Consider the following 142,650-nt stretch of genomic DNA (forward strand, 5'->3'; position numbering starts at 1 on the left):
TGTAAGTCAGGGGGTTCACTAACTTGAAAAAAAATTATATATATAAAATATTTCTTTTATTAATTTAATTACCCTTAAAAATATTTTTTCACAACTTGGCTTAAATCTTGCACACCCTAATCATAAATTGTAAAGTGGTGGGCTATGCTAGTAGTGTTGAGCTGCTTCCTGCTGCACTAGACCCACGTTTTCTGGATAAGGGAGTTGGGACCAGTCCAACTGCAACTCTATTTGGTTCGGCTTGTGCGCAAACTATGCCTAGTTTGCCAAAATCGTGCTTGCGGCAGGCAGAGCTGTTTCAGATAAGTTGTGGCAGACATACATAATAACAAAAATATATATATCTGGGTACTTAGCAGGAGCAGGAAATGAACAAATGATCCCCAAACACAATCACAGTAATAGTAATCACTTTTACAAAAAAAAAAAATAACAAAAAGGGAGTAGATAGTAATATGTATGGGTTAATCAGAAGATGAAGAAATCAGTTTAAATCTGGTCCGCAGGAGCAAAACCAGAGAGGAAAAAACTTTCCTTCTCAACGCAATTAATCTCTCAGGAAAGTCCTGCTGTGGAGATTAACTACCTTGAGGGAAACGGACCTAAATGGTTTATGCATAAGGGCTCCTTTTGGTTTTGACAGAGAGCAAGATTTCGTGAGGGAGAGAGAGAATCAATCTACCAGTGCATGCCTACCGTTCTAACTCTCCCTCTATTTTTTTCTTGGTTGTTTTCTTTCTTTCTCTCACACTCGTTTCTTTTCTATTTCCTGGCATCTCTTTTCGAATTCCTATTTCTTAGTTATGGTTCCCGTTGTTGCTCTGTTTTTTGTTCACAGCAAGGTTCTCTTTTTATAGTGCCTGTCGTGACCAGATTTTACTGTTTTAGCCCTTAACCTCCTTTGTCTGGTCTGGGTATACTGGCCAACCACCACTGGTCCATCTGTGTGCCACCCCACATCACTAGACAAAGAAGGGTATTTTTATTTGTTTGTCTGCTGTGGCACCCTTTCCTACTACGATCTGGGTTCTTTCTCTCTCTCTATCCCTCATGGCATGCACCTAGTGGTTCCAGCTCAGCTTGCTTCTTTTGGGTAGTATGTCATCCCAGCAGGACACTTCTCCCAAAAGAGCCTGAGTCGGAACCTCAAAAATAGTTTTTTCCCCTCCCCCCACCACCAAACCATGCCCTCTTACCTCTGACCCATGACCTCACCATGCCCTGTATTGGCTGGGTACAAGCTGGTGGTGCTTGGGCCTTGCATGTGCCTCTCTTCTATGTGTGTCCAAAATCTGCCTACTGGTCGTTCGCCTGCCGTGGTCTGGAGGCTTGCCTGTATAGTCTGTCGTCCGTTCCTTTTGACCTTTTATGTGAGCTGCTTTTCAATTTCCCACTCCCTTGAGGAACTGGGTTTTATTTGATACTGGGCCTTACATTTCTTTCGGCCCATTTCTTGATTACCCTCATTTCCTACCATATTACTCTGTCACTATTGTTGTAATGACTCAATCCTGCTGGACTTCTTTAGGCCAGTCGTTTTACTCTTTCCCCCAGTGCCTTGGTATAACAATTGGTTTTCCTACTTATGGGCTCCTGTGTCCCTTTTGTCTTCCTCTTGGGCATCCTTGGCCCACTTACTTTCTTTGGGCTTCCTTGATCTTTTTACTAACTCCACATTCTCATGAGCTTTTACTAACTTCGCATTCTCATGAGTTTTTACTAATTTCATTGGGTTTCGCTAACCCAATTACCTTATTCTCATCCTTAGGGTTCATGGGCCTGCTATTAACCCCTTACTTTCTTTGTTTACATTACTTTGAGCCTGCGGTAACCCTTTCTCACTTTTCTACATCATATACTGCCTATGGGTATGCTATTTCTCTCTTTCCAGGCTTCTTTAAGCCCACTTGCCTCTTCAAGGCCCATCTGTTTATTTCATAGGCCTGTGATCCATTATTCCTGCCGCTTGGGCCTAGTGGTTTTGCCATCTGTTTGCCAATTCTTTGTTGCCCTTGTCGTTGGGCTTTCTTCTTTCTACTTGGATTCTCAAAAATGACCCTCAACACAAATCAATTTAACACAAAAATCAAACAACATAGATTAGTTCATCCCAAAACTAATTAACAACACAAATCACTCTCCCTTTCTCTCATGAATCTCATCTCATCTCTATTCTCTATCTGACTTTCTATATATCTTTGACTCTAAAAGTAAAATGTGAGTGTTTGTGAGTTCTGAATCTCTCTCTTTATTAAAAATTATATAATATATATGTGTGAGTGTGTGTGTGTGTGTTTGATACTAATTTTGTGCATTATTTTTTTATTTTTTGATATAATGTTAATTGTGTGAAGGTGTACATGTATAGTATAAATATACTATAACTTTATATAATTTAATAACCAAGAAATACAGAGGATTTGTTACATGTGTATATTATTATGATGTTATAATAACTTTTTGTTATAAAACTAGCAATTCAAGAAAAAAAAATAGTAAAGTTAGTGATTGTTAAATGTATTATTTATGTATGGATGGATGAGTGTGGTTATGTGGGTCAATAATTAATATAAGGTCAATAATTTATGAAATAACTAATAAATAATGACAACTACACAAAAATAAAAATGTTATACAAACTTAACAAAATAAAATGGTTACATCTACATTGACAATTGATAATAAACTATCATGTGACGATTTCAAAATATGAAAACTCGTAAAAAGAAATTGTAAAATTTCATGTATGTGTTTTTTTTTCAATAACACGGTATATTCAAGTTATCTTTTTATTGAAATTGTTTAATTTAAGGGGGCGTTTGGTAGAAGAGTTTGAGTAACGTTGTTTAAAATAATATGAAAAATGTGGTTTAAAAAGTGTTGTCAAAAATACGTATTTATAGTATCCATAAAGAGAAAAATGTGTTTCGTAATGTGTTTCAAATAGTATATTTTGGTGTTAGAAATATAAGTCGTGTGTTTGGTATGTGTGTGTGTGTGTGTTTTTTTTTTTTAAAGCTGACAATGGTATTGTTTTAAAAAAAAAAAAAAAAGTTGATGCGTGGGAGAGAAAAGTGAGAGTTTACTGTCAGGTGGGCCTAGAGTGTTTCACTCTCTACGGTAATATGTCAAACACAAACTCAAACAACACTTGAATACTTAAACTCAAACAACACTTGTTCTGAATCACTTACCAAACACATAGTTCAGTATGGGGCCCACCTGTTTGGGTGTTTAAACAACAAACAACGTTGCTAAAGTGTGCATACCAAACAAGGCCTAAGTTTCTTAATGCCCCCCTCAAGAAAATTTCTAGAGCTGCCACTGAGCCCACCTTTTAAAGCAATACATCTTCAAGCCTATCCTTTAGCTCAATCATATCAAGATTAGAATAAGTGATATAATTCTGGAATAAGTGACAGTAGAAATCACATTAAAAAAAAAAGTAATTGTGTAAAGACTAGAGTGAGAAAGTGAGAATGAAAAAAAAAATATATATATATATATATATATGTATATATATATGAGAGAGAGAGAAGAGATAAGATTAGAATTAGATATCTTCTTATTATCTTATTAAATAGGGTTAGGATGAAATTGTAAGTGAAAACATAGGTGGAGGGAGGGGGCCTGGGGGGCCTTGGCCCCCTGAATTTTCCACAAATGCCCCCTCCCCTTTATTTAATGTTAAAATTTTAAAATATTTAATAAATTTTAGGTGATGGCCCCCTTCCATTTTATTAAAAAAAAAAAAAAAAGTATAAATTCTCTTTAATTTATAAATAAGTGACAGTGGAAATCACATTAAAAAAAAAATGTAATTTTGGAAGGACTGGAGTGAGAAAGTGAAAATGAAAGAGAGAGAGAAAGAGAGGGGGGGGGGGGGGGGAAGGAGGAGGAGATAACAATAGAATTAGATATCTTCTATTCTTCTTATTAAATAGGGTGACGAAATTGTAAGTGAAAACTGATTTGATTGATTGTGGTAAATACTAAATAGAGTAATAAGATCGTCAATAAAAACAATACACGTGTAATTAAAAAATGGTCAGGTTGGTTTGTGTACATCTGGTTAGAGAAAATGTCATATCCAAACGAAACCAACCAAACCTATGTTCAATGACAATACAGTTTGACATGCAACATCGAGCAATCACAAAATGAAGATGCTCTTTGGATTGGATTCAATTAAGTCGGATTGGTGAGTAGGATGTAAAATGTAGCGTATTTAATCATTGTAGTATCGACTATCGAGTGAGAGAGAGAGTACACACACAAATCCATACTCCAACAAAATGCAGCATAATTTAATGTGTTCATTCATTTATTTAGCTTGTGTACAATTGATCATGCATCATACACAATCTGCTGGGGATAATTATATTGGCATTAAAATTATTCTTCTTTTGGATATGTAATGAGTTCAATGCCTAAAACGAGGAATACAATACAGCACAACGTAATAGCTTTACCTACTGCCGTACATATACAAACAAGATGAACGTACTCGTGCTAACCGCTTGTCATACATAGCACACAGAAATACTTTACATAATGGCGTACATAAACAAACAATATAGAGATTCTCATGTTACCACGAAAGCACTAGATGAACCTGTGAAATGGCGAACTGATCCGATAAGGCCCTTTGAAGCACCAAAATGTTTTATCCTGTACACACCAGGAGGTGTGGATTCCGGGATTCTCCATTCTATTGTTGCCTGACTTCGACTGCTGAATTTGGATGGTCTTGACCACTTAAAACGCAGGCATAAATCATCATCATCATAAGCAGGAATCCAAATATCCTTTCCTTGGAGGATCTCCACGAGCGCAAACGTAGCTTCAGTCATGAGATCATTTCGGGGACAAGCTGACCAGAAGGTAACTGTCACCAAGTCACCTCTCTTAAAGGTGGAGTTTTGAGGAATGTCAGAGTCACAATCCCCAAAATTTACACCACGAGGTGTCGCATCTATCACAACTGGGGTAAGTAAGCTTATTTGCTTCTCCAAGAGATCTGGGGGTTGTGGCCCTGGTTGAACAGGTTGGTTGCTGTTGATAGCACTTGCAAGTTTCTTGAACTCTTGAATATAGGCACTGAGCGTATGTGGACCATATAATGTGGAGGCTCCCTGAGAAGCAAAATATCAGTAAAAGAGGGGAGAAAAAATAATTATAAGCAACAATAGTTATTTTACAAAAGTAAATGGAAGAGTATGATCACTAATTTGACTGCACTTTATTTATTTTTTTTAGTTGTGTGTGTGCAGCGTGCACAGCTGTGTTTTGACCTAAGGATCTACTTTCTAAACAGAGAGGCTATATGACTTCAAGGCCATCTTATAGGTATGCCAATATAGCAGGCATTTATTCATATCTTTTGTAATCAAATTATACAAAATTTTAAGGTTTACAGCTTTTGGATGCTTTGCTCTAGGCCTGTAGTAGTAAGGAATGGTGTGGGGTTAGGGAAATGACTTGGGTTCAAACCTTACCTTGGGTTCAAACCTTACCGAACAAGGTAATAGATAAATAAACAGCAAGTACTCTAATTATGATTAAGAAGCAACGGAAAAAGTTTTTGACTATGTACAGTAAGCTGTGTTGTATGTAATGTCCCCCAAGTTTCTTTTGCAGCATATAATATTTTCTAAGCTAATGACATCAAATGGTGCCACTTGGTTAAGAGTTCACTTCTAGTGGCATTTCATAGATAATATTACTCCATTTTTTGAACCTATAACTCTACATGCATGTTTGTTCCATGAAACCAAGAACTGACCTCATATCTCTGCACTTCATACTCTTCGAATGTAGTTACATACTGTGAATAGGTATTAGTCAACCCTGCTATAACAACATGAACATTGCTATTAAAGTCTCCAAGACCACTACTTGTGAGCACTGACTTCACAGCATCTCGGAGACGCCTCCCAGCCATTGTTGTGAATTCTGTGAGAACCAAAACAATCAGAAAAATGAGCAGAAAGAACCCACTGAACGATACAAAGAAGAAGAAAAAATTAATTAGGGTCTAGAAACAACTGTAAGAAGTAATTGACAAGAAAGATGTATATGTTCTCCTTTATAATTCTCTTTATGGAAAGTGAAAATGCATAATTTCCAGTTTCTCGTTCTAGACAGACCCAGGAGTTAGTTGAGAAAACGAAACATGAATCGCTTAATACCAAGAGAAGAACACAAGAATATACAAGGCAAGCCACTACCTCCGGGTACACTGAGAATGACTAGCTGTCCTATTCGAAGGACCTGGATTGGAAGTATTGAAGGCTGCAAAAACCAATGACATACAAAATTTTTAGCAAGTACAACAATCAACCTTTATGCTGAGATCAAAGGCCTGAACAGTGGTCTCAAAACCAGTAAATATGAACCACAGAGGTAAGCTTAAAATTTTTTACATCAACAATTATAACTCTTTGACAGGTAGTAAAAATCCTGAAAACAATTTCATAAATCAAATGGCTGCAATCTTCCAATTACATATTGTTTGTGAAAGTTTTCCAGCAAAACTACCACTTTGAAAAATGCATTTAGTAATCCTTGGAGCTATCTATTCACAACATGGATTTCTCTTCAACTATGTGGATGTCTGCAAGCTCAATAGTCTAGCATAGCTCAAAAGGAAATCACAATTTCCCATATCTGAATTTAACTCATATGAATTCCACAAATCAGTCAACACTGTGCACAACCTATTTGAATAAAAGCTAGAAATTGTCAGATATCATTCATTGGAATGTCATTTCCAACACAAATACAGTTGCCTATACCAAGTTTTCATAGTTTGAGTTTGACTTCAGAAAGACGCCCAACACTCAGTCTAGATCCTTCACCTAAAACTTTTTATATCTTATACAAAAGGTTTCTGTACAGAGGAAATATATAAAATTATCACTTCTAGGAATTGTAACAATCACAAACAATACAGAATCTATATTCATAAAATGCATACAGGTACTGCTTGTTAACACCATATTAAAAGAAATAATGTGGCTATATATGAACCTCATGCTGATCAAGATTATTTGGTTTGGGAAACAGAATGATTGGACCTTGTTCAGGCAGTAAATTGTTACAATCTACTCACATAAAAAATATGTTCACTTATAAAAACCATGTGAAAACAAGTGTGCAACTTACAGCCCAATCATATGGTTCCTTCATTTCACCAGTATCAAGCAAGATGGGCTTCGGCTGTTGACAATCAATTTGTTCCTGGTCTGGTGTTTTAAGTAAGTTTCGCACCAACTTCCAGAAAGGATTTCCCTGACATATCATAAGAGTAAACAGTGAAGATGCAAAACATGCAGCCTCTAAATGGTACATGGGCATTTTCACAATGCCCAACCCACAAAGAATTGCAATTACAGATTACCTTGTCATCTCCTTGCGTAAAATCAAAAGCTCCAGGACCATCTGTTGTTCCAGCAGCAAATGCAAATCCCATTGCAGCAGGACATGTTTTTACCACCTCAAACCCTCCTCCCTTTTTAGGAAGTGTCACATTAAGTTGTGAGAAGTCTATGTAAGTGTGGCGATAGTCAACCTTCCCTGTTAACTGTTCAGATGCTTTGTCAAAAAGCTCTACAGCTTTTCTGAATTGCCTCTCTCCAATAATACGTGTACTTTCAAATTCATCAGGGTAGCTGCCATTTTAAATACAGAATGTAATTTATATACACAAGCATAAGATACATATAAGTTAAACCACCAAAAAAACTTCAGCACACAGAGGGATAAGTACCCTGGTCCTCGTCCATAGCATAGCTCATTCTTCCCACCACATGTACTGTGATTGAAGTCACAAGGTAACCCAGTGTCTATGCAGAATGCTCCAAGAACATTTGGGCTAACATCACCACAGTTTGATTGACAAAAGGCAGATACAAATCTAGGCTTGTTATCCTGCCTGGGAGAACCCCTGACACGTCTTGCAACAGTTTGAATGCTGGCCGCAGGCCTACCAGGAGGAGCCTGGAAGGATGCAGCAAGCTCCAGTAACTCATGGTCTGCATCAGGAAAAAGAACGTAAAAGATGAATAAACAAAGTTGATTTTCCTTAATTGCAGCAGTTAAATCCTTCGAAATTTCTATCACATGTGCCGTCTTGAAACAAAATTTGTCTGTAAAGTATCCATATCATACCCAAGTTTGCTTACTTTACCCAAATATTAATATAGAAGGCTGATATAGCTTATTTACTGGCATGTATCACATTTAACCAAGTACAAATATACCTGGTAGGCAGATATCCCTGACTGAATCCACAAACATGAAAAAGTCTAAAATACAATGAGACCCAACTTTTAACATGCAAATGCACCAACAATCAAATAAATAACTAAACAAAAATATGTTCATGACCCTTTTTTTAAATCATGCTTTTAATTTTTAAACCGATCCAACTACTTTTTAATAATATACAACATATTCAGGTAAACTGGTTCATCTGCAACACAGTCTTCACCCCATCAGCACAGTCATCACTCATCATTAGTGATATACAGAACATAGAGAATTGCAAATTTGGTATGTCAGATCAACATGGTACAGATTTGACAATTTGTCCTATGACAGACCCAAGACCTAAACCATTTAAATAATGTAATATCTTTTGGGGCCTGCTTTAGATATTATAAAACTTTATAGCCTAAACCATCTTCAAATAATTGTACTGTAATTAAATGCGAGAGCTAGTAACTTACGGTTATTAGGAAGGTCGGTAATTATGTTTGAGGCTCTTTGTGGAATTCCATCAGCTCCAAATCCTTTAAAATATGAACTTCCAATACCTTTCTGCTCAAACCAGTCCTCCATAAATCTTGCAGCAGTGCCTTTATTATCCCCACTTATCAATGAGTTTGTACGACTCATAGAAGTTCCATGAGTGGCAAACCAATTGAAGCTACCGATTGGACCCCACTTATCACTTACAAACTTCAGAAGTGTCATTTCCTTATCAACGTCATTCTTGTATTTACTGCGCTCTGCTGCTGGATTATTGAGATAAGCACTAGGGCTGCGGCTTACACCAGCATCTAGGAGCTCTCCTGTTGTTAAAAACCAAAACCTATGTCAGAATGTGAATTATATTTGTAAAATGAAAGGTATAGTAACAACTTACCAAAACACCATACAACCAGCGGTGCAACATAGCGCATGGCAGGCTGAAAGCAAGACAATATAATAACGTTCTTTAACTGTAGGATTCCAGGTTCAGAATAGGAGCCTTATTTTTCCCACTGATGTTCTTTTTTAGGTATTTATTTATCCTTTTCTACTTTCCAGTTGACCTATATGTCCAACAAGGTAGCACACCGCTGAATGCATCTATAGAAGAAGAAAACTACCCTTACTTTTTATTAAAGAAACCTTGACACTAGCTTTATATGCACAGAACTGGATCTAGACAGATGAAAATCCATACTTTTGAAAAATAAACACATTAGGTAAATTACCGGGTCCTCCTAACACACGCGGGTAACATCTAAAGCAGGGTAAACTAAGTCATTGGGATCAAATCATACAAAGTTTACAAGAGGTAAAGCAAATAAAAGAAGGGGGTGAATTGAGGTGATAGACCTTTCTTTTTATTGGTTAGTTACACACACCCAATGGCTCTTGAACCAATGATTAGACCCTCCACCTAGCACTTATAAGTGGATGAGGTGACAGTTAAGCTAGAGTTCATTGGCTGAATTGAAGTAATAGCTTGATAGCACAAATAACATTTGACCAAAGTGAACAGCTCACAGTACATACGCGAGAAATCTGCTAAATAGATTCCAACTTTTTTATATTTTCCATAAATATTAAAAGACAAAAGGGGGCAACTGACTAAGTACACAAGTAAGCATACAAAATAGGTGCTCCAAAGACAAAAGAGTAGCATGGGTTCCAGTTCCAAAGGGACATATAGTATTTCTATTTCGATAGTTATATGGGAAGGGGGATTTGAACCCTGGATGTCTTGGAAACAACAATAGGTACCAATCAGTTGAGTTACAGGGCTCTTAGCCAAAGAAGCATGTAGTATTGCAGGTAATAATAATATTAGAAAAGAAGCAAATCAGAGCTCTGTAAAGAATTAAACATCTCAAATAGTCAAATTCTAATTGAGGGATTGATTGTACACCCCCAGTACACTCCCGGTGTTCTTGGGTGTTTTCTTTTTGATCAATAAAATTTCCGTTACTTATCAAAAGAAATGATGTGGTCAGTATATGAGCTTTTCTCTTACCCTTACTAACAAAAACTGATCCTGGCTGGAGATTTTCATGAGCTGCTACAATGCTTTTCTCAATTCCATCAACAAGGACGTCAAATGATTGACGCACAAAACCGAGAGATGTTATGATGTAAGTAACATATTGGAGATAACCCCCAGGCCCTGCATGGGTGTGAATTCCGCTAATAGCTACATTCTTTTCAGTATATAGGTCCCCATACCTGCCAAATAACAAGATTCATTGACTTCAATTAGATGGATAGAGATGCTGTGATATCCAACAAATTCAAATTTTGGAACTTAGTATGATTAATTGAAGTTCAATCATTTCAAGAACACACCAATTACTACCTGTTTAAAAACACATAGCACCATTTGTATTTTGAAAAATATCTCCATATTATACATCATAATACGCGCTGCTCTTACATCATGGGGTGGAATTTGTGGCATGCATTGATCACTAACGAAAGTAATAGCTTGAGACATAGTATACTAAGTACCTTGCCTTTAACCTCTCAATCACTTTTACTGTCACAAGCTGTGAAGCCATGCAAGCATCTAGATTTACAAATACTACCCGATTCCCTTGTGGCTCTGCAACAATAAATGTGCGAGCTCGAAGCCTGAAGTGAACCCCAGATGCGATCTGTTCTGTATTAGCATAGCCCATCATATTAACATCAGCGGCTGGTCCTGTGATGTCATAACTTCCAAGTCCAATCAAATAATTGGAATCTGAGACTACTCCTCTACCATTCTGTAGCAGGAGTACCAAAGCAATCCATAACCAAATAGCTACACATGGCCTCCAAACACTCGAATTAAACACGAACCCCATTGCACTCAACCACGTAGATAAATCAAAACTCAATCGATTCTTCTCATTTTCCTTCATCAAGTACATATACTGTGTCAGACAAGCATAGTGGATAACAGCATATAAGAGCTGAAAATATGAAAAATGAAGCATACAACTTGCAAATGAGTTTTTCCAACAAATGGTCTAACATGTGATCCATAAAATCTCTCTCTCTCAAAAGTTAGGTACACCACACAACAATGCACACTCTATTTCGTTGTTTGATCAACTTCTTAAGCTAAAACCCCTTTTTCACAACACTGCAACCATCTACAATTTATTTGAAGACAACAAAATAAACAATAACATATACCATGTTATAAAATTCAGTTACCACTTGTTAGGGAAACAAATAAATTCAAGTCAAAGAAGCATTCATCCGAGGGTCATTCTACACTTCACACTTTTCTTTTGTATGTACCATCTAGGAAGCACAGATACTCCATATTTGTTCAAGTACCAGTATCAGATACGTAACCTTACTGGATACCTCTACATGAATGTCTCAGCCGTTCCTCTTTTCTTTTTTTCTCAGAAAAGTGCCGATACATCTAGGATACCCTCTTGATACAGCCTGAATACGGTCATAACCCAACCCTCCAATAATGAAAGATTTGTGAGGACTTTTATTTATATTTTTTATATATTGGTTTCAATGTTGAGCGCTTATCTAGCTATCTTTTCTTTTACTTTTTTGGATCTTAGTTTGTATTCTAAACATGGATCCATTTTATTATTCATTATTGCTCTTAAATTTATAAATGCTTAACAATCAATGAAAAATAAATACTTAACAATATATAAAATAAAAAATAAAAATACATATAAAAATTAATTAATATAAGTATCTCCACCATTTCCTAATTTTTCATGAATTGTTGTATTGCAGTGTCTTGGATTGTACCATAGCCATACCCAAAAACGTACCAGTGCTTAGTGTGCCATACTTACTTAGTCTTAACCGTTCAACTATTATTGTAAAATATATATTAAATAAGACAAATATCCTAAGTTAACTATTTAAAATAGGCAGGTCGGTACCCACTTTTGCAGAGTTTGGAAAAAGTGATTGATAGACCGCCTTAGCTAATATTTTTGGAGATATTATTCCCTGACTCGGACTCGCAACCTGTCAGCTTTTACTAGAAAGCACAAGGCCCAAAGTATGGTACATTAACAATAATTTTTTTTTTTTTTTTTAAGTGGGTAACCTATAATTCTTTCTTAATATCCAAATAAAAAGAAAGAAATTAAAGCAATCTTGATCAATTCTAATAGCCAAATATATTTCAGTACAACAAATTATGCACCACTTGAGTAACAGTCTCGCCTTTTTAACAGTCCTGGCTATGACTACTATTTCAGTACGTCTCTACCTAACAAAAAATACTTTAAAAAAATATAGACAAAACCCTAGAAATGAAATAATCTGAATATCAAAACCCACAAATTTTGAGTGGAGAAGAGGTTCCATACCTTAGCACAGTACAGGTTGCGATTCAATGAACGCGATCACGATCGTTTCAAAGCAGTTTTCTGCTGCTACTTAATTTAATCGAGTGTTTGACAGAAATTTATAGAGCAAAGAGAGAAAAAGAGAGAGAGAGAGAGCAAGAGTGTGGGTCTGAGAGAGTACACGCCCCTAAGGTTTGCAGTGGAGTCAAAGTGAAGAATTTTGAAATGGTTTGGTTATGGGGGAAGGTTTCAATTTCAATGCTGGTGACATGGGCTTGAAAGTTGGAATGGTAGCTATAAAGTTATTTTTAACGTTGGTTTTTAAATAAAGGATATATGTCGGTCCCTTGGGTGTATGGATGTTCTGTGCAATCGTTGGTGAATTTATGAGTTTTGTCTTCTCCTTCTTTTTTGCCTTTGGGATTGTCAAGAAAATAGTCTATTAGTATTATTAAAACTAGAAATATGAGTTGTTAAAAAAAAGTTATGTGAACAAAATTATATTTATTAAATGGTATTTTTAATTGTCATATGATGAATTAGGGGAAGATGACTTTAAACTAAACTTATCTTAAATTTAAGACAAAAAACAACATGGGATTTGCTGTGCACACATGCACATTAACTGGAAAGGATCAGGTTCTAGATTTTTTTTTACTCCTTATCTCCTCCCCTTGCTCATCATTACACATTTTTTGCCCTTGTGACATGAAATTAAATGAACCCCAAAATATCATTTATTGGACAAGAGATGAATCAAATCAAAATATCTTTTTTTTTCTTTTAAAAAAGAAAAAACTTTATAAGGTCAGTTATCTTTAAGGGTCATGCTAACAAGTATCTTTAGAGTATTAGTTAACAATTCATCTTAGGAAAGTTTTGACACCATTTTTATGGGAAATTAAAAAAGCTGTTAACATATTCATTACTTTTTTTTTCCCATAAAATCTTTCTTTAAAGGGATAATTAACCAATACTCTAACGGCATTCGTTAGCATTTTCCTATCTTTAAATGGCTAAAACAATCTAATCCTCTCCTCTGTTCATTTCTAATTGCATTGCATGCCTCTTTTGCAAATTGGTGGTAGATATGGATCAATATTAAATGAGTCATGTTAATGAATGTCATTAGAGTAATGATTAATAAATCATAATAGGAAAGTTTTAACATCATTTTCATGGAAAATATAAAAACTGCCAATAATATTTATTATTTTATCATTTTTCTAGTAAAATATTTCTAAAAATAGCAGTTAAACCAGTTTTCTAAATGCATTGGTTAACATTTCCAATGTTAAATCTCTCCCAAATCAAAGTTTGGAGGAAATAAATGCTATAAGTCTATAACAAGTTAGGACTCAAGACAGTTTACTTATCCAATTCATTAGGTTTTGGGGAAAAGAATAAAAACACTAAATTAATGACAAATCATAATTAATCTTAGAAAAATGCTAACGAATATCCTTAATCTTATCATGCACTTGTTTGTTTGTTTTTTTTTTTTTTTTTAATTTAATATTCTGATAAGTCTTAAATAATTCATAACTGTTAATTAAGCTTTGCTTTACTGGGTTCACCATTTGTGAATTATTTTTGCACGTTTCATTTACAAATGACTTATTGAATAATAATTATTAAGAAAAAAAAAAATCTCTGTCGCGTGTGCTATTCTCGAATACGAAGGGTCCGTTTGGATTGAGCTTATTGTTGCTGAAACTGAAAACTGAAAACTGAAAACATTGTAGCAAAATAATTTTTAAATGTGTAAATAGTACCGTGAGACCCATTTTTAATATTTTTTAATGTATGAACAGTGTCAGCACAATGCATGAACAGTGTATTTACTGTTCATAACAGTAAAATTTGTCCCCCCAAGTCAACAATTGCGGGCCAAAAAAAAAAAAAAAAAGAGGAGAAAACGTGAACTCATCAAAACGTGGACGCAAACGCTCACAAAACATTATATAACATAACAAGCAATTACAACATGAATTTCCTATGCCTCTATGTGTAACGCAAATTATTTTCTTTTGCTCCCATTTTTTATGCTTACCCAACAGAATAGCAGAAACGTCTAAACTAAAGAAATGGCAACCCATGCAATTCCAAAAAAATGGATACCCAGCACGAAATATCATCGAAAGTGTAGTGGGGCCTTAACCATTTTGGATTTGAGATCAAATTTGGTTGCATCAAGATCAGTATACGTACCTACTACTACTAGTAATGGCTTATATATCTTGCCCTCCCAGAAAAGCAACCAAGAAAAACATATATACTTACATATATCATGCCCATTTTTTCCATTTACTTGTGACATCACATGATAATAATCAACAAATATAGTATCTTGTATCAAAGCCACTTTCACTTAACGAAGGAATTTGTGTTCTATACGATGACTTTATTAACTTCTTTTCCATTCTAGCGTCGACATGCCGCTACATTTTTAACAAAGCAATTATTCTGTGTGTTTGTCATTTCATAAGAAGCTTCGATGCAATGAAACATGTAACTTTCCGTTCCATTTTCTCTCTCCCAGTCTCTCTTTCTGTGTGTGAGAGGAGATAGGAAGAGTGATAGAAGTACATTGTGCCATAAAAACAGGATTGTTTATATATGCAAGCTACTAGTATCACTTATTGTAGCTGTTTACTTGTTAAGGTGAAGCATAAGTACAGCCCGTGGCTAATTTCTTTGAGTCTTTAAGAACACATTATATAACCTTCAAAGAATCAAAAACAAAGTCTTATCTTAATTCTATAGGTTGCCAACTCATTCAGAAAACACATTGCTCTAGTTTAGTCCATCACCATGTCTGGCCTGTTTCAATGAGGTTTTCGAGCCCGGGGGATCAAGCCTAGTTTGTGTGTGTGTGTGTGAGTGTGAGAGAGAGATTTCATTTCATTCCTTTTAACCCACAAGCCCAAAGTCCACTTCAATAAACCCAAATTAACAAGCTAAAAGCCCATTCAATTTAACCCAAGCCTACACTCGGGCCCAACCCAACCTCCTTTATCCAAATTTACATTAACATCCGTCCAGCCTCCAACAATTGCTTATCTGCCCTACTACTTCAAATAATTATACAAGTACCCCTCCACTTTCTCAAGACTACCAAAATACCCTTAGTCTTTTCCAAATTACCTTTACGTCTACACAACTTTGCCAATTTACCCAAATACCTCTCAACTTCACCAAATCGCCATAATACCCAAATTATCCCAAACATTCAGAAAATTATCAGAATACCCCCCAAGGCCCTAGGACACATCTCAAACCCCTAAAAGTAGCTCCTAGGATTCCAATCAAGAGTGCACAGCTTGAAATTAGTCTTAACTCTTCAAGATTCGAGCAAGTCCAATAATAGACCACTCACTTCAAGCATGGATATTTGTTTCACTCTTATCAAACCATAAGCTTTATACATATGCAAACACCTGGTAGGAACATTGTGTTGTTGAGCAGCTAATCCTATCAATATTTTATTATGCTTATTTAATTTATTATTCAATCAACAATTGTCGTATGAATTATAAAAATTATGGGATAAATAATGTATGGTAATTGTTGTAAAACAAATGTTGTAGGGCACCCAACACATTCCCTATAGATAAATGAACATCCAAATGTATTTCAATTGTCGATAGACATTTCGCTACCTACGTATACTTCAACATTTTCAAGAAAAGTATGTTTTAAAATTACGACATGAAATAAGAAAACATAAAAAGAACAGAAAATATGTGTTACATTTAATTTTTAAACTTTTACTATTAAAAATACGAATTCATTTGCAAATAGCATAATATAATAAACTTTTTGTTATAGTATATTATAATCACATATAAATTAATTTCTTATGATTGTTATTTATTTACGTTAAATATATTTGTGGGGGCCGGTCGGTCACTAAAATTATTAAAGTTAAGTTAATTGGGCCTGTGGCCCATCCGAGGATGCAAACCTGTCCGAGGAGGCCCATATCAGATTGAAGGGGTAACCGAACGAAAGGAAGAGTGAATATTATGAAAGGTGAGTTTAGTATTCGTCCGAGGACAAAATCCTTCTCAGCAATATGAGTCCGAGGACGATCAAAACGCCATCTTGTTATAAACATACTTCGGAGCTACGTCACCACTAAAGGTAGGATAAGGGGCCAAAGGTAAGAGAGAGAAGGCAAACAAATATCTATGGCAACAGCTGCCTCCGCATTAATTGCCTCTCAACCAACTCTCTGGCCGCATTAATGTGGAAGTGATACCTGAACAGTGATGAAGCAGCCTTACAGCTACTAGAAGAAGGTTCCAGAAGGTGTTAGATGGGACAGAAAAAGATCCCCTGAATCCAACCTACATGTATGTGGTGAAGATGGTATGAAGAGGGCGGTATATAACATGAAAGAAAAACATGCAGAAAGGGATCGGAACATAGAGAAAAACACAAAGAACACTCAGGAAAAAAGCTTGCAAATCATAGAACTATATTTGTTTCAAAGGAAAACAGATTGTTATATCGATTCTAATCCATCTATAAACGTGAGGTTGAATCTTTTTACTTTTAAAGAAGTTAATCTAGTTCTTGAACACCCACGCTCTACAAATTTTATTGTTTGGGCCTTTTAACGTACGAACCCAAGACCGGTTTGGGATCGTTACAAATTGAGTCCTTACAATATTCATATTATAATAAATTATTGACAAACAAATATATTAATTAAATAAGTAAAATTCCAACTTGAATTTTAATCTACGAAGGAAGGAATAAATGCTGCTAGACCAAAGGAAAAATTAAAATGGGAACCACCTCTCCAAGGCTAGTTCAAAGCTAATGTTGATGGAGTTATTATCAAAGAGACTAGTAAAGCAAGCATAGGAGTGGTGGTGCGTGACAGTCAAGGATGGGTGTTGGCTATTTTGTCAGTGAATGTGGAGGGTGCGTAAGATGCATAGCCCATTGAGGCATTGGCTATCCAGCGAATTATCAGGTTTGCAATTAAGGTTGTGTTTGGCAGTATGTAAAATATTTTTTGAGTGTAAAATATTTTTAGTTGTTTGTTTGTGTTTTGGAAAATTTGTTGAAAAAGTATTTGCAGTGTTTGGTATTGCATGTAAAAACTTATTTTCAGAAAACCCAACCACCACAGTCACCACTGGCCACTACAAAACCAACCTCCAGCAGCCACCATCAACCACCACATAACCAATTAACTTGAAAAATCATAATCAAAATCAAAACCCATTAATCTCAAAATCAATATCTAAACCCATTTACCAAAACCCACAAGCCACCGCCATTGAAACCCACAAACCACCCAAGCCACCGATCCACCACCACCAATTGGCCACCATCAACACTTAAACTCACCCCCAACCCACCACCATTGAAACCCATGAATCACCCCAACCATCAATCCTCCAAAACCCAAGAACAAATGTTACTTTACAATAATAATAAAAAACCATTTAGGGCAGCGACGACGTGGGTGGGGGATGGGTTGAGGCGATGCGATCATGCTCACCCTCATCTTCATGATCATCGACTTGAGCATGAGACTGAGAGTGAGTAGATGAGCTCAGATTGGAGCTGAACAAAATCGAGGGGAGGAAGAGGGATGGGTCTAGTGAGTGAAAGAGAGAGGACAAAGGTGGAGTAGACGACAAACTGCCTTCACCGGTGAAAGGCAGGCACGACAGTGGGGCTGTGGGTTAAAGACTGGATCTGTGCTTCACCGGTGGTAGCTTTCTTTGCCCTTCGGCTTGGGCTTGGCATGAGTGATGAGAGTGAGTGAGGAGATGAATTTTTAGAGGAGTGGAAATGGTTTGAAGATAATATTATTGTGTAAAATATTTTCCAGGTGTGGGTGGGGTATTTTACGGTCAAACTAATGTATTTTCAGTTTGACTTTAATTTCCTGAGGTGCCAAACACCATCAATGGTGTAAAACATTTTCCAATTTACAATTACACCCGAAACAAACATAGCCTAAGACTAGCTTCAATTGTGTTATAATTGAGAGTAACTCACTTTAGGTGGTTAAAGCTATCCAAGACACTACTGAAACCACTTCTCATATTGGACACATCATAGATGATGTGAAGTTTGTCAATAGTCTTGAGAAGCTATGAATTCCATCACACAAAGAGGGAGGCAAACCAAATTGCTCAAACATTGGCCCGCAATGCTATTCATTTTGATATAGAGATGGTTTGGCTTGAAGAGATTCCTCCTTATGTGTCAGTTGTAATCCAAAATGATATTGTGTAATTGCTAGTTTTCTTTTAATGAAAACTTTTTAATCTGATTCTATTTTTTTTTTTTTAAAGGTAAATAAAGTTGTCTAATTTTTTTTAATCGTGTTTGTTGTGGCTATCCATGATATAACAATTTTGAATTTTTGTCACAACTCTAACCAGATATTAACTTACAAGCATATATTGTATATTAAATATTCAATGGAATACAAGATTTAATTCAAAAGAGGGGAAATCATATACAATATAACTATTAATAGTTAATTATAAGTAAAAGATAAAGAGTAGAGGTACAAGTGTAGAAAGTAGAAACATTGGAAAGTGGGAGGCACAATTGGACCGATATCAATCAATTTCCAATTTCAAGGAATAATAGAGTAGAGTTATATAACTCATGTAGGTTTATTATATGTGACTATTTGGCTTATTATTTGTCGTTTTTCATCCATTAAACCTTATGCAATACTCACTATAAACCAAATGCAAATATTATTTCTCATTTGAAAAAAAGAAAAAGAGAGAGAGTATACATTCGTACAATTGAAAAGGGAATGAGAGATGTCAGTAGTTTTTATTTTTTATAAATTTATGGACATGCATGTACTGTACGCGTAACATACACGATTTTGCTACCTACATAATAAATCTTAATAATATTACTTCTTGCAATAATACACATACACACACACATATATATATATGGTTTAAAATAATGACTCAATCAAATTGAACATCAATAAATCATAAGGTAATAAGATCGATAATAAAATCGAGTGAGTGTCCACTTTGTATAAATTACTTTGACAAGATAAGAATAAGTTAGGATTGTTAGAATTATGAAAAACAATACTATGCATTTTTATTTGATGATAAAATTTTATTTTCACATTTATAACTTTTATAGGTATATTTCATTGTTTAAATGTAGCATGTGATGCCACCTCTGTGGGAAAAATCATGTTAATGGTTAATTAAAGAACCAAAGACAGGGTGTAATGATTTTTCATAAGTTATTAAATTGTTCTAGGCTGTGGATATTAATTGAATATTACCATTGAAGCCTACACTTATTGTGTTGCTATATAATAGGATGATTTACTCCATCATTGAAGTAGTGACTTTAAACAAACAAGTGGATGTAATGTAACAAGTACATACACTGAATTGGATCCGATCAAGGACACCTTATGGAGTGATCATTGTTAATTAAAAGGTTGTTCTATCACAATTTTTCTATTGTCCTCAAACATAAAGGGTTTGTGTTTATTTATTTATTATGCACATAACTTTGACAATGTCAACTGGTGATGCCAATTTTAAAGGCTATATACAGACACGTTGGGTTATGTGTGTAATGAGTAAAATATATAAATGTTCAACAATGAATCCACCAGTCTCTAAAGAAGATAGTATATTCGGTTGATTTTCATATTGAAATTGAACTCAAAACAAAACCGGCCGCTGACATTTTTTCAAAAATGTTTTTCATATATATAATATTGTATATATATATTTAAAGAGTTTTTTAAAGATATTTTGGAGTCCAATAGAAATTATGAAATCAAGAAATTAAGGGTCACATAAGCTAGGGACATGACAGTGATATTTATCCAGTCCTAGTGGGTTGTGGGAATATAGTATGGTGGAAGAACATAGATATAAAATTGTATGAAATGGGACCTCATTTGTAATTCTCTAATTTTCAGGGGTCAATTGCAATGTGTTGATGGATATTATTACAATCTGTAGAAGTTCAGATATTTTGTTGATATGGTTGAGAAAATTAAGAAATAATTTTGAAAGAGTTTCAAGATAAGTCAATACCGTTCAAAAAGTTATTGATAAATCCTACGGCTGAAGATTAGGATCCCTAAGGATCCCACGTCCAATCTCTCTAGGGTTTTAGAAGTCTTAAATAAAATAAGATTTTATAATATCATATTTAGTGGTTGGCCATCAAAACTACTGTGTGATACTGCAGTCTTCTGAAAACTCAATAAAAATAGAGAGAGAGACATGAATACCTTGGGAGGCAACACGCTTGGGTTGCTAAGAGAGGTACGTAATTTTGTTTTATTTAGAATCCATGGTTGTGTGGTACAACGATCTTTAAATGAAAATATAATTTTTGTTTTATATTACTTCCGCAAAAGTTTTCAGTGGTATCAAAGCAAACCACAATTAATCATGGATTCTGAATCGTTATTCATATCAGTATGTGTGCTGAGATTTATTTCCTATATGTCGTGATTGATATATGTGATATGTTAATTGTTTTTTTTTTTTTAATTTATTCGGAGAAGTGGAGAACAATAAAAAATATGTGTCGTGATTGATATATATTGATATGTTGATTGTTTGGTTCCGATTCGTTTTCGTAGTGCTATAATTAATATTCGGAGAAGTCGCATGTCTCTTGCATCTACTCTTGAGTTGTGCGCCGTAGTGCTATTGTTACTTTACAGATTGTCTATTATGGTTTTATATATATGTGATTATTTGTGTAACCCATATTGACATGTTTTAGTGCATTGACTTACCTTTTTTTTTATGTTGAAAAAATCTTGAGTATTGCCGAATTAAGGTATTGAATCTTAATTGGTGGGAGTTGTGTCAGATACATAAAGAATGATATTTAGTGCATTGACTCACTTTACAGTTACAACCCAGTACTGATATATATTAAGTGCTAAATAGGATTATTTTATAGAATAATTCCTATGGCCCTCCATTGTCGGTGAATAAATGTTTTATTAAATTAAAATTTTGTTGAAGCCAAAAGGATAGACTTGATTTTGGTTTAGTAGTTCCTCTTGTTTACTTCTTGGGAAGACAAGTGTGTGTATGACTGGTGGGAGTGTGGCTAAAATAGCAACATAATCATACTAGTACATATATCACACTCAGATAATGGTTTGCACTTATCCAAATAAACATGACCACTAAAATAGTGTAAAACATGTTTGATTTAGAGGCCAAAAGTAAATCAGGAGTCATAGATAAATTAAATAAAATTAGAAACATGAGATGAAATTATGATTAATAGTATCTATTTGCCTTTATATGGTGTGCAAAATATATTTCAAAAGAAATTATTGGAGCATGCAAGGTAAGGATTCCCGATGCCCACTTCAAACTATTTATGAATATGATTGTTATATTCTGTTCTAGGAATCTATGATATTTTGTTCTTGTGGGAGGTACCATTAGTTATTCTAAAACCTGAATATGATGGATATATGTATGTGAAAATATTATTTTATATTATTTTGTAGATTCATTATGACTAATTTTAATCCCTTAGCTAAGATTTTGGATGAAAATCGATTGTCTGGACCAAACTATGTAGATTGGAAAAGGAACCTAATCATTGTTCTCACTGCTGATAAGATAGCTCATGTCCTTAATACTGAGGCACTAGAACTTGCTTTAGTTGATGCCACTGAGGCGCAAAGAGATGCATTTAATAAGTGGCATGAGGCTGATGAAATGGCTAAATGCTATATAATGGCCTCTATGACCAATGTGTTGCAAAAACAATGCCAAGGCCTAATTACAGCACAAGATATGATGCTGCACCTCAAAGAGATGTTTGGAGAACAAAGCAGAAGTGCACGGCAAACTGCTATGAAAAATCTCATGTCCACCAAAATGGTGGAAGGAACTCCAGTTCGGGAACATGTCCTGAAGATGATTTCCTTCATCAATGAACTGGATATGCTTGGTGCATAAATTGATAGTGAGACCCAAGTTGATGCGATCCTAGCATCTTTACCTGATTCTTTTAATCAGTTTATCATGAACTATAACATGAATAAGATGGTAATGACATTGTCAGAGCTGCTCAATATGTTGAAAGCAGCTGAGGATCTCATCAAGAAAGAAAAGCCTACTGTAATGTTGGCTAAAAAATCTAATACTTCTGTTAAGTTGAAGCCTAAGGGTAAGAACTTGAAGAGAAAAGGGTCTCAGTCATTCAATAAGGCTCAATGTGACAAAGTGAATAAGGACACTGAGAAAAAGAAAGCAAAAGGAAATTGTTTCCATTGCGGTAAGCCTGGTCATTGGAAGAGAAACTATCGCCATTATTTGGCTTCTCTGAAGAATGACAAACCTACAGAAGGTATGCCTAATTTGCTCGTTATTGAAACAAATTTAATGGATGGTCCATTTGATTCTTGGTGTGTAGATTCTGGTACAATCTCACACATTTGCAATATGTTGCAGGGGTTCAAGGAGACCTGAAGGCTAAATGAAGGAGAGGTGATCCTAAAGATGGGGACTGGTGCAACTATTGCAGCCACTACCATTGGAACCTTTTATTTAGAATTATCTTCTAGTAGAACTCTTGTCTTAGAAGATTGTTTATATGTGCCAGAAGTGCGAAGAAATTTAGTTTCAATTTCAAAAGTTGGTTGTTCAGGATATTCATTTCTTTTTACTTCTAAACTTGTTGTTAAGTTTAATAATAAATCTGTAACTTCTAGCATTTTACAAGATGGTCTTTATTTTTTGAGTTCTATTGATAATTCTATTAATTGTGTTGAGAATGATATTGCTGCCATTGTGTTATCTCTTAAAAGAAAAAGAGATGTTAATCCTACCTATTTGTGGCACTTAAGGCTTGGTCATATCAATATTGACCGAATCAATAGATTGGTAAGGGATGGGCCATTGAATCTTTTGAAAGTAGAGCCTTATCCAATTTGTGAGCCTTGCTTATAAGGGAAAATGACCAAAAGTCCCTTTACAGGAAAGGGAGCTAGAGCCACTGATGTATTAGGATTAATACACACTGATGTTTGTGATCCTATGAATCACATGGCAAGAGGTGGTTTCTATTACTTTATTACTTTTATTGATGATTACTCTAGGTATGGTTATTTGTACCTAATGAAACATAAATCTGAATCCTTTGAAAAGTTCAAAGAATTTCGTAATGAGGTTGAGAAACAAGCTGGAAAATGCATAAAAGTTCTTCGCTCTGATAGAGGAGAATACCTCTTAGATCAATTTAAGGAATATCTAAAAGAAATGAGATTATTTCTCAATTGACTCCCCCTGCCACACCTCAACATAATGGTACAGCTGAAAGAAGAAATAGAACCTTATTATATATGGTTCGTTCTATGATGAGCATGTCAAAGTTGCCAATTTCATTTTAGGGTTATGCTTTGGAGACTGCTGTTTATTTATTAAGTAGAGTCCCTACCAAATCAGTTCCTAATACCCCATATGAGTTATGGACTGGTAAGAAACCAAGTCTAAATCACTTAAAGATATGGGATTGTCCAGCACATGTTAGAAAGTCCAATATGGATAAACTAGGACTTAGGAGTGATAGATGTTTATTTGTTGGCTATCCCAAGATGTCTACTTGTTTCTATTTTTACAATCCTAGTGAGCAAAAAGTGTTTGTAAGCAGGAATGCTATTTTTCTTGAGGAAGATTATAGTTTAAATGAAAGTAGAGCAAAAATTTCTCTTGATGAACAAACTGATAACCCATTGGCTGAGTTGAATGAGAATAATGAAGAGCAAGTAATAGTGGCTACTGAACCAAGCAAAATACAAGAGACTCGACGTAGTAAAAGGACTATCGGGCCTTCAGTTAGACTCACTTTGTTAAATGAGATTTATCTAATGGAGTCAGAGGAGCATGACAATGATCCTTTTACTTATCAAGAAGCAATGACTAATAAGGACGTTGAGAATTGGAAAAGGGCCATGGAATCAGAGATGGACTAAATGTATACCAACCAAGTCTGGACCTTAGTAAACAAACCATAAGGTATTAAGCCTATTGGTTGTAAATGGGTCTACAAAATGAAGATAGGACCTAATGGTAAGGTGGAGACCTATAAAGCTAGGCTAGTGGCAAAAGTGTATAATCAAAAGGCTGGAATTGATTATGAGGAAATTTTTTCGCCAGTAGCCTTGCTAAAGTCCATAAGGATTCTATTGTCAATTGCTGCACATTATGATTATGAGATATGGCAAATGGATGTTAAAACAGCTTTCTTGAATGGACACATTCAAGAAGAAATTTTTATGGACCAGCCAGTATGTCACGACCCAAATCTGTATTTCAGAGTTTAGAGCATAACCGGCATGTTAATATCAAGTTTATCTCAATATTAACACGAACCAACCTAATCTGAAGGTACATATCAAGAATTGTTTCTTGAATTCCTGCTTATTTTCTTGCATAAAAGCCAATATATAAACAAAAATGATGGCAACCCTGAAATTTCATTTTCTTCGGACTTAAAAAAAATAATCCACCTGTCTGAACTTAAGGTATTCAAGTAAAATTTACGTAGCTAAACGTTTAACAAAACTCTTATTACAAACCTAACCCCAAAGACATACAACTGAGGTTCAAAACAAACTAGAGTACCAAATTACATATGTGCTCAAAGGATCAAGTATATCTTGATTCCTTCTATACAACAAAAGAGCTAACTGTTATACAACAAAACTCTACATTCTAACAAAACGAGAAAACACAGAATCCTTGCCACCTCTCATACTCTCGCTGCTTCCAGGAAGAACCTGTGCACTGAAATATAATAGGGTGAGCTGCGAAGCCCAGTAAGGTTTTAAAACTCCATGGGCCTTTAATAAGAATGCATGTAAAACAAATAGTTTATGGATATGCCAACTTTGATCAAATAGCCTTCATACTATTCATATTGCTCTTAAATAACTTATGAACTTTTCAAATAAAAAATATTTCTTTTTCCTTTCATATAAAAAAATAAAAGGACATGATAAGGAACATACGTATAATTTCGTAACCTTATCTTTAAAACAAAGACTATAAAATGTTTCATCATAAACTTCTTTTCATGAGAGCTTTTAATTTTCATAATGCATTTTAACAAAATCATTCTCTCATGCTCAATAACATAATGTAGCTATTCATAACATATTGGTTAGTCCACCTTTGATAAGTCTGTACAGAGAAGGCCTCATCACATTTGGGTAACCTCGTGTACATGATATTGTCCTCTTTGAGAGGCCTGATGGCACATCTCCTCAAGATTTTATTCCTCCCCGCCGTCCGTACACATTAGGGAGAAGGCCTTATTCAGATTAGAGTTACAGGCAACCCCATTTCCTCTACTTTAAATGGCCTAGAATTACGGGCAACCTCATTTCCTCTACTTTAAATGACTAAACAGATAACATCTTTCCATGGAAAGCCAATAATTAACCCCTATTGGCTGAGTTTAGAACATAACAGTGGAATAACCCGAACGCTATATTTTTCTGATAGCTATACTTTTACATAATTATTTCATAATAGTAACATATCCACTTCATTCTAAAATATTATGTTTGTGACATAGGTACTAGCATTAATATGGAAAATTATTATATACATAAGATTGAACAACTCACGAACATATACTTTACTTAAATTATGCTTATATGTAATATCTCAAATCGACAAGTTTTAATGCATATTAGTTTTCGAAATAAACTTTATACTTATTAAAAGCACATGTCACAAGTCCCTTACCTAAAAACAGAAGGCGCGAGAGATTGTACGCGAGGAGCTCAAGTATCCGTGTTCTCGTTCTCGCCACCTAGACGAAAAGAACCAAAACTTATTATGGACAAACTCTTCCTAATATATAAACTTATACCTAAATCACCACTTAACTCTCAAACTCAAGAAAATCCTAATTCCCATCACATAGAGTTTCCCCAAAACATATAATACAATCATCAAACACATTTTGCAGCCAAACCATAGAAAAACCAATCCATAAAATTTAAATATGCTTCAAACACACCAAAGGATGAGTGTATAAAATTATAGCTCAAAACATACACCCTAACTTGAGAATTAAATCCACAAAGTTAGGTGTAGCATATATTGTTCACTGCTCATTACAGCCACGTATGCTCCATTTGTAAAATACAAACGGGCTGTCTACACACCTCCAATTGTCATGAAATTTTACAGGAGTACTCCCCTGTATGTCTAGTATAAATCATAAAAATTTCGGAGTCAAAGCATTAACCCATGATTTACTAAAAATCACAAAAGACAGTAAACTCAAATCTGTCCTGACAGAATTTCTTGCAACTTTCAAATTAAACCACTAATTTTATGTTCATCCAAATACTGTGAAACCACTTCTATAACAACCATATGTGTCTTGGAATTCAAAAAAAACTATTCCTTGCATCCTAACTCACAAAATACAATTTAATACAGAATTTTCTTGTAGTAAACATCAAATCTGTCACAGAGTCAGCTTCAGTACATATTCTTACAAAATCATCAACAAATAGCAATAGGTCTTAATTTCATTTGGATATTTTTATACCTATAGTATACATATTAGAATACCCTAATAAGCATTCAATAGACCACAATATCATCAATATTTCAAGTAACTAAAACAGAATCACCAATTCAACTTCCAGAAACAGAGTAGAGAACAAAGAGGGAAAATAAACAAACAAATTTTACTATCCAAATACACAAAATCAGATGAGGTTTAACTTACTTACCCACACACTTTGAAGATAAAATCTTAGGGTTAATTGTCTAATTTCTTCTTCAAAGAAACTAGAATTTTTGGTGAGAAAGGGAGGGAGAGATGTTGCCGTGTAAGGAAGGAAGAAGAAAGAAGTACAAAGAAAGGGGAAATAGAGAAAGAAGAAAAGCAGCTGCTGGACTTCAGAAGCAGCCAAGAAAATCAGAAAAGTAAGAAGACTTTTGGGGCTTGGGTACGTGTATGGCTAGGGAGAAACAAATATCACAAACACCTTTTCCAATTTTTCTTGCATTCACACACACACATATAAATATATATATATATATATATATATATTTATATATAAACTTTGCATTCACACTTACTTTTTTTTTTTTCTTTGCATTCACACCTATCTACAAAGAATAAATAACACATTACCCACACACACAAATATATATCCTTAATTTTATAAAGTTATATCCAACACATTAAAATGGCATGCATGTTCTATAATATCACAAAATCAAAGTTTCATGCACTTAAAAGTAATTAAAATAATGACATGCATATAAACTCATAAAATTAATTAGGCAATTAGGTTGGGGTGTTACACAGTAGGTTTCATATCTCATGGTCAAGAATAAAAAATGTGCAAGTTGATGAGATCTATATACGGCCTAAAGCAAGCATCACGCAGTTGGAACATCCGTTTTGATGAGGCAATCAAATCATTTGGTTTCTCACAAAATATGGATGAACCTTGTGTTTACAAAAAGGTTAGTGGGAGCACTATTACATTTTTAGTTCTTTATGTAAATAACATACTACTCATTGGCAATGATGTAGGAGCAATGTCATCTATAAAAGTATGGTTATCAAGTCACTTTGCAATGAAAGATCTTGGTGAAGCGTCCTATATACTCGAAATCAAATTGTTTAGAGACCGAAAGAAAAGGTTATTGGGACTTTCACAAGTCAATTATATTGATAAGATATTGGCTAGGTTTAGCATGCAAGATTCCAAGAAAGGGTTTTCACCTTTTAGACATGGAGTTCATCTCTCTAATCAAATGTGTCCTAAAACACAAGAAGAGAGAGAGAAAATGAGAAATTGTCCTTATGTTCCGGCTGTAGGAAGTCTCATGTACGCAATGCTTTGCACTAGGCCAGACATTTGTTATGCAGTGAGCATTGTGAGTAGATATCAATCCAATCCAGGTTCTGAGCATTGGACAGCAGTGAAACATATCCTCAAATATTTAAATATGACCAAACATTATTTCTTGGTGTTTGATGGTGAGGATTTAACTGTCCAAGGGTATACAGATTCTGATTTTCAATCTGATATTGATGATAGAAAATCAATTTATGGATTTGTGTTCACTCTTGGTAAGGGAGCAATAAGTTGGAGAAGTTGCAAGCAAGATACTACTACAGACTCTACTACAGAAGTAGAGTATATAGCTGCATGTGAAGTTGCAAAGGAAACTGTGTGGATTCGCCAGTTCATTCAAGAACTTGAAGTTATTTCTTCTATTGAGTCACCCATTACTATCTATTATGACAATAGTGGGGCTGTTGCAAATGCAGTAGAACCAAGGGCTCATCAAAGGACAAAATATATTGCACGTAAATATCACTTGATACGTGATATTATACAAAGAGGTGATGTAGCAATAACAAAGATTGCCTCTGCCAATAATGTTGCAGATCCACTCACAAAGGCATTGTCTCAAAAGGTGTTTGAGAAACATTTGGAAGCAATGGATATTAAATACATGTATGATTGGTTTTGAGTGCAAGTGGGAGATTGTTAGAATTATGTGCCCTCAAAAACAATACTATGCATTTTTATTTGATGATAAAATTTTATTTTCACATTTATAATTTTTATAGGTATATTTCATTGTTTAAATGTTGCATGTGATGTCACCTCTGTGGGAAAAATCATGTAAATGGTTAATTAAAGAACCAAAGATAAGGAGTAATGATTTTTCATAAATTATTAAATTGTTCTAGACTGTGGATATTAATTGAATATTACCACTGCAGCCTACACTTGTTGTGCTGCTATATGATAGAATGATTTACTCCATCATTGAAGTAGTGACTTTAAGCAAACAAGTGGGTGTAATGTAACAAGTACATACACTGAATTGGATCCGATCAAGGACACCTTATGGAGTGATCATTGTTAATTAAAAGGTTGTTCTATCACAATTTTTCTATTGTCTTCAAACATGAAGGGTTTGTGTATATTTATTTATTTATTATGCACATAACTTTGACAATGTCAACTGGTGATGCCAATTTTAAAGGCTATATACAAACACGTTGGGTTATGTGTGTAATGAGTAAAATATATAAATGCTCAACAATGAATCCACCAGTCTCTAAAGAAGATAGTATATTCAGTTGATTTTCATATTGAAGTTGGACTTAAAACAAAACCGACCGGTGACATTTTTTCAAAAATGTTTTTCATATATATAATATTGTATATATATATATATATTTAAAGAGTTTTTTAAAGATATTTTGGAGTCCAATAGAAATTATGAAATCAAGAAATTAATGGTCATATAAGCTAGGGACATGACAGTGATATTTATCCAGTCTTAGTTACTTGTGCGAATATAATATGATGGAAGGACATAGATATAAAATTGTATGAAATGGGACCTCATTTGTAATTCTCTAATCTTTAGGGGTCAATTGCAATGTGTTGATGGACATTATTGCAATCTGTAGAAGTTCAGATATTTTCTTCATATGGTTGAGAAAATTAAGAAATAATTTTGAAAGAGTTTCAAGATAAGTCAATAACGTTCAAAAAGTTATTGATAAATCCTACGGCTGAATATTAGGATCCCTAAGGATCCCACATCCAATCTCTCTCTAGGGTTTTAGAAGTCTTAAATAAAATTAGATTTTATAATATCATATTTAGTGGTTGGTCATCAAAACTATTGTGTGATACTGCAGTCTTCTGAAAACTCAAAAGAAATAGAGAGAGAGACGTGAATACCTAGGGAGGCAACACGCTTGGGTTGCTAAGAGAGGTACGCAATTTTATTTTATTTAGAATTCATGGTTGTGTGGTACAACGATCTTTAAATGAAAATAAAATTTTTGTTTTATATTGCTTCCGCAAAAGTTTTCAAGGATTTCAAAATGATATTGTGGGGCCAGAGAATTTATGACCCTGGCCCACTATACATTAGGGCCTAAGGCCCTCGCCGAAGAGAGACGTTGCCGAGGACGTGCAACGAAAGTCCAAATGGCCTAGAAATGTAGCAGAGGACGATCCTGTCCTCGGCATCTCAAAACCTAGAAGGGAAGAACGACATGCCATCGAAGGCAGCCCCCAAAGCGCTCCCAGAAGAAAAGACGAGTACAATAGAACTCGCACGGGGGTACAGTGTGGGAGCGGTTCAAGGAAAAGCTGTCACCCTCGCATTGAATGCGCCAACAAACGTCCTAGCCACATTCATAGGAAAAGACCCCTGAACAGTGTGGCTTCGATTATTGCAACTAACAGAAAGTGGGGGAAGGCGGCTGATGGGACAAGCACTCGAGTAGTTACCTACCTGATCAACAGATGGAAGATCAGGATCAACTGAGAGGGCTATATAATGTAAGAATTCATCCACGGGAGAGAGGGGGGGGGGGGAAACAAGAGCATTATGTATCGTCTCTTGGACCATTGTAACCAAGTGTAAAAGGAATAATAAGAACATTAAGCTCCTCGGACGAGGTCCAATGACCGGAGCCACTCAGGCTGTGCCAGAGAGAAAGTCTTCTTTGACAAGCTCAGCTCACCTCTGTGCAATCATCATGAACACCATGACTAACTACTATCTGATAACCAAGGCCTAGCCTTTTAGCTCACTCTCTACAAATTTTATTGTTTAGGTCTTTAAAGTTCGAACCCAATACTCCAATTTGGGGTCGCTACAAATTGAGTCCTTACAGATATGCATGGACACAAGTGATACTTTAAAAAAAATGTACACAAAGGATAAGAAAGTTGAAATAAATGAACATTATACTCCACACAAAAAAAAAAAAAAAATTCATATACAATATACACATGTATTATTTTTGTATAAAATGACTAACAATATTTTTGTTTGTATATAATATTTACAAACAAAATCCGGTGGAATGACTATGCCTTACTTCGAATGTTGTTCAAAATGTGGTCTATAGAGGATATAAGCAAGATTATGAGAATTGAAGCACTTAGAGTTAAGACGAAGGATCACACTCCACACACACACACACACACACACACACACATATATATATATATATATATATATGTATGTATGTATAATAATAGGTGAAGTTGAGAAAAACTCAAATTAAAATTATAAATTAGAGTTCCAATTTTGCGTCATGTGTCTAAAATTATGTATTTTTTAAAGAGTTTTATTTCTTAATTTAAATCAAATATGGAACTATATCATAAATATTCATCATAATGAGTTATTTAGTACTCTGGGGTTCAGAAATTTATATAAGGTAATAGTGCCATGTGTCATACCCATAGCCGAGGAGGCCATTACAACGCCGAGGAGGCCATTACTACATCGAGGAGTCCATGCACACGGATGGTAAAATTAGAGGGGGGCCATACTGGGGAGGAAGAGCTTCAGAAAAGGGGTTAGCGCTAACGTGATTGGAGGGATGGAAGCTGCCACCACATTTATTACACCTCACCAAACTCCCTGGCCGCATTTATGTGGAGAAGACTCCTAAACAATTCTGTCTTGGTTGCCACAACTCACAGAAGACTGGGGAAGGCGTTTGATAGGACAAGCATTCGAGTAGTGGCCTGCATAATCAACAAATGGAGGGTCAGGATCAGCCAAAAGATAATATATAATGTGAGGGATCCTCTAGGGATGGGGATTAGGAAATTTGTAGAGAAAACACTGTAGCAACAAAAACTGAAATTATATCCAAGTTTAAAATAAATATACTTAGGACCACTCTCCTTGGATTTTGCCGAGAAAGGTTTTCTTTGCACAGAGTTTGTTTTTCTTTACTTTCTTACTATTTTTAATCCACTATGCACGTTGTTCGATCCATTGAAACCTAGTCTTTAAGCCCACTCTCTACAAATTCATTGTGTTGGGCTCTTTGGGCTTGAATCCTTCCACCTTTTGGGCTTAGGATCCAAACCCTGCCCCTACAAGTACATTTCCAAAAAGTCTAGAATAAATGAATCGTAAAAAAAAAAAAAAAAAAAATTCAAAATAATAATAATAATAAAACATGGACAATTTACATTTTATACCTAATCATATCCTTTCAATTTTTTTTAAAGAGTTAACAAAATATAAAAATGACTATCAATAGTATTTAAATTATATATATAAGAATTATATTATGCATTTTATTATATATTTTTAAGTGTATCCATACATATGCATGAGGTTATAAGCTAGTTTAATAGAAAGGTCATGTTCAATATCAAAAGTTACTAGACTTTTAGTTGTCATTTCCTTCACCAAGTCTCTATCACCATCCATACAAGAAAATATATACAAAGTCACTTATGCAAAACCCAATGAATGAATACCACGTGATTCAATTTTATACAAAATTTTCATAAGTTGGCGCACAAATTTCTCACTTGTTATTTGCTAATTAGGTTGTTGTGTGGGTGAATGGCTTGGAAAAACTGTTATAGGAGATACTTTCTCCACTCGTATGGATTTTTTTCACTTAAAATAGCAATAACTCAACCACAAAAATCATACCAATAGTCTAAAACCATTAGATTAATTTCCATTAAATGAAGCACCACCAAAATTCACTCTCCAACAAACGTAATTGATGTGCGTTGAGATTAGAAGGAGGGTTTATATAGTAATGCACATTAATAAATTCTAAAGCATAGTCCATTGCCTTTTGGGCAAAGCAATGTATAAGATAATATTCCCATACCTAGTATGGCATTATGACAACCCACAACTGTTACGAATCTTAATTTGCTGTAATATCTTAGGGGGTATTTGGTACATGCATTTAAAAACTGAAAATTATTATTTGAAAACATGTGTGAAAATACGCGTGGGTGAAAAAGTGTGTGGAAATACGTGTAATGTTGTTTAAAAACTAAAAATTGTTGTTTGAAAAGATGTACCAAACACCCCCTTAATATCCTAATAATTATTGTAGTTTCATCCCTTCAATTAGTAGTTAGTTACCCATGTTGGGATTTTGATAGAATTAGTTAGAACTCTTGGCACACGTGACACATTGACCACATAGATTAATTGGTGAGAGTACGTGCTTAATCACTAAGCCAATAGGGTTGAGCCATGTGTGGCCTATAGGAAGAGAGCTTAAGGGTGTGTTTGGTTGGGGTGAAAACAGGGAGGGGAAAATAGGGTGAAAAATGCTGTTTTCCACTGTTTGGTTGGGGAAGGAAAATAAGAGAGACAGAAAATAGGGGAGAAAGTTTTCTCCCCTGGGCCCACTTTTTTAATCCTCCCAAATCGGGAGGAAAATGTGGAGAGAAAAGTGTTGTGAGAGCACTTTTACATAGATGCCCTCACCTACCCCTCATTCATGACCTGATGACTTTCTCTCCTCATCCTTATCACTTCTGCCTCTTCTCATCCTTACCTCCACAGCACACCAACGTCCAGGTTCTCCACTTTTTTTTTTTTTTTTTCAACGTGACTTGATCAAGTTGATACAAAATCTTTTGCCCAATTAAATTTATATGTACACTATTGTAATTTTTACATTATAATAATAAAAAAAATAATAAAAATTTATATGTATGATGTTGTAAATTTTATATTATTTAATGAGTACAAATAAATATATTTCTTACATATTATGTAACAAGGTTATAATAGTCAATTTATATAAATTACATTTTCCAACCTTTCCTTTTTCTCTCCAACCAAACAAAAGAGTTTTCCACTCCCCTATTTTTCCACCCCTCCAACCAAATACGCAAGAGGGAAAACCAAATATTTTCTATCCTCCCACTTTTCCATCCTCCTACAATTTTTCTTCCTCTCACTTTTCTACTCCTTCAACCAAACGGACCCTAAGTTTTATAAATAAATGGTGCTTGTAGCCATTTGATGTTTCTTGAAGAATAAACTGACTCCTTACTTAGCTCATTTCCTTTTATATCTTAATATTTATCTATAAATGGTGACTATTGACTACCTCAAATTAAGTCTATTCACATACAATTTCCATCCACTTCTATACACTTCCCCAAGCAATTGTGCACAATGTCTCCTCTGTTTCATTTGTAGTATACGTGTAGAATATGTAAGCTCCACTCCTAAACACATAGCAACCACTTTTTTCCCATTTTTTGGAGAAAAATAACAACTTATTGTAGAAAACTAGCATGCCAATTCTTTGAGGCATAGGTGCAAGCACAACATACATGGTAATAGTCAACAACTATCTCTTGTTGCATTTATAAGAAAATCTTGATAAAATATTTTTGTTAAAACAATTTACATTTTGTAGGAAGAATGTCTTGCCACATATTTCACATGAATACATAAACTTGTTTGGCAATCTTCATATTCCAAAATATTTTCCAAAGTTGTCAATTTTCATCCATATTGGACAATCGACCATGAGAATCATCATGAAACTAGGATCATATTATAAAATATACATTATTAAATGAGTATTATCTCGTTTTGGTACTATGCCAAATTAAAATGCCATAATCACAAAATACACAAGGGAACGCCCTTGATAATTACAACCACATGAGGTTTAAAAAAAAAAAAAAAAGCCTAGGTCAATGAGGCCTCCCCCTAAATCCCAATCAATGGTTAAAATTATCATCACTTGACTTACATACTAACATTGTGTTTGAAAGTATCCTACATGAGAAAACAACTTTGTGTGGAGTTGGCATAGGATACCTACTATCATATTAAATACAAATCATTGCATGATTACCCACTCCTCAACCCCAATCTTTTTCATAATAATCAATAGTATTTACATGAATGTCCATGAACTAAAAACATTTAGTAGGTAAATTTATTTAAAAAAAAAAAAAAAACTCCCATTGAAAAATATGGAAAAAGAAAAAGAAAAAGAATCTAAAAATAACGTCCGTAGTTAGTACTCAGTTGTCTTGTAACGCCGTTATCTCACGCTAGCAAGAAATGAATATAAGCACAGTTGTGTGTCTCAACACTTCGTCACAATCTCAACACTTTGTCTCTTGTCTCTGTGTGTTGTGTGTGTCTCTCTCTCAGTTGTGCTTTAAAAACACAACCTCCCAACAATCTCTACGAACCTTAGCAATCTTAGATATCCTATTCATCGGTCATACATCTCTATCACTTACCTATCGTTCTTAATATATAGAAATTAATTCGATCTTTAAAACCCTAAATTTTTCTTTTTCTTTTTCTTTTTCATCTACAGGTATAGCAGGGTTAGGGTTTAAGGTATCGAATCGAATTTTTTCTCCGTTTCAGATTATTTCAGGTATGAAATTTATATATACAGTCTAGCATTGTATCTATTTCTTTATATCGTTTGGTTGCTGAGAAATCAAGGGAAAAGAAAAGAAAAAGATTGAAAGAAAATTTTGGGACTTACAGTTACTGGACCTTTTTGGCAATCAAATAGATGATTAGGGTTTTATCTTCTATGCGTTATCCATGATTTATTTCGGTCGTTTTCGGTTTTTGCTGTCTATTTATTCGCATTGCACAGTTAAAAAAGATGTTTTTGTGATTGGTTTTTGTTGCTCTTTTCTTCAATGTCTGTCTGATAATGTTTTGTGTTGACTTGATACTTGGGCATAAACATTCGATTCCTTTTTTCGGGTGTTTATGAAGTTTTGTGTGATGTTTGTATGTGGAACACACTCTTGGTTTTTAATAACATAAGCATACCGTGGAATACGACATTATGGTTCTGTTTTTATTTAGGATAATCGTTGAATTCTCCGAAAATTGGAATTTGACTCAACAATGATATATTTTGTACTTTAGACTCTTGGAAGTATGTAGCGGGCACTAGTTCATTTCTTTTGTGTAAAACCTGTGTACAGGTGAAAGCTTTGATGCGCTGTGGTAGTTGAAGCTCGGCTTATAGGTCAGCATGGGATTTGATAATGAGTGCATATTGAACATTCAAACTTTAGCTGGAGAATACTTCTGTCCCGTCTGTCGTCTACTTGTTTATCCAAATGAAGCATTACAGTCACAATGCACTCATTTATACTGCAAGCCCTGTTTGACATACGTAGTGGGTACTACTCGGGCTTGCCCCTATGATGGCTACTTGGTGACCGAAGCTGATTCCAAGGTTCTTTCTCACACTATCATGGTCTAATTTATAATCCTATTATATGTCTTTTCTACCTATAGTTTTTTATGATGACTGCTCATTGCAGCCGCTTATTGAATCAAATAAAGTGCTTGCTGAAACCATTGGCAAAATAGCAGTGCATTGTCTCTATCATAGGAGTGGATGCACATGGCAGGGGCCTTTATCTGAATGCACATCTCATTGTACTGGATGTGCATTTGGCAATTCTCCTGTTGTATGCAATAGGTGTGGGATCCAGATTGTGCATCGCCAAGTACAGGAACATGCACAAAATTGTCCTGTGAGTGCCAAAAAATTTTCTTTCATTTCTCTTTTCACAAATGAAAATATGTTCTGCTGCATTGTTTTGGTAGATTGATTCTCATTATTGTTGTCTGATGACAGGGTGTGCAGCCTCAAGCAGAGGGTGCTCAGGACACATCAGCCACTGGCGGAACTGCTACTGCTGATCAGACTCAGACTACCGCTCAGGCAGGAACAACTCCTCAGGCCCAGACATCTCAAACAACAGCAGCCACTATACCTGGACAGGATCCTAATCAGCAAGCAAACCCAAATTCTCAAGCACAAGCTTTAGCTCAGTCTGCTGTGGCAACTTCAGAACAGTGGTATCAGCAACAACAACAGTATCAACAATACTACCAGCAGTATCCTGGATATGATCCTTATCAACAGCAATATCAGCAGTACTACCCTTATCAACAGCCGACAGTTCCACAATACCAGCAACAGCAATTGCAAGCTCCTACATCACATGTTACTGTCCAACATCAACCTCAGGCTTACATGCAACCTCAGCCCCATATCCAGCCTCAACCCCAACTGCAATCTCAGCCTCATGGACAGTCTCAATTACATGTTCAAGCTCCAGCAGTTGCTCAACCTCAGAACCAGGCACAAGTTAACCTGCAACAGCAACCACTAACCGCGGTACAGCCACATTCTCAAATTCAATCGCAGACTCAACCAGCCCCGAGCCACCCACATCCTCAGCCTCAGCCCCATCTGACCCAACCTCATCCACAGCAACATGTCCCGATGCCTCAATATCAGCAGCCTCATCATCAAATGCAACATCCACAGATCCAAATCCAGCAACAGGCCCATCAGCATCCTACCTCTCAAGCTCAACCTCATTCACAAGCTCAGCTACAAGCACCTGTTCATCCCCACCTAAATCCTAATGTGACTCAGATGCAGCTTCCATCAGCCCATGCTGTGACCGGCCATCAATCATATCCTCAGCCTCAGCCTCACCAGCAAGCGCACCCAGTAGTTCCCCAACAACATCCAATGCAAATGCACCCTCAAGGTGGGTTTCAGCCACAGACTCAACATCCTGGTCAAATGCCAAGTCAATATCCTCAACAACATACTACTATGCGTCCAACCCATTCTCATGGTACACTTCCAAACCAGCAACAGGTGGGTTTGTTGCCATCACCAGGTCAAGGCCAAAACATCCCTCTTGCACAACAGCAGCCAGTTCAACAACCTGGACACCCAATACTCCAGCGCCCTGCTATGCAGCAAGTTCAACAACCCATGACACATCAATATGTACAGCAGCAGCAGCAGCAGCCTTTCGTTCTGCAAGGTCCTTTTGTACAGCAGCAGATGCCTACCCAATCTCAGTTACGCCCCCCAGGCCCTCCCCATTCATATCCACAACATACTACTGCCTATCCTCAGGTGCAGCAGAATTTACCATTATCACATGGATCTCAAAATGTTGCTGGAAGGCCTGTGTTGCCAAATCTTGGAGTACAATCACACCCATATCCTCAACATGCTGGTGGTGTTCAGGCTAGGCCAATCCATCCCGGTGCAAGCCAACCAGCAGCAAATCAGACTAATATATTCAGGAACAGCAATCAAGTACAAGTGTCTACTGAACAACAGTCTGGGGTGACTTCAAGACCAACAAGTGTGGGTGATCAAAAAGCTGAATCATCTTCTGAGAATGCTGTTAAAAAGGACTCAAATGATTTGGGTGCTGGTCTTGGTGCTGATGCTGGTGATGGTAAAACTGTGAAATCTGAAACTGAGTCCAAGGATAATGGTGATGCTGAACCTGGATCAAATGCTTTTGAAAATGGAGAACTTGTTATGCGGATGGTGAAGGAAGAGGTTACAGAAAGTACTTCGGAGCATTTAAAGGGTAGTAAATCAGGTGAATTTGTAACTGAGATCAAGAAAGATGTAGAAAATTCTGCTATGGAAGATAGAGAAAGTCAGGATGATCATCTACTGAAAAAACCCCCATTGCAAGAATCTGAACATGTTGAAAAACTCAGTGGGAAGTTGCAGAAGGATGCCAGTGGAATTCAGCAGCCTGATGAAGGCTCACAAACTTTGTCTACAATTTCAGCTCCTGTCTCCCGTAGTCCTGCTCAGAATGTTATCCCAAAAGGATCTGTTGCTCATGGTCCTGGAGTTGATGAATACAGAGGTTTTCCTCCACCTGGTCAGGTGCAACCTGGGGGCTTCATGCAGCCTTCTCACCCAGGTCCAATTGCTGATCAGGGAAGGCATTTTGGGCCTTCTACTCTTCAACAAAGGCCTGGTGCTCCATTATTACAAACAACCCCTCATGCACTTCCACATTACCCACACACAGCAGGGCACCCTCCCACTCAATTTAGGCCTCAGGGACCAGGGTATGCACCTGAGCATTTCCAGCCACCTGTGTTTAAGCAGTCTCAAGGTCTTGAAATTCCTCCTGGTGGCATCTCAGGTCCTGGCTCCGCAGCATCCTTTGGGAGGGGAACAGGTTATCATGGTTTTCCCCATCAAAACTTTGAATCACAATCTGTTGCTCCTCAAGGCCCTCATAGTCAAGGGCATGCACTCCCTACCCATGCTGCAGCTTCCAGAATGTCTCAAGGTGAATCTGTTGGACCACCATTTGGTATACTACCTCCTGGTGCAATTGATTCACATGGTGGAATGGCTAGAGCACCACCCCATGGCCCTGAAGGTTTGATGGGCCAGCAGCGGCCTAGTAATCCGATGGAAACTGAATTGTTTATAAATCATAGACCTGGCTACATGGATGGTAGACGACCTGATCCACATCTTCCCGGGTCTTTGGGACTGGGTCCAGTTGGTCAGCCTTCCGGTGTGATGAGAAATAATGGTCCCCCTGGCCTTGAGTCCTCATTCACACACGGGTTGCGGGATGATAGGTTTAAGCCTTTCCCAGATGAGCGTTCCAATTCTTTTCCGGCAGGCCGACATGTAACTGATAAAGGAGAGTTTGAAGATGATCTCAAGCAATTCCCCAGGCCTTCTCGTTTGGATGCCGAGCCTTTACCAAAGTTTGGGAGTTATTCATCAAGGCCCCATGATATGGGACCCCATGGGCTAAATTATGATACTGGTTTGAAATTGGATCCTGGGGCAGGTGGTGCCCGTTCAAGATTCTTGCCTCCCTTTGATAGAGGAGAGAGACCAGTTGGTTTACCTGATTCCTCTACTATTCATCCAGATTTTCTTGGACCAGTTACTGGTTATGGTCGGCGTCACATGGATGGTCTTGCTCCTAGAAGTCCAGTTAGAGAGTACCCAGGCATCTCCTCACATGGTTTTGGAGGCCTTCCTGGCCAGTTAGGTCCAGATGATTTTGATGGCAGCGAGTCACGTCGATTTGGTGATCCAATTGGCAAGTCCTTCCATGAAAGCAGGTTTCCTATGTTGCCCAGTCATTTGCACAGAGGTGAGTTTGAGGGTCCTGGTAAGTTGCGAATGAGTGAGCATTTAAGGAGTGGTGAATTGATTGGTTTAGATGGCCATTTACGGAGAGGCGAACATATGGGTCCACAGAACATGCCCAGTCATTTGCGGCTGGGAGAGCCAATTGGTTTTGGTGATTATCCTGGTCATCCACGGATGGGAGAACTGGCTGGGCTGGGGAACTTCGAACCATTTGGTGCAGGCAACAGGCCAGGTCATCCACGATTTGGTGAGTCTGGATTTAGGAGCAGTTTTCCTCGTCAGGGATTTCCGAATGATGCTGGAATTGATACAGTTAAGTAAAAGTTTTCTGCAGCCACTGTTCTCACATTTTCTTGAGCCTATTTAGTTGACTATGTAAGGCTTACTCAAGCTTTAAGTTTGTCCTAACATATATGAAGTTTCTCCTGTGATGTGGGTGCATTTTATAGGTTCGTGTACGTAGGTTATTTGTTGAGGAGACTTTCAATTTTTGATGTTTTGTGCCTATTGATATCTTCAGGGAGAAATGGAGTCTTTTGGTAACTTGAGGAAGAGGAAGGCAGCTAGCATGGGATGGTGCCGAATCTGTAAAGTTGATTGTGAAACAGTTGAAGGCTTGGAACTGCACTCACAAACAAGGGAGCACCAGAAGATGGCAATGGATATGGTACGGAGCATCAAGCAAAATGCAAAGAAACAGAAACAGTAAGTCATCCTGGTTATTTTTATAAATGCTTCTGTGCTTAGTTATTTGAAACTTTTATTAATTAAGCTATAAAAGTCTAATTCTCTATCATCTTTTGTTTGTACTTTATTTTTTTAGAACATCTGGTGACAACTCCTCGCTTGAAGATGCAAGCAAGTCAAGGAATACAAGTTTTGAGGGCCGTGGGAATAATCATTAAGTGATTATGGTGTGTAGAAATATGATCAATGCCGACTTTGGGTTCAATTTTCTTTGGTCTTGTTGCATTTAGTGATATAGGCTATTGACCCTTCATGCCTCTTTTCTACTTTTAGGAAGGTTTATGTTAGTTTTGTCATTTCAGGTTGCTTCCCTGTTAATGGAGATGGTTTGGAACTGAAGTGCAGTGGCAGTTAAGTTTGTTGGTTTTTGACTCTGAAATCTTTATTTTAGCTCTAGGATAGTTTTGTTTTGTCAAAACTAGCATTATCTAGTTGCTGTCATTCCATTGTGCATGTGATGTTACCTGTAATGCTTGAGATGGAATTTTTGTTTGTAGCACTTTTTAATGTATTCTTTCAACCCCAATCCTGTACCTGAATTTATCTTGGTGCTTTTACAGGGTTTCATCACTAGAATTAAACTTGTCTGATATGGTTGCTTGGTTTTGCTGGTGATTTGCTTCTGGTGTCAAAACTTTCAGGTTTATAGACTCTTCAACTTCTATCTGAGTGATTAGGACCATCTTCTATTTTGAAGATGGGAATCCATATGTGCAGAACTCTTACTTTTTGAGGAAGATATACATCTTTTGTTGGAATAATTTCCATCATTTTGTTCCTCTTACTGTCTCTTTATGACATTCGGAATAAACACCTTGCTATTATTATGTTGGCTTTCCATCTTTTTCCTTTTGAAATTGTTTAACCATGTAATCTTGTCATTGGCCAACCAACTCTCTTCTTCTCTCACATGTGTTCTGTAGAATACCTTCTAAATCTTCAAATTCTAAGTTTAAGGGTGGAAAGGTGGAATCTCATGAGATTATTTGCTTAGCAAAACTCTCTTGATGCAGTTAGTACTGGAATTATGAATTAGATTGTATTTGTTTTTTATACATTTTAACCATTTGGAAAAAGGGAAGAGAAGAATTATTGAGTGGAGGAAAGAATCCTGAAGTTTGTTACAGACTTTCCCTCCTTTTTCTTTCTTTCAAAATTGTTTGGCAATGATGGCTTTATAGTCATTATCTAATTCTGAGGTTCTTTTTTATCGTTTAAGGGACTTCCAACTATACAACTTACAAGACATGGTTTACCCATTGACATTGTCGGTATCATGATCATAATACTCAAATGCGAATAACTATGCAATTTGTACTACGTTTTAACTTATTATTATTGCTAGATACCATTACTTGATATCTAGCTGTGGCATCTAATTGCTGCCTTGTTCAGCTCCTTTTCTTTTCATTTAAAAGCAGAACCACCTGTATATATATCAAAATTTTATTAAATTTATTTTTGATTCCTAGTAATTCAGTAGCAAGGATTGAACAAATTGCAACACATTATTGAGATTAGTTATCAGCAACACTTTACTAAGATTATGAGTTATGACCTATTATCATAGCATTTTTATTGCGGTGGAAATATGATTTTTGCTAGGAGATGCATGCACTCTCTGAAAATATTTGAACTTAGGGAGCCTAATGATCGTATTCCCTGTCTTGTTACTAGCATTATAACTTAACTGAATCTTATATAATCAGATATGAATGATTGAATGAGATTATAGTCTGGAATATGTAATAATAGAAAATAGAGAAAGACCTAGGGGAAGAAGCAGAAGTGGAGGACAGTTTGGTGATCATACTTATTGCTTGATTATTCTAGGTAGAGCTTCAGTGTGTTTACTTGTTTATGGGGCTAGCAACACATGTGGTGGGTTACTTAGAGAAAATTTTTATGTAATAAACATGGTTTTAGGCAATATATAAAACCATGAAAAAACAGTATTGCTGTTTCTTTTAAGTGGCGGTTGTCTTAATCATTAAGATTACAAGCTATATGAAGGTTTGAACTGCTGGACTTATCTAACAATAAAAGAAAGAAAGATGATAATAATGATAACGGGGTTTGAACTGGCTATGAAATGAAAATTATTCTTCATACAATGGATGTCTTACACATCAAGATTTTAACACCTGAGGCAGTAAATGTCTTTATTTAGGGATTATATTTTTATTTGTCAGTCTATTATAACTTCCAATTTTCTTTAGCTGGTGGCTTGGTGAACAAATCTGATTTAACTTTAGGTCAAGTGAAACAGCGTTCTTCAATAGTTTAGTTTCATTAGTACGATTTTAGTCTCATTGCTAATTATCTTTATTCTTATATGAGACCTAATGCATAATACTATCAGAATTCAGTTAAGCCTTCAAGGTCTATGTTTGAAGTTAATTTTTGTATTTTTGGTGAAATTTCTTTTTTACAATAGATTTTCAATTCGACCTGTCTTTTTACGGCGAAGCAGACGACAAAATGGCTGAAAGTTCAGTGGAAAGGTTTACTCGGTGACCTTATATGGATGTGGTAAGAATGTGTTAGATCTGCAGATTTTTGTTAGTGGCAAATGTTTGCTTCTTAGTATTGATTTTTAATTGGTGACTTCTTGTGGGATTTTCTGTTGCCTTGTTGACACACTGATACTCTTTGTTAAATAGTTCTATATTTCACTTGTTGTGTGATTGAATTTTAACCAGTAGGATACTTGAGAGGAAATATGAAAGCATTCCATGTGGGCATTATATACTCCTTAAGGACAACACATTTATTTTTTAAGCTTCGTACTTTGTTCTTGTGTGATAAATAGGATTTCCCACATCAAGGTTTATTACAGGATTTTGAGGGCTGACTTGTATATTACCCTTGTATGCGAGAATACAACTTTCTTTTGGCTGATGAATTATGATTTAGTTTGAATGCTTTTTGGAACTGAGGGTATGAGGTTAACTTAAGATAATTTTGGACAATTGGTTAAAGTTGAAATACTCAGCATCTTCTGAAATAATTCGTGATAAAAAATTTGATTAGCATATACTTGAAGGCAGGAAGGTTTTTGACTCACCATTTTGTTTTGACCAAGTAGGCTGATTTTTTGTTAGATGAAGTGCTCAATAGGGTGAAAAAAGAAGCAGCAATTTTTTGCTTTATATTTGGATGGAAAACTTACAGTTCTTCATAGAAAAGAAGAAGAGAGAACTTACAGTATTGAGATACACTTGTCCCCTTTTTGTGACTATTTGAACTGCCAATCTGTCAGTCAAAGATGATTTGTTGGTGCAGTGTTAGTGTTTTATGCAATATGTTTGTTTGCAGAAGATTGATTTATAAATAAAAAAAATGTTTGTTCGCAGAAGATTGACTTATAAAAAAAAATGTTGTCTGCAGAAGATTGATTTCTGCTAAATTACAATTAATGTATTCTTGTTAACAGAATTGGATTTTCATTGTAATATATATCTGCGAGGCCACTTTTAGGCCTTTGACATAGCCGTTGAATTTGACCCATTGCTTTCTCTACTTTTAAGGTTGAGATTGATGTCCTACTTGAGGTGGAACCCTTTGTCACTTGTATGTGTATTGATTTATAGGTTCTGTCTACTTGTGAAATAGCTTGTATTTATGAAGTGCCAACCATTTTTTTCATATCACTTCTATCTAGTATGTAGTGCACAGGAAAGAAGTATTGTAATTTTAGATACAATCCTATATAGCAATTAAGTTGTCAGTCAAGAATTAGAATCAAAGATCCAAGATGTAGTAAAACTAAAACTAAAAACCCCAAGGGGTAGCACAATTGGCTGTGAACTAGGTCTCATGAAGCAGACATCACTAGTTTGAATCTCTCTTTCACTCTCCTGTAGAGCTGAAACCAAATTATCATAACAAAATATGTATTAAAATTAAAGAAATAGGATAGGCCTTTTGGGTCAGTGATACTTCTACTCTTGAAGGGGTGGGGGTGTAAGCTTCAAATCATAGCTGCGGACATCACTAGTTCAAAACTCCCCTTCCCCTTTTGGGGCCAAAATTTTCTTATAAAAAACTAAAATCTCACTTATCAAAAAGCCAATGAAGTGGACGCTACTAGTCTGAATCTCCCCTTCCCTCTTCTTTTATGCCAAAACTCATTTATAAAAAATGAAAATCAAAGAAATAGTATAGGCCTTTCATCCTCTACTTCTCTTTTTTGGGTTGGTAACATCAAAAGGCCAATGGCCTCGTACTTATCAAAAAAAAAAAAGGCCAATGGCCTTGTAATCCACTGAATTCTGAAATCCTACTGTTTGGTCCTAACATTAAGAAAAGGGTAGCAAATCATTTTTCTTTAAAAACCAGTAATCAAAGGCGATCCATTTGTAGTCTATTAGAGCAACTGCAATGTAAACTTTTAACAAGCTAAACTGACCTTACATAACATCATCAACTCAAGGAAAACTTGTAAAAGCCATATTATTAATACCTATCCTAGCCATTGTTATCTGGTACTTTAATTAGTTTTTGTTGTAGGTTTCTTTTTTTAACTTTTTCATTTTTTATGTCTTCTTTCTTCGTATATGAGATTTGCTTGTGTTTTGATCTTGATATTTCAAGTCTCCTGCATTGGGTGTTGAAAGCATATTTAGTATGATCATTACCATTCATATTTATCCTCAGATAATTCTGTAGCCGCGTTTGTTCCTCTTCCTTAAGGTTTCCTACTTGTCCTTGATATGCCATGTCAAACCTTAGTCATGTCGAATATCACATTCTGATTATTGTAATTTATATTTGAAAATCCAACTCCATGATCCCTCTTGAAACTTGTTCTCGTTTCGAAAACCATTGGATACATTGATTCGCAATAGTATCACCATCAATTAATTTGTATTGGTTGATTACAATTATGATCCTTTGAGAATTTTCATGCTTCCTAAACTTTTTCGTCATATTTTTTTTATCACATGAAATTTGGGGTTTTATTGAAGTTACGGAGTGGCCTTTTCGAAGTTGGATGCAATTATGGAATTCAAACCCTGCTTGGTCGTGTTTTTACCAGGTTTGTGGTTTTGAAGGCTTTTTTTTTTTGGTAAGAAATTCTGTCTTAAATATTAACTTTTCTGTCTTCTTGCTTTTTTTTTTTTTTCTGCCTTTTAAGATTGCCTGAACATTTTGTGTGATACTGCTAGTTGTATACATACAGGTGGTCTTAGATTTGAAATTGACTAGGAACTAAATACTTCTTTCTTTTGTCTCATATTTATTATTTATGATAACAGAGCACTAATCATGGTTTTTTTTTTTTTTTTTTTTTTTTTTTTATAAAATTTTTATATATTATCAAATAGTATAATTTTCCCTGGCCTCTTCAAAATCAATAGTTAAGGTGTTAATAAACAACAAAAGCTCAACCTATACTTGTCTTGCACAGGTGGCTGTGCACAAATTATTTCTATAAATGTCATGACATTACTAGAAATGTCTAGGGGAGAAGGCCTAGGTTAAGGTATCAATATGAGCTTTAGCACATGCACTATCTACCACATAGATGACATAGTTCTTAGTGACCAGTCACCTGTGGATAGTTATTCTAGATAGAGAATGCCTTGATGGTAAAAACAACATTGTAGAGAACATTGATAGTAGGAACAATTAACTGGATTGGACTGTACTGGCTATCAATTTGTTTGATGGTAGATTTGAAAGGGCTTCATTTAATTGTATTGAATTTGATGTTTTCTCAATATTTTTTGTGTTAAATTATCTTGGTAATTGACTTTTTTGGAATTCAGAGTGCTCAGTTTTTTTTTTTTTTTTTTTTTAATTAAGGTTTTGCTGTTGTTTAGATGTTAGAAATACTTGGTAGTTTTTCTTGCTTGGCCAGAATGTTGTTAATTGATTACCTATTATATTGGATGTTTTGCCTTAATAGCTTAAATCTATATGATGACCCTAAATGCTTAGGCTGGTTAGGAAATACTAGAATTATGGTCAATTTTTGCTTTAGGGTTGAATGAAATCCCTTTTGATAAGAATAGTGAAATTTCTTTCTCAAACAAGTTAATGCTCCACTCTTTTGATTTCCTATTACCGAGAAGAAGCTTTTTAATTATGGATTGCTTGTTGTTCACTATTAAGGAATTGAAAATTGTTAAGATCCAACGATCTTTTCAAATTTTCAACTGGGTGGATATCAGGAGGAAATTTGTCTTTCATGCTCTTCTTGCTTTTGGACATTCATTACCTCCAAAAACTATTAAAAGAAAGCAATGAAAGTACAAGTGAAAGCCTCTAAAGTAGCTCTCTTATGGTTGGAAAATACATCAGATGCGTTTTAGCTAAGTATTAGAGGTTGGATTTGCTAGCCTCTAAAACTGTTGTTACTGGCCAAAACCGTAAGTTAGTAACATGAGTATAAAAGTGCAATTCAACAAAAATTTAGCCTAAGAAATCAGGTTGCATAAAATTTTATAGGTAAAATTACTAATTTGGTTTTTCAACTATTAGACAAAGTTCAATTTGTGGGCCTTAACAATTAATTGTGTCAATTTTATTCCTCAACATTCAAAACCAAGTTAATTTTATCTTTTGAGTTTCTTCTCCTCTCTTTTAAGTATTTTACGAGATTATCTGACACTAATGTTGATAAAAGTGGTTATGAAGAGTCAATGTCTTATCAGTTTAGATAATCCTTTTAAGAATTTAAAGGGAGAGGAGACTTAAGGATGAAGTTGACCTGAATTTGAAATTTGAGGGACAAAGTGGACTCAAATAATAGTCAAGGGACCAAATTGAAATTTGCCTTCTAGTTGGATGACTAAATTGGTATTTTAATAAATTTCATATTATGGCTTTTGGTGACAGATTTTAATTGATATTTTATGATAAGGATTCTAAATTAAAAAATAATAATAATAAAAGTGAGTCATTGCACCAGTTTGGTGAGGGTGCTATTGACATCCAATTTGGTCAGAAGCTTTGTCAATGAGGATGTGATGTTGCTATTAATTGTTCAAGTAATTTTAATAGTTTTCCAGCAATATCAGCCTCTGAAATATTGTATTTCAATTTCAAATTTGGGCAGCTTCATAATGCTTCACTCAATTCTTATCCTCTTATAATGGTGGCCGGGCCAAGAGTTTTCGTAGCCCAACTAGCATCTTTTGGCGCTTCCAAACATCTAGGGTCCAAATAAAAATCTTGTTCTCTTACCTTCAAGGAGCATCAAAAGAGAGTCGTCATTCTGTAGCATCTTGTGGCACTGTCTACTCACTAGTGTCCCTGTGGGGGAGAATCTAGGTTTGAATCCCTTTCCAATCACTTATTGTGAGTGAAAAAAAAAAAAAAATGCAACATGAGAAAATAGATATAGGAAAACTAAAAATACAATCTAGAGGCAGCTTGAGAACGCTCACAAACCTAAAATCTTTGTACAACATAAAAAGAAAGAGACCTACAATTGTCATTTCCCTAAGTGTGCAAGGTATTCTATTTAAAACAAGAATTTTTTAAAAAATAAATTTTTGATTGGTTATATTAAAAAAATGCCTCTCACCCCTATGTAGAATGTTTAGTTTGTTATTTGGTGCTAACTTATTTTGAAGGTGTGTGGCTATCAGTGAGTGCTAGGGACGAGGTCCTGCGTTGGCTAATGTCAGTACTCCCTTGTATGCATTGCGAAGATGTTACTTGTAACTTCCACACTACGTAAGTACGTATGCTTATGTATAAAGCTTGGCTTTGGTGGGAAACTTCTTATGCATATGCCTAGTAGTTGCCTATGTTGTGGTGGTGTATCGTGTTGGCTTACACTATAGTTTTACGCTTATAAATTATATATTTTGCAATTTTACTCAACACCCCTTGATTGGGAAAAATGCAGGAACCGTGTTATCTATTTTACCAAGACAATCCTAATGTTTAAATTGCTTTTATTCTATGGGTTTGTTGTAGCGAGCTATGACATGGATTATTTATTTGCTTAATTAATTTATTTTGCTAAATATAACGTGGAAAGTTTGAGTGTGGATTGGGAGGGAGAATTAATTTAGCACGTACTTATTTCTCAAAAAAATAAAAAAAATAAAAAGTAGCATGTACTTAATCCTCAATACTTCCTTTTGGGTGTGCACTTCTTTTTGGAATGCCCTAAGTTCTTTCATCAGATTTTAAAAACAATTTAAAAAAAAAAAAAAAAAAAAAACAAACCAAATAATTGGATATAGTTAATCTTAGCAAAAATAGAAGGATATGATTAAGAAAATGATAGACTTTAGGTCACGTTTAAAATAATAAGGGTAAAAGCATTGTGCATGAATGTGGTCGGTTGGCGTCTTTGCCTAGTCAATTTATGCAAGGTGTTGTTTGTGATGTAACTTTGTAATCCCTTTTTTATATTTATTAATAATGCATTTTTAACCTTTTATTAAAAAAGAAAAAGAAAAAAGAAAAAGGAGACTCTAATATATTTGTCAAAACAACAAAAATATTACACTAAACTTAACTCTTCAAGGAAAATATTGAATTTGAATGACAAACGTATAATACAGTTGAATTTTTATAAAGTTAAAATTTTCTATTGAATTGAATTAATGAAGTGTGTTCGATAAAGATGTTTTATTAAGAGAGCGTGAGCTACCATTCTCAATCTAGGATGTTTAAGGGCTTATTTGGTAAGAGATTCCAAACAATAGTATTTATTGTTTAAATACCGAAAATAGCGGGGCAAAAAAAAAAAAAAACGTGTTTGGTAGAAGTGATTGAGTCTTAATTATCAACTTAGGGTGTTTAAATATTGTATTTAAAAAACTCATCCATACTAGTTTTTTGTTTTCAAGTAATATTGTTCAATGACATTTTTGTAAATATTTAGAAAAGTTTGAGTCCTACAGATTTGATAATAAATACACCGTCGAATTTTCTCTCTCTAGCATGTTTGTTTGTTTGTTTTTTTTTTTCTTTTTTTTTTTTCTTGCACACTAATATTCTTTATTCTTTTCTTTCTTTCTTTTCTTCTTTTTTTTCCGCCTCTTTCTTTTGGACACTGTCATGTTCTCTTCTTCTATTTCTTTTTTCTTCTTTTTCCCCTCTCTCAATCACGTTGTCTTCTCCTTCTTCTTTCTCTCTTCAGTTTTTAGATTTGGGTGTGTTGGGTTGTTTTATGGGTTTTGTAAATTGGAATTTTGTGAACTATTTTGAATTTCTTTTGCAAATTTTTGTGTTAGTGCATTTTGAGAACTCATTCACATCAGTTTTTTGTTTTTAAGTAGTGTTGAGTGGCATTGTTGTAAATAAGTTGAAAATTGTATGACTCACTTGACAAGACCAAACATAAGTGAAACTCCCCTCTCTCACACTTCCACCTATTTCACGCCTTCCTCTTCTATATAATCTCACACAAAGAGTCTCATCATCTCTCTCTCTCTCTCAACAACTCTTTTATTTGGACTTTATCTCACAATTACTCTTAAATTCTTCAAATTCATTCGTACTCCTCTATTTATCAATGACTCCGCTCATTTTAAATTCTTTAGATTCATTTGTACTCAAATCTATTATCGCTTCTCTCAAATCTATTTAAAATTAGCTTTCTATCAAATCCATTTATCATTGAGAGAGACGAAAACCATGGAGGAGGAAGAAGGAGCAATGGGTTTTGAGAGAAACAAAGGAAAATAAAAGAGAGAAGGAATAGAAGAGAGTATGTGAAGACCAAAGAGAAAGCAATCGTAGTAAGAAAGAGTTTTCTCTATCCTTAAATAAAACAATAATACTTTTATTGTATAACTCAGTGAATTATCACTTAAAAAAGACTTTTTTTTTTCTTTTTCTTTTTAATACCAAACACACAATTATTACCAAACGGACCCATAAATATTTTCTCTAGAGTATTTTTCTCTAATGTTGTGAAGAAGGCAAACACCTACAACAAAACTATGTTTTTTTTTTTAGTGTAAAGGTCGTCAATGAAAACAAAAAGGTTGATTAGATGTTGCTCTATTATTGCTCTAGGATAAAACTTAGACATAATATATTAGGTTCCCTACTTAAATTTAAACATTTGGTTGTTTTAAATTTACTTATTCTTAGAAAAGATAACACTATTTATGCGGTTGCATAAGAATGAGTAAAACCGAGAGATGAGGCCTTAATGAAAAGATGAGGCGTGCCTTAACTACCATTCAAGTTAGGTGGAACCCCCTTGGGGGATAGTTGGTTTAAGTTAAATTCGGACGAATCTTCCTTAGGGAATCTGGGCTGTGCTGGGGGGGGGGGGGGGGAGGGGGGGTATCATAAGAAATTCTCATGGGGATTGGGTATGTGGATATGCTAGAGTTATTGGATTCACAGCCAGCATGGCAGTAGAATTGTGGCCCTTGCGAGATGGTATCAAGATGTGCATTAATCTAAACCTGGCTGCTGTGGAGATTGAGCTAGATGTGAAATTTGTGGTTGATCTTCTGTAGAAGGATGCTGGAAGCTTCAATGGTACTGAGGTGATAGTGGCTGACTGCAAAGAATACCTTAAAAAAATTCCTAGAGTTAGAATCCAACATTGTTTTAGGGAAGTGAACAAGTGTGCTGATGCACTTGTTAGAAGAGGAGTCCTCCTCCCTCAGGATTTTTTTATTTTTTCTATTCCCCCAACAGATGTCTCCCTTTTGCTTAGTCTAGACATTGCTGGGATTATGTATGAGTGTGTTTGCTCAAATATCTATGTTTATGTTTCTTAGTTAATGAAATCTTCCGATTTACCAAAAAAAGAAAAAAAAAAAGAAGAAAAAGAATTTGAGTATTACATTGACAAAATTAAAATTTGGGGTTTAAGAAGCTGTTTGGTTTCAATAGTTTCCATCACCCATTACTCATTTTTGGTGGATCCTAGGCTTAATATGTGTGTTTGACCATATTTTCATTTTCAATTTTCATCACTCAAAACTCTAACTAAATGAGTGATGAGTGAAATGAAACAAAATTTATGTGTTTTCAAGTGATGAAAACAGAGTAATGATAGCAATGTTCAAGGATTAACGAAAATGTGCAAAAACTCTATTTGTCTCTACACTTCTACAAGTCTACAAAAGAATCCGTGCTTGAAAACAATATATATGTGTGTATATATATATATATTTTCGTAGTACTACGAATTATTTTCCTTAGTTAACTACTTAAATTTGTTTATTACAGTTTTGTAGTTTACCGGATCGTAAATATCAGGGGGCCCTCTTTCGTGGCCCACTTGTTTGCTCGAATCTCTATGTACTTCTTCCTCAGAATCTGTATCCCCGTATATCCTCCTAATACGTCGCCGTTGCAATTTACTTTTTACATCAGCAGTTAGTGGTGTCCAGCTGTATCAGCAATTTTGAATTTCAAATTCTCTACCATTTCGAAATTAACCGTTAGGGTTTCTACATCCATGTATTTTTTTTAATCCGTTAAATCCGTGACGTGTCAGCCATCTGACCGTTGATTCTCTCACACCCGTTCGTTCAAAATTATAAAAAAAAAGAGCCGTTATATTATATCTGTCACTTTCCCTCCTTATATATAAACCTTTCTTTCCCATTCTCTACCCCACATTTTCCTTTTCTCTCTCTCACCAAAAGTTCAAAACTTCTCAAACCCTAATTTTCGAATTCGCTCTCTGCTCTTCCGAAAATGAGAGAAATCCTTCACATCCAAGGAGGCCAATGTGGGAACCAAATCGGTGCCAAGTTCTGGGAAGTGGTTTGCGCCGAGCACGGCATCGATTCCACCGGCCGCTACTGCGGTGACTCGGAACTTCAACTCGAGAGGGTCAACGTGTACTACAATGAAGCGAGTTGTGGGCGATTTGTGCCTCGTGCTGTTCTGATGGACTTGGAGCCCGGGACCATGGACAGCTTGAGGTCCGGTCCTTATGGTCAGATTTTCAGGCCGGACAACTTCGTTTTCGGCCAGTCCGGTGCCGGAAACAACTGGGCTAAAGGGCATTACACTGAAGGTGCCGAGTTGATCGATTCGGTTCTCGATGTTGTTCGAAAAGAGGCCGAAAATTGTGACTGCCTACAAGGTATAAAATTTTCCTGTAGTTTTATGTATGTACTGTTTGATTTGAAAATATGAAATGGGTCTGTTTCAAATTAGGGTTTAATATTTTCATAAATTTTGTAATTTTTTTAAGAATTTTTTTGGGGTAATAATGTGTGTTTGTTTTTTTGGGATTTAGGGTTTCAGGTGTGTCACTCATTGGGTGGTGGAACTGGATCTGGAATGGGGACGCTTTTGATTTCGAAGATTAGGGAGGAGTACCCGGATCGGATGATGATGACTTTTTCGGTGTTCCCTTCTCCTAAGGTGTCGGATACGGTTGTGGAGCCTTACAATGCCACTTTGTCTGTTCATCAACTGGTGGAAAATGCTGATGAGTGCATGGTTCTTGACAATGAGGCCCTTTATGACATTTGCTTCCGAACTCTCAAACTCACTACTCCCAGTTGTATGTTTCTCACTTTCCTTTTTCTCTTCTATTGATTTACAAATGTTTTGTTAGTATGTCTGTGATGCTTAATGCTTTTTAAGAATGTTCTATTATTGCTGCTAAATGATTATATTTGATTTTGAATGGGAAGGACTACATAGTCCTAGACCATGAATATGGTTTGTTGTCATAAGAATTTCATATGTGTTGAGTAGTTGGAGTAATTTCAGTATTAGTCATTAGTGATGAAAATGATGCTTACTTTGATTTGAAATGAAGGGGGGAAAGTTATGGACATATCTAATCTTGGCTGTCACTTTTCCCCTTCCATTTCAAATTTAATGATTATCTATGTCTTAGGTGATTTTAAAAGTTCCCCTGCCAAATCAGTTTGAATGATTTGGGGGGGAAAAGTTTGTAACTTTAAAGATTAAATATATATTTTTAATTAAATACCAAGAAGACAAACAAACTTTAAAGATTTATTATTATTATTTTAATTAGATACCAAAATGCTTTTTCTTCTAGAGTCTTTGAATTATTTTACTTTTTCATCAATGTTTTTCTATTGAAACTCATTCCCTTTTATTTTTGTTCTAACAGTTGGTGATTTGAATCATCTAATATCTGCAACCATGTCTGGAGTCACCTGCTGCCTTAGGTTCCCAGGCCAGCTCAACTCTGATCTTCGGAAGCTTGCTGTGAATCTCATTCCATTTCCTCGTCTTCACTTTTTCATGGTGGGATTTGCGCCTCTAACATCACGAGGCTCTCAGCAGTACCGTTCACTGACGGTTCCTGAGCTCACTCAACAAATGTGGGATTCAAAGAACATGATGTGTGCAGCGGACCCACGACATGGCCGTTATCTGACAGCATCGGCTATGTTCCGTGGTAAGATGAGCACCAAAGAGGTCGATGAACAGATGTTGAATGTGCAGAACAAGAACTCTTCCTACTTTGTTGAGTGGATTCCCAACAATGTGAAATCAACAGTTTGTGATATTCCACCAACTGGTCTCAAGATGGCCTCAACCTTCATTGGGAATTCAACATCAATCCAGGAGATGTTCCGGAGGGTGAGCGAGCAATTCACTGCCATGTTTAGGAGGAAGGCTTTCTTGCATTGGTATACTGGGGAGGGCATGGATGAGATGGAGTTTACCGAGGCAGAGAGCAACATGAATGATCTGGTTGCAGAGTATCAGCAGTATCAAGATGCAACAGCTGATGAGGAAGGAGAGTATGAAGATGAGGAGGAAGAGTATGAGCAAGAATGATTGGGATTAACGCCCGATGATGGGTTATTGGGGAACTTGCTATCTAATATACTATATAGTAGCAAAGTCTTTTTTTAACCTCAACTTCCAGTTGCTGGTTATGTAGTATTTGACTGAAGAAGGAAAGACAAATTAAACTATATTCTGCTATATCATCTGGTTTTGTAGCATAACTTTTTTAATTAGACTTCTAGTAGTAAAATTTGCTATTATTAAATTCTATGTTCTTGCGTCTTAGATTTTATTGTGCTCAATTATCACTATGCCGTACCTCCAGCTTGTGAGGGTATGAATTGTGTAAATCCCATACTTTCATCCTTGTTCCCTAGTTTTTTGGATGTGAAACCTTTAACATTCAGGGGGAAGAATGAGATATAGCTCGCTCTGGAATTTGCACACTCCATGCATAATTTCATTGTAATGATTTCAGGGCCGAAGTGTGTGAACCTGCTGCATACCTGCGCATATGTTGTGTTGAATGTAAAATAGACATTCGTTTTTTCTTGTACATCTTGTGGGCTATTCCTAATTTAGCGGGTTACACGAGAGCCATCGAAGCTTGAAGTGCAACAAATATAGGAAAAAATTACATTCGTTTTTTTAGTGGGCTCTTCCTAATTTACCACACGAGAGCCAGAATTTTTTTATTTTTTTTAAGGGGCAAAACTTGGAACTTATTATTAATGAAAAACCAATAATGTCAGCTTGGACAATAGAAAAACAAAAGATCCACACAAGTGCAACAAATAGGAAAAAATTACATTCGTTTTTTTAGTGAGCTCTTCCTAATTTACCACACGCCAGAGTTTTTTTATTTTTTATTTTTTTTAAGGGGCAAAACTTGGAACTTATTATTAATGAAAAACCAATAATGTCAGCTTGGACAATGGAAAACAAAGATCCACACAGCAAAGTCTAAAAGCATACATCGAGCTAAAGAACCGCTGCAAATTTGTAGAGCCTTTGGACATGGAAGGAAGGACCGAGTGCCATCGAAGCTGACCAAAGGATTGTAGAGTTGTGGGAGTTTTGCTGGGACATGGAAGGAAGGACCAAGAGCCATTGAAGCTGAAGTGCAAAGTTTTGGAATGCAAAAACGAATGAAAGACAAAATGGGCTTCCAAATGCCCAAATAAAATTTTCAACGATATAAAAGGGGAGTATATTTATTTTTAAAAATTGTACCTAAATTACACCAAATGTGTTTGATTTATCTTTTTGTTTACAAAATTTTTTATAAACAGCTGATGTGATGAATGATTATTGATAAATAAAAAAATAATATTAATGATGAGTTTAAATGAAAACCAATAATAAATAGAACACATCAAACGGTAAAAGAATTTGTGATGGTAGGATTACTTAAAAAAACAAAAAAGTCCTTTTTTTTTGTTTTTTCCTATTAAAAAAAAATTTTCTTTGTTTTGCTTGAAAAATGAACTCTTTTTTTGTCTCGTTTGAAAAATGTTTGATTAACTCAAAAAATCACCATCAAAAAAAGAAAATGAATAAAACTAAAAACCTTTCTCATTTTCTTTCACTTCTGTTGGCTGTATATAAAAAAAAAGCCGCCTTGGTTTAACAAAAAGAGTGAAAACATACAAAGTTAGGGGGGGCCAATTTATCAATATCTTAAACTGACGAGGTTATTCCAAAATAAAGTAAAACCTCAAACACTTTCACTTCGCAGTCGCTCTAGGCTCAGATTCTGAGGTATAGAGAGCGAGAGAGAACACAGCGAAACCCAAAAATGGCGACAGCTCTGGCAAACAGAGCTGCGAGCGATCGAAGCCAAAGCCTCTTGAAGCTCTCTTTCAACTTCCTCAGAAGCTTCAGTACTGCTTCAGCGAATAACCCTACTACTACTGCTTCATCTTCTTCCTCGGCCTCCAAAAAACCCAAACGAAAAAAGAAGAAGAACCTGTTCGAGGTGGCTCAGTTTTTGCCCAATTGGGGACTCGGATACCACATGGCCAAGACTCACTGGACTGGCGTCTCTTACCAGATCACCAAGATCAATCTCTACAAGGTCTCTCTCTCTCTCTCTCTCTCTGTGTTTTCCATTTCTGTTTTGTTTCGTTTCGATTTTGAGAAAAATAATTGTGAGAAATGAAATGGAAAGTCTCTGATTTGTTGTTTGTAACAATGCGAAACTCAGTTCATCGAAATTGAATAGTTGTATTAGACTGAAAAGACTAGTCTTATAGCAAGATATATATATATATATATATATATAGTGTTAAAAAAAAAAATTTATGTTCTTTTTCTACAATTTCTCGATTGCCAAACAAAGGGTTTAAGTCAAATTTTTATCCTTTTTTTTTTTTTTTTTTGCAACTCATGGGTTTAAGGGTTTAGGGTTTATGTGGTTGTTGCAGGATGGTAAGCATGGCAAGGCGTGGGGAATTGTTCATAAGGAAGGTGAGTGTTTGGTTATTCTGCTCTTAAATTTTCCACATTTGGTTTTTGATATTGGTATTAGATTTGGTGTCACTGCACTTGCTGCTGTTTTTGTTACTTTAACTAGCTAGAGATTTTTTTTCTCTTTTGAATAAGGGAATTTAGTGGTTTCATTGCTTAGTGTTATTGTCCTGGCTGCTACTTTTGCTGTTGTTGCACCCTGTAAAGAATATAAAAGGAATGTCACTTATGTGAGGGAACTGTTTGTCTTGTTTAAGTTATTTCTATTGGGTTTAGTAGGACTTTCTGTAGCTGTTTAAATCTTTTGATGTTGCGGACCTTGATATACACATAAGTCTCTGCCCTGAGAAATTGGGTTGCAGAGAAAATGGCAAAGGATTCTGTAAGAAATTCTCAATTGAGTTCTAAGTCGCAGTTGTGCTTACTAATCTGTTAAATTCTGAAATTTTGTGATTCAAGAAGATCGTAATCTTTTACCAGTTGTTTCTGTGTACCAGCTGCATGTTCGCATTCAAACAGTATGCTGCACTGTTGAAATTTTGGTAAAATGTCATTTCCTAATGTTATCAGTGGAGACAATCCTAGGGTTTGAATCCCCCTCCGCCACTTAAATGTTACAAAGAAAGAAGTTTACATATAAGTGATGAAGTGTAATAGTATTTGTGACTTTTGTAGGTCCCACCCTCTCTTCATTTTGATTTTCTTTTTCTTGTTGTTTGTTAGTGTTCCAAGAGTGCCCTGCATATGAAACATTTTGATACAAACTTGTGTTCTCTATAAATATTGTCAACAGTTGTTTAAATATTTAATAGTCATTGGTTGATGAGATGACAATCTGGGCTTGCCACTGCAAATGTGATGTCTAATGTTTTATTTTAACTTTTCTGATTAATAAATATCAATTTATTTGGCCTTTTCACAATCTTTTTGGAAACCCACAACTTGTGCCACAACTTGCCCACGTGTCGAGTTATGAGTAGTGGGTCCATGTGGGTCTCCAACTCTACTACTCACAACTTGCTATGTGGGCAAGTTGTGGGTTTTGTTGTGATACTAGCATTATTCTTGTTAGTAATCACAATGTGAAAACATATATATTTCATCATTCTATATGAATTCTTTTGGTTGATAGTTGATTCATCATAAGTTATGGTGGCCTTAATGCTTTGTAGATACACTTCCTTAGGGAATATTTTGATGTCTGATAGAATTGTTTACCATGAGTGCATTTGAAATATGGTAGTCTGGAAGGCCAGTGAACAATTCTTAGCTCAGTTTGTCTCATGTTAATGGTCCAATAAAGGGGAAAAAAGAAGGGCTTTAATTTAGTGATATATGCACTATAAAATCGAGTTTTACATGATATTAAAATAAGATGTATACTAATTTGTTCAGGAAAAAGAGGCGACCTAAATCATTGGCATCAAGAATAAGGTCTGGATAATTTGATTTATCAAAAACAAAAGGTCATGATAATTTGATCTGGCTTGTGATTTTTTCTTTCGGTAGCAAGACTGATGTTCTTACATGATGGTTGGCCAAATGGCACTTTTCTGCATTTATTTCATGCTGATTGGTACTTGTTTAGCTTTGTCTATTCCAAGGTCAAAGGTTTAGTTGATTCAATAATTTAATGCAGGCATGGCAGCGGCAGATGCACCAAAGAAAATAAGTGGAGTTCACAAGCGTTGTTGGAGGTACATTCCAAACTTAACAAAATCAACAGAAAGTGCTCCCAACTTGACTAAATCTCCAGAAACTGTCCCAAAAACGGAGGCTCAAGTGTCTTGATGCATATCAATTAGTAATAGGTGTTGCTTGCCTAACCACTCATACTCCGATATCCTTGTTTAGTTGATGCCCAGTGATTTCAAGTTCTTCTCCATCGGCATAGTTATCTTTGGATGTCGTTTGTTTCCAAATCAGTTATTTCTGGATGTATTTGATTTTTTTTTTGTAACATCCCTGTGCATGGAAAGCCAGACTTTCGGCAATGCAAACAGAAATATGTTTGTTATAAGTGAAAAGCTTGAGCTAGATGGATTTAGTTTTCTAAAATTTTTCTTGTTTCTGGAGTATTGCTTAGTCGTCTCTTCAAACATGTTAATCCACTAAATCTGGTTGGGCATTTTGTTTGTGCAAGGGACTTTTAAAAAATTATGTTTGTGCATGGGTGATTCAGAGAGTGTTGGCCTGTAGGGTTAGTCATCGTTAAAGATTAATGAGGCTCTATGCTGGGAATTTCTTTCATTTCTGTCCTCCTTTCCTCTGAAGATGTGTCTTGTTAGCATACTAAATTGCTTGTCTTGTGTTGATGTCTATGTTTCATAAGTGAGAAATGCTAGGGACACAAGTAGCAAACTTTTAGTAGTAGGTAAAAAAGTGATGTATGTTTTTGTGTCCAGATGAAAACTAGTGACAAATTGCCACCTAATTTTTGTTGTGAAATTGTTGTGGATGTAGCACTCCTCTTCATAAGTAGCAAATTGGTTTTGAAATGAACAGATATTGTATATATATGTTAAAGTGCTATGCAGTTTTATTGAATAAGATATAAAACCCGCTAATTGAAGTGGTTTAAGATGGTAAAGAACATACACGAAGAACCCTTTGATTTTAAAGGAAGGAATCAGTCTTTACCTAATGGAGGGTGTTAATGTTGAATGATGACCATCTCTGAATTTAATACGGTAGATATATCTCAGTTAAGGAACATGATGGTGCTTGCTTGAGATATCAGGTTTGGTTCGTGGGTGTGATTCATTTTCACTTTTTATTTTTCGATACTCATTTTCTTTTTCTCAAATCTTGTACTCATTTTATGTTTGGCACAAATTTTCTTGTTTACCTTCTTCTTCTTCTTTATTTTATTTTATTTTTCACTTTTCACTTTCAATTAAAAATTCAACACAAATTTTGAGTATTTTTACAAAAATGCTATTGCATTCATTTTAGTGAAAATGAAAACAGTCAAAAGGTATATTTATTTTTTGTATTCAAACTCACTTTTTGGATATTGAAAATGAAACCTGAGTACAAATAATAAAGTCAAACCAGTTTTTTAGTGGTAGATACTACTGAAAATTGAAAATGAAACCAAAATGCACCATTTTTTCCCCCTTTTAACCAATCAGCCTTTTAGCTTCTTCCCACACTCAACACATGCTAAGATAATCCAAAATTTTTTTTTTTTAAAAAAAAAAGCGTAGATACAAGGTCAAAATCTCTCTCATATAGTAAGATTTATATGAGAAAAAATTAATTTAAAATATGATATTCTTGCTCAAATTAGTTGTTTTTGAAATAGTTGAAACAAAAGTCGAACGAAAGAAAGAAAAAAAAAATAATGACACAATTAAAATGTAAAAAAAAATTGATTGAAAAATATTTACAATTTTATTTTATCAAAATGATATTTGCATTCCTATATAAGCATGAAACATGCCTATATATCAATTACTATATCATTCACTATACATCAATCAAATCACACTCTTATTGTCTTTCGACTTTGCCTATATAATAAAATACTAAACTTTGCAAAAAAATTTCCATAAAAATTATTGAAATATTAGAGGAAACTAATAACTAGAACACCGCAAGATATAGTTGAATGAAAAATGTCTAGCCTAACACTCTATAATGGGGAGAATAATTATAGTTGTGTGGTTTTTTTTGAAACTCTTGTAATTAAAGATAACTCAAGAGTAATTAGTTATTATTGAGATAACTCTCAAGCTCAGTTAGTTTTTACGCGTACTATACGTGTAGAGTACCCCTCCGTCCATAGTTTATAAAAAAACTCCCGTTTTTCGTAAACTTTCCAAATGAATGGGATTTATGGTATAATTTTGGAAGTACCTTTACGTTAGTTATGCTTAACGTTATTGTAAGGACTCAATTTGTAACGATCCCAAAATGGTATTGGGTTCGTACGTTAAGGGCTCAAATAATATAATTTGTAGAGCGTGGGCTGAAAGGCTAGGCATTGGTCACCGGACAGTGGTTAGTCACGATACTCATGGTGGACGCATAGAAGTGAGCTAAGGTTGTCCGTGGATCTTGTCCATGAAGCTTAATGTTCCTATTCTTCCTTTCCCCTTTTTTGGGTACCCTGGTTTCAGGCCCCCTTCTTTTTGGCGCATAAGCCTTTACATTATATAGCCCTTCTCGGTTGATCTTGACCTTTCATCTGTTGATCAGGCAGGTAACTACTCGAGTAACTGTCCCATCAGCCGCCTCCCCCTACTTTCTGTTAGTTGCAATAACCGAAACCACACTGTTCAGGAGTCTTTTCCCATCAATATGGCTAGGACGTTTGTTGGCGCATTCAATGCGGATGTGACGTCTTTTCCTTGAACCACTCCCACTCTGTACCCCCATGCGAGTCCCATTCTACTCGCCTTTTCTTCTGGGAGCGCTTTGGAGGTTGCCTTTGATGACATGTCGTTCTTCCCTTTTAAGCCTTGAGATACCGATGACAGGGTCATCCTCGGCTGTATCTCTAGGCTATTTAGTCTTTCATTACTTGTCCTTGTCTTCATCTCTAGGCAACTACTCTCCTCGGCACGGGCCCTGAGTCCTAATGGAAAGTGGGTTGGGACATAAATTCTCTGACCCCACAATAGCCCCTCAAAATCCTGCTGTCCAGATCCTCGGACGAATAGGAGGGTTTTGATGACATCAGGCCTCTGTTAAAGCTTGTCAATCCTTGTCACCTATCGGTTCTCGAGACTCTTCGTCTGCCCGAGACATGTTCTTGGAGTCTTTGGAAGGTGAAATGTGTCTTCATTAAATGCGGGCGGCTCTGTGCTTCCGACGTTCAACGGCGCGATGGTGATCTAACGGTGGAGATTCCCTTACCTTTATGGGTGGGAAAATTCGTGCAGTTACTTTCGATGGGAGGTATAAATGATTTTTGGAACTGATTTGTCTCTTCACTTTTGCACATAAGAGTTCTAGCGCATATATCCTGGGTTCATCCAAACCTTCATCCAAATTCAAGTCTATCTCCAGTACAAAAAGCCTGTCCGAGGAACCTTTCCTCTTTTCTGTAAGTTCTCTGACTTTACTAACTCGTGCTTTTTCTTTTCTGGGTTTATTTTTCTTTTGCTCCTCTCCTTCTCCCGTCATCCTCTGAGTTTGTTTGGTAGTTCTTAGAGATGGTGAAATTGAAAAAATTGGTTGAGACCGAAGAGGCAATTGAAAAGTTCATCGCCGACTATAGGATTCCCCCCAACGTAAGTTTGAGGCACTGCAAGGTAGGAGAGTGGCATCTTCTGAGAAGGACGGGTGAGGTGGTAATTCCCATTCTTGCCTTCGTAGAGGGGGGGGGTATGAGAATCCCCATGGGGCCGGTAATGAGGAGTTACCTTAGGCATTTCCGATTAGCTCCCACCCAGTACGCTGCCAATATGTTTAAGATTCTGGATTGTGTGGATGCCTTAAACGAAAAAATGGGGCTAAGACTAACCCATCATGACGTAAATTGGTGCTACAATCTCCAAAATTTGAAGGGCAAATCCTACTACATGAAGACGAGAGATGATAGGGTTCGGCTAATCTAGTGCCTCCCCGACTCCAACAAAGGGTTGAATAAGGACTTTCTTATCGTATCTGGGGAATGGCATGATGGCCTCCTTTGCCCGATGGTAGAGGGAGACCTAGGTGGGGTATAGAGAGTAGGAGGGTGCTACTCCTTTGCGCCGTCTTAATTTGGTGTGATTCGGCTACTAACCGTGTACATGTCTCTTTTTGCAGATCTAAACGCCTTTCACCGACACTTTCATCTGATTAACCGGGTTGATTTGGAGACTGTTCTTCAAGCGACGGTTTTTGTAAATGACGAAGATGGTCAAGTCAGAGCCGCTCACAAAATCTTAGGGTACGACCCCATCCAGAAGTCATTTGCCGACCCAAAGCATGTGATCAGCGCTAACAATTCTCGGCTTTCGAAAATCACCATAGTCGAGCACGGGTTTTTGATCTCCGAAGGATCTCCTGTCCCAAAGGGCATCCCATTGGTGGACTCTTCCCCGTCTCATCAAGTAGCGGAGAACGAAGGTGATTTGGGTTTGTCCGAGGAGGGATTTAGGGCATTTGACCAAACTGACCCATCCGAGGATCCTTCTGGTGATCTGGGTGACCCTAACTTGTTCGAAGCGGAACTGTTGTCAGTGAGAACATCCTCCTGAGCCGAGATGGGTCTTAAGAGAAAGCCCCGACCAGCTTGTTCGACCTCATTGAGGGTCAGCCGGGGAAGGGTGCACAGGGAAAACCGTAATCCAGTGCTTCAACTCCCCCACCTCAGCCTTAGCCCGTCCAGACTAGGTCCTCCTCTACTAAGTCGCAGCCACAATCTCCCCGTCCCAAACTTCCTGCTCCTCCCCAATCAGCTTTGCCTCCTCGGCCGGTGCCCACTGACTCAAAGAGAAAGAGGAGTCCCAAGGGTAAGGAACCCATGGATGGGGGAAAATCCCAGTCTTCTCAGGAGAGGGCCGAAGCCCCACGAGCTCAAAAACAGTTAAAGATCGGGCACCAAAGCCAGGAGAAAGGGATCGAAGCCCAATCCGCATCGAGTGCTTGGCTTCCTGCCCCAATGCTCCACGGGGAGCCATTGCTGGAGAACGCGTCCATGAGGAACCTTGGAGATGACGAATGCGGTTATGTGGCCGACGCGCTGGGGAGGACCATGCTGCTTCCTACCGATATGGCGGAGTTGAAATATATGAGGATGCAGGAGGTTTTCCTCAGCACGAAAAGGTACTTGGGTATGGTAAGACTCTTGAAACCTAAGACTCTATCAATTCTTGCTCCCAGATTTTCATTCACAATATACTTGTCTCAATTGGCAGGCTATCCAGGCCACCTATAGGATGGAGGAAGAAGTTAAGGGGCAGAGTAAGACCGCAAAGCTTGAGCGCGATAAACGTATTGATGCTGCGCGAACCCTTAAAAAGTCCGAGGCTGACCTCGCGAAGGCTAGGGAGGACTTAAAGGAGGCTGCCCGAGACAGGGATAGTGCCGTGGTAGGTTTGATTGGTGCCCAAAAACAGGCTGAGGAACAAACAAAGCTCCTACTCGCTGTCGAGGAGCAATTGCAGATTGCTAAGGAGCAGATCAGTGATTTGAAGAAGAAACTGATCATGGCAGACAATGCTAAGGGCGTGGCGGAATTTGCCAAGGATGAAGCCGTGAGGGCCAAGCAGGAGGTTGAGTTTGCCAGAACTGAGGTGGAAACTGCAAAGGACAAGGTCGAGGAGAAGGGTTATGAAGCGGGGGTGGCTAATACCCAGGCCTTCCTTAAAGCTCAAATCCCTGGAGTATGCCGGCTATACTGCTCCTAGGTTTGGGAAGAGGCCCTCAAACGAGCTGGGGTGGAAGCTTCGTCCGACTTGTGGAAGGCGGAGAGCGTATTTTATCCTTCAGCCATCCGTGAGATCGCCTCTACCAGCTCCGAGGCTATGAGCGCTCCACAGGAGGTTGAGGCTGCTGAGTTAGAAGCTACTCAGATCATCGTCACTCCCGGCGAGTCAACTGAGGGAGGAGAGACTCATAGGGCGAGAGAAACACCTGGAGGTTTGAATCTTGAGATACTAAAGCCCTGACCAACTTTTGTATTTGTTTCTAGTTTAACTGTTAACTAGTTTCCCTTTTGTTTTGAAAACTTTAGAGTTTGCTTGTAGTTGGACTCATTGACCATATATATGAAATTATTTTCTTCCTTTTTCCTTTAAATTACATGTTCGTTGCCCTTGCTGATATTAACTATTGTTGCGAACCTTATGGTTTTTGAACTAGTTATTTTAACATGTATGAATGGCTGTGCATATGATTTATTTGGGATTACATCCCGGAATTCCAACTTATCCATGCCCATGGGACGTCGAACTTGTATCTAGACATATTTTTGGGGAGCCAAAGGTATCATCTGAGGTACCGAGTGTGCTGTTAGGCCGAGCCTGATACTTAAACTTCCTTTAAGTAGTTGGTTTTCCCATAGGTTTAAGTCCGAGGACCATGCTATACCTTGGTTCTGTCCAAAACTTAGCTTTTCTTTAAGTAGTTGGTTTCCCCATAGGTTTGAGTCCGAGGACCATGCAATACCCTGGTTCTGTCCAAAACTTAGCTTTTCTTTAAGTAGTTGATTTCCCCATAGGCTTGAGTCCGAGGACCATGCAATACCCTGGTTCTGTCCAAAACTTAGATTTTCTTTAAGTAGTTGGTTTCTCCATAGGTTTGAGTCCGAGGACCATGTAATACCTTGATTCTGTCCAAAACTTAGATTTTCTTTAAGTAGTTGGTTTCCCCATAGGTTTGAGTCCGAGGACCATGCAATACCCTGGTTTTGTCAAAAACTTAGATTTTCTTTAAGTAGTTGGTTTCTCCATAGGTTTGAGTCCGAGGACCATGCAATACCTTGGTTCTGTCCAAAACTTAGCTTTTCTTTAAGTTTCGAGGATTAGCCCCTCGGCCAAGGTGTGGGGCGTTGACCTGACGTTGGAAGCCCCTAGAACTGCCCGTGCCACCTACGCTTCGAAGTGTAGCCCCTAGTGGAACTTCATATTAGGGCAACAACAGCGAGTTGCTGGAAGTGATAAAGGGGCTTTTGCAGGTCCTTGTTTGACAGGAGCTCGATCCACCGCCTGTGCCAATGCACAAGCCCTTCCCACAGACGGCGCCAATTGTAAGGACTCAATTTGTAACGATCCCAAAATGGTATTGGGTTCGTACGTTAAGGGCCCAAACAATATAATTTGTAGAGCGTGGGCTGAAAAGCTAGGCCTTGGTCACCGGACAGTGGTTAGTCACGGTATTCATGGTGGACGCATAGAGGTGAGCTAAGGTTATCCGTGGATCTTGTCCATGAAGCTTAATGTTCCTATTCTTCCTTTCCCCTTTTTTGGGTACCTTGGTTTCAGGCCCCCCCCCCCCCTCTTTTTGGCGCATAAGCCTTTACATTATATAGCCCTTCTCGGTTGATCTTGACATTCCATCTGTTGATCAGGCAGGTAACTACTCGAGTATCTGTCCCATCAACCGCCTCCCCCTACTTTTTGTTAGTTGCAATAACCGAAACCACACTATTCAGAGTCTTTTCCCATCAATATGGCTAGGACGTCTGTTGGCGCATTCAATGCGGAGGTGACGTCTTGTCCTTGAACTACTCCCACTCCGTACCCCCATGCGAGTCCCATTCTACTCGACTTTTCTTCTGGGAGCGTTTTGGAGGCTGCCTTTGATGACATGTCGTTCTTCCCTTTTAAGCCTTGAGATGCTGAGGAAAGGGTCATCCTCGGCTGCATCTCTAGGCTACTTGGTCTTTCATTACTTGTCATCGGCAACTACTCTTCTCGGCATGGGCCCTGGGTCCTAATGGAAAGTGGGCCGGGACATAAATTCTCTGGCCCCACAGCTACAATTAAAAAAAAAATTATAGAAAGTTTTAAAAAATTTAACCTATTTATTTCAATTCAAATTATATATTGATTATTTGTGCAAATTTAATCCATTTAATTTAAAATACTCTAGATAGATAGTAAAATTTTAGAAGAATTCTGATAAAGAGTTTTGCTTGTGATAATTCTAAATTTCTAATGATAACTCATAATTGCTTTTGAAATTTATATTGATAATAACTAAACATAATTAACTAATTATCTCTTGAATTTGAAAAAACAAAATCAACTATGATTATCCTCCTCACGGTACCGTGTTAGGCTAGACATCTTTACTCTATTCGTTCATTTCAACGTGCAATTCTATGAGTTCAAAGCTCTTAGAAATGGCATTGATCTTCTACCTTGCTTTCTCACTTTTACTTCAAGTAGCTCTTGGTATAATCCGTTCATATCTTTATTTTCTTTAAACAAAATTATAACTATTAGTTCTACTACTAGTACGTTCTTTTCTTTTCCCTCATTCGATGCACTATATATGTAGGTGGCTTTACATGTGAAGACTTGCCTATGGATTTTTGCACATTTTCTGTTTCTGCTTCGGGAAACCGATGCTGGTTAGAGAATAACCTCAAAGATGGTATCATGGAATACCAATGTATATCATCTGAGACGGTTGTTGAAGACAACAAGCTTCATGGATATATTGAGAATGAGGAATGCGTTAGTGCATGTGGAGTCGATAGGCTCACTATTGGTATCTCATCAGATTTCATCTTCATGTCTGACTTTACTACCAAACTTTGCTCTACTGATTGTTACAACACATGTTTCAACATTGTTGATCTCTACACTAATTCGGCTTTGACCGAAGGTGAATTCTATTCTTCTCTGTTTTAGTAAATTTCGTTTATTTGTTTGTTTCAATTTGTTTTCATCGTAGGATAAAGAGATTTACTATAATGATACAAATGCATTGATCATATACAATCGCTATAAATCTATAGGTGGCCAAAGGGGTAGTTCTCATATGCATCAAAGAAAGTGCACCCGAGGTTCCTATTATAAACAATATAGAAAAAGACTAATTACGGTGATAGGACAATTATTTGGCCCCAAATAGGCTTGGACCTATAAGTCCAACCGTAGAAGCAGTTATTAGCTTCTTCCTTTGTATTGTTGTTTTCCTTTTCTTTCATTTTTTTTTTTTTTTTTTTTTTGAAGTTGGAAGATTGGAATCTTTATTGCTATATAAACAAGGAATACTTTTTTGTTTTTGCTAGAAAAAAAAGGAATACATGTTAGTTTGTAAGGCTTCAACAGCTTCATTTGTTTTCAATACGACTGAATGACTAATAATACGGGTATTTTAGGTTTTTATCATTTAGGAAATTCTGTAGTATTGCTAAACAGAAATATTTTTTTGGGTATTTTATTTTTGTTGCTTAAGTGAGACCATTTGGGTTTTCATCAGAGATGACATTATAGTACTGTTGAAACTTTTTTTTTCTTCTTTGGATGTTTTCCTTTTTATTTTTTATTTTTTAATTATAATGATAGAAGGGAATAACAAAAGAAAAGAGAGGGAAAAGAAGGAAAAATGAATATTAAATCAAAATTTAGTATAACATTAATCAAAACTCATGTTAAGGTTTCCAGGGTGAATTTAGGAAATTTGGAGAAAGAAGAAGTATGATAGTTTCAAATATTTAGGAAAGTGATTTGCAGCGTGAGAACCATTTCATGTTCAAATTAATTTAAATTTTGTTGTTCGAACCCAATTCTCACTACCCCACTACCTATTGATAAAAATAATTAAAAAAATAGTAAAGAAATACAACTATTGAACATATATTTTTTAAAAATTGATAATTATACATGTCTATAATGAGAAAATTTGTATTCAATTGTTAAAAAAAATGCATTTTATAAGGCATTTTATCTTCACAATCAACAATCGATAATTATACATGTCTATAATGAGAAAATTTGTATTCAATTGTTGAAAAAAAATGCATCTTATAAGTCATTTTATCTTCACAGGTATATATTTGTCGGATGTATGTGAGCCAAAGACTTCTGAGCCAGAGAAGTCCGAGCTGTCCGAGCCAAAAACTTCTGAGCCAAAGAATTCCGAACCAAGGAAATTTGAGCCAAAGACTTCCGTGCCAAAAAATTCTAAGCCAAATACTTCCGAGCCAAAGAAGTCCGAGCCAAATTGATGCGGGAGATGCGAGAAAATTATTATTTAATATTATTTATGTTCACAAGTCAATTGTATTTTTATGTTTTAGGTCCTAGTAGTTTATTGGGCTATTAGTATTTTAATTTGGGAAGCAATGTTATTTTTGTAATAAGAGAATTAGGGTTTCCTAACCAATTAGAACTAGAGTTTAGCAATCCTTTATAAGCAACCTATTGTACTTCTTGAGGAGGTAGTTGATATTATGATGAATGAAAAAATGGCTGTTTGGTCTTTCTTTAGTCTGATGCTGACTTCAGGTCTACCCTAGGTACTGACTCCTAATGGTTTTCCCGCTTGGTGCTGACTCCAAGCAAGGCCTAGATGCTGACTCCAAGCAAGGCCTAGATGCTGACTCCTAGGTCATATCCCTTTATTTTTCTGTTATTTCAATTTTGTTCTGGTTGTTCTGCGTCATATTTGGTATCAGAGCAAACACCGATCTATTGGAAGCATCACCACAGCCACCAACCAGAAGAGTATTTAAAAAAAAAAAAGGCAACCCACGCAAGCCCATCAGCCACCAGACCAGAAATAGAGGAGTTTGAAACCCACAAGAGCTGTTGATGTCAATACTAGATTCGTGCCGCCGAGAACCACTTGTGCCAACTCGCCGTCAACACCGCTCTTACCATATCGCTTCATGCTTCGCCCGGTCCCATCACCGTGATCTGACGTGTGAGCTCCGATTTGCACCTCGAGCACCGCTGATTGTGAACGCTGGTGAGCCCATATCGTCGCTCCACCGTTGACTCCAGTGCCACTTCGTGCTTGCTCCACCGCTTGTTTTCTCTTTTAGTTTCTTTTGCTTCTAGTAGTTTCTTTAGCTTCGGTGTTTTACATGTTTGGAGTTGGGCTTAGCAGGCTTTAATTTTAAACTGTAATTCTTGTTATTGTATTTCAAAAAAAAAAAAAAAAAAAAAAAAAATATATATATATATATATATATATATAAAAAAACCAGCCCGCGCGAAATCCAAACCTGTCAACCAGCTTAGTCCCAACAAATATCTGTCCAGAGAACATCACAGCAACCCAGGTTCTTGTTCCAACTGCCAACTATTTGTTGAAGCACTATCTTAGGGAATCATGGTAATATTAGAAGCACCTTATTTTGATGGTTATGAAACTTATCCACGAGATTTTATCAACTGGATGAATGGAATGGAGCAATTCTTTAAGCAAGCAAATTTTGCAGATAACAAAAAGGTTAGGTATGCCAATTTGAAGTTAAGAGGTAAAGTACAAAGGTTTTGGGAGAATCTTGAATATTTTTGCTATATGAATTATGAACTTGTCATTAGTGTGTGGGAAGATATGAAAGAAAAGTTTTGTGATAAGTATTTGTCACCATACTATCGAGCTAAGTATCTACCCCAATCTCAGTGTGGTACTTTTCAAGTTGAAGCAAATACGATAAATCCTCATCCTCATCCCATTTCATGTCCTCAGCGCACTTTTGAACAATCTACCAAGGAATTGTCTACCAAGGAATTATCTGTAAAGCTCATGAAAAATGTTCAAGACAGGATTGCTCAGATGAAGCAAAAGAAGACTCAACCTGATTCAATTAGAAAACCAAGGATACTAGATCACAATGAACTTATTGCTGCCCCAATAGAAGACAACATTGATGATGATATCTTGGTCGTGGAGAATTCTTTAGCTACACCAAATCCTAATGTTGACAGAGACGTACATGCCTCAACAAGTGTTGCTTTAATATGTGTGCAAGGAAATGAATCTATTGAAGAGCAGCAAGGTGAAGAGATGGTGCCTAAAGAGAGTATTATGTTAGATGGTGCACATGATGTGAAAGTTGAAGTTGTTGAACATGCTTCTGATCAACCCTCTACAGTCCTTGAAGATCAACATCTTGGTGAAGTCAAAGAGGTTAAAACCACAGTGCTTCCTATGGCTTATAAGGTTCAAGAAGAGATTATACTAATTCCACACATTGATTTTGTTATTCCAAATAAGTTTGATGCGGATGAACTCAAGGTTTTTCTTTTTCCTGTGCTCCCTAAGGTGATTTCAGACTTGAAGCAAGTGTTATTTGTCAGCATCCTAATCCTTCAATGCTTTAAAACTCGAGGTTGAGTTTTCTCCAACTAAAGGAGAATGATGCGGGAGATGCGAGAAAATTATTATTTAATATTTTTATGTTCGCAAGTCAATTGTATTTTTATGTTTTAGGTCCTAGTAGTTTATTGGGCTATTAGTATTTTAATTTTGGAAGCAAGGTTATTTTTGTAATAAGGTAATTATGATTTTCTAGCCAATTAGAACTAGGGGTTTAGCAATCATTTATAAGTAATCTATTGTACTCATTGAGGAGGTAGTTGATATTATGATGAATGAAAAAATGGTTGTTTGGTCTTTCTTTGGTTTGGTGCTGACTCTAGGTCTACCCTAGATGCTGATTTCTAGTGGTTTCCTCGTTTGGTACTGACTCCAAGCAAGGCCTAGGTACTAACTCCTAGGTCATATCTCTTTATTTTTCTGTTGTTTCAATTTTGTTCTGATTGTCCTGCGTCACAAATAAGTCCGATCTTCCACATGCCACAACACCCTCTCATCAATCAAATCCTGCTCTGTCTCCGGTGCAATCATAGCCACCATTTTTATTTGAGTTGGTTAGGTACTTAGGTTGTTTGTTAAACATAAATTAGGTTTGATTATGAGAAATAATTACTTATTTTGATAGTTTTTATATTTCTTGTGAAATAGTGTTAAAACTTTTTTAATATAATTTATTACCAATTACCTAAGATATCCATTAACATGATCCTTAATATATTAACCCAAAAAAAAAAAAAAAAAAAAAACCCTAACAAAAGTGAACGGTAAAAACTAAAAATAGATGAAAATAAAAACTAAAAAGAGAGAGAAAGGAAGAACAGTCTCTGTCGGTCAAACTCATGCACAATCTCATTGTCTCACAGTCCCCACAACACACGGCCAAAAAATATCAGAAGAAAGAGAGGAGGAAAGAAAAGAAAAAATTGTACTACTGTAATGTCATCCTTAGGAACACCCTCAATCTCACGCTGCCCCACAGTCTTCTCTTTATTGTTCTCCTTTGCAGTCTGCACCAAAAAACTGTAGTTTTCCAGCGTTTCCTTTTCACCAACACTGCTCTAAAAAACTGACACACTTATACATAAAAGCAAAGAGGGCAACTAGATAGAAGACTCTGATCTTTCATAAAAGCAAGCAAACAGACACCACATCTCCTAGCTCTAACCAAACCAAACCCAAGCAAGCACCACCTTCCTTTTCTCTCTCTTACATCTCAGTTTAACAAAAATGCCTTAAACCCATTTAAAAGAAAAAAAAGTCTCCCTTTTAAGTCTCTCCACGCGCTGTCTCACAATTCCATGACATTTCTCTTTCTGGGTTTTTCAAGATGGCAGCTTTAGAGGGTTCCCATGTTGTCACAGGCTGTGAAAGTGCCTGCCTTTATCGACATTCTGCTACTGGGAGCAGTGACGTGTCACTCTCCGGCGACTCCGACGACCAGTCATGGCACTCGCCGTTGGAGATTGAAGGTGTCTCAGACTCTCAGAGGGACTCTTCTGCTGGGTCAATTTGTATGTCAGAGGTGGACTTGGAAAGTGGGGTTGTGGAGGTGAAAGTGCATTTGGGTAAAGTGGATAGAGATTGTAGGATTTGCCATTTGGTTTTGGAGGGTAATAGAGAAGCTGGGTTGCCAATTGAGTTGGGATGTCTTTGTAAAGGTGATCTGGGTGCTGCTCACAAAAAATGTGCTGAGACATGGTTCAAGATTAAGGGAAATACGTGAGTATAAGTCTATTTTTTCTATGATATTTTGCTCATCAATGTTTATGGCTTTGTGTGTTTCTACTTTCTATATGTAAGTGTTTGTAAAGTGTTAGTTTTATTAAATTTTGTGTATGTGTGTGTGATAAGTTCTGAATATCCACTTGTTGGTTAATTTCGGTTTTTTGTTACTGGAATTATTAAAGATGGAATCATGGGATTAATTCTTTTGTTCATTATGTGCACTGTATGCTATGAATTTGTGAATATAACTATTGATGCTTGTGTATTTTTCTTCTGTTATCTCTCTGTTGATTTCTGAGAAAGGGAAGAAAAAGGAAAGAAAGGAATAATAGAATCTTATTTGTTCATTGTTGGTGTCAAGAAGACAAAATTTCCAACTGAGCCTAATTGAATAATTTAGGTTATTGAAAGTAAATGCAAATCTTGTATCTTCATAGAGAAAAAGGCAAATTAGAAGATTAAATCTTGAATTTAGCGCGAACAATTTAATTGAAAGAGGGAAAGCATTGATTTTTATCCTACTTCTTGATTCATGAATTCACTACAATGATAAAGAGTTCCATTTCCTCCCAGGTGATTTATCTTCTTATCACAAGCAGTCAGCTCCTATTTGATCTCTTAACTTAAAATCGCAACTACAGTAAAAGGTTTTTAAAAATTGTTAAATAATATATATACAGCTACACTAGTCAGAATTTCCTGCTTACCTTATAAGGGTCCCCAACACATCTTGCTTGTGCCTGCCTCTTTCATTTAACCGTATTATACTAGCTACCTAGCTTGAGTTCCTTTCACGTGATGGTCATGATTGTCTTTATCTTTTTACCTATTTCGTAGCAAGTTGAGAGAGAATTTTGAGGGACTTCTCCTGTTTAACTCATGCAACCCTTTGTCTGAATCTTGGGTGTTTGTAGGATACGCTGTTTAAAAGTCATCTCAGCCACCTTTTCTTTTCATTTTTCTGTTGCTTCTTTCAGCTAACCAGTACTAAGATAAGAACCTCTTATGTTCATAACCATGGTAGTTATACCAACTTCAGGGGTGTGTAGACACTACATGTTAAAAGTTAATCAAATACTAAATTTTTCCCAGCCTATGTTGCCCATTTGGTTCAATATGCAAGTTCAACAAGTCTTGGTCATGTTACAACTTTTGCTAATAGGAAAACAGAGGGGATTGAGAGTGTTCATATTTTTTATAAGTTACATTGTGACTGCAAATCTAATGACCAAAGCATGTTCGAGTGTAAGTAAGAGCTGATATTGTTTTATGACATCACTTAAGTTGAGGATTTCAAGATGTGGAATGCTGTATTATTTACTACTACAACAACAAAGCTTAATCCTAGACCTTTGGGGTTGGCTATGGATTCTCAACAGATTAATCGGGGATGACCATATGTATTCTTGCTATGTTATCCTATACAACTTATCCTTTTTAACTATTTCTACCAATGTTATTTTAGGTTTTCGTCTATCTCTTTTCGTTCCCTCAACTTGAATCAAATCACTTTTTCACTGATACATTGGTTGTTGTCTTTTGCACATGACCAAACAATCTCAAGCAACTCTTTCTTTTTCTTTTCAACTATAGGAGCTATCCTAATCTTTAAACAAATTTCTTCATTTTGTACCTCATCTTTCCTTATAATTTCTCGCTACACCCATTTTACGAATATGTTGCCCTTTAACTTGACTTTACAAGAATTAGTAATTGAAAATGAAGAAATTAACATAATTGCATGCTTGAATATTTCTAAAGAAACTTTTTCCTAAAAGGTTGTTCGTTGTAAAAGAAATAGTATAACTCTTCAGTGATATGTAGATCACAATTTAGCCAAATTTACAGTTCAAGAGCACCATTGACTGTGTTGTTTATCTTTTTAAACCCTGGTGTGTATGTGTGTGTCTATAAATATAGAATAAATAAATTTTAGATGCAATAATTTTTTTGCTGTTCTTGTTCAAAGAATATTTCTGTCATTTGATCACAACAAACTTATCCATGCTTTGGTAAGTTGAATTGATGAATGGACAAAATAGAGCAGTAAATTTAGAGCATCCATAATTTGGATTTGAAACTTGCTTCCTAGTTCCTACCTTATTGTTATTTTTTTGCTTCATGCCTTATTTCAATGAGTTGTGAGTTACTCAGTTTTGATTCATATACCAATAATATTTTTCGTTATTTCTAATTAATTTAATTACTTTTGGCAGAACTTGTGAGATCTGTGGCACCATTGCACTCAATGTTGCTGGTGAGCAGAGAAATGAAGCAATCAATGCTACTGCCATTGCCCCCTCAGCATCATCAGCACCTGTGATATTTGTTGAGAGTCGAACCATCTGGCATGGCCGCCGCATAATGAATTTCCTACTGGCCTGCTTGGTCCTTGGCTTTGTCATTTCGTGGCTTTTTCACTTTAAAATTCTATCATGAGTCCATGAGATTAAAGAAGAAGATATTAAAAAGAAAAAAGAAAGAAAGAAAAAGTTAGTAACCTATCATGATCTGAGGTGAAGCTGCAGTTCTCATTCTCCTTGTGCTTGTATGGATAACTTACATCCACCGATGACTACATGTACTACTCTTTAGAATTAGTATTGAAATGTATGTTATGATGTATAATAAAAGCTTCTTTGTGCCATTCAATTACTTGTCTTGCAATTTCTGAATTAAGCAGCAATTCTGATGCCTATATTTAAGTCTCTTTCATAATGCTTAGAATGTGCACAGGATATTCAGCAACTACATTGTGCATTCAGTTTTATCTGTTAAATTCTTGCTGTAGACTGTAGACTGCACTATCATGGTCAAGCGGCATAGGAAAAATGCCAGCAAGGACCGACAGTGATCTCAAATAATATGTCTGGGGAATACATGTGAAAGGGACGTTCCAATAACAATGTACCATTTTAGCAAGTGATGATACATATTGTGCTACTAGTATTATTGCTCACCCTAAATGACCTTGTCTATATAACAGGCTACAGCCTACAGTCAGTATGTATTGTCTCAGTGTCCCCTGTAGCCCCAGTAATCAAAGAGCTACAAATCAAGGCTAGGCTATGTCCGAATTTATTGTCCTGACACCTTAGTTCTTATTTTATTTTATTTTTTAAAATCTATCTGAGTAGAAAACAGGTCATGGAGCATGATAAATTTCACTGTATTTATTGCGAAGTTATCGGGAGGAATCCAAGCCGTTTGCCCCACACCTTAAAAGTACCTTACTATTAAAATGCTACAAGAGTTAAAATGTTTCAAGAATCATCTCCTTCCAGCTATAAAATTTACCCTAACCCAAAGGATGCTGTGCGGGGGATAGGTTCTCTGTTCAACATAAACAATAGATTTGAAAATAAACAACTTGGGTTTACTTGAATTATCAAAAGCAGACTGGTCAAATTATAATGATGCAGCGGCCAACCATAATAACCAAGAAGCAACCAGTAGTCAGCATAATAGATTCCAACATACTAATAGCAAGTAACTTGGAATAATTGGGTGCTTAAGGATTTCTGCAAGTAATTGGATTTTTGTGGTTATGGCTTCTGAGTACCTCTTGCTGATATTTTCAGAAGCTCTCGTGCGGATACCACACCACATTTGATTATCTTTATTATAGTTGTAATTACTAATTATCTTTTATCTTTATTTGGGTTTATCTTTAGCATTTGGATTAGTCAGGATTAGTATTTTGAGTTTGATTAGGATTCGTTTCATGGATGTTTATCTTTTTCTCTATAAAAAAGATTTATTTTGTATTCAAACTATTATTATTAAAGATAAAAAGATTATTTTGTATTCAAATTATATTATTATTAATCAAAGATTATTGTGCAAATTGTGTTTGCATTTGGTGGTGATTTCAAACAACCCTTAGGAGGTGAAGCCTAAGGTTTAACCGTGGATTGATTTAAGTGGGAAGCCTAGGTTGTCCTGCATCACTCTCTCTCCCATCTCAAATATATATATATATATATATATATATATTTATTTATTATATTTATTTATTGATAGGTTCCTTTCTTGCTAATAGTCTCACTCTCAACTATTCTCTCCCTTCCCATGAATCCTCAGCAGCTCTTTGTTCTCTTATTTCTAGCTCAAATTCTCAGCAATCTCATCTCATAATCTCTCCTGAGCTTCCATTCCTATTCTGAGTCCCATCCACTTCATTCTCACCACATTCCTAGCAAGACAGCCCGTTAATCCCAAAGTTTCGAAGGCTGCCGTGCATCATTTCACAAACAGTGAACAAAATAAAATAAACATCTCTGAAAATTAATAAATGAACTCGTCAATTGGAGTCAAATATGTAAGCTTAATTTTAAGCTTGTCTCTTAAAACTACAATGATAATTGGAAATACATTAAGGAGGGACTGAAAGTCAAAAGGTCCAATTCTATTTCATATCTGTATCCTCATCCTTCTTTGGGGGGTTTCTCAATTTGAAATCAGCAACAGCCACGTCAAGAGTGCTTCTCACATGCTGGCACATCATCATCAGATCCTGGCATGCATCTTTCAATACCTCGCGTGCTGGAGCACCTATAAAATTCCAGGCAAGAACCAAAAACCACCAAATTCATACAATGTGCATAGCCAGAATAAGTCTCCTAAAATGCATAGCCAACTTAAGACTGAATTCTCGACAAGAATCTATGGCAAAGAGCTTTATACAAGTAACATCAAATATTTACTCTCAGCATGTTCTTCATAGTGTAATTGCAAGACAACTTTTTACCAAATATTTTTCTTTTGATGAGTGACATCCTTTTCATAGAGGGAAAAGGTGCAGACACTTTCAAAGCTTTATTCCCAAGCACTTGGGGTTGCAGAAAATTATGTAGATATATTGCCTATTATGATTTTAGAAGGCATTTACCATAATAGTATTATAAATCTTTGGAGCACACTAAAGCAATCAAAATTAAATACTTGGGCCAAGGTCATAACTATTATGAGAGAATAGCATATGCGCTGCAGAGCAATTTCTTTTCAATTCACAGATTTTTTATTATTATTTATTTTTAATTCAATTGTTACAATAAATGGTGAGGGGGGATTTGAACCTTGGTCCCCCTCATAAAGGAGACCAAACAATGCAGGTAAACTACAAGGCTCTTGGCTCTTTTCAATTTACAGATTGAACTACACATGATATGCATATATAATTATAATACCTCAAATGAAATTACTCAGGAGAAGGAACAACTAGTTAAAATACATTGTTGTAACAATAAAAGAAATCAGTAGCAGGATGCATACATGTATCATCATATTAAACGCTAAATCATATATTAGGGATAGGCTCAGGGCTGAAATTTTAAGAAGCATCTTAGCTAGAAAACAATCATTAAGATAAATATGTTGCTAGAGATGGAGTGTGTATCTCTTACCTGTGGTTTGTACTCTGATATTAACTCGATTATCTGAAGGATGAGGAATGCTATACCCGCTGAATGAAACCCTTGGACTGCAAGATGACATTTTGGTCTCTCAGATAAATCATCAGTAAACAAATACATCCACAAAAAGAAGCCAAGTACTGACACATAATGGAGAGATAAAAGTACATAAGACCAGAAGCTATTTCAAGGTTTTAGCTCCTTAACATCTCATCCTAATCAGCAGGAATAGATGCTTAGCTCTCTTTAGAAGAGCTTAATACATTAATCCATTTGACAAATTCAGATTACTTAACACAAATTCCCATTTGTGCAGCACTATCTAGAACTAGAACCTATACTAAATTACTAATAATTTAATGTTCATAACATTTATATCAATTTTTGATGACATGGAACCTCACCAAGGCAAGGCCTTTTGAACACACCCCTAAGGAATAAACTACAGAAGCACAACCCCACCCGCCAGAACAATATATAGGGTATATTGTTCCCTATACATTGTGCTGCCAAGGCCACTATTTCGGCTTCTTTCTCAATGAGTTTCCTTTGCAACTCTTGAAGTTGTTCTTCCAAATTTGTGGTGCTGGTTACTAGAACAGGCATGTCTTCAGAATTACTTCCATCTGAGATCTTTAACACTTTTCCAAATTGATCCATTAAAGTTTTTGGAAAATCTTCTTGAAAAATAGACTCTGAATCTCCATATAGTGGACTGTGAAAACTACCTTGTGTTTCCTCAGTATCAGAAGAAGTGGTGGAGATTGATGAGCATCAATAATGGATTGGGACATGAGGCATGCTCTAGAGCTGGTGATAAACACACTGGTCCCTAAAATTTCAATTAGGGAACAATTTGGTCCCTCAATCTATCTTTGCTGTTTATGCGACTAACGGGACATTGTGGCACCCCAGTTTTGAGAGACCAAATTGAACCGTCACGTATTTAAGGGGCCAAAATTGATTTTACGCCGAATTTTAGGGACTAAAAGAATATATATTTAGAATCTATGACATCAGCTACATGATAATTATTGTTCTTACTAACATGCTGGGTTTTTTTTCTTATAGGTGGGATTTGAATCCAAGTCTTTTATTAGATGACAAAATACTTTACCAATTGAGCTAACATGTATTGATTCCATGAGCAGGATCATGTAAGAAATAAAGCTCAACACTCAACAGTCATCTTTACACATACCCAGTGATGTAATTGACAGTATAAATGTAACTAAAGCAGAAGTATTTAAAAAAATTGAAACATACAAATAAAAATAAAATATTGAGAGAGAAATAAGAAAGCAAGCACTGACTCTTGATTTAAGGAGAATCTGACTGCATTTGCAAGCGTATGATCTTCATCTGTCAAAGAAAACGTTGCATTACTATTGTCTGCATATGACCCGTGTTCCATCTTCGTCTATAACTCTCTACAACACCACTGCAAACCCAAAACGACACCGTCAAAAACACACACACACAGAGATTATCACAAATAGTCACAAATCCTATGAGTTTATATAAACAAAAACTGACTACAATTAATCCTTACATAACTAAATTCCCAATCAAAACACACAAAAATAAATCCTATAGAGAGAGAGAGACAGAGAGAGCTTGCCTGTGAAATTGACGAAGAAGACAAAGTACGAAGTGGGAGAGACAGAAAGTAAGTTAGTCGGTTCGTTAAGTATATATCGCTCATACCCAAAGTATGTTGTATACGGTAAAATATATTAAAATAAATTACAAATATATCCCTCTACTCTGAGTCTGTATTACTGTTATGTACTCTTACGGTTACGTGGCTTACGCTTATTGGGGATTTCCTTCATAAACGTTCACACTGTATAATTGCTTCTAAAACCCTAAACTTTTGTATTCTCCATCTCACACACAAGGCACAGAGACATATATATAAATCAAATCTAGGGTTTTCAATTTTTCAGCTCTTGCTCGCATCGAATCTCTGTATTAACTCTAAAACAACTTAATTTTCCATCTAAAAGAGACACAGAGTAAGATTTTTACTACTACTACTATTAATTAATTGAAGCCTGAATTTCGTTGGCATATATAACTGGGTTTTGAAGTTAACAAAGCTTGATTGACTTTTGTTTGGTTATTTCAGGGTCTAATGGCTGCTGCCAACGATAGTGCTAATGCTCCAACACCTTTGGAGAGAGAACAGGTGGGTACCTTTTGTTTTAGCTAATTTCTGTTTCCCAAATCTTCAAATGTTAGATTTTTGTGGTGTTTCTGAGCTTAGCACAGTTTTGACTTGAACTGAATGTTTCAAAGATTTATGTGAATTTTTCTTTTTAAACCTTTAATGGGTGTGCCAATTTGGTCTCAGCAATTCCTCGGGCTTGATTATTTGAACTCTCTAATCTATTTTTGTGTTTGGGGTATTGATTTTTGGCAATTTAAAGTGATGGGTAATGCTAGTTATTAGCTATCGTTGAAAAAGGTGTTGGATTTTGAATTTGGTCTTGGTACACTGTGCAGATCTTTGGGATGGCGGAAAAGGAAATGGAGTATAGGGTGGAGTTGTTCAACAAGTAGGTTTTCTAATTTGGTTCTTTTATTTGTTTGGATGGATGGGTGAAATTTCTAACTTGTATATATCCTAATATTACTAGAAGTATTTGTATTTCAGAAGAGGTTTTTTTTTTTTTTTAATTTTTTTATTTTATATATATATATGTTTTAATTTTATAATGAAACTATCTATGGTTAATGCATTTTAGTAAATGCTAATGTTCTATATGTATCCTATAATGGATTGCAGATTTTACTTTTTAGATTCTCTTCTCCTATTTTCCATTTTCAATGAGTATGTGAAGAGTGTTCTTTTCTTTCATTTGTTTATTAATTAGAGATAGGTTGTACCATGCATGAGACGGATTCCAAGGGTGCATTTCGTGTTAAGGTCTGCTCTACCAGTGAGATGAAAACTATTGAATGTGGATGTGTTTGAAAACTTCCTATGAAAAAAATGACTTTTTCCTGGTCACTTCATTTGAACTTAGCCATCGATTCGAGGTGTTGTAATTTGGATGATTGAAAGTTTTGGTCAAAATTACTGTTAATTAGTCCTCGTTGAAGTCCCTATTAAACTTCACACAGGAATCATCTATTACTTATTCTTGTAGGATTGGTAAAATAAAAAAAAAAATAAATAAATAAATAAATAAAAAAAAAAAAAAACTCTATAAATTTCAAATTTGATATATACTTTTACAGTCTTTCTACAAGAGACTAACTGGTGATTAGATTCAATCTAGGAACACTTGTATTAGGTTTAGTTGTGATAAAGGTATTCCTTTATTGTCTACTTGATTGTATGGCTTTAGTCAAGTTTTCACTCTATTTGGGGGTTACTTTGGGTTGTATAAGAAATTGAAACCCTTTTTATTAGATAAAGTACTAAGACTTTTTCTTTGGGGCTCCGCACTTTGGGAAACTGGCTGCTAGTTACAAATCTTCAATAAGTTATCGAGAGGGCTATCAAAGTCGGGTGCAAAGCATCTACCCCCCTCCCCTCCTATTTAGGGGATTGAGGCTAAGATTTTGAATAGCTTTCCTGAATTCAAGTTGATTATGTTTCCCGCTTTCTTCTTAGAAAGATGATACTCAATTTTCTCTCATTAACTATCTTTGTTAATGGGTTAATTCATTAGTGATATGAGTTGAACAGTTACTAAATTCTGAGAAAGATATGCCTTTTCTTTTGAACAAAGGTGTGGTCTCACCTAAAAAAGATGAGTGCATAATTACCACCAAAAAAGAAACTACGCTATGGTAAGCACATTTATCAATGCTTTCACTTGCTAGATTAAGATTGGGAATTGGACTGCTATGGTTGAGGATGTCTCTTAGTGATATATATTTTGAATAAGATTGCATTGTTTATGATTTTCCATTCATGATAAATATTTATTGAGGTTAACCTGCTTCCTTTTTCTGTTTTTGAATCAGGCTTACACACACATGTTTTAATAAGTGCGTTGAGAAAAGGTACAAAACTTTGTGTTTATTTCTTTCCTGCAATTTGCATGAACTTTTCTAAGTTGTTTTGAATTCACTTTTGAAGAATCCAGTTAACTTTTTTTACAAAGTTCAGTTATTTTTTCTCTATATTAATTAATTTCAGGAAGTACTCATTTGACATCCTTGTGTAAAGAAAATGTATCAAATTGGTCATATTATCATTTATTATTTCAGGTACAAGGAGTCTGAACTAAATATGGGTGAAAATAGTTGCATTGATCGCTGCGTATCAAAATACTGGCATGTAAGTTGACAATCATATTCACATATGGTTTACACAGTACTTCCCACAGTATAAACTTATGATTGATGTACTTTTTTTTGAGGGGGTGGATTAAATTTCTCATTATTATATTACTCTCTTGTCTCTTGTTATAATTTGATTGATATAAAGTCATATCCATGTTATAATTTGCTTGATAAGTTTGTAAATATTTTCAAGCTACTCATAGATATCCTGTATAAGGAGCAATGCAGAAGTTTCAAATGTGGACTGACTCTCATCTTTTGTCATATTCTTTTGAACTGGATTTTGTTACAAAAAAAGACAATATTTCAGTTTCTTCTTACCTTCTCATTTTTCCCCTTGGCCATTCTTTGAATTTCGTTGTCTTGATGTTTGATTGGATTCTCTCCATCATGTTTCTGGCTTAAGTTTAATTTTATATCATCCATTACTCCCATGCTTCCTTCACATTATTTTATTTAGTTTATCAATGCGTATGTTATACTGATAATTCTGTGCACCATGCCATTAGCTTAGAAATATCTGTATAAGTCTTGCGGCCTTGATGTTGCTTTAGAAAGGCCTAACCTTACAGTCATGTGATTTTCTGTGACATCAGTATTTGAATGGTGTGGGTTGCTTGCTGGTTCTATTTTGTTTTGTGGTAATTTAGAGTATGGAATTGGTATTTCATCACCTGTGAATTATGATTTGCGTGCAATTACCATCATGTAATGGAAATAAAAGCAAGCTGTTTTGTGTTTTTGCCAGGTGACTAATCTAATTGGCCAGCTGCTAGGTTCAGGTCGGCCCCCAATGTGAAATTAAGGCTATTCTGAAATTTGTTCTACATTAGTTACGTGTTTACCTGGCTGGCTGCCAAAGGTTTGATACTGGAATGATTTTTGTTTGTACCAAACTTTATGAGGTGGTTCCATTTTGTTTAAAAAAAGAAGTATAAGCGGCAATTTGAATTTATGCTACTCCTAGATTTAAGTCATAAAATTGTTAGCTCTTCATAAATGAAATATTATTCTTGGAAAAATCATCAGTATTTTGTGATGATTCTATAACATGTTGAATTGTTTTTGCTGCTGCTTGTTTTTTGGAAGTTTGCAAATGCATGAAAGGAATGGAGATGTTAATGCACATTAAGGGCCCACTTCCTTACTCCACAGAGCTTAAAAAAGTTCTATGCGTACATCAGTGCCCTTCCACTTCTAAGCATCTGAAGTTTGTGGGTCATTCTAGCTGATCTCATTATGAAAATCCAGACTGAAAATGAATTTGCAATTCCTACATGTGTGAACCTTGAAGCCTACAATTGAATGACTCAAATTGCAAGTTAGGGAATCAAATTGCAAGCCTGTATAAGACATGTCAGATACAATAACATCAATTAAGCAATCCAGTATGTTTAGATTGGATTGGTATATTAGTGGGATCTGTTTATCCGACTTTTTTTAATATTCTTTTCAATATCGCAAGGTAACTTGCGGCAACACGGTTTAAGTGCGTTGCCTCCTACCCCGCAAAGAAGGAAACGAGAGCTTCACTTGAGTGCAAATCTAAAGGCCAAAAATTATACGTGTAGCATGTTTCTTGTAGATATAGGACGTTAATTAAAGGGGCAAGAACAAGGTGATGCAGCCTAAGGAACCTATTAACAATTTCAAAGCTCATTTCCTAATCATCAGAATTTAAAAGGCAAGAAATTCAACCCCCGAAAAGCCAAATTTTTTTCCATAATGCAAACACAACTTTCATTCTTACCATCACAATCTGAATATAGCAGAAGCCACAAGACAGCTAAGAAATGTGAAAAAAAAAATTAATTACAGAAGCAACTAAAGACTGAGATAATTAAGAACATAGATCAAACGTAAATTGGACATTAATCCTCAGGTGCTGTAGAAACTAATAAGCCAAGGAAAGGAAGAGATGGATAAAGATAGATACAAGGGGTATTTTCGTTTGCTATTTTTTTCTTTTCTTTTGTCCCTAATGCAAGAAGAAAGGGGTAAAAAAACCTATACACTTTCAGTTTCTGTGTCTTTGTGTTTCCAAGGATGTTCCATCTTTAAGACTTTCCTGTGCATCATTGTCCATCCCAAGGCTGAAGAGGGCAGCTGCTTGAAGATAGAAGGCAGTAGGCCATTCAGGAGCTATTACCTGGGCTTGCATTGCATCTCCAAGAGCTTCTTGTGGCATTTCACTCATCAAGTAACACAAGCAGCGTCTGGCAAACACAGTTGGTGATATCATGGTCCCACCATCGATGAACTATAGATTCAAGCAAAAGAGATCCCACGTTAGAATAAATAAAGGAGCAAATTCAACAGTCCTCTATATTTCTATCACACAGATCATAAGACTTTTTAAGCTTAAATTTGTACAAGGGGCCTATTTTATCTATTTGCTGAAAGAGTGCTTTTTTCTATTTTTTTTAGGAACAGGTTTAGTAACGCAGTTTCAAATGCACCTTTTCAAAGAACAGTAAAATACTTTATTTTTAAGTACAGCCTTTCAAACAATCTCATTTTCCAAAAAAAAAAAAAAAAAAACTGAAAATAAGTTGTACCAAAGGCATAGCTCTCCAATTTCCATTTTGAAGGAAAAAGTGATGTAGCTTTGCCAAAATCATTATTTACTTTTCTAAAATCATTACCCATCAAATGGAACATAACAACTGCGTTCCAGCTACAAAGAATGAGGATGTGTATTGTGGTCTAGTATTTTATTAATTGAGATGTGGAAGTATATGCTATTAATGTCTTGATAATATTACATTGCCATAGAACTGCAATGATGTGTCAGCATTCCTAGACATTCAGTTTGCATAACAATTTTCTAGTCGAAGATTCTGTAGATCTAAAGAAATGACTTACTTGTGTGTAATAACTAAGGGCATTAGCAAAGTCCTTAGATCGAAAAGCAGAATCTCCACGCTTCTTAGAATTCAGCGTTTCCTGTATTTGATTTGTCCACATTTGGAAGGAAAGCTGCAAGGCAAGGAAAATCCCATGGTATGATGGTATTGAGCAATATGACGTGTATAAGAGGAACCAAATTCAAGTTTGAGAATAACAAACACTAGTGCAAGTTTGAGAATAACAAATAATAGTGCAAGCAATTGAAGTATATTGTATTATATTACTGGTTTGTATATTGAAATTATCAGTATCACTGTCAGGCAATTTTCCCTCAGATCTCTCAAATGCTGTTATAAGAAGGCTTGCTTAACCAAAAAGACCTAGGTATGATGAATATACATGGTTGTACATTGGAAAACATCATATGGCATGAAAACATCATATGACATGAAAACACGTTGGGTATTTTGGTACCCCAACTATTTAAAGAGCAATAATAGCCCTTTTTAGCTCCAGAAGAAAATTATGCAAATGCCACAGGACATGCCAATAAGAGAGGAGACTAACACATCACGATCAAAAGCAGATTTGGGAGATCTTGAGCATTTTATTAAGAAACGTCCCTGAAAGTTGAAAGGCCAACCTTTTTCCTCAGTTTTTTATTAAAGCAATAGAATTTAGAGAATTACTAATCATGTTTGAAAGGGACACAAAGTCATGTCACAGAAATATTGGAAAGATGGACTTTAAAGGCAAAACCTTTGATAATATTTCAGCATAGAAAACTGTACTTGTACGGATCATTGTGCAAATTAATATCACATAATAAAAAGCAACAGGCAAGAGACTAAAAGTATTTTTTTTCTTCCTCTGACATTAGATTGAAGTAGCAAATTTTGCATAATTCTGGGTTAGAGAGACCACTAACCTCATTTGCCACCCCCTCATCATCCTTGTATCCAACAGTTTCTAACATTTCGTGTATTGCAGTAAGATCCCTTCTTGAGCAAGCTTCACCCAGAGGCGTTAATGGCACCGCTTCCTTTGGGGATGCAGTCACATGCTGTATTCCCATCAAAACATGTGATGGGACCTACAGAATACCACCAAATGAGATGATATAATATCCTCAAGGTATTCAATTCAAATGCCAGCACTGTAAAGCAGAAATCAGCTAACCAAACTTTCATTATTGGTAGAGTTTCAGCATAAAATAATAAGTTCTTCATAACGTGCAAATGCCAAAATATATACTCAAAGAAGCAAATATTTTCCAGGCTATAATATTGACTGACTGAGGTCCATTTATGTTTAAAGAAGTCCAGCATACCTGTGTTTCTTTCTGAAGAAGGGCAAGAGAAGACACAAGAGACTTAGCATTTGGCCTCTCGCGGGCTTCAAACTGTAAACAACGTGAGGCTAATCGCACTAATTCAGTTCCATCATCATTTGAGAAATGACCCTCCAAACATGAATCCATCAGCATCAGAAAATTTTTGCTACGTATCAAGTCAAGTGCCTGTAAATAAAAGGAAAAGTATTGAACTCCACAATTCCTAATTCTATTATATCACACTCACAAGGATGGTAAATGCCACGTGTCTCACATCTGGCTAAAAATGGGAGGATTCAATGGGAGGGGATCTTATTCCTTTTCTTAGAAGGTCAAGAACTATTTAAGCTAAGACCAAAGATAGATACAACTGAGTATATAAGAAAATGTTTACATGGCTGGGAGGGATGTGTTTGCCACTGAGCAGGTCGAGCAATAGGGTGCCAAAGCTGTAAACTACACTTTCTGGTGTCACTCTTCCTGCAAATAGATACATCTGAGTAGCTCAGTCAAAGAAGCATACAGAGGCATGGTGTGTTCAAATTCATATAGATAGAGCTAGAAGCAGAATATCTTTTTTGCTATTATCAAAAATAAAAGCAGAAGTAAAAACATATTCAAGAGAGATAACGAGTAACAGCTTAACAGTTACGTGGCTGAAAAGGCCAGTATTCTATAATGGAATAACATTCCCATTCTTTTTACTTCTATTGATGTTCGCAGTAATAGGGTTTCCTTTCTGGAACACCTTAATCGGTACAGTTTTCATTTTCTGCTTTTGCACCACATCCTACTTACAACTGTTTATACTGCAAGCCTTAAAATTAGATACTGTTTCCATCAAACATGGTTGTTACCTGTTCTCAAGTATTCTGGAGGGGTGAAAGCCAAGTTTGTACTATAGCTCTTGCCATCTCGGCTATTCTTCATAAGGCCGAAGCAGGAGAGCCTCGGATTTCCATCCTGTTGATTATAGACTCATTGTAAGATGTAAAGCACATAAAGTAAGCAATTTCTTTAGAAAAGAAGGCAACAAAACTGAGGAATGTACCTGATCAAACAAAACTCTGTAAGCATTAAGGTCATGATATAATGCCCTGCCTTTACTGCTACAATAATCCAAAGCTTGCGCCAAATACATAGCCACTCTCAGCCTCATTGCCCATTTCATAGGCTGAGCCTCCCCTAAACAATATTTTAAGCAAATACGAATTAGAGAGAAGTAATTTTTCAATTAATTGAAGTAAAGACACATAATAATCGCATATTTTCTTCCCACTCGGTTTGGCTGCTCAAAATACCCAGGCTAAGTCCCAAAAAAAAAAAACCTTTAATTTAAACTTTTGATTATTCAGTATCCCAGAAAATCATAAGCTTTAGCCCCAAAATTTTGGGACTGGCTGTAGTCAGGATAGCCCAGAAATTCAAATAATCCACTCAACTAATTTGACAACAATTAAATCGATTAGCAGAAAACCACTCAATTTTCCAACACATAAACAAACCAAAATTTACCACTAAACTCAAAAATCCCACATTTGCATCTATCTTTGTCACCCTTCTTAAAACCGGTTAAAACCCATTTCACACAAAACATCTATATGCATAATAATGTAGCATAGCAATAATCAGCTCAAAACTAAGCACAAAAATTCCAAATACAAACATGATCTATTAAACAAAAAGAAAAGAAAACTCACAATGGAAAAGATGTTTAGAAAGAGTGTCATTAGGCATGAACTCAGCAACTAACAATCTCTCCTCCCCTTCACAACAACACCCTATCAAATTCGCTAATCTCTCGCTTCTTAGCTGGCCCACTGCTCTCGCTTCCTCCTACAATCAAAATCCAATCACAACCTATTAATACATATAGCTATAAATAGAAAGAAAGAGAGAAAGAAAGTTTGAAAAATTTACTAGGAATTGGCGAGAATCTGGCCAAGCAGACTTGTTGAAGCGCTTAACAGCGATCCGAATATCATCTTCAAGCTTCCCTTCGTAAACAACATTTGGAGCTTTCTCTCCGTGCTCTGATACTATGTTCTCTGAAGAGAAACCCCAAGTTGCTTCACGAAGTTGATCTAAGCTAAACTCTCTGAAACTCCCCAACAACAAATCTTCTCCCTTCGCTCCATTCTCTGCAACCATATATCATCATCATCATCGAAACCCTAAAGCACATAAAAAGTCGCAATTTTTGCTCAATGATTAAAAGTAAAAAACAAACAAATCTTACCAATGTCGGAAAACTCTTTGAGATTTGACTTCATATCTGATGCCCAAAAACACATCGATATCTTGGAGCAACGAGCTCCCATTGCTATTTACTACCACCTTAAAAGATTAAACTTTTACTAAGTTTCTCTTTCAATCACTTTCAAATATAGAGAGAGCGAGAGAGAGAGAGAGAGAGAAGAAGAAGAAGAAGAAGAAGGAGGAGGAGGATAAGCTAGGAAAGTAAGAAAATAGAGAGATAAATATAAGCTATAGAGAAAGTGAGAGAAGAAATAAATAATAATAATAATAATAAAAACATAATATATTTTTTTATTTATATAAAAGCTTTTTTTTGGATCAGGATTGTTTTTTTTTTTTTTTTTTAATGTTAAGTTTTTCGCACCGCCTAAAAACTCAAATCAATCATTCCTATGTTTCTGTTTCTGCTTTTTTCCTCTGCACAGTTTTTATTCCTTCTGTTTTTTCTGTTGCCAGAAACTCCACTCCTCTCCCGGCGCGTGGCATGCACCGGAAATTCGCGTACGGACACGTTAGCATTTCGTGGTGGTTGGTGCCGTTTGCGAGTGGAGACCGTATGGGGGGACAGTTACGTTGTTCTTTTCCCATTTTCGTTATTGAATTTGAAAGGGGATTTTGATTTTCTCTAACGTTCTGTTGTTGTTGCTGTTGTTGTTGTTGTTTTTTTTTTTTTTTTCCTGGAAATACATTTTGTTACTGTTTGGGGTTTTTTTTTTTAGTTTCCAATGGCCAGCGAGGTGTGAAAGTGATTTTGTTTTTTGTTTTTCGATATGATGATATAGAGCGGCGAATTACTTTTCGCTTTCATAAAAACTAAGAAGGGTCAAAGTCAAAAAAAGAATATCTCGATGGCACGAACAATATAACATCTTGGACTTTTTTATTTTATTTATTTATTTTTAATAGAACACCTTGGACTTGAGTTTAGGTAAAGTTGCATTTATTTGAATGGTTTAATTATGTGACAAGTCTTTATCATCATCATATCCTAAAGAACGAATCAACTAATTACATTTTCTTTTTCTTTTTTGGGTTTAGGGCCTCTATAGGCATATATGGAATGGATATAGGGTTGTAGGTCTGATAATTACATGTGTGAAATAATCTGTGGTCAGGGTGATAGGAAAAGGATGTCATTTTTAAATATTACAACTTACAATTAGTGCATTCTCAAAAAAAAAAAAAAAAAAAAAAAACTTACAATTAGTGAGCATGATGGTAGGATAAAAGGTAGGAGTAATATTTTGTGCTTTTCAAGATGTTGATATGAACAAAAGGTACAGTTCATTGCTTTCATGGTACCTTGGACTTATATTTTTCATGTGTTACTTTTCCTGTTGTGCTTTAGATTTTTCTTGTTATGAAAATACCATAATTTGATGATGGCAAAAATTTAGTGTTCTTTTGGTTGGGAGATGAAAAAGTGGGGAGATAAAAAAATAGAGAGAGGATAGAAAAGTAAAGGGATGAAAATTTTCCCTGGTGATTTTTTATTGGAAAAATGAAAAAGTGAATGGATGAAAAAAAAAATTATTTATTTTTATAAGAGAAAAAAAAAACTTTTTATTTGATTGAGGATAAAAGTAGGAATATGGAAAAGATAATTTATATAAATTGACTCATATGCTTTTATTAAAAAAAAATTTAAAAGCAATCAGGCTAAGTTTATAAAAACAAAAAACATACACAAATAAAAATAATTTTTAAAAAAAGAACCAACAAATAAATAAATAAAAATCCAATCATGCCCTACTTTTTTATTTAAAAAATTGAACAATTGAAATAAAAGCATTTACTCCCAGTTAGAGGAAAAAAAAATGGTAAAGTTGAGAAGCTTGTGATATGAGCATTTTTGTCCAAGTATTTTTTGCCCATTTTCTCTCCCATTTTCTTTCCAATTTGGAGAGATTCCGTTTTGGTTGGTTGAGGAGAAAACTATTGTACCCCACCAAATTCTCCCCCCTTTTCCTCCTCAACTAAACAACCATAAACATTATTTTTTCTCTACTTTTCACTCCTCAATTTTCCATCATTCATATAATTACCCCGAACCAAATGGAACCTTAAAATTTAAATGTGTCTTTTTTATTTTTTGTTTTACATATAAGATAAATAATATTTGAGTCCATGACATCCACTATGCGATAATTGTTATGAATAATATGGTCAAGACACCAATATATTTTCTTTTTAGTGTAGGCATGATTCGATTCAATACTCTTTATCAATGACAATAAATTTTACTAGTTGAACTAACAAAAACTACAAAAATATTTTATTGAAGCATCATAATTTCATAAAACAAATCCTTACCTTCAAAGTATGTGTGTGTGTGTGTGTTATGATCCAAGATGATGTGCTGGATAAATTGTATTTGAAATATTTGAATTCAAGCTCAATGATAAAAATTTTCTCAATAAGGGTTCGTAGGTTGAATGATATTATCAGTTAGATTTGTTTTCAAACCAAATTGTTATCATTTCCTAAATTTTCCATTGTATTTAATAGATGAATGATGAAAAAAAAAAAGTACAAAATTAAACTCAAAATGCCTTTTTTTTCTTTCAAGTTCAAGATGCTAGTCACCTTGAATTGACTAAATAGCATGATTTTGGCATATAGATTTGAATTTGAGTAATTAAATTCCAAATATCTTGTTTAATAATTAAAAATGTTAAGGATTTAGATTTGAAATAACTTATAATCCCATTAAATTTTAGAAATCCTTATTCATGCCTCAATAAATTTCAAATTTCAAACCTTTCTCTATACATCGAAATAAGGAATTTTAAAATCTATATATATTTAAAAGTAAGGCATTTTAAATTCATTGATTTAAAATCAAAATTCAAATTCAAAATTAAAGTATCTAAATGCAGCCAACTATCATCAATTTAACCCGGTTCATATCAGTGTGTATAAAGGACAAATTACCCCCCAAAGATGAGTTTTTAATAGGATTAATTTAAGGTAATCATAATCATAAAAGTGGGACCTGCCGATTGACAAATGACAAACTTTGGTCCTCCCTCTGCTAAATTTTAAAAAAGATAATATAATCAAATTTTTACTAGGTCCGTAGAGTCATTAGTTGCATTGGAAAATGACTTCTTTTCCTTCTCTTTCGTGACTTTAATAATTAACGACCCAATTACCCAAACTTTGAGGCTCAGCTTGGTTTACTATAATAATTAATAGGCTGAAATGTTTTGATTAGTTCAAATCTCAAAGGTTGGAGTCTCTTTCTCTTCCATACTGTAAGTTTATTAGATCAAGGTTATTTTGCTCCGGGCAACGGGTCAAATAATTTATGAACTACCTATGAATTCACATTAGAATGAAGGCACATGGTACGGTTACCAACCAATTCATGCTATTCACACCAAGGAGAGTTTGTTTTCACATGAGTGAAAAGAAACCGACAAAAATCACACACTTCATCTGCAAATTGGGTTAAATTGGCATGAAATTATTTAATAAATTGGTTTAGGAAATATTTTTTAAAATTTTTATAAGAAAAGAAAAAACTAACTGATTTTTTTGACAATTTTTTAAGAAATATTTTTTAAACTTTTTTTTATTGGAAAAGAACAAAACAACTGATTTTTTTAAAAAAAATTTATAAAAATTTATCAAAACTTTCCTATATTATCCATTAATAAATGTTTAAAAGCATTTGTTAACAGAACTATCTTCTTAATCCAGCTAAAAAAAGAAGAAGAAAAAAAAGTAAATGAAAAGTGAAGTAAGCTCGTGCAAGTTGACTTGTAGTCCAGGAGGTGCCTGTCTTAGGTTACTCAGTACTGCTAGTAGCAGCCTAGAGCTAACGAATTTGGATATAGCAGTCTATTTGTAACAAAGACTTTCACCACTTTCATAAGTTTGGAATTTTTCCCTTTTCGGCCTTTTTAGTTTATTTGCTTATTTATGTTTTTTATAAAAAAAAAAAATCATTCTAAAAAAAATATTTTTCTTAATTAAGGATACAATTATTTTTATCAACTATAGACAAACCTTTCAACAAAAGGCTTATATACGATAATAGCAACAAACAAACAAAACCACAGTTCTAAAATTTGAGTGTCAGCTATGAATAATTAATTAGGATCGATCATGTGTTCTTTTCTATCAAATACTATATACTTTTTTTTTTTAGAAGAAGGAACATACTTACAGACCTCATAAAAAGCTTATGCAATTATATACTTCATAAACTAATGGTCTGTTTGGAAGTTTAAAAAAGGTGGGGGAGTAGAGTAGAGTAGAGAGAAGGAGAGTAATTCAATTACCTTATTTGTAAGTTTTTTAAGGAAGGAGGGGGAGGAGTTTGGAGGGGTTTCAACCACCTTTAACTCCTCATTTTTAATTCCCCCAAATTGGAGAGATTTTGAGGGAGAGTAGAGTAGATAAATTATTGACTAGATAAATTTCTTAATTTACCCTTTCTAAATTAATAATAGATCAATGTTGCAAGTCCATTTTCAAATATGAGTAAATTTGTCTATTTTAATCATTTCCTCTCATTTTCATTATAATTTTTAAAATATCCAAACAAGGGAAGGGCTAATTACTCTCTTCCCCTTTACTAATTTTAAAAACATCCAAACAAAGTAGAGGGGAATCATTCCCCTCTACTCTCCTCCTCACTACTCTCCTCCCCTCTACTCCTCATTTACTCTCCTCCCTCTCTAAACTTCCAAACAGGTCATAAGATAAGTGTCAAAATAAAAAGTTGATAAAACAATGATGTGACGTTTGGTATGGGAGAATTCACATTACTCTTGACATCCAAATTGCAAGGAATGTGAGATGATAATATTGTTAGTATATTTGCCCTTTAAATCCTATTATATGATGTTATGTATGACATTATGTATGATATTATGTTGTGAATAATAAAGTTATTTTATTATTATTTAAAATAATGGTAACATAAATATTTGAACATTATCATATGGTTCATGAGATGCATAGTATGTGATTTATGTGATTTAGTCACAGAAAATATAAATCACAAGTTCTTTGTAAACTCATAATTTTAGTTCATAGTCAGTGATGAAATTGGACATTTCATTTGCGAAGACTATAACATATCAACTAAGATGATTTGCCTTGATTATGGAAGTTAAGACTTATAGTTGATATGTTGATATGTTTTAAGTGTTAAGACATATTGAACTTTACCGTTATGAGATTTATTATTCTACTAATGACTGTTAAATGAATAATAAATCTCAAAACTTTTATTTACATGAACTCTCAATCCTGAGAGAATAATAAACCTAATAATGAAGTGTAGGTTGCTTTAATATATCAGGAGTGAGATCTAAAATCATGATCAAAATCTCAGTATGTTGGGCAGCCACATTTAATGTTGAAGGAACATATATTCTCAAGATGGAATTCATAATTTCTTAACGGAGATATAAAATATTCTCTTGAAATAAGTTTAATGAGTTTGGTTATTCAGAGTGTTAGGCCTAACCACTTTAGTAAGAAGTTACTAAAATATATATTTATGAAATTGGATTTCATAAATATATGATAAATAACTTAAAGGATTAAACCGAGTATTCAAGGATTAAGATATAGTAATCTTTAAAGTGGCAGTCAACATTTATGACTTTGTATTATTACGAATATTTTAATGAAGGGGTTGAATGTATAATAAAGTTTTGGGAAATAATTTATCAATAAGGCCTAGAGTCCAATTATATTTATATAGTTGTATTAAATATAATTGATGATAATTTTGGATTTGTCAAGAGTTGATAGAAAGGCTCAAAACTCATTAGAGCTAGTGTCTTATTTGTCCATTTTGGTCACACTCCAAGCCACATACTAAAATCCAATTGGAATGACCCAAAAAGTTAGCCCAATTAGATAATCAATTATATATAATGAGAGAAATATACAAAATTTTGTAATATATGAAAATGATGTGTACGTGAGTGTAAGCCACTCTCTTATTCTACCTTGAACACATACGTATAAATTGATTGAGAGACCACACTTTTCGGGCATAAGTGGAATTGAAGTGAAGATTAAAAGTGTTCTCAAGTACTTCTAATATTTTGTTTTGAATTTCAAAGCACCAAGGTACGCTTCCTTATTCTTAAATTCTGAAATTTACATAATACATGTTATCAATTGCGAATGAAGTATATCTGTTAATTTTCCGCTGCGTATATTTTATATGTGATACAAACTATGTTTTTTTTACAAATGTTTGGTTTATTCCCAAGAATCTTAAATGAATTATTATTTTTTTTATTCTATCCTTAGATTTGAATGTGAACTACCAAGTCATTTAAAAAAAAAAAATCTTCCTCTAAATAAATAATAAAAAACAAAATATAAACTATTAATAATTTGTTGAGCAACATACACACAACATCAAAAGTGAATATCTGACAATAATGGAGGGTCCCCTTTAAACTTTTTTTTTTGTCCACCCGTGAAACCTAAATAGATCTTTGTTAAAGAATATATCAATAGAGTTGTTTATCATGTTTATGTTATTTTGGCGGGAAAAGATAAGGACAAGGGAAAAGATATTGATAATTTGTTTTTTATTTTATTTTAATTGCTTAAACAATAAGGAAAAATGGTTAAAATTGTCAATTTATAAAAAATAAAATTTCCTTTAATCTTGAGAATCTAAATACCAACCTATTTTAAAGGGAATTCACATTCTTACTGAGAGAGGTTTAAAAGAGGAATTTAGATTCCCCTGGCATTTGATTCTCTGGCATGATTTGCAACCAAACATGTAAATCTTTAAACATTTCTAAGAATCCTTAAACATTCCTAAGAATTTTAAAACATTACCTCGTACCAAACACCACATAAAAGTGTTCACTAAGCATGCCTAAATGATGAGGGGAGCAATCAACCTAAGCTAAAGATATTGTTTACTGTTGACCGACTCTTCGTCTTCATTAGCCACCATTGATTGAGAATGACCTAACATGGGCCTCTATGCCATTTTATAGTGAATGCAACAACACCCCCACACAACTTCGTGTGATTGTAAAGCTATTGTATTGCTTTACATGATATTGGGCAAGAGTTTAGTGATTTAAGCAGTGTTACTTAAACGAATATGTTGTGCTCACTACGATAGTCTAATTAAGACATCAATGATACATGTGATATCATTCTTACCATTACATAACCTAAGAATTGAGATTGACGAGTCCACACAAAAAATCTCTTTTTTCATCTAGCCCAAAAAAAAAAACCAAGTATAGCTTGCTCTTCCACCTAAAAAAGCATATATGGGGTTCATTTCGCAAAAATTATTTTTGTCAACTTATTTTACTATTCAGCTTATTTTTATTACTATTCATGGATCCCACTACATTTTTTGGTACTATTAATGAGCCTCACTATATTATTTCAACTAACTTTTACCTTTATCTACAGTATTTTTAGTAAAAAAATTTTCAATTACAACAAAATAAACAGATCCAAAATAGACCTACTATAATTTAATTGCAGAAAGGAAAGCTCATGTTGGCAAGAAAGAGTAGTTGTGTACAAGCCATAATAATTTAATATTGTCTATTTGCTAGCATTTCAGCAAATGCAATGATAATATCTCATAATAATTTATTTTATTATTTGACTTATTTTTGTTACTATTTATGGATTCTACGATATTATTTCAGTTAACTCTTACTTTTACCTACAATACTTGTAGGAAAAAATTTTCAATTTTAATAAAATAAACCGATCCAAAATGAAACCACAATTATTTAATTGCATAAAGGAAAGCTCACGTGGGCAAGAAAGAGTAGCTGTGTACAGCCCATAATAATTTAATATTGTCTATTTGCCAGGATTTCAGCAAATGCAATGATAACACTCCTGTTGAAAAAGATATCTTTTTTTTTTTGGCAACTCTCCAATTGGCAATAGCCCAGCAGGCTTTAGGTCCTGTATTTGGGAAATGTAGTGTAAAAAAGGTCAGCCCCTTTTTATCACATTAAGGTGGCATACCCATATTTCTTAATTTAAAAACAACACCACCAAGCTGGTTCAAAGGACCACTAGGATACACATTTAGCAAAAGATGTCCTGGCAATACTATTTCTTGCACTTTCTTTGGTTCACTTTGAGAGGTAGGCTCATATATATTATATCACTATCATTATAGGCACTAAACATGACCTCCTAAATTGCGAAAAGAGACTCCTTTAGGTGGAACACCCACCTTTCTCTTCTTTCTTTTTTGATTGCTAAATTAAATTAAGCCAAGTTCATGTGCAAAAGTTGAAATTTGTACTTGTACAATGCACATGATAGACGTGTGAGTTGTGACATCCACATATGTGAACCTGTGAAGTCTGCTTGAATATCAAAGGAAAGACACATACAGCTCCAATTGTGCATAAGATCTAAGATATCGTCCCCTATATAGGAGACCACCGATCCAAAGATCAAGTACCCTTGCACACGTGCAACATTTTTTAAAGCCAAATCTTATATAAAAAGCGATAAAATATTTTATGCAACATGTATATAAGTAATGATTGAAAAACACCCCCTTACCTTTTTCTATTGAAAAACCAATTATGGATTTTCAGTTCCTTAAATCAATAGGTAAAGGAGCTAAGATAGGATAGCACTGGCATAGAAAGAGAAGAGGGTTATTTCTTACATTACATGCATATGAAATTCATACACACTTGGTAAAGAAAATAAATAAATAAAAAAAGAAAGAAGAAGAGGAGAGATTCATACACATGCCACATATGAGAGATTATATATATACACTTTTTGATAATAGTATAATACTCATATATATATATATATATATTGCATAGTAGATAAATACCAAACTTATATAAATTTACAAATATGACACTCCAACTATTATAAACTAGCAATGAACTTGCGCGAGAAGATTTTATAAAACATTCAAAATATTTTAAAGTTATAACATAAACTAGAGTTGCGATAATATGAAGAGGTTTTTGTTAAATTAATTATGTCATACAAAATTAAGGGGATGAAGAATTTAGACTATATAATAAATGTCATATAAATTAGAAATTAGTTATTATATAGTGTAACTATTAAGTTTTTTTTTTTTTTTTTTTAATTTTTTTGAGGAAAGTGTAACTAATAAGTTGATTGTTTATTTAATCATAATTTTTGTTTCTTCAATGCATTGAAGTTAGTAGAAATTTTTTGCAATATCATGTTAATGTTTAGTTGGCTTATGGAAATACCATAGAAAATCTATGATTTCACATTTATGTTATTGAAATATGATAGTGGTAGGTTAAACACTCAGTGAAAATAGTAACATCCTCCTAATAGAATTTTATTATAATCCAAAAATTTGAAAAGAAGGTAAGGTGAAAAATTAAATGAAAAATTACTATAACAAAGCGCAAGCAAAACTGCATAATATCTCACATGAGGTATTTGCTTTCTTATATAGAACAAGTGTGTATGCATGTGTCTAATAGATGATTTAAAACCATGGTAGAATATGGCTTTACATCGTGCATCAAATATTCTCTCTACTTATATACCCAAAACAAAAACTATCTACCCAAATTACTCAAACCTAATCATATATAAGCACCTACTTAAAAAAGAAAAAGAAAAAAAAAAAAAAAAAAAAACTCGTAGGGGTTTCAATGGCTTGATGGTGGTGGGAGGCCAGTATAACAGAGGTGGGAACCCCTCAAATTCCTTTTTCTCTCTCTTACAAATGCTTTGTCGATCTCAAGCCTTTTATTTTGGTAATAGTGAAATAGTGCATTTCATTTAACAATTCATAACATTTTTGTATCTCTCTATCTCTCCCTAGGGCCTTATTTGGTTAGTTATTATTATTAGTCCTTAATTTTTTCTTCTTTTGTTTTTAATAATAAAATGGTAGGTATGTTAAAAGACATAAAGAAAAGAGAAATGTGTGGTGTAAACTTAGGCAATTAACAAGATTAATGAGATAACAGTAAAAATAAGTTTATGTGAAATTTTGGGTAACGGTAAAAAAAAGGAAAAGAGGTTAAAAAAAGAGAGAGGCTAAATGTAAAATTAGAGCATTACATGACAATATCTCATGCATTCCCACATGAGGACTCTACTTTTATATATATACTAGTGCATCATATGCATGGTACAATTAAAAAAAAAAAATTACAATTACACACATATATAGATTCAAATTGTACTCTCTCTCTCTCTCTCTCTCTCTCTTATTTTTATTTTATTTTAATTTCTTTTGGATATACACATGAGTTTACTCTTTTTTTTTATTGGGTTTTTGATAATTTATTTATATTAGACTCTTTTTCTTTTGCACCTCATTAACTCACCTAGAACAAAAAAAAAAAAAAAAAAAACTTAAATAGAACACATGACGCAAAATTAGATAATAATTGGAATCCAATTTAGAACTTAATTGGATTTTCTCTCAGTTTTGCCTCTATATATATAAACTAGCTATTGTCCGTGCATTGCATGATTTTTTTTTAATAAATTTTTTGTAATAACTAAAACAAATTATAGTGTCTATTAAAAAAATTATAATGAAGCAAAGCAAAACAATTGTTTCTTTTTACGTCAAAGATATTCAATTCCTTTTTAATTTCTTTATCATTTTTTATTTTAATAAAATCTTTCCCAATTAATCATATATTTGTTATCAATCTAATTCATGAAGTTTTGATTCGAAAGAAAAATGACAATGGAAATAAAATTACGTCCTAAAAAGGGTTAATCGTGCTTATTTTTAAAGAAAAAATTTATTCTAAAAAATGGAAATAAAAAAAATAAATATAATAAGAAGAAATAAAGAATTGTGTGATATATTTATACTTAAAGATAAAGATAAACAAACATTTAACAATTACTGTCACACTTCAAATACACTACCATCGATTATACTACTTTCTAATAATAAACAAAACCCGTGAACCAAAAATCATATCCATCAATTAGAACAATCTGGATGTACTCTTTAGATGAACTTTCTTTCACAATGACAGGGTTGATGATGTCAGCTTATTTAAAGGTATCATAAACTATCTAGAAACAAAACTTAAGACATGTTATGAGAAGATCACCGCGTGGCTTTAATATTTAAACTAAATTTATAAAAGTAAAAAATTCCTTAAATATATAATAAAATATACACACACAAAAGTCAAGGTAGAAATTGCATTGCAAACTAAATTGAAATGAGATTGGCCTATTGCATTTGCCTTCAAGTTTGATATGTGTTGATACAAATAAGAAATTTAGGATCTGTTTGGATACAGTTTATTTTGCTAAAAATTGAAAATACTGTAATAAAATAATTTTTAAATATGTGAATAGTACAGTGGAACATATTTTTAATATTTTTTTTCTGAATAAAGTAGTTATAGGTCCCATGAATAGTGCGTAAATAGTATGTAAACAATAAATTTATGTGTGTGAACAGTAACTTTGTCTCATACCCAAAAATGTGTGCATTAAAAAAAAGAAAAAAGGAAAACGCCATACGCAGGCGCACTGGCTTTTTCAATCAAATTCAAACAGTCACTTAGAAAAAGGAAAGTCCACGACTAAAGTTAAGTGTGCAAAAAAAAAAAAAGGGATCGATATAATTTTGAGAACTTGTAAAAGTGGATTTATAAGATAATTTGGATTTGAGTTGCTACAATCTTGGAAAAACAAAGAATTTGGGTTTCTTTACATTAAATTATTGAAGAAATTAATTATATGTCACTTGTTTAGTATTATGACAGCCATATTGATATGTTCAAAAATAATTTTATGACACATGTCATTGTCTGGCCATATCATACCAATTAAATATAGGAACTTGCCATACATAATGAATAAGTGTCATCATAGCATGCATCCACCTATTTTAATATTCAACTTTTTATATTATATTATATTATATTGATTCTCAAAACAAAAAAAAAAAAAACAAAAAATCATATTATATTTATAGATAAATAGAATGATTGATTCTAAAAAAATGAATATATAAAAGACACACATATATAATTACTGCACACCTATAAATAATTAATGTGTATTTAGTTATTTACTCTATTGACACATTCAATAAACTAAAAATTTGACATAAATGCAAACTTTGACGAGATGGAAATCTAAATGAAAGAGTCTCAAGGAATGTGCCATTTGGCAAAACCCCAAATCTCCCACATGATGCATTTATATATATATAAATTTTTCTTCAATTTTTAAGATTAAAAGAAAAACAAAAAAGGAATTAAAAACTGTATTTATTGTATTATTGATTTGGCATGAATAACATTTATTACCATGTGAGTTCAAGTCATTCATAATAATAAAAACGATAATTATCTTTTTGATAGAAAAATTTGATAATATCCTTAATCAAGATTAATAAGTTTAGGAACACAACAATTATCATAACTTGTATCCATTATTGATGTTTAATTGGTGGAGTGAGGGAATAAAAGATTGGGATGAGTACTGCTGTGGCTACTTTATTTTTTTGTTGGTTATTCAGAGGCTCAGAATTGCTGCCTACTCTGACAGCAAGATACAGTCACGCACACAATATTCAAAGCTAGGTGCAGCATGGCCATACTATAGGTTGCACAAAACAGGTCAGAAAGGCAGCGTGTGCTTGTTCAATGGTCGCGTTCGTTTTTTTCATACAATTGACACTGTTAGGACTGAGCAAGATAAGATGTGATGTTTAGTAGTACTAAAAGGCAGAACTAAAAGGCAGAGCAAAAAGGAAAATGGAACAGTCCCTTTGAAGGGGAGAAACTAAGGCATGTGATGTAACAAATGCTGTCTCCGTTTTTATGCACGCTTCAACTTCTTATGAAAAGAGAATATACATAGTAAGCTGCTGTGGTGGGACATCAGACAAGCATCATTATCATGGAATTGCATCATTGGCTAATGCCAGCTCTAATTGACAAGAAAAAAAAGCATCACATGCCTCCTCTTCTAGTCTCTGTGTAAAATTTTCAAGCCATGCTGACTTCACATGTGACAAGTTATCTCACACATTTAGATATATATGCATCTTCTATTTCAAGAGTCTCACATACTTTCAAAGAAAATATGCATATGTTCTATAAATGAGACAATTATTGCTATGTGACACCATTGAAGTAACCATGGTCTCTCTCTTCTGCATGATTTACCCCCATCAGCTTATCAATTTCAAGGACCAAACCTTAGGCATTGAACTTTACAGTAATTTTCTTAGCAGAACTTTAAACAAGACAACTCAGTTCACATATTTAAGCCAAAAAGTATACCACCGCTTTTCTCTCTCTCTCTCTCTCTCCCCTTTTATTTTCATGTTAGACATATTATGGCCCAAGTGGTCCAAACTAATTGTAGGTTCATGTACTTGTAGAACAAGCATATTAACCTTATGTTAGTCTATGGTTAGCCTAAAAGGTTAGTCAAGTATTCTCTAATATATAAACCCTACATTGTAACACACATTTGTGTGAAGGTGTGCTCTCTTTCATGCTTCCACTCATCATTCAATTATCACACACGGTTACATAATAACTTTGACTTTTCAAATAACTAATTGACACATGAACTGTTTAAGTAGTGAAGTACAGTTCACCAAGAACACAGTGACATTAACAAACAGTGACACAACAGAAACAGAAGCGGAAGAATCCAAAAATTGCATTTTACAAACTAATATAAATCTTTTCCATTTACAAATAATACTAATATGAATCATGTTTTATCAAGGTCTACAAAAGTTTTGGTCGGATTGATTAAAATAGATAATAATGACAGCATAGCTATCTTCAGCTCATGCTGTCATATATGCACTGCATACCATTATGTTCCTATCTTAAATCTTGCTTTTTATTTGCATTCTGTCTTAAAAGAAAGCCTTTACAATTTCAAACACGAGAAAAAGCATCCAGCAACCCTTGCATATATTAGGTATGATGATTTGAAATATTCACAGATTTTTTTGTACTCTATGATTTTTCTTTACTCAATATGTCACGTCCACAGAATTCCCATTAAGGATTTTGTTGTGCTCTTCTTTGTTCTTGCTATCCTTATCTTTGGTGCTCAAAGGTAGTAGCGGTGGAGATGTAGAGGCACTGGATCGATCTGGCAACTCTGCAATGGAGAAAACTAAATCACCACATAGAGAGATTATGCTACAGCAAGTAATAACAATAATTGTCTCTGAAATTCTGTCCAGTTTTAAACAAGTGAAACATATTGTCTATTAACAATAGGTGTTAATACTACTAATGGAAACGTAGATGAGCTCAGATAATTGCCGCAGCAACCTCATCACCATCACCTAAATCAGAGACAACCTTATCTTCCTTCAGTGATGAACTGAAAATTTAAAATAACTTTATCCACTTTTCATAAAGAGACATTGGAGATTTTCAGAAAATCACATTCAACCATAACCTAGGGCAGAAATAAGTAGAAAAATATCATTGTTAAAGCTAACCTGGGAGTTTCTTGTCAACAAAGAACACTAGCAAATTTACCGTATACCTGTATAATAATAGAATTTCACAACCAGTAAAACAAATAATAATAAATTCAATAGCAGAACAGAATCCTTCTGTTACCATGCGACGACAATGTCAACTGTGTAATGCTTGCGAGATGCTATAATTAGGAGGCTCTGAATAATGGCAAATAACCAAGCTAACTGCTTAATGCACCTGCAAGATAAAATCACAAGAGTATCAAAAAATTTAGGGTTAGTAAAACAGGAATTTTCTTTTTAAGGCAGAACAAGCTTAGGATGCAATTGATAGTAATTATTTACCTCCTTGTGCCAAATTTTTGATATGTCAGGACAAATACTAAGGTAAAAATCATGTGTGATGAAAAAATCAAATCACCACAGCCATATAGCATCCCGGTAGGAACTGCACATTAACATAGATCATATTAGCATCATTTTGTATGTAATTATGGAAGCATTATAGAAAGAAAATAGCAGACTGATCGAAGCCTTACAATTAATTAAAATCACTTCAAGTGCACTTTCTGGAGGGGGAAGTCTGGCATATTTTGAGCCCTGAAAGAGACAGTTGTACCTGATTGTAAAACCTTACTTTAATAACATGTTAATAATGTTAAAAGATATATTTTCTTCTGACAGTGCAGCGATGAGCATCATGAGATTACATCATCAAACTGACAACAAATTATGTGGAATTGTTTAGAGTTACCTCACGACAGTGATAGTTTGGACCAGGAAGCTGAGTTGCATAGAATGTGATGATCCGGAGAATTTGACAACCCTAAAGAAATACAACAAATGCCTAAAGGAATTTCATTAAAATATACCAAGATAACATGGATACTGTTTCTTCCATTTTTTCAACCTTCAATAGGTTGAAGAAAAGGTGTGTGCGCATGGGGGGGGACAGGGTACAAGTGATTTAATGCATGAGCCAATAACGCAGAAGAACTAAAGCAATGTTAAGAAAAATTATAATAATTTCATGACTAGATAAATTTCCCTTGCTCTAGGAGTGAAGAAAAGAAAAGAAACATCAATACTGAAAAGGGCAGTTTTCTTTTGATAGCCTGGGGGCTCACACATGAGCCATTGCACTCTTTGTTAAATTTTCACAAAAGAGTGTCTTGCCCAGGGGTGGAGCTAGGATTTTTTGTTTGGGCGGGCAAATTTTGGTATTAATATATTAGTTTCAAGTCAAGATAAACCAACGTACCTACACAAATATAAACATTAATATTTTAATTTTTGATACTAGAGTAGGTCATAATTTATAAATATATTGTACATAAAATTAACAACTTTCAAATGTGTATATTCGCAAGATAATTTTTTAGAAAAACTTATCATCTTTTAAACTCTAATGAGCATACAAAAGTTGTCTAGTTTGATATTAAACATGTACAAAAAACGAATTAGAGAAAACAAAGGTATAACTACTAGACCAATTGACAAATTCTATTAGTTTTCAAGAGCATTATTGGACTAATTCAAATATTTGGGGAGGCCAACTTCTATTTTTGTAGCTAAATATTTTAAGTTTTAATACTTATACATAATATAAAATAAATTTTTAAAATCTTTGGGGCGGGGGCATGGCCCCCAAGCAATGCTATAGCTCCGCCCCTGGTCTTGCCTGGTATTCCTAGACAAGTAGAAAAATATTCAATAAAATGCGACAAGCTTGATAATTAGTGTCATCTAATGAAATCACTTGATCAATTGAAGTGATAGAACTGAACTCCACTTAAATGCATATGCACCAAGTCTGTAGAAGACATCTCATAAATCAATCCTTGGTGCAAACTTTCCAAAAATACACTACATAATATCCAATGGTGCATGCCTACTGCAACAGTAAAAAAAAAAAAAAAATTATCCCCTCACGTTATGCTTCATTTTCACGCCCTCTGACAACGCTGGTGACCTCTACCCCCATACACTACAGTGGGTCTGTCACCATCTCTGATATAAAAGTAATTTATGTTTCATTGTTTTGTTTTGTTTTGATAAGACTGATTTGGTTTTGGGAGTTCGAAATTTATAGATTGTTGTGGATCTATCCTAGTTATTGTGATTGTTTTTCTTTCTCATCGAAGAGCATTCTTTATGCACGGCATGATTTTCATGATGGAGCTGCAAATGGGGTGTATGAATCATAAAGTTGTTGAGGGATTCAGGATTTGATAGGTCTGCAGAAATTTTTGAAGGTTGGGCATGGTTAGGTTGATAGAAGGGCTTCAAAATGGAGGCCATGTGAATGGCCAATGTGGTAAAGAAATCCCTGAGGCTGGAGGAGAGGAATGTGGTGGAGGCAGTGTAGCAGACCATTTATGGATCTGGGAGATGCCCAAAGCTCACCCACTCTCTCTATGATTTCAGTGTTAAGGTCTTACAGTGGGTTGGACATGGTTGGAGAAAGGTGAGAGACAATATAGTAGATGCCTGAAGAGCTGCAGCACATTAATTCTCTTTAAGGCTGCAATTTCTCCATATTGAGAAAGACACTGATGATGAATAAGGAGTAATAATCATTCATATTGGCTGGATGTTGTCTCAAATATTACTGACTTTTAGGATGAGTTTAAGGGTTTTATTAATTTATTGTGAATAAAAATAATTTTTGGTTGATTTTGTACTTCTACATTATATTCATGTTATAAATAAAAGTTTTGATTCATTTAACTATTGGAATTACAACACATATTACTGACGAAACACCACAAAATACTTTCCAACACATTTTTAGGATTGCAATTAAACATAAGAAACCAAGTCAGTTTCCATAAAATGTTTTCTAGAAAATTGGTCATTTCCAAAACCGTTTTCCACCAAAACAAAGGCGTTTAAGGGAAACAAAGAAAAATATTTACACCTTAATATTTATTTTAAATAATTTATTTGACCTTTTGGAAAATAATTTATATTTGTTAATATTAAAAATAAGATCTTAAAAAGTTTACACCTTATGCCTTGAGGCCTTGTTTAATGGAAAATAAAATGCCACATCACATGCTTTTGCTTTTTAAGACTATGCTTATGAGGTTGTGGAATTATTTTTGGTTTATGAAAGTGCTCTTCAGGAGTTAAAAAATTGACTCAAATTTTAGGCACAATAAACACTTCAATATTTCTAGAGGTTGAAATCCTAACAAACATTTAAACAATCGTAGAAGTTCAGTAAACCACATAATAAGCACACACTGAAAAGCTGCTGCTGAATGTTTTACCAGAACAAAGAGTCAGTTCCTAACCCAAAAGATCTCTCCAATAACAAAAACTTTAGAATAATTTTCTTATCAATTATAAACAACAAAACAACTCATTTGAAGCAAAACCAAAAGCAACCTTCATTGTTCTTCCAAAAGGAGATAGCAATCATGATGTCTCATGAAGCATGTGCAGTTAACACATCTAAAGAGCTTATTTTCAGCAGAACACAATAAATAATAACAATAGTCTGTACTTACAACTAAATAAGCAAGAACCCTGCACCAAATCAGAACTGTATAGATTCTTTTGCTCTGAAAAAAGAAAGGATGAAAAGTCCACTGCAAGAGAATCAGTAGCATATTAGAGAGGACAAAAATAAAACCAGAGAGAATTTGATTAGCACACTGCTAATAATTAAGCTAGTTCAACTTGATAAAATGGGAATAAACCAGTCAAGACAATAAGATATAAAAGAACAACTTGAATGTGACTTGCTCAGTCATAGCTTTAAGAGATGATTATGACACAACAACAAATACTAAAAACATAAAAATACCAAAGAGATTATGTATAGCAGGACATTATGCATGTATACAATATACAAGGTACAAGTCAGCAAGTTTAGAGAGAAGGGGGGGGGGGGTGGTTGGAGGAGATTGTATTACCAAAAATGTATTTTCATATGCATTTATTTGTAGTCAACATTTTATCTATCATCACCAAAAAAAAAAAAAAAATTGAACCACATTTGAAAATAGGGAAGGAGAGAGAAAAGGTGGGGGGGGGGGGGGGAGAGAGAGAGAGAGAGAGAGAGAGACTGAATGAATTTCTAAATTAGATGTAGCTGATTCTACAGACTACAGGGAATGCTAGTCACACAAATTATAAACAAAAATCTCTGAGAATTTCGACACTTAACCTAGTAACAATATAATAGCCAAACCCAAATAAATCAATGTTAGATTACTAAAAAAATTGACTGTAACAGGGGGGATGAGTGGAACTTACCAAGATAAAGGAAAAGAAGATGAAGTTAAATATAGACTCACTCATATATGCTTTGCCCTGACCAATTTCCTAAGATACACAAAAAAAAAGGAAATAAATGCCACTGCAATTTTACATCAAAGATTATGGAACCAAATTGCAATCCAAAAAGTGGTACCCACTGGAATAAGAAAGAACCCAGCATCCTGAAGTATTGGTCCTGGCCGATGTATATAATGGACACCATGAGCAGCCAATCCATGGACATACTGTAAATGGAAACAAAACTATTCTATAAGCATCTGAATAATTCCAATTTTGACATCTAAGAAGATACTACAGAGAAAGTTCAAAACAAGAAAAGCCCAATGATGCAAAAAAGACATGAACGAGATTGAGACTCAGAGAGAGAGAGAGAGAGAGAGAGAACAAAGCAGAAAGCACTTTATTATGTAATATGGAAAAAGAAGGATGGTTTTGGTTGCTCCAATAGTTAGTTAGTCAGGTAAGAAAAATGAAATAAAACATAAAAAAAGGATACTAAAACTCCATCGGAGGTGAACAATAATATTAAGGAAAAACAATCATAGCTCTCCATTTGAGGTAAAGTGTTTGAAAGACTAAATTTATTATTCACAAGAAAGAACACTGCCAATCATATGACAAAATCGTGAAAGCAACCTCAATCATCCTATATAATCAAAATTTTGATAAGATGCAAGAATATAGCAAAAGGACAGTAATATCAGCGATGTCTCTCATCACCATTCAAGCCGCGAGAGACTAAAAAGGCTTCACGAAATCCATCAATCATCTTTCACAAAGAGGTACCAAATTTGAGAAACTGAAGTACAACTATGTCAATACCCTAGGGTGAGTTTGCACGCATAGCTACTAAGGTAGAAAAATCAAGAAATCAGTGTGCTAATACCATATTCGCAACCTCTTTTTTAATCTAAGCAATTTGCTTTATTTACAAAATCATCAACCAAAACCACAAAGAAAAAAAAAGAAAAAATTATCATCAATCAACAGACATTCCTACTACATATTAATACAATGTTTTCCGTGAATAACCTTCGCCTTGATTTGACATTTGTTAGAAACTCCAAACAGGCAATTCATTTTGAGCTACTAATTTGCAGAACAAACAATTAAAACTAACATGTTGCCTATGTATTCATGTCATTCTACCTCTTTTTATCCAAGCAACTAATATTTACTAAATCACAAAAACATTCTATTATACAACAAATTATGAATACTAATTCTGTAATTTACAAAAAACAATTAAAAAGAACAAAGAATAATAAAAAGACAGAGAGAGAACCTGAAAAAAGAGTCCAGCGAGTAGAAACTTCCAATTTTCTGAAAGGAGCGAAACCTCTGCTGATGCCTCTGTGCATATTTTCCTCCATAGCTTCACATTCAAACCAATAATAAATATACAAAAAACAAAAAACAAAAAACAAAAAAATGGCGGAGAGAGAGAGAGAGAGAGAAACCTTAGGAGCCTCACGAGCAATGTAAAGAGGCATTTTGGAATCGGAGGTTAAACGTAAATTGCTATGGAGGAATCCGAAGGTTCAATCATCATTCAGAATTAAAAAGCTCCATGCTATGCTGGATTTGAAGTTAAACGTAAATTGCTCCAAATTCGAATTTGAACCGTCTAACCTCAGAAAAAAAAGTTTTTTTTTTAATAATAATAAATAAATAAAAAACCGACAAATCAGTTGTAACGAATAAAATATTTAAAAGCGGGATTAAGGATAGAGAGTCTCGTATCTAATCCACCAACGGATTTTCAACAAATTCCAATTATTAATTAAAAGTTAAAACGCTCTCTCTCTCTCTCGCACTCTTTTTTTGGTGAATAAATATTTTATTTATGAATAACAGAGTACAAAAGAGGGCCTGAAACCATCTCTCTTCACAGCCTCAGAAACCATCTCTCGCACTCTGTTATATAATGTGTCAAAATATGGAGGCAAATGAGGGGAGGCAGTTGGAAACTAAGTTTGGAGTTTGCCAAATACCGAAACAAATTTATAAGAAACGCCAAAATTATAATCTATTTGAAGATGATGACGAACGAAGAAAAGTCTGTAGGAAAAATGCAAACAGCTCATGCGTTGTAGGTATCACGTGTATGACTTGTGGACCGTTGATCTGTTTAAATCATGGGCGTCTCTCTCTCTCTCTCTCTCTCTCTCTCCCCCTTAATGAACAAAAGTGAAAAATGTCTTCACCTCTAAGTCTATCTAGCTATTTATTTTTAAGATATGATAAACCATAGGGCATATGTTATTAGTGGGAAAAAAAAAGTAATTTTAATGGTGAATTCAAATAAAAAATTCATAACAACATGACAAACTGGATTTGTTGTAAAAATGTTATAAACGTAACACTTCTTTTATTTTATTTTATTTTTTTGCTTTCATATAATTCTAGTTTAGTTTAATCTAAGTGTATATAAGTATGAAATCACCTCTTGAAAACTTGAATCTTGACCCTTATCTCCCTACCTCACAAAAACTTATTCTTTTGGAGTGCTATTTTATTAAAGAAATGCTATATCAATAACACCTTCACTACAAATCTTACGTAGCAATAACAATTCACCATCTTAGTAGATAAAAAAAATAAATTTAGTGATAAGTTCAAATTAAAACTAATAACAATTCACCATCTATAATTTATTGTAAAAGTATTGTGAATTTAGAACTCTTCATTTTATTAATATTTGGGTAGTTGTTGTGGGTTTTTTTTTTTTTTTAAGTTTTGTTTAGGTCAAATGGTCTATTGCCTAGTGTGGGCTTCAGTATGGGCCCGTGATCCTTTGGAGTTTTTTAGTGGAAGTGGAAACAAAGTTAAGATGGACCTACTTACCAAAAAGGCCAGAAAAAAAAAAGAAAAAAAAAGTAGTTGAGATGGGGATTGCTGCCCTTGAGTGACCCACTGAATAGCACACAGAATTATGCATGGATTGGCTCTTATTTTTAGAATTGTGCAATTGGTTCTTGCGCAAGGACAAATCCCAAAAGCGAAATCAAGTTTAGCCCAATTTAAAAGATACTAGTCCACTTTTATTTTATTTTTTTGTCACTCATTTCGACATAAACCTTTCAACAAAAGAGAGTGAAAAGAACAGCTGAACAGATTCTACTCATGTGGCTAGCAGTTCGAATCCCACAGCTATTAATACAACAAACCTTACACCAAATAAATGTGACACCTTAGTCACAGACTCACAGTTGTTATGGCTTTCACACTACGATAGTAATGCTTTTAACTAGAAGCAACCAACCACATTTGCTTAACTGCACAGCCATGAAATGCAGTGCCCACATCACACACCAATTGGTTTCTATTTGGTATTGATGGAATTCAAACCCAATATTCTTATTTGACAACAAACTTTACTAACTGAACTAATTAGATCCCAGTATCCCACAACCCAAAAAAGGAGTTTAATGGCCTTATTATTCTGTATCTCGTAAATATATAATTTCTTTGAAATAATTACTATTATAGAGAATTGAATGCAATAATCAAATCATAAGTTTATAAAGGTTCAAGTGTAACTGGATAAGTAAAATACCATTCACTCATTATATGAACACTGAAAATTGATAAAGATTGCTTCTCTTATACTATTACATTTGCCATTACTTATGTAGTCAAAGTAACATATTTTGTAACTTTTTCCTTGGCTGCACATAACAATGACATACCTTGATCCACATCAGTAAACAAACCCCTTAAGAGGTTTTAAGGGATGCCGGCCAAAACAACATAAATTATTTACCTAAACCATAAGTGTGTAACTACAAGATGATTCTGCATGTGAATCTTGACCTTCCCAACTAGAAAATGAGGTGGATAAGAGACATATCTAGCAGGAACTTCTTCAATTTCAATTGGGACCCCTTATTTCAACTTTTTGCATTGATGTGGTTTCCTCAGATGTTTTTTTTTTTTCTTCAAAAGTCACTTGATTCTGAAAGCTCACATGCTTTCTTACTGTCTAAAACTGCTATACAAATAGAGAATGCTTGTAAAATTGAGAGTGGAGAACTGAACTCAACTGAATAGATCCCATCCTTGTATTGAGACAAACTGAGGAAAGGCTGATTGACTTGAACTCCTTCCTGTAAACAAGTAATAACAAATAAAATAAAAATGCGTCATTTATTGGAAGTTACCAGTATAATACAGTGGACATTAGCATTGTCCAAGCAAAAGACTAGTACCTGACAGAAAAGCTCAAATTTATCTGTTACCGAACAAGCTTTGGACGAACCCAATTTGTTACTGATATGATTCTGGTTGGCAAGAATCCGGAGTTTGCAACCCAAATCCCAACCCCCACAGTCACATGACCCACCCGATTTCCACCGTTCAATCAATGATGAAGGTCCTCCCTTACTTGGTATACTATGCACAGCACTTGGAAGTATGACTGTTGCATTGACAAGATTCTTCATACTGACAGAAGGCAGCTTCTGAACGTTTTCCCCAGTGTTGGAATAACATTCCACTCCAGGTAACTGCTCTTTTGAACCAACCTCTAACAAATCATTGTAGTGATTGCTCTGGCACCCATCCCCGGTGGCACTTCTATTGATACATTTTGGAAATTTGACAACAACAGCTGCAAGTTCATCATTTGGCTGAAAGTCAAAGGTTTGCTGATCTGCCTGCCTCAGGTCCACGGAAAACAAAACAAATTCTCTCATGCTGAATTGATCCATACAATGCTGTCTAATCATATTGGGAAACTGAGAATCAGAAACCTTCATTTGCGCAACAACATTAGAAATGTAATCCTGACCTTTGCCTTTGCTTTTGCCTCCTTGATTTATCCAACTTCCATTCTTCTTCTTAACTTGAATGGTAAAGAATGTATAAACTGTGCTGTACTCACCCTTTCTTGTAGTATTTAACTTCTTCATTGTGGCTGCAAGAATATTGCTGTCATTGTCAACAGCAAATTTGAACAGAGGCTGACCATTTTTAATTGCAACTTGCAAAAGAGCTTGGACTGGTGTATCTGAATTTAATTTCCCCGAAGGCACAGTTGAAGAATCTAATTGTCCACTGGAATTTTTGCTAGCCCTAACTGTTGTTATTGATTCCCTCTCAACTGGATCCACAAAGTGATGGCAGTTGGCTGCTTTTGGCTTCAGTAATGGGTCAAGTAACCTTCTCAGAGGGCTGGACCTGGCTCTGCTTGTATTGAGATTATCGGTGTTTGAAGTATCCAAGCAAGAAGAGGCTGCAGCTTTCTCTGAACCAGATTTAGCAACAGCACATTTAGAGTTTAACCGATGTGTATCCAAACCCTCTTTGGAGCTGGAACTTTTGCTCATCTTACCCAAACTAATGTTAAGTCGGCGAAAAGGTGAAGAGCTTCGCACTTTTTCATCTGCTACGTTGCTCACTTTCACATCCAACACCTTCAAAGGTTCATTTGTTGTATTGGTGGGCATTAAGGTTGATATTTTCTCTCCTAAATTTCTGGATTTGGATGGACTGGTTCCTACTTTAGCTGAACGTGGTACTGGGTGAGATGTAACAGATGACACGTTGACACTCTTTTTATCTACAGTGCCAGGCTGCCCTAGCAGAGAGTGTTCACTGTCAACTTCACCAGGCAGTGGGCATGAGTGTGATATATCAGAATGGACCTCTGCATGGTAATTCTCCTTAGAACTCTGTGAAAAGCTCTTTCGACTTGCTTCCATTGATCTACGACCTAACGATGTTGTCAATTCAGAAAACTGGGACACTGCAGAATGATGTTTTTGGGGGAGATCTCTCGGCAAAAGGAGAACAACAGTTTCATGCTTTCCAAAGACATCTTGGTCAAAATTATTTGGATTTGGTTCTCGCAGCTTCTCTACTCTCTTCTTAATTTCACCATCTTGAATCTTTGTCTTTTCCTTTGTGCAAATTGGGGCATTTGGGATAACTCTACTTTCTTGATCAATCTTTCGGTCGGGATCTTTTCTCCTGCACTCTTCCTTCTTGATTACCGGACTACAGAACGGCTGATCTGTTCTGATGACCTTTGCCTGCCCAAGCAAGATGCTACTCTGGGAAGGTTTAAGATCTTGAAACTTTCCAATACTTCCTCCAAATAATTTGACTTCTTGAGAATGGCCTTCTATGGAAGATGCCATTAGATGAGATTGCAGTGAAGGACGACGTGTCCTTGGATGAGCAGGAGAGCGACTCTGACCTCTGCTAGAAGGAGCAGATGATCCATCCGTCCAAAATGATGATGATGTAATACTACTAGATGGCGAATTCTGGCTACTCTCATCTGGTACCTGTTTTTGACTGTAACGCCATTTTTCAAGGCGCCCCCAGTCAAGGACCCCAACATTTAAAACTTTCTCCTGTCGGTTCTCTCCTCTCTCTAGATAACTTGGTAAATTTGACATGTATTTGACAAGTTCATCTTCTTTGGTTGCCTTCCTATCAGTCCATTGTTTTTGGAGATTATGACAAGATTTAGGAGGGATATCCTTTTCATCCCCAGTAATTTCATTATGAAGATCAGCATATGACAGTCTAGGCTGTTCAGGTTTTAACCTGTCTTGCAACTTTATACTTTGGCTTGCTTGGGGCAGTAAGGGCTTCCCAGAAGTTCCTAAAGGTTGTTGATCCCTCATATTGCTTTTAAACTCTGAATGATATTCCATGGACCTGATGTGCTCTGGGAATTCCTATGGTGGTTGCAATTATCAGTGTCTTGTGTCTGCAGAAACTTGCAAGGAATGTCCCAATTCTTTTTCAGCTTCCGATTTCAAACCAAGTTCACATAGATGCAGATGGTTCTGAAAATAAAAGGCAGAATTGTATACTATAACACAGTCCTCCAAGAAAAAGATGGGGAAATTGGGATAAAAAGATACTATAACAAAAGAAAGAAATTGACATCCACAGCTTTACATGCATCTAAAACAAAAGTTTGAAGAAAGGAGTGCCAATATGAAGGGCGACCCACTTTTTATTGATCCGTAAGTACAATTAGAAGAGTCTTCCGATATGATAGCAAATTTATACATACATATGGAATGGTCCTTTTGTTGATATACCAACAAAACAAGCAACCACAAGTAATGAAGCGATAGCAACCCCTTTAAACAAGGAGAAATTCTTAGCAAAATTAAAGGCCACCAAACATATCTAATCTCAGGTACCAAAGAGATCATGACTACCAAACCACATTTTGATGTTACACTATTTACAATGACATTTTACAGTATTAGAAGGTCTCTATGAAGCTCGCTGATTCAGGGAATTCTTACAATAAGAACAGTTAAAAAAACATATGATTAAGAATTCTTCTATCACCATGACTGAGCAGAATACGTAGCGTATAAAGTAAAGTGGCCTATTTCCAAATATAAGTGGCTAACAAATCATTCATCATTATCAGTTAATATAAATCTGATAGAACTCATAAATCATCCAATTTGAACATTCAGTATAAGCTTTTAGATTCTTCATCATCTCATAATCACAGTATCCTAACAAAATAAGTAATAGAACTTTGGACTGAAAGAGGAAAGCTCGCAAAAGAAAATTTCTTATCATGGATGCAAGTAGCTAGTAGAACACCCCCAATAAGTGTTCTTCGCCATAGTGTTCTTTTACACAATTTGTTTGATACGTCAAACCACAGAGGCCAGGCATTTTATTTTTTATTTTTGAAATTACTCAATTTACTGATAAAAAGTCTACATACAGAGATAATTGAAATCATATCCAGTAGGTTGATTTGGAGTTATGATCAGTTAGTTTTCCATTGTCCAATGGAGTTTAATCTACCATGAGAGAGATGACAAAAATGTAAGATACAAATCACAAGATCATTTCCTGTGGGAAAAAACATACTAGTAATGATTTGTTCCATGTTCTTCGCATCACAAAACACTGTTCCTCATTAATTTTACTAACCCTTCAGTCCCATCAAACCTTCAAAGTAGTAGTAAAAAATGACATGTCCATTTAAGAAGTAAAAGAGTATGACTAGAGATAGAATAGAATGGCAGAAATGAATACATGAGGCTGACCTTGACTAGTCTGTTGAAGATCCATAGTCGACTCAAAATATTGGAACTAAGGATTGGTTTTTGTTGTTGTAAACACAAGTATAAAACATGAAAAAAGTGAGATAAACCTTTTTGCTTTCATGGGGAAGAAAATGAATGAGAATTGTCAGTTCCTTCCCCACTCTACCCTTTCATCACTTTCCAATACAAAAGGAAAGACCATTGAGCAATTCTTGTGGTCACAATTTTTCTAATTGGTATTAATATTTTCCCTTTGTTTGAATTTTCAAAAGCATAAGACCGCGGTGAGTTGTCATCCACAGAGCTGATCCATTCTGAGAACCAGGTCACTCTTATACTCTAGTAAACAATTTCACTCAATGATGAAAAAAATTTAACTTGCACGGATTGAAAATTAATTGAGATGCAAGGAAGACAATTGACAATATATATAGTATAAAGACAAAGAAGCAGCCGGAGAATCAAACACCTAAAGCCAAAAATAGAAGAAAGAGGTGGTCCATGAAAGCCCATTTCAAAATCGTAAGAAAAGGCAAAATGACTTGTCATCATCGTAGTTGCTTAGGCTTAGCATCTTCCCATAACTAACGGAACAGACAAGGATCCTCGTCCTTCAGCTAGCTATTCAAAAATCCAGGGCGCAATCACTTTTTCAAATTCTTAAACACTTAGGCCTTGTTTGGCTCTCCCAAATAAAATAAAATAAAAAGGTAAGATCATGCTTCAAAAGAACCATTTTCTTTTCTTTTGTTTTCCTCTCATCTTTCCCGAGAACCAAACAGTGCACGCATGGTTTAAATGTCAAAGAGTAAGACTTTTCTCCCTCTCTCTCACTTATTCAAGTTAAAGATGCAAACTTTAGAGTTTAGAACTTAAAAATAAATAAATAAGTACACACAGAGACAAACAATGAAAATCATAGGGACTAAACATATTACAGAAATCATGGGAAGCAAAAATTTCCAGGAAAGGAAACAAAAATATTTCTGGGAATTTTGACAGTGAGACTAAGAACATAAATAGAGCATACCAGCGTCAATATTGGAAATGCAGAAGCAAGAAACCGCCATTAATGGAAGCTCCAGCAGGTCGAGGAAAAAGCAATGAGTGTCGGTGCATTGTTGGTCAGTGAAACTTAGGAAAGTGACAGAGATCAGAGAGACGAGAGCTAAAAAGTGTTTGCAGAGAGCAAAGTAGAAAGAAATAATTTGCCTCGTAATCCCAATGTTTTTTTCTTTCCAAACTCCAAAGCTGTGGACATGTTGTGGTCATGTACAGAATATTAGCAAAAAAAAAAAAAATTGCAAACCCAGAGCTTCTCAGAGGGAAAGAGAGAGAACAGAGAGTGTCTCGTGTGTGTCTGTGAGAATTTCTGGCTGGAGCTTATTTGTTTTTTTGTGCGGTGCATACAGTCAAAGCAGAGTACTGAGAGAGAGAGAGAGAGCGTCAATCGTTTTCATCAGACGGCCAAAAAGGAAGAGCGATAATGAGGTAGTCACATCAACAGGCGTGGAGGGCTTGTACCTTGGCCCCACTTTTGTGAAACTCTTTTTTTAATGACTTTGGGGCACAATTTTTTAGGATCTTTTTCTCAAGAGATCACATAGCCTGATTAGATTGGACACAGGTGAGTCGTCGGTAACGTAAAAAAGTTTGTTTCGAGAGTACGATAATAAATCCGTCATATACTTTTTTTTTCTTTTTCTTTTTTTTCATTAGTATTGATGTAAATATATTACTATTGGTATATAATAATTCATCATATAATGTTTTTATAATTATTTTTTATGTAATTTTTTTTATAATTATTGATATAATATAATATATAATTGATATATAATAAAAGTAAAACAATGATGAGTATGTTTGAAAAAATTGAGATCGTTTCTAATTTTCCATAGTAACTTACATATACATATTAAATTGTGAAACAATCAATCTAATGTGATAACAAATTTCATATTTGTTGAATTAACATATTGTATTGTTTTGGTGTACAAGAGTGGTGTCAATTATAATCCTACGTAAAAGTGACGCTGCACTAATTATAAATTATCATATCAACAATTATAAAATATAAAAATTATCATAATTGTCAATTTTTAACATTAATGACCGTAAAAAAATTTGTAGTTATAACATTTCCCTCTACCGCCTGGGTATTTATATTGTGAAAGACTTGTTAGAGATCACTAATAAAGTTTGATAGAGTGGTGGGCCTACTATTTATGTGGAAGGGTGTGGAAGGCTTGATGGGGTTGAGAACTTAGAGAAGCTGAGATTAATAGGGTATGTTAAGATATTGTCTATTGCTGAAAATTAAAAATTTATTGCTGAAAATATTGTAGTAAAATAATTTTTAAATATGTGAATAATGCCGTGAGACCTAGTTTTAAAGTTACATTTGCCAAATTCTATACTTGCGGATCCTGTGAACAGTGCACGAGATACAAGGAAAATGCAAACGCAAATGAAAAAAAGCAGTACGCAAACACACACTTACTGCATACAGTGACGTTAAAATTCAATTGTGAATTTTGTGATTGTATATTTTCATCATTTTTAATTGTAATCAATACCTTGTATGTACTGTTTTCTCTCATGTTCATTCAATCTTCTTCTCCTGTTTACCCATTTTGAGCTAGTATTTGCTGCTACATTCTATGATTCACGGATAATTGGCGTAAGGCTGACGTGGCTTTTGTGATAATTGCTAACCACTCTAAATTTTTTTTTTTTTTTTAATACAAAATAGAAATTCTACTCTATCCTATTCTAAGTGTATATATATGTCAAATTTCCTTTTAGAAGCTTGAACCCTGATCCTTACCTCCACAATCTACAAGCACTCATAATGAATCCCCATAAACAATGCCTGTGATCTAATTGCTCTCTTTAATGGGTTAAGTTTCTGTCTAGTACATTTATACATGGGGTAAATTGTATTGTTCTAGTGTCCTAATGCATTAGACAAAAGTAGTCTTTCTTTAACCAAATAATTTTTTTAGCCATTTTAAACCAAATTTAAACTACGTTTATGCATTTCCTCTTATATCCATTCTTTATAAAATTTTGACTAAACATTTTTTTCACAGTATAATCACTAACAACCTCTGTTAATTAATTTTTCTATAAATTTTTTTTTCAAAGAAACGGGGATGGAAAGAGATAATAAGTGGATGAGAAAAATAAAGAAAGCATAAAAGATAGGCATTTAAATGAAAAGTAATGTTATAGACACAAACTATTTTACTAACATTTTTACAAATTGCTGATGTGGCTTAGTATTTACCAAATAATTATTGGTAAATAAAAATGCGATATTAATGATAGCCCAAATTAGAACTAATAAGAATTTGCCACATCAATAATTTGTAAAAATGTTATAAAATAGTTTGTTGCCTGTAACATTACTTTTAAATGAAATAGAGAATATGGAGATAGTTTGTTAATTAAAGATTGTATTAAAAAATTGTTTGTTAAATAAAAAAAAAAGTTTTTTTTTTGGCTAACTAAAATAAAGCATTGATGATAATCAATTACACAAAAAGAGAGAGTATTGATGGATTGGAAATTATTGTGTACTCCTGAAGTATCATAAATGTGAATTTTCTCCTCTCACATGAATGGTGGGTCTCACTAATTAAATTCATGATGAGACCCACAATTCATGTGAGAGTAGAGAATACCCATTTATGGCACTCCGGGAGTATCTAATAATTTTCTGATATGGAGATTCTTTTATAAACTTTTTGTAAGATTAATTAATATTTTTTAAAAATCAATTACTCTTTAATCATTATAATAAATTAGAATTTTATTATGGTTAGCCATATATGAGAGCATCTCCAATAGGAGAGCTAAATACAAAATCCTTTCTACTATAGAGAGTAAACCTACAAAATAGGTCTTCAATGGACTTTCTATACCCGGAATTTTTTTTTGGCTCATGAACAGTAGCTCATCAAGTTTGATGGGCTATTGTTTATTTTTTAAATGTTTTTTTTTCTATTATAATAATCGGGTATTGAATAAAAAAATATTGGAAGATGTGTACTTGTTAAAAAAAAATAGTAATGAATGAAGAAATAATATTTAAATGAAATAGAGAATCTGTTGAAAAATATATTTAAAAAAGTGGGTAGCTAAAAGATAAAAGTCAATGCTCATTATCCAAACAGTACAAAATTTTGCCTAATCTATTGAGGATGCCATGAGAGATTATGAGTTGTAAGCTACTGTTAGACATAATTATGAGACAATATTTTGGATCCTTTTAAGGCTTTAACAAAGAATCACTGAATCACTACTGGATATCTCAAAAATATTCATGAAAAGAAAAAGACTATAAAAAAGAAAAAGAAAAAGATATTCTGCTTTTTTTGAAGCCGCGCGCGCCTGAGATCAAAACTATATTCATCATCAAAGTGGCTACTTTTGAGCTCAAAAGGAAAAAGAAAGAATGGGGAGAAAGAGAAAAGCCAAAAGGACTAGGAAAAGTAAGGCCATGTTTGGAGCATTGAGTGAATAAAAAGGGGTCTAAGCCCAAACATCATTATTGCAAGGTATATCTGATATGACATTCAGCAAAATTATAAAAAGAAAGAAAAGAAGGATGTATATCTGATTTCTTAATGATCCCATCCTTTGTTAAAAAATATCTACTTTGCCATTACATATGATTGGACATGATAATGTGGTCATTGTGGAGCTTGTCAATTTCTTGGGGTTGATTATTAGTTTTATAACACAATAATGTCCCTACTACTAGAATCAAATTGTGGAATCATTCTCTATGAACGAACACTAACACCTCAGTTGGTGCTTCTTATTTTCTTTTCCAGTACTCTTCACTACTCCTCAAATACCCTTTCATTCGTGTCTTAAAAAAAAAAAAAAAATACCCTTCCATTCTCTTTATTAATTATATTGTACTGGCTTAGGTCCGAATATATTGAAATGCGGATATGTGTCAAACATTTGTTACGTGTTCACATCTCAACAAATTTAATATACAAAAAAGCATAGAATCCAATTCTTACTCAATAATTATTTCATGCATTAATATTGTTATAGTAATAGGAAAAATGTTAATAAATGCCCTACGAGTATTGGTTTAAAAAATCTCTCTTACCATACATCAATTTTACAATTATGTACGTCTCATAAATTATAAATGGATGTCCAAGACAACCGAGCACCTGACCCACCTAGGTGTGTCCAAATCACACTTACCAACCGACCCACCTACTCGAACTGTCTGGGCCGAATTGAAAACTGTTCAATCTGACACCGATGACGAATCTCTACTTCTAGGAATTGAAATTCATAGGTCAATTGGCGGGTCTTCGCATGAAAAATCGATTCCAATTGACTCGATTAACCTCCCCTCCGAAATCTCACCGTTCATCGCCCTCCCCTCTCTCTCAAACGTAGATCCAACAAGATCTTGACCAAATTTGTCTAGATCTCACCCAAATCTTGACAAGATCCTTTGAGATCCAGCCAAATCTAGACTAAATCTATTGAGATTTAGCCAAATCTCAACCAGATCCGTTGAGATTTAGCCAGATCTTGACCAGAGACATCGAGATCTAGCCAAATCTCCACTGCCGTTGAAAGCGCTACAGCTTCATTGATTTCAACCCAAATCGATTTTCATCCATTTGAACCGAAATAGACTCAACTTGTGGTTTTGGCAATTGGCGACAAGTCAGCTACCTTGCCACTTGAAGTTGTCGGGTTGGTTTTGAGTTGGACCTGTGGATAGCCTTAGACACACCCAAAGGACCAGCCTGAACCCGTGCTGAAAACCGAATAGATTCGGCAAAGTGGCAGTCGGTGATAGATTGGAGCCTCCATAACCTAATTCTAGTGGGTCGAATCTCGATTTCTCTCCTCCAAAATTTGATCAAACCGACCTGACTGATTATCTAAGCAAACACCGGCTAGGTCTCGCCAGATACAGTGAAATCTCACTAGATTTGGTGAGATTTCCACTAGATCCGACAAGATCTAGTGAGATTTTATTGGATCCAACCAAATCAAACTAAAATCGGCTAAATTTCATCCAAATTCATGCAAGTTCTAGCAAATTCCGGTGATCTTCATCACCAATTTAACCAACCAATGTCCACCCAAAACTGACTCGACCCATTGGTTTAGGTAATCGAAGGCAAGTCTCTCCGCTTGCCAGCCGATGTGGGCGGGTCAATTTTGGGTTGAGTCCAAAACTGAACTGGTTTGACCTGTGGACACCCCTATATTATATGCCAAATAAGTGAATGCATGAAATATCTCTTTTTGATGAGCATCTTGTAAGTCAACTAGTTGACACTTTGTGATGTTTTCATTGGAGACATCAAGGCTCAAGGGTTCAAATCCCCTACCCCTAACTATTGAGTAAAAAAAGAAAAAGAAAAAAAGAACAAAAAATTTCTCTTTTCGTCTTGATCCAATATTTAAATGCAGTTAGTTGTATGGGTCACTGGCCTTAGAGTTTGAGCATTGTTCATAATTGTTAGCTCTTAACAGTTCATGGAAATTGAAAATCAGAAAAGGTTTCTGATTTGTCATACCTCTACCATTTTTCCGTACAAATTCATTTTTATTTTGGTTTTGAGAGGATATCATCATAAAATTATATATGTCTAAATTAATAAAACGCGGAAAAGTTGGGTGATCCAAATATTCGGCCATTTATTAATTTTAACCTGCTGCCTTCCAAGCATCCTTTGTTTTCTTTTTTTGTTTTCCTTTTATTTTTATTTTTATTTATTTCTGTCCCTTCCATTTTCAATTTTATTTGTTCTTTGACTCACCTTTTTGTTACAGTTAAAATCTTTTTTTCATAGACCTTGTTCAAAATGTCATGAAAAAGGAAAACAGGAGAGAGGGAAGAAGGACATTATTTTGGAAGAGAAATTATATGTCTACAACATTTTTACAATAAATCCTAAGTGACAGGTTGTTACTGGTTGTTATTCTTAAGGCAAAAAAGTAATCTTAGTGTTAGTTTCAAATTTGAATCAATAACAACTAACCACCTGTGATTTGTTGTAAAAATATTGTAGACGTACGTAGCATCTCTCATTCTAAAATGGCTTGGTTTGTTATTGCCATCCAGATGGGTTGACTCATTTTACATAAACTTGTTTAATGCGTGTCATTAAATTTAATTTTTATCCAATATTAATTTGAAATTTGAATTTAAAATTGAGTTAAAATTTTTTAATTGTTATAGTGTATTGGTAAATTTTTCATTAAATCACTAAAATCCCTAACCCTTTCGCCAAAGATTTTTTTTTAAATGTGTATTTTCTAAATTTGGATATAACTTTGGTTGAAAACTTGAAATAAGAACTGTTAGATTATATGATGTTATCATGTTAATGCTTCGATGGATGTTATTATGATATAGAATTTGTATGAAATTTTTTTATTTATAATTATTATCATAATTTATATGTTTATAAAATATAATTTTTGTTAATTATTTTGGGCCATATTTTTAAAGCAAGTTGGAATGAATCATATTTTTCATTTGTGTCACGCCCGGCCAATACAATATATATGTGTGTGTGGATGTGAAGTTGTGAACACAAAATATTTATCAAACAAAAATAGACATTATACAAACACGTTTAATAAATGGATCGCTTAGGATTGACCCATTAAATTAATATCCATACTTAACTTCTCAAAAAAAAAAAATAATGTCCATACCTCAACACAGAATGAATAAGACCTACCAACTTATTATCCTTTTATTTATCTTCAATCAATTTGGAGGACAATTATGTGATTGAAAAAAAAATTCCACTAAATGAATGGGGAGTTTTCTCAACTATTTTTGAAATTGAACTCACATCACAAAAGGAATAAGACGTGCTAATTGACCTAAGGCTGTTTTCATTAGGGGAAAAAAAGTCATAAGAAACATAAATCAAGGTAAATTTTTATTTTATTCTTTATGAATGATAAACTTATTCATCACAACGATATATACAAGATTAAAAATAACAAACACGAAAAACAACCCAATCTACTAAACAAAACTATCAAAACATTGCACTACAAGTGTACAACTTTTTATTTTTAGTTTTAAATTTTATAGGTAAATCGTGGAGAAAAGAGAGAAAGAAATAGAGTACAAACCACATCGATTCAACCAATTGCCCCCATTGAAATAAACCAAGTGACAAAACAACATTAACACAACAGACATTGACAAAAACACCATTAGCACAACAAATATAAATAATTAAGGTTAAAAAAAGAAAACTGAAATTCTTTAAAGACAGCAAAGAGACTTATATCAAGTAGAATTTTGAACTTTGTCTTTTTTTCTGTTTTAGTAACTCTGTTATTTATTATATGTGCATAAATTATCTACCATGTAAACTTGATAAGTCCTTATAATATTCTGCTAACTCTTGAGCAACCAAAAATAATCAAGAAAAGGGCATCTTTGATCTAGTGAAGCCGGCCATATCTATATATTATAAAATTATAGGGAATAAAAAAAAATTATGATATATTTTCATACATCCAGGAAGGCCTCTCTTTATTTATTTATTTTTGGTTTAGAAAAAGTCAGTCAAACTCACTCCTTTGAGAGAGCCGGAAGTGCTCTACCAAGTACCAAGACAAAGACATTTACGTATATTATTGACCAAAAGAGTAAGCGGCAACAACCAACAACATATCTTAATTTCATTATTCATCAGCGCTCACAGGTTTTTTTAATCATAGTTCAAAGATGATTAGCTTAGTAGTAACAACTAACAATCACGAGTTAACGTTAGACGTTGTAGAACTAGAGATCCAGTCAATTAGCTAATAATGTGCACAATATGGGAACGCATGAGCTGTAGCCCAGGACTAGGAGACAAATGTGTTAATTTTATTTTATTTTTAGTCTTAGTTTTTACTTATTTTTTATGTACGATTGATGATTGAGATATATGTTTATCCCCGAAAACGATTAAGTTTACTAAAGGTGCTATTCAGCATTCCAAAATGAGAGATGCTACGTCTACAACATGTTTACAACAAATCACAGGGGGTTAAATAGATCACCACAATTTTCTCAAAAAAAGAAAAAAAAGATCACCACAATATGCTTTCACATGAACTCATTTATTCTAAACACTATTCCACGTAGAATCTTATTAGTTTCACAAATCATAACAATCTAAAAATTTACATGACAATTTTTATTTGCTCTTCAAAGAACTAAAATCTGTTAACCAAGTGAGACGATGATGATGTCACTTGGATAAGTTGCACGATATCTTTTTGGTCTATTTCTTAAGTTCTTTTTGGTCTATTTCTTAAGTTCTAAATTTGACGCTTTGTTTGTTTTGGCTGTAATGTTTTTTAGAAAATGAGTTATTTTTAAAAAGTTATTTTCCAAAAAATTATCTTATTTTTATATGTTTGGTAACAATCTTAAATGAGTTGAAATATAACCTCCTAATTGCTCTTAGTATTTTGCTTATTGTAAGACAAAGTCGTTTTCTAAAAAAATTTAGTAAAAAATAATCTCTAAAAATAAGTCATACTTTTAATGTTGATCAAAAATAATTTTCATTTAATTCATTTTTTTCTAATATTACCAAACACTAAAAAATAAGTAAAACTATAACTTTTTCCTAACTTAATCAAATGTGAAGAACTGTGCTTCCACTCAACCACTCGTGCCAAAGTCTATTTCAGTCAGTTACATAGCTTTGGTCTCAAGAGTCATGTCTCAACGCATAGTGTGGAGGATAGAGTGGTTTTAGTTACAGTAACTCTGTTATTGATTAAAGTTATTGGTGCTCACTAGTAAGTCTCAGAAATTTTCTCTCAATCTTTCTCTCTGTCTCTCTTTCTTTTCTTATTATAACGTTGAAACTTGTCAAACTCTTTCCAAAAATGTACTGTTCAATTCACACTTTCCAGTTTCCACTACCTCCCCAAAAACAAATAACATATTACGCGCTTCACCAAGAGAATGATTGTGGCAATAAAGGGGTTTGAAATTTGCAAGTATGGCCTAGTCGCAATCACATGGGTCGGTCAGTTTGGATCAAATTTAACATCAATTCCCAAGTTGAAAAACAATTGTGCCATGGTTTCACAATTTTTGCCAATACAATGCAGATTCGTATGTCTTCTTTGCAATGCTTTTTAATGCAAGACGTGCCGCGTTTTTTTTTTTTTTTTTTTTTATTTTTAAAAAAGATTTAAAAAATTATTATTATTTAATTCTTAAATAGAAATCGGTTTTTCGATAACCATTCGTCCATTCGAATGAAAAGAAGGGGCACTGTTTTTAAAGAGGATCCTTTTAAAGAGGTTTAGATAAGATAATCGTTTGAACTTTGCACTTACGAATCGATGTGTTGATATAAAGAGAACGAAAAGAAAAATCTATCCAACCTTTTCGGCTTTTGGAATTGGTCAACGACATTTTCCCAATCTGTCTCGCATATTGAACAATGCTAACTAATCCTTTTTTTTTTTACTTTACAATTTTTTATTATATTTTTTTATGTGCGAAATTGAGTTGCGCTACCGACACAACAATTTCATAATAAAGCATAGATATCAAGTTATTATTGGTTCTTGTATGAATTTGCCAATGCATTTACCATTAGCAGTTTGTCGCTTAAATTTGGTTATGAAATTATTGTAAAAATATTGTATTAATAATTATTTTTTCTGAATATACAAGGAAAAAAGAAAAAGAAAAAGTAAAAGCAAAGCGGACAAAACAAGATCATGTGTGCGTCCGTACGTGGAGATCTGAGTTCATGAATCAGCAAAAACAAATAATTCAACGCGTCATTTGTTAATTGTTAGTTGTTACCTTGTACCATTTGTTTATCAAGAAACTTAAAACAATATATTTCATAATTTTTTATTTTTTTAATTGTGAATTTAATTATTGTAATTAGTATATAAAAAATGGTATTAATAGTACATTTAGATAAAAGTATCCTTTTTTTAGAATATAAAAATATCCTTATTTTTATTTTTTTTTTTGAGTAAGAAAATATCCTTATTTCAATTACAAGTTTACAACAAAAAATATCAATGAAAAAAAAAAATTTCAACAGAGCAATTATTACTCCTATTTATTATGGCCGATGACTTTTGCGCCAATTGGTACATTCCTAAAAAAACATTTACTAAAAAAAAAAAGAAAAAGAAAAAAAAAAGAGGATCTCTTGTGGCTACAAAAGTTGCGAATTAGGAAGCATAGGAAGCCATATAGTACTTTCTGTACTTGGTTTGGAAAATTTGGTGATGACTAGCTTAATTTTCTGATTACTGGGGTATGATTTCTGTCCATGTGAAATATCTTCTTTCTTTCTTTCTTTTTTTTTTTTTTTTGAAAAACAATTTCACACAAGAGAGAGGAAAATATGAAATATCTTTTTGGTGAGGAAAAGAAAACTAGGATTTTATTTGCCCTTCCAAAAAAAAAAAAAAACTAGGGTTTTAAAACAGGGACTGACCCAGAATTTTAAGCTATCGAGAGCCAGAGTAGAAAGGAAAAAAAAAAAAAAAAAACTCCAAATAGGTATCCCTATAGTACTAAAAAATTATAAATACACAAAATAAAGTTTTTTTAATACTAGGTTGGTTATGCTTTTTTTTTTTTTGGTTAAAGTTAAAGCATTCATGGTGGTGGTGCTAAAAATTTTAACTTTTAATACTTCAAAAAATTACTTTATTTATTTTATCGTCTCACTTTACAATACACTCAATATCAAATATATATATATATATATATATTCTATCACTTCATTTAAAATTATATAAATAACTCACTAAAATGATAAATGAAGAAAGAGAATTTGAGTTTTTTAATTGAAGGAAGAGATAATTATCTTAATAAAATATTGTATTTTATTTTTAACAACTCACTACAATCAACTGGTATTTATACCAGTTTACTGTAATTGCAAAAAATTTAGCTTTAGTTTCTCCAATAACACATGATTTTTTGATTCTTTGGTGGTAAAATAATTTTTTTGCTAAAATACAATTACAGTAATGAATGTTTTAATTGTTTTTGTTTAGTTTTTTGGTTGGATAGTTGCTATTTGGGTTAGGTTAGTTAGGCTGATTGGGATTGGGGAGAAGGGAGCTTAAGGTTTTGGGTCGTCCCTATTGTTTTTTTTTTTTTTTGAGAGAGAGTGTTTTAACTTATGGCAGACCAAGACACCAATCAGTTTTTGGTGTAGGCGGAAATTGAACTCCAGATCTTTTATACAACTTTCAAAGACTTTACCAGTTATGCTAACTGGAACCCACGGGTCGTCCCTGTTTTAAAATTTAAAATGTAGGGTTGGAAATAGATAAATGGAGAAAAACATTTTGAGAAAATTTGGAGAGAAACAAAAGAAAACTGGAAGTAGCTAGCGTGAAATGAAGAAAACTAACATCACTAAGTTTATCGTAAATGACTTTCTATGGCTGATGAATTTGTTGTCCCATGTTTGTTTTTAATTATTTCCATTTTTCAATCTTAATAAACATAGAAAACTTGGAGAGATCAACAACTTGAAGCTGAATGAATAAAATTATTACTGTTATATACTACAAAGATAAATAATTTGAGGAGTAAACAGAAATCATTTGTCACAAGAATAATTAGAGCCATAGAGAAGATGGGACCATTTTTATTTTTTTTATATGTGAGAAAATGGGACCTTTGCACAATAAAAATATTGCACCATTAGGACAAAGTTCAGTTATTAAGGAAAAAAAAAAAAAAAAGTAAGATATTACAAATTTTACAATATAATTTTTATAAATTGTTGCGATAATGAATATAATTGATAGATTTAAAAACATAATAATGAATGTTTATTATTTAAATTATTATTTTTAATTAGTTACACATAAATTATAAGTTTTAAATATTAGTATATACTAAAATTTATAGTATCCTTGATATCTAATATCATTGTTAATAAATCACTAACAAGGTGTGGGGTCTTTTGACTTCAGCTACTAGTACTACTACCATGTGTCGAGAAGGAATATAGGCATATAGCATAGCTCTTGGATCAAAATTCTTGTTGGGAAGCTGAACCTGAAACTTTTGCCAAAGAAAGTTATCCCATAGCAACTAACTGGGCGGTCCAAAGCCCCAAACTATTACATTTACAACGTGAAAAGAGAAACAAACTCATAGGCCCACTTATATGTGATCTAATCTAGCGGCTAGGCTCCCAGAAATGGGCCTTTCCAATTGCTCGAGCAACTGATTTCAGCAAAACAATAATGAGATTGCCTAGAATACTGTATTAACCACCAAACTTTAAAGGATTTTACTAATGTGTGTCCTAAGAGCACACAATAGTCAACCAATTTTGGAAAAAGTTTATCGAAAATTGAAAAAGTTTTGACAACTTTTTCAATTCCCAATAAAACTTTTCCAAAAATGGATTTGTTAATGTGTGCCCTAAGGGCACACATTAACCGGACCCAACTTTAAAATATAATTAGTCAACGATTGGAAACAAAACTAATAAATGCTACAAAGCATCGTGACAACACTCATTTCTTAGCAGAACATTAAAAATAAAGAAAGGAAAAAAAAAAAAAAAAAAGAAAGAAAGAAAAATCTGAAATCTAGGCTTTGTTTGGGGATGGAAAATTGAGGGATAGAAAATATTTAAAATTTCCCTCATGTATGTTTGTTTGGGGTTAAAAATTGGGAGAGTGGAAACTCTTTTATTTGTTTGAGAAGAAAAATAAGAGGATAGAAAATTACATTTGTATAAATTTATTTTTATACCTTATTACATAAAAAAATTTAATAGTTTATGATGATGTGCAAAAATTGTCAGTGAGTTGATTGTCCACACACGTGCCAATTGGTGTACTTGAAGAACAAAAGAGAAAAACCAATTAGAGAGGACTGGTGGGGTGTTGGCCAAAGACCCTCTGATGGTTAAGTCAGTGATAGAAGAATCTCTAAGAACTCAAGAGTGCAAGAGCTAGGGAGAATTCACATACCTCAAATGGGTTATGGTTTGTTGTTTATATAGTGGTGGAGAGCTGACTCGAATCCCATGATACGTGGGAATTTCCTTGTACAGAGAAGGATCCCAAGATACTTGGGATCACCTTCTCATATATAGGAGATTTGATTGTGCAGTAGGATCTTTGGTTGTGACGCGTAAGTAATTTCCATGTATGGACATATGAGTGGACCCCACGTGAGTTCCATGGGATAACTTAAGGTGATGGGTCATCGGGATTGGGGGTTGGATTGTCAACTTGGGTTCAACGGCCCATGGGGTCAGTCATCCCTTTGGAATCAGTTAAAGTGTAAGGTTGATGATCAGATGAGGAAGGTTTAGCGAGTGAGGAAGGTTTGACACCTTGTGTCGATCAATCAAAAATTATCCTCATTAGTTTATAAGGAAAAAAACTGAACATTTAGGCTTGAAAAAGAAAAAAAAAAAAAAAAGGAAAAAGAAGAAAAAGAAGAAGTAAACTAATGTGAAGGGGAGAGAGGGTAGGTGTGTCATTTCTCATCTTAAGCCAACTTTCATCCCTATTTTCTTCACAAAATGTAGGCTCGGGGAGAAAACAATTCTCCCCCAACCCCCCCCCCCCCCCTCCCGCGAAAGCACCCCCCCAAGACACCAACCAAACATATGCACTCCACCATTTTCTCTCATATTTTCTCTTCTCACCACAAATCATCCCATTTTTCTTTCCAACCAATCAACCCCTAATGTTTAGATCACAAAAAAATTATTTGTCACTATAATCCCATTTAATTTTTTTTTTTTTTTTTTGGGATGAATTATCCAATTCTACTTACGAGATAGGATCCAAACTTAAAACATATTAATACAACATAAGATTTTCATGCGCCATATATTCACTAGCTGAAGTGTAAAGCGAAAAAAAAACCCTTGACTTCCCAATTTTTCCCAATTGAGTCTTCAAGCTTAAATTGATAGGTTCACAATGTGCCCACAAAGACAAAAGTAGCTCCAACACGGTTCTCAAGAGTCCTAGAAAGTTCCAAAGAAGCAAAATCACAAAAACAGGCCTAGACTTACTAGAATACTCTTGGGACCTTAATAAATACCCAACCCATCAACTATTTTCACCATCCAAATTTCTCAGCTATAGCAACCAATTATCCTATAGTCTCTGAATCACAACATTCACAAGTTCAAAATGTCACTGATTCCAAGCTTCTTCAATTGCCGACGGAGCAATATCTTTGATCCATTCTCACAGGACATCTGGGACCCATTCAAGGATTTCCCATTCCCTTCATCTTCATCTTTGTATGTGACTCAGTTTCCAACAGAGACCTCTGCTTTCGTCAATACCCGAATTGATTGTAAGGGTAAAAAATTGCAATTATGTCACCTAGTTTGGTTACTTTAAATTAGTGGTTGTTGAGGCATTGTTTGAGCTTCAATATTAGTACTAATTTGCATGGTTAATCTTATTATATATATAATATACATATATATTTATATAGATGGTTTCAAGTTACACCTAGTGTAACTCCACAAAACTTACACCTTGTTATGACGATTGATTTCTATTAGATCTAATGGTTAGAAATCTCTTATATCCACCTCATCTTGCATAATTAATAGTTTTTTTTTTCTCCCTATTTATTACATTTATAGTCATCTAAATGTTGAGAGGAAGATGGAAAAAAAACTGCAAATTCGATGCCACCCTCTTCGACGGTGAATATGGAGTTAGTTGCGATATTGTGGCATGAATGAGAAGGAGCTTGAGGAGGCAGACCCAATCGCAGTGGCCTTAAAAGAAACTTTTATTCATTTTCTCTAAGATTCGTTTAAAGAGATCAAAGACTTCTTTGATTTATGCATGGCTATGATTTTCCTCATTTTAACTTTCCAAAATTACTCATACTCTCGCACTTTATTTACTGACTGCTACAATTAAAACCATAGAAAATGCATTTTTCGTGGAGGAGTATTTTGATAGATAAATTTGTCCTTTTATATCTTTCACACTATTTTCTTTGATCACCATGGCCTTTCATATATCCTAAATAATGAGGCTGTTGTGCCATGTCCCACGTGTGGCTCTTATTTCTAAAACAATGCGACTCTAAAATCATCATAACAATTAACTTTGACCCAATTCTTACTGAGCTTCAATTCTCTGATTTTTTATCAAATTTTCATTCAGACTACTAGAACACCCCTATTTCATTGTTAAGTGACAGAGGACTCTAACCAGTAAAAAAATTTAACAGATCGGTGTTAGACTTATATCTAAAACTAAATTATACTTCTGAATTTAACTAGCTAAATTTAACGTGTAGCTCCGGTGAGTTGAGTGGGTTAGCGGAGGAGTAGGTGAGCTCAAAGAGGCCTAGGCAGATGAGAGAGAGAAGAGAAGAGAAGAAGACAATGGGGAGAGAAAGTGGAGCTTAATGACTTTTAATATATATATATATATATATATATATAAAGGCATTAATGACTTTTAATGCTTTGACATCACTTATTTTTAGAAAGTTGATAACATGGTAATTAGTGTGTTATTTACCATTAGATTTAATAGAAATCAATGGTCAGAAAAAGGTGTAACTTTTATTAACTTATACCAGGTGTAACTTGAACTCATCTCATATATATATATACTTGGGCAATTCATAGTGATGGAGAAAGTACAACTTTTGTGTGTTTTTGTGTAGAATGCGAGATTTTGCTAGAGATGAAGTGGAACATTCACCTTTTTGCTAACAAGAAATGCCTATAAATCCAAATGATCGATTGGAAAATGAGAATGGTTTTGTCATTGTGGAGCGATGCAAGAATGAGAAGGATCTTTAACGTGTGAAACCATGACAAAATGAGGTATTCACAACTATGCCACCCAACAACACTGTAAAAGAAAATTGACAAACAACATTAAGTAAGGTTTCTCCATTTTGTAAGCAATAGTCAAAAGTTTTCAATTGTTGAAGAAAAACAATAGAGATTCCTTCATTATTTGAGTGACTTTTCAAGTGGTATGTTTTAAGATTCCTCAATTATTCAAGTGGCAGACCAATCCAGCACAAGAAAACAAATCCACACAAATACCTAGCCTTAAGTGGCCATGCTTAATAACGAATTAATACCAAATAAATAATGAATAGTTCTTTGAGATTTGAGTTTGATCATCTAGTAAAACAAATTGATGCTGGTTCCGAATTTAGAGAGTGAGATGAGAGTGATGGTACAAGAAGAGTACAACCATGAGGTGGTGTGTATTTCGATCTTTTGCTAAGCATGGAAATGTTGCTGGAAGATCGGAGATAATTTCCAACAGTTGGAGGCACTAAATTTTTTTGATTTTTACGTTTTCTTTACTGATTTTGCTTTTCTATCTGTTACTACAACAATAGGTTTATTTGGTGACGAAATGTAGCGATGAAAATATTTTCATCACCAAAAGGTCTTAGTGCTACTCAAAGTATGGCTCTAGTTATAAAAAATAAAAAATAAATAATTTTGGCAACAAAATGCAATTTTCGTCTATTTGTGCTACTCAAAATAACCAATTGATGAATGTGTTATTTGAGTTAGTGTTTATGGGCAAGGGAGAAGATTGTTTGTGGCTCACCTAATAATCTTTAGTTTACATTTGCTGTCCTATAATGTAGTTTTTCTCAGGTTCTTGGTTATCAACATGGCTTGTTTCGACCCCTTTTTTTCAAGGGTCCACTAAAATTTGTCCAAATAAAAACTAAAGTGTGATGCGCTGCATGACTGTTACAAAGACCTATTAAGGACCCTTGAAATAAATAACACAACCTTGAAATAAGTGATAAAAAAGGGAGACTTTTTAAGGACCTTCAAAATAAATAACACAACCCTTGAAATAAATGATGAAAAAAAAGTGCGTAATTTTGGCTCCAAAATTTTTAGATTTCTCAATACGTTCCTTGATGAAGCTATACACAAATGGACCAACCCTCAAAATAGGTCTGGAAAACAAACACACACTATATTTTGTATCGTTCTAATATGAATATCTTAGATTACTCTTTCATTTCTCTCTCCTCTAGTTTGGTTGTTCGTTTCAAAGTTCTCTCTAGCTCGCTCTTGAAGCGAAGATGAATCATCGGAGTGTGAGGGAATCTCTGGTTGGAGGAAGGAATATTTCGGCTGGTCGCAACACCGGCAAGCTTGGATCTCTTCTCCAAGAATTGTCGTACTATCTCTGTTACCTCCTCCGGCTAATCTTCCAATGGTACGCTTATTGCAAAATTCTTTTTTAGAAATGATTATTGAGATTTTTTGTTCTTTTTCTTGTTGATTCAAGTACAAAATTATTGTTTCATTTTGTTAGGTTTTTAATAACTCCATTCAAATGCGAAAGGAAGTGAGCTATTTCAACGAAAAAAATTCATTTATACGATGCAAATTGATCATCTAGGGTTTTTGAGATTTGATTACTTTTTCATGCATGTAATTAAAATGGTTGTGATGATTGATTGGTTGGATATATGAGATCTAGCTAGGTTGAATTTTCTCATTCTATTGAGTTTTGCAATTTTGTTTCGTTCTAGATTTGTAGATTTTGAGTTTGTGTTAAATTTTTTTCTTTTTTAAGAACTTGCATCGCGTTTGAATTTTGAACTTTTTGATGGATCGGTTGAGTTATTTTATTTTATTTTATTTTTATGCCTTTTTTTGCTTTTGAAAGTGAACTTTGACTTGGTTTTGATAATTGTTTTTGAAAATGAATGTTTATTTTTAAAAAGAAAAAAAAGGTATTTTCATGACATGATGTAGCTTTTCTGTGAATTGATAAAAAATGATGGTTCTTTTAGTTGATAGTTGCTACGTGTCAATTTGATTCAAATGTGAAGAAGTAGCTGATATTGGGATTGTTGGTGAGGATGTCCAAGATTTTGGTGAAGGAAGTTTTAAGCCCTGCTTTGGGAGATGATATAGTATGTTTTCCCAAAGAACAGAGCCCAAGATTTTGTACTCTTTGTGACGAGTAGCATACAAATGGTCGTCTGTTACTTGCAAACCGTCCACTACAATGACGAGTAAAAGTATGGACGAGCGTAAGTGCATTAATTCCAAGCAGCAATCAATGATCAAGCAATAAATAGTACAAAACCGTTATCATCGTCCAATAATGCAGAATTAAGGACTAGTTACGAACAGAAAATGTTGGAGTTAATTTGCAATCAATAAGCATCAATTACTCCAACTGCAACATAACGGTATACTGAGTATTAACTCAGTTTGAGGCTATATAAAGCCAAGAAAGATAGGTAAAAAGACATGAACACACAATTGCTACATAAATTACAGATTTCCTAAAGAGAATAAGCTAACTTAAACATCGGAGGGTCCTTGGCAGGCCCTAAATTGGTGCTCTTATCAGTTGAGTGTTTTCTGTGACATAGGATTTTCAGGTCGTCCATCATAGTTCCTCAGGACATACTGACAAGGTGGATTCCTGCTTCATCAGTTTAGCGCCGTCTGTGGGAAACTTCGACAACAAGCCGTTGAATTCTCTATCAACTAAGTTCTTTAGGGCCAATGGACTTAGCTTCGACCACATCGCCAAATCCGGTGGTAATGGCCCAACAGATTCAAGCACTCACTGCTAATGTGCAAGAATTGATGAAACATAACAAAGAATTGAAGCAAAAGGCGTGCCTTGGGACTCCGACTATGTCACAGTCTTGATGCAATCGCAATGATAACGATGATAAGGCCAGAGTCTAGAGAATGGTAGAAGGGATACTTCAAAACATACTGCACAGTCAACTCACGGTAGTGACCAAATGATGAAAAACATGAGAAAGGAGTTAGATGAGGTTAAGAACGCCAAATGATCAAGAGGACCGACTCACCCTTCACAACTAGTGTTCTGGAGTGCCCTTTGCCTCCCAAAATTTTTCTCCCTCAACTGGAGGTTTATGATGGCACTAAGGATCCTCTGGACCACACAGGGGCATTCAAGACAATTCTGAGCCTCTAGTAGACCCTAGACGAAGTCATTTGCAAGACATTCCCAGCAACCCTTAAGGGAGCGACACGGGTATGGTTCAGTAAGTTGCTCGCAGCTTTCATTGCAAATTTTGACCAGCTGAGTGACTCCTTTGTCCGTCACTTCATTGGAGGCCGATGCTATAGGAGGCCCACTTCCTATCTACTAACTGTGAAATAGCAGGAAGGAGAGACCTTGAGGGATTATGTGAAGCGATTCAACAAAGCAGTCCTAGAAATTGATGAGGCTGACGAGCAGGTGATAATGATGACCTTCTAGGCTAGGCTGATCAACCATGACCTCATTTTCTCCCTAGGGAAAACTCCTTCGACCTCAATGACGGATTTGCTGTTTAAAGCACAAAAATACATGAATGGGGAAGACGCGTTGACTGCAAAGGGATTGATGGGCAAGCAAAAGAAAGATGAAGGTGCAGAGTCCTAAAGCAAGAAGAAGGAGCACAAAGATAATCTTACAGAAGCTAAGGCTAGCAAAAGTGGTCTGGAGGCATCATCAAAGAAGAAGCTAAATTTCACCCTTTTGATATTGCTTATGGACAAGATTCTCATGTAGATAAAAGACAACCTTGCCTTGAAATGGCCTAAACCATTGAGCATGTCCTCAAATTGGAGAGATACGAAGAAGTACTGCCGCTTCCATAAAGACCATGGTCATTATACAGATGAATGCTAGGGTTTGAAAGTGCAGATAGAAGAGTTGATCCAAAGGGGGAAACTCCAAAAGTTTGTTAAGAAAGACTATCAAGCTCGCTAGCAAACAAAGGAGGAGAAGCCTACTGATGACCAAAGAGAGGAAGATTGGGACAATCTCAAACCAATCGTGGGAGAAATAAGGATGATTATTGGGGGACCAGTCGTTGAAGGATCATACAAGTCCTTGAGGAAGGCAGTTTAGAGGCAGGTGAATAGAGTTCATATTAAGCACCTAATGGCAAAACATCGTCACACTGGGAATGACGGCATTGTCTTCTTTGAGCAAGATGTGAAAGGGATTGGGCAGCGCCATGATGACCCCCTTGTCATTATGCTAACCATTGAAGGGTTCAACACTCGAAAAGTGTTGGTGGATAATGGAAGTTCGACAGATGTAATGTACATGACGGCTTTCCAGCAGATGAAGTTGGATCCAAAACGCCTCAAGCCTTTTGGATCTTCGTTAGTTAGCTTTAGCGGAGACCATGTTTATCCAAAAGGCATCATTTCATTATAGATTACAGCAGGGACCTACCCCGCTTAAGTGATGAGGATGGTACACTTCCTGATCATCGACTACCCTTCGTCTTACAATGTGATTCTTAGACGAGCAACCCTTAATTGCCTTAAGGCAGTAACTTCCACATATTGCCTGAAAGTGAAATTCCCGACCCCCCACAGAATTGGAGAAATCACAGGGGACCAACTTTTGGCTTGGGAATGTTACTAAGCGGTTTTGGCATCCAGGGAAAATCACATTTGGATGCTAGAAGAAGAACCGCCCAAACCCATAGAGGAGGCGGAAAATGTTGTGCTAGTGGAAGGAGACCCATCCAAAACCACCAAGGTAGGAAAATAGCTTCAACAAACTTTGAAGGACGAATTAGTGAAGTTTTTGAAAAAGAACTTGGATGTCTTTGCATGGAGCCATGAGGACATGCCAGGGATTGATAGATGAGTGATAGAGCACACTCTTAACGTCGACCCAACAAAGAAGTTCGTTCAACAGAAGAGGTGAGTATTCGCTCTAGAGTGGAATAAAGCAATCATGGAAAAGGTGGAGAAGCTTTTAATTGCAGGATTCATTAGAGAAGTCTACTATCCAAAGTGGCTTGCCAATGTTGTTATGGTAAAAAAGTTCAATGGAAAATGGAGAATGTGTGTGGACTTTACCGATTTGAACAATGCATGTCCCAAAGACAGTTTTCCCCTTCCTAGAATTGACTAGCTTGTTGATTTAATAGCTGGCCATGAACTACTAACCTTCATGGATGCTTTTTCAAGTTATAACTAAATCATAATGAAGGAAGAAGATCAGGTGAAAATTGTGTTCGTCACTAGCCAGGGCCTATATTGCTACAAAGTCATGCCATTCGGATTGATGAATGCAGTTGCCACCTATCAAAGATTGGTAAATCAGATGTTCAGCAAGCAGATAGGAAGGAATATGGAAGTCTATGTAGATGATATGCTCGTGAAAAGCAGGGAACCTGAAACCCATCTTGCAGACCTTCAAGAGGCGTTCGATACTTTGAGAAGGTATAAAATGAAGCTTAACCTTATGAAGTGTCTTTTTGGAGTCTCATCAGGAAAATTCCTAGGCTTCATGGTATCTTAGTGAGGAATTGAGGCGAACCCAGAGAAGGTCAGAGCCATACTTGACATGGTTTCTCCCAAGATAGTCAAGGAGGTGTAAAGATTGACGGGGCGGGTAGTAGCATTAAACAGGTTTGTCTCGAAGGCCACTGACAAGTGCCTCCTCTTCTTTAAATTTCTTATGCAGACTTTTCAGTGGACAGATGAGTTTGAGGTAGCCTTTCAGAACCTTAAGGAGTATCTGGCCAAACCCTCATTACTAAGCCTGTTAGTAGAAGGAGAATATCTGTTTTTATACTTAAGCCATCAGTTCAGCATTGATCCGTGAAGAATCCAAGATACAACGGCCAGTGTATTACACAAGTTAGGCTTTTCAGGGTGCCAAAGCAAAGTATCCACACATGGAGAAGATGACCTTCTCATTAATTGTGGCTTCAAGAAAGTTTCGTCCATACTTCCAATCCCATAACATTGTAGTTATGACAGACCAACCAATCTGAAAAGTAATGAGCAAACCAGATGCTGCAGATCATATGGTCTAATAGGTTATTGAGCTAAGCCAGTTTGACATTGAGTACAGGCCAAGAACAGCAATCAAATCTCAAGCTTTAGCGGATTTCATTGCAGAATTCACTCTTTTAGACCCTGATCAAAAAGCAAAGTATTGGACGGTTTGCTCAGATGGCTCATCTGTTATAGGACTTGGAGGCGTCGGTATCATAATGACATCACCGGAGAAAGATGTCCTTAAGTATGGGGTTCAACTCCAGTTTCCAGCAACAAACAATGAGGCAAAGTATGAGGCAGTCCTTGCCAGCTTAAGGATTTGAAGAGCCTTAGGAATCAAGAATTGAGATTGAGAACTGATTCTAAGCTGATTGTTGGGCAAATAACCAACGAATAATAAGTGAAGGAAGAAAGAATGAAGAAATACCTACATCTGACGAGTTAGCTCATTGATGAATTTGATAGTGTCAAACTCGAGCTAATCCCAAGGGAAGAAAACTCAGTTGCTGATGAGATTGCTAGACTTGCATCAATTGAAGATGCTTCAGCAATGGCAGCCTTGCTCATGGAGGTTCAGACAATCCCCAGTATTTACGGATTGCAAGCCCTTTCGATTTAGCGACCAAGTAATTGGATGGAACCGATCCTATCTTACATTAGAGAGGGCCAACTCCTATCTAACTTGTCAGAAGCGAAGAAGGTCAGAGTCCAAGCAGCAAGGTTCACTGTTTTGAATGGAGAACTCTACAAAAGAGCATTCTTGATGCCATACCTAAAATGCTTGACCCCTGACGAGGCGACGTATGTGCTACGAGAAATACACGAAGGTGTATGTGGTAACCATTCCGGACCTCGGTCTCTAGTGGGAAAGACAGTTAGGGTAGGCTACTTTTGGCCAACTATGCAAAAGGATGCAGCTGAACTTGTGAAGAAATGCGACAAGTGTCAACGGTTTGGCAACGTGCAACATATACTTGGGAAATTACTGACGAGCATATCCTCATTGTGGCCATTTTCCACATGGGGTATAGACATCGTCGATCCACTCCCTTTGGGAAAGAGGCAAGTGAAGTTTTTGCTCATAGCCATTGATTACTTCACCAAATGGGTCGAAGTAGAACCACTAGCGGTAATCATAGAAGACAAGATACAGACCTTTGTTTGGAAGAATATTGTCTGCAGGTTTAGGATCCCTAGGTCGACAGTTTGATAGTCGAAAATTCAAGGAGTTCTACATAGAGTTGGGGATACAAAACCACTATTCATCACCTGGGCACCTACAAGCTAATGGGCAAATAGAAGTAACAAATCGTACTTTGCTTAAACTCATTAAAGCACGACTTGAGGGGGCAAAGGGTGCATGGCTTGAAGAATTACTTGTGGTATTATGGGATTACAGGACAACAGCAAGAACACCAAAAGGAGAAACTCCATTTAAGTTGGCCTTCGGCACTGAAGCAGTTATTCCAGCCGAGGTAGGAGTTTCCAATCTTAGGTGAGCTCATTACGACGAAGGTACAAACAATGACGAATTGAGGCTCAGTTTGGATTGTTTGGTTGAAGTTAGAGATAAGGTAGCCTTGAGAATGGCTCGGTATCAACAAAAAATGCAGAAGTACTATAATTAAAGGGTAAAGCTTAGAAGGTTCAACCCCGATGACATGGTGCTGTGGAAAGTTTCACAAGCTACTAGGGATCTAACACAAGGGAAGTTGGGACCTACTTGGGAGGGCCCATACAAGGTCGTCCGTTACTCTCGATGAGGAAGCTATTACTTGAAAGATTTGGAAGGCAATCCACTTCTTTGTCCTTGGAACGTCTCAAGAAGTACTATTAATAAAAACTATTGCCTGGTCTAATAAGCCCTGTTTGTAAAAACACCTTGCCTGACGATGCATCAGATAAGCGAGATTTCATTGTTTTTTTCTATGTATTTTTTTTCCTTCAAGTATTTTGATAAAGCTATTTTCGGTTTGCTATTTCCTTGTAATTCCCTCGTATATGAGGAATGCATGAAATAATAAGGCTCATTCAGCCATCCCTTTTTTTCAATAAAGTTTGATAGAGTGTCAAAGCTAAGTTCAATGACAAAAAGGAAGTACCCAAAGTCTAGCAACAAGTTCAAATCACAAATGTGATAAGAACCTGAATGGTAAAAGCTCGAATGACGAGTTCAAATCATAAATGTGGTAAAAACTCAAGAGATGAGTTAAAATCACAAAATATGGTAAAAGCTCAAAATGACAAGCTAAAATCATAAATGTGGTGAAAACTAAAAAAATGAGTCCATGATCTTTGGTTCGAGACTTTTTTGGTTTGCCTTAATTAATGAACACTTAAAATTTGGTTTAGTTAATTAGGTAACCTAAAATGAATTAGACCTCTAGGTGACCAATTGCACCTAATACAAAACCAATGATTGGTGGTGACTCATAAAATAAAAGTAAGAAAAAGGGACTCACAAGCACACACCATTACCATAGAGACACAAGCACACAAAGAGTCACGTCGCCAAGGACCCCAATGTGCGACCACCCTAAAACCTCCTCATCGAGAATTATTTTTTTTGGGGCATCCATAGTTTGGCAACTTCACTGGGGATGGTTAGAGAGCTTAGGCCTTGGGATTTTAATTTAATTCCAACATCATTATTTTGTGAAATAAATTTTATACTTGTCATTTTGACTTATTTTTGTATATATATATACATAAGCTTTCTTTTTCATGTATATACCATGTTCACATGTTGTTTGATGATTGTTATAATCATTCCATATTGTATGAAAACCATAGGATAGAGACTTAATTTTGCAGTACTTTGTATATATGCTTTGCTTGTGCCAAAAAACTTTCCCCTTTATCTTTCAAAAAATTGCATAGCATGTCCCTTTGTATATGGGTCAAACTCAGGCCTAAGGTGAAGCTGGAAAAGCAAGCCTTTAACCTTAGATAGTTTTGGATATCAAAGTAAATAGCCTCATGTTGTACCTATGTAGCCTTGAGGTGATTTGAAACGATTCCCCTTGATTTGCTCAATCTCCTCAACCTCTATGAGAGGCGGAATACAATGATCAAGGTCCCTTTTTTTAGGATTCTAGGTCCCTTTCTTTAGGATTATAGGTCCTACTTGTAACCAACCATACATGTAGTGAACTTAGTTAGCCTAATCACCCGTGAGGATTTAATTGAGTGAACATCCAAGCCTAAGGTAGTATTACCTTGTAAGATTGTTTTTCAAAATGAGTCAAGGGGAAAAGTGTGTTTGTTTCCTTTTTGAAGATGCATTCATTTTAACAGGTTCTCTTTAATTTCTCATTTGTTTCATACCATCAACCCCTAGAGAGTGAACCAAGGTTCACTCACATAATAGGGCCCTACCCATACCCTAAGGGGTTGCTACCCTACTAGGGTCTTCACACATTCATTGTTTATTACAAATTCTAAAAGATAATAAAAAGTGACAAAGAATTTTCTTTATTACACAACTTTGTTTCTAGGTCCTCAAAACTATAGTTTTGAGGGCCCAAAACATTCTTCGTTGATGTGGGTCAGCTCCTAGACCCTTAGGAATGTCCAAAGGCCTCTAAAAAGCCCTAAAAACCCTAGTTTTAATGTATAAATACTCATCTTATATCTCTAATCCAAGAGCTAGCTAGAAAGAGTGCCTCCATCTTTTTCTAAATTCACCACAGCACCTTTGCACATTTTTTAGTCTTCCAAAACCTCTTTCTAGCATTGTTTCTAAAGCTAAAACAAGTTTTCAAGATTGTTTTCAAAACCTTTTCAATATATCTTTTGTTCTTGAGTTGTGATTAACTAAAAACTATTGTGGTCTTTAATTCCTTTGTTCTCTCAATCTAATCTCAATATTGTAGGCATTGAGGGGTCGGTTAAAAACCTTAAGCGCGTGATCTTAAGTAAGGTGAGTGTTCTTTTTATGAACTCCTTCTTTGCTTAATATGATTTACATGAGTTCTTGATATAGTTTCTTTAACTTTTTGTATTTAATTTGTTTGTCAATTTTAATTCTTTTGATAAGTGTTAATCCGATTTAAGGTTAGTTATAATATTTTCCCATTGTGTTTGTGCCTTTATTCATTCTTGTGATATAT

The 142,650-nt window shown here is 34.9% G+C and overlaps 13 protein-coding genes and 1 long non-coding RNA gene across 25 annotated transcripts; 8 read left to right on the forward strand and 6 right to left on the reverse strand.

Moving 5' to 3' along the window:
* Positions 1–4,296: 4,296 nt before the first annotated feature.
* On the reverse strand, positions 4,297–12,874 carry LOC126728164 (neutral ceramidase 1-like). The gene is made up of 10 exons (XM_050434033.1): positions 12,594–12,874; positions 10,759–11,147; positions 10,268–10,476; positions 8,733–9,077; positions 7,772–8,036; positions 7,403–7,673; positions 7,168–7,293; positions 6,231–6,294; positions 5,786–5,955; positions 4,297–5,135 (listed from the first exon to the last, which is right to left on the reverse strand). Exons 2-10 carry the CDS (start codon positions 11,094–11,096, stop codon positions 4,587–4,589), a joined length of 2,337 nt encoding a protein of 778 aa, XP_050289990.1. The 5' UTR covers positions 11,097–11,147; positions 12,594–12,874; the 3' UTR covers positions 4,297–4,586.
* Positions 12,875–22,108: 9,234 nt separating this feature from the next.
* LOC126696342 (uncharacterized) lies at positions 22,109–22,558 on the forward strand. The gene has a single exon (XM_050393124.1). The coding sequence runs from the start codon at positions 22,109–22,111 to the stop codon at positions 22,556–22,558; it is 450 nt and encodes a 149-aa protein (XP_050249081.1).
* An 87-nt stretch (positions 22,559–22,645) lies between these two features.
* Positions 22,646–23,082, forward strand: LOC126696413 (uncharacterized). Its single transcript, XM_050393186.1, has 2 exons — positions 22,646–22,949; positions 23,054–23,082. Exons 1-2 carry the CDS (start codon positions 22,646–22,648, stop codon positions 23,080–23,082), a joined length of 333 nt encoding a protein of 110 aa, XP_050249143.1.
* Positions 23,083–25,058: 1,976 nt separating this feature from the next.
* Positions 25,059–27,604, reverse strand: LOC126728171 (uncharacterized). Its single transcript, XR_007656402.1, has 3 exons — positions 27,358–27,604; positions 26,354–26,420; positions 25,059–25,387 (listed from the first exon to the last, which is right to left on the reverse strand). It is a non-coding gene; the product is annotated as an uncharacterized LOC126728171 (long non-coding RNA).
* A 7,908-nt stretch (positions 27,605–35,512) lies between these two features.
* LOC126728175 (uncharacterized) lies at positions 35,513–49,087 on the forward strand. Of its 11 annotated transcripts, none has more exons than XR_007656407.1 (12): positions 35,513–35,666; positions 35,769–35,831; positions 36,403–36,659; positions 36,748–36,963; positions 37,068–40,712; positions 40,921–41,105; positions 41,224–41,314; positions 41,450–41,497; positions 41,708–41,788; positions 43,585–43,679; positions 46,118–48,428; positions 48,734–49,087. XR_007656407.1 is itself a non-coding variant. In XM_050434046.1 (8 exons), exons 3-7 carry the CDS (start codon positions 36,453–36,455, stop codon positions 41,303–41,305), a joined length of 4,335 nt encoding a protein of 1,444 aa, XP_050290003.1. In that variant the 5' UTR covers positions 35,513–35,666; positions 35,769–35,831; positions 36,403–36,452; the 3' UTR covers positions 41,306–41,314; positions 41,450–41,673. The 11 variants fall into 11 exon arrangements, 1 of the variants encoding a protein (XP_050290003.1); XR_007656406.1 differs by having other exon boundaries at positions 46,118–46,218; positions 48,214–49,087; XR_007656410.1 differs by having other exon boundaries at positions 46,118–46,218.
* Positions 49,088–52,702: 3,615 nt separating this feature from the next.
* On the forward strand, positions 52,703–55,094 carry LOC126728202 (tubulin beta-2 chain). Its single transcript, XM_050434069.1, has 3 exons — positions 52,703–53,184; positions 53,341–53,610; positions 54,196–55,094. Exons 1-3 carry the CDS (start codon positions 52,791–52,793, stop codon positions 54,870–54,872), a joined length of 1,341 nt encoding a protein of 446 aa, XP_050290026.1. The 5' UTR covers positions 52,703–52,790; the 3' UTR covers positions 54,873–55,094.
* Positions 55,095–56,524: 1,430 nt separating this feature from the next.
* On the forward strand, positions 56,525–59,351 carry LOC126728210 (uncharacterized). The gene is made up of 3 exons (XM_050434076.1): positions 56,525–56,901; positions 57,251–57,293; positions 58,933–59,351. The coding sequence occupies exons 1-3, from the start codon at positions 56,623–56,625 to the stop codon at positions 59,082–59,084; spliced, it is 474 nt and encodes a 157-aa protein (XP_050290033.1). The 5' UTR covers positions 56,525–56,622; the 3' UTR covers positions 59,085–59,351.
* A 7,812-nt stretch (positions 59,352–67,163) lies between these two features.
* Positions 67,164–69,167, forward strand: LOC126713924 (uncharacterized). The gene is made up of 2 exons (XM_050413886.1): positions 67,164–67,565; positions 68,735–69,167. Exons 1-2 carry the CDS (start codon positions 67,262–67,264, stop codon positions 68,911–68,913), a joined length of 483 nt encoding a protein of 160 aa, XP_050269843.1. The 5' UTR covers positions 67,164–67,261; the 3' UTR covers positions 68,914–69,167.
* Positions 69,168–71,874: 2,707 nt separating this feature from the next.
* Positions 71,875–75,392, forward strand: LOC126728218 (uncharacterized). Its single transcript, XM_050434085.1, has 2 exons — positions 71,875–72,734; positions 74,957–75,392. The coding sequence occupies exons 1-2, from the start codon at positions 72,343–72,345 to the stop codon at positions 75,177–75,179; spliced, it is 615 nt and encodes a 204-aa protein (XP_050290042.1). The 5' UTR covers positions 71,875–72,342; the 3' UTR covers positions 75,180–75,392.
* Positions 75,393–77,006: 1,614 nt separating this feature from the next.
* Positions 77,007–79,879, reverse strand: LOC126728237 (uncharacterized). 2 transcript variants are annotated; one of them, XM_050434100.1, is made up of 4 exons: positions 79,776–79,879; positions 79,468–79,595; positions 78,146–78,222; positions 77,007–77,294 (listed from the first exon to the last, which is right to left on the reverse strand). In XM_050434100.1, exons 2-4 carry the CDS (start codon positions 79,566–79,568, stop codon positions 77,149–77,151), a joined length of 324 nt encoding a protein of 107 aa, XP_050290057.1. In that variant the 5' UTR covers positions 79,569–79,595; positions 79,776–79,879; the 3' UTR covers positions 77,007–77,148. The 2 variants fall into 2 exon arrangements, with proteins under 2 accessions (XP_050290057.1, XP_050290061.1); XM_050434104.1 differs by lacking the exon at positions 79,776–79,879 and adding an exon at positions 79,707–79,737.
* Positions 79,880–80,006: 127 nt separating this feature from the next.
* LOC126728252 (mitochondrial import inner membrane translocase subunit TIM10) lies at positions 80,007–83,526 on the forward strand. Its single transcript, XM_050434108.1, has 6 exons — positions 80,007–80,172; positions 80,286–80,345; positions 80,663–80,715; positions 82,136–82,174; positions 82,382–82,451; positions 83,205–83,526. Exons 2-6 carry the CDS (start codon positions 80,292–80,294, stop codon positions 83,253–83,255), a joined length of 267 nt encoding a protein of 88 aa, XP_050290065.1. The 5' UTR covers positions 80,007–80,172; positions 80,286–80,291; the 3' UTR covers positions 83,256–83,526.
* A 622-nt stretch (positions 83,527–84,148) lies between these two features.
* On the reverse strand, positions 84,149–89,096 carry LOC126728227 (serine/threonine-protein kinase BSK5-like). The gene is made up of 10 exons (XM_050434092.1): positions 88,879–89,096; positions 88,560–88,780; positions 88,340–88,475; positions 87,691–87,824; positions 87,497–87,602; positions 87,034–87,119; positions 86,637–86,825; positions 86,235–86,399; positions 85,322–85,435; positions 84,149–84,716 (listed from the first exon to the last, which is right to left on the reverse strand). Exons 1-10 carry the CDS (start codon positions 88,958–88,960, stop codon positions 84,474–84,476), a joined length of 1,476 nt encoding a protein of 491 aa, XP_050290049.1. The 5' UTR covers positions 88,961–89,096; the 3' UTR covers positions 84,149–84,473.
* A 13,479-nt stretch (positions 89,097–102,575) lies between these two features.
* Positions 102,576–109,668, reverse strand: LOC126728261 (phosphatidylinositol:ceramide inositolphosphotransferase 3). Its single transcript, XM_050434117.1, has 11 exons — positions 109,110–109,668; positions 108,935–109,024; positions 107,787–107,873; positions 107,626–107,694; positions 106,875–106,955; positions 104,114–104,185; positions 103,899–103,959; positions 103,705–103,807; positions 103,502–103,597; positions 103,378–103,424; positions 102,576–103,028 (listed from the first exon to the last, which is right to left on the reverse strand). The coding sequence occupies exons 1-11, from the start codon at positions 109,140–109,142 to the stop codon at positions 102,898–102,900; spliced, it is 870 nt and encodes a 289-aa protein (XP_050290074.1). The 5' UTR covers positions 109,143–109,668; the 3' UTR covers positions 102,576–102,897.
* Positions 109,669–111,150: 1,482 nt separating this feature from the next.
* On the reverse strand, positions 111,151–117,075 carry LOC126728270 (uncharacterized). Its single transcript, XM_050434125.1, has 3 exons — positions 116,725–117,075; positions 111,861–114,452; positions 111,151–111,758 (listed from the first exon to the last, which is right to left on the reverse strand). Exons 2-3 carry the CDS (start codon positions 114,315–114,317, stop codon positions 111,591–111,593), a joined length of 2,625 nt encoding a protein of 874 aa, XP_050290082.1. The 5' UTR covers positions 114,318–114,452; positions 116,725–117,075; the 3' UTR covers positions 111,151–111,590.
* Between the last annotated feature and the right edge of the window lie 25,575 nt (positions 117,076–142,650).

Source organism: Quercus robur, chromosome 1, assembly GCF_932294415.1.
Source record: "Quercus robur chromosome 1, dhQueRobu3.1, whole genome shotgun sequence".
Classification (NCBI taxonomy): Eukaryota; Viridiplantae; Streptophyta; class Magnoliopsida; order Fagales; family Fagaceae; genus Quercus; species Quercus robur.

Coding starts and splice junctions, on each gene's coding strand:
- LOC126728202 (XM_050434069.1), top strand. CDS start 52,791: ATGAGAGAAATCCTTCACATCCAAGGAGGCCAATGTGGGAACCAAATC. Junction 53,185..53,340: donor AAATTGTGACTGCCTACAAG/GTATAAAATTTT, acceptor TTTGGGATTTAG/GGTTTCAGGTGTGTCACTCA. Junction 53,611..54,195: donor CAAACTCACTACTCCCAGTT/GTATGTTTCTCA, acceptor TTGTTCTAACAG/TTGGTGATTTGAATCATCTA.
- LOC126728210 (XM_050434076.1), top strand. CDS start 56,623: ATGGCGACAGCTCTGGCAAACAGAGCTGCGAGCGATCGAAGCCAAAGC. Junction 56,902..57,250: donor CCAAGATCAATCTCTACAAG/GTCTCTCTCTCT, acceptor TGGTTGTTGCAG/GATGGTAAGCATGGCAAGGC. Junction 57,294..58,932: donor GGGAATTGTTCATAAGGAAG/GTGAGTGTTTGG, acceptor AATTTAATGCAG/GCATGGCAGCGGCAGATGCA.
- LOC126728175 (XM_050434046.1), top strand. CDS start 36,453: ATGGGATTTGATAATGAGTGCATATTGAACATTCAAACTTTAGCTGGA. Junction 40,713..40,920: donor ATGATGCTGGAATTGATACA/GTTAAGTAAAAG, acceptor TGATATCTTCAG/GGAGAAATGGAGTCTTTTGG. Junction 41,106..41,223: donor AATGCAAAGAAACAGAAACA/GTAAGTCATCCT, acceptor TTATTTTTTTAG/AACATCTGGTGACAACTCCT.
- LOC126728227 (XM_050434092.1), bottom strand. CDS start 88,960: ATGGGAGCTCGTTGCTCCAAGATATCGATGTGTTTTTGGGCATCAGAT. Junction 86,400..86,636: donor TTCTTCAGAAAGAAACACAG/GTATGCTGGACT, acceptor GGTATTCTGTAG/GTCCCATCACATGTTTTGAT. Junction 85,436..86,234: donor ATGAGGGGGTGGCAAATGAG/GTTAGTGGTCTC, acceptor CTTGCCTTGCAG/CTTTCCTTCCAAATGTGGAC.
- LOC126728164 (XM_050434033.1), bottom strand. CDS start 11,096: ATGGGGTTCGTGTTTAATTCGAGTGTTTGGAGGCCATGTGTAGCTATT. Junction 6,295..7,167: donor AGGAACCATATGATTGGGCT/GTAAGTTGCACA, acceptor TGGTTTTTGCAG/CCTTCAATACTTCCAATCCA. Junction 5,136..5,785: donor ATGAAGTGCAGAGATATGAG/GTCAGTTCTTGG, acceptor TTTGCTTCTCAG/GGAGCCTCCACATTATATGG.
- LOC126728218 (XM_050434085.1), top strand. CDS start 72,343: ATGGCAGCTTTAGAGGGTTCCCATGTTGTCACAGGCTGTGAAAGTGCC. Junction 72,735..74,956: donor TTCAAGATTAAGGGAAATAC/GTGAGTATAAGT, acceptor TACTTTTGGCAG/AACTTGTGAGATCTGTGGCA.
- LOC126728261 (XM_050434117.1), bottom strand. CDS start 109,142: ATGCCTCTTTACATTGCTCGTGAGGCTCCTAAG. Junction 106,956..107,625: donor TCTTCTTTTCCTTTATCTTG/GTAAGTTCCACT, acceptor ATTCTCTTGCAG/TGGACTTTTCATCCTTTCTT. Junction 104,186..106,874: donor GGGTTCTTGCTTATTTAGTT/GTAAGTACAGAC, acceptor GTATTTCTTTAG/GGTTGTCAAATTCTCCGGAT.
- LOC126728270 (XM_050434125.1), bottom strand. CDS start 114,317: ATGGAATATCATTCAGAGTTTAAAAGCAATATGAGGGATCAACAACCT. Junction 111,759..111,860: donor AATTTGAGCTTTTCTGTCAG/GTACTAGTCTTT, acceptor ACTTGTTTACAG/GAAGGAGTTCAAGTCAATCA.
- LOC126696342 (XM_050393124.1), top strand. CDS start 22,109: ATGACTAATTTTAATCCCTTAGCTAAGATTTTGGATGAAAATCGATTG.
- LOC126728237 (XM_050434100.1), bottom strand. CDS start 79,568: ATGGAACACGGGTCATATGCAGACAATAGTAATGCAACGTTTTCTTTG. Junction 78,223..79,467: donor AGATTCTCCTTAAATCAAGA/GTCAGTGCTTGC, acceptor GTCATCTTGCAG/TCCAAGGGTTTCATTCAGCG. Junction 77,295..78,145: donor TATCAGAGTACAAACCACAG/GTAAGAGATACA, acceptor GGAATTTTATAG/GTGCTCCAGCACGCGAGGTA.
- LOC126713924 (XM_050413886.1), top strand. CDS start 67,262: ATGGATTTTTGCACATTTTCTGTTTCTGCTTCGGGAAACCGATGCTGG. Junction 67,566..68,734: donor TAATTCGGCTTTGACCGAAG/GTGAATTCTATT, acceptor TTATCTTCACAG/GTATATATTTGTCGGATGTA.
- LOC126696413 (XM_050393186.1), top strand. CDS start 22,646: ATGGTAATGACATTGTCAGAGCTGCTCAATATGTTGAAAGCAGCTGAG. Junction 22,950..23,053: donor GAATGACAAACCTACAGAAG/GTATGCCTAATT, acceptor AATATGTTGCAG/GGGTTCAAGGAGACCTGAAG.
- LOC126728252 (XM_050434108.1), top strand. CDS start 80,292: ATGGCTGCTGCCAACGATAGTGCTAATGCTCCAACACCTTTGGAGAGA. Junction 80,346..80,662: donor CACCTTTGGAGAGAGAACAG/GTGGGTACCTTT, acceptor TACACTGTGCAG/ATCTTTGGGATGGCGGAAAA. Junction 82,452..83,204: donor GCGTATCAAAATACTGGCAT/GTAAGTTGACAA, acceptor TGTTTTTGCCAG/GTGACTAATCTAATTGGCCA.